General features: G+C 32.7%; 10 protein-coding genes, 1 non-coding gene and 2 pseudogenes across 15 annotated transcripts; 5 read left to right on the forward strand and 8 right to left on the reverse strand.

The window, feature by feature from the left end:
* Window positions 1–5,443: 5,443 nt before the first annotated feature.
* Window positions 5,444–5,997, reverse strand: LOC145325475 (histone H4). The gene has a single exon (XM_080168461.1). It carries the CDS (start codon window positions 5,979–5,981, stop codon window positions 5,670–5,672), a length of 312 nt encoding a protein of 103 aa, XP_080024587.1. The 5' UTR covers window positions 5,982–5,997; the 3' UTR covers window positions 5,444–5,669.
* Window positions 5,998–6,579: 582 nt separating this feature from the next.
* Window positions 6,580–7,067, forward strand: LOC145325476 (histone H2A-like; annotated as a pseudogene).
* A 2,972-nt stretch (window positions 7,068–10,039) lies between these two features.
* Window positions 10,040–12,129, reverse strand: LOC145326394 (heat shock 70 kDa protein-like). Its single transcript, XM_080169731.1, has one exon. The coding sequence runs from the start codon at window positions 12,067–12,069 to the stop codon at window positions 10,141–10,143; it is 1,929 nt and encodes a 642-aa protein (XP_080025857.1). The 5' UTR covers window positions 12,070–12,129; the 3' UTR covers window positions 10,040–10,140.
* Window positions 12,130–19,882: 7,753 nt separating this feature from the next.
* Window positions 19,883–19,955, forward strand: TRNAR-UCG (transfer RNA arginine (anticodon UCG)). Its single transcript has one exon. It is a non-coding gene; the product is annotated as a tRNA-Arg (tRNA).
* Window positions 19,956–29,645: 9,690 nt separating this feature from the next.
* LOC145326398 (heat shock protein 105 kDa-like) lies at window positions 29,646–32,092 on the reverse strand. Its single transcript, XM_080169734.1, has one exon. The coding sequence runs from the start codon at window positions 31,968–31,970 to the stop codon at window positions 29,769–29,771; it is 2,202 nt and encodes a 733-aa protein (XP_080025860.1). The 5' UTR covers window positions 31,971–32,092; the 3' UTR covers window positions 29,646–29,768.
* Window positions 32,093–32,583: 491 nt separating this feature from the next.
* On the forward strand, window positions 32,584–34,114 carry LOC145326399 (dnaJ protein homolog 1 pseudogene; annotated as a pseudogene). Its single transcript, XR_013881902.1, has one exon. The product of XR_013881902.1 is annotated as a dnaJ protein homolog 1 pseudogene (transcript).
* Window positions 34,115–38,078: 3,964 nt separating this feature from the next.
* Window positions 38,079–41,719, forward strand: LOC145326542 (uncharacterized). The gene is made up of 7 exons (XM_080169913.1): window positions 38,079–38,589; window positions 38,815–38,943; window positions 39,144–39,337; window positions 39,618–39,794; window positions 40,172–40,409; window positions 40,865–40,966; window positions 41,652–41,719. The coding sequence occupies exons 1-7, from the start codon at window positions 38,193–38,195 to the stop codon at window positions 41,717–41,719; spliced, it is 1,305 nt and encodes a 434-aa protein (XP_080026039.1). The 5' UTR covers window positions 38,079–38,192.
* LOC145326400 (uncharacterized) lies at window positions 41,203–45,248 on the forward strand. The gene is made up of 3 exons (XM_080169735.1): window positions 41,203–43,621; window positions 43,908–44,074; window positions 44,455–45,248. Exons 1-3 carry the CDS (start codon window positions 43,079–43,081, stop codon window positions 44,672–44,674), a joined length of 930 nt encoding a protein of 309 aa, XP_080025861.1. The 5' UTR covers window positions 41,203–43,078; the 3' UTR covers window positions 44,675–45,248.
* A 1,043-nt stretch (window positions 45,249–46,291) lies between these two features.
* Window positions 46,292–92,961, reverse strand: Gcn2 (eukaryotic translation initiation factor 2 alpha kinase Gcn2). Its single transcript, XM_080169737.1, has 54 exons — window positions 92,886–92,961; window positions 89,787–89,875; window positions 88,880–88,951; window positions 88,199–88,262; window positions 87,894–87,938; window positions 87,437–87,491; window positions 85,977–86,047; window positions 85,438–85,504; window positions 84,719–84,750; window positions 84,261–84,357; window positions 83,723–83,871; window positions 82,216–82,310; window positions 81,770–81,900; window positions 81,209–81,316; window positions 80,749–80,824; window positions 80,363–80,429; window positions 80,033–80,154; window positions 79,567–79,634; window positions 79,049–79,152; window positions 78,453–78,508; window positions 77,868–77,958; window positions 77,385–77,438; window positions 77,123–77,232; window positions 76,773–76,898; window positions 76,332–76,419; window positions 75,944–76,023; window positions 75,671–75,799; window positions 75,146–75,239; window positions 74,856–74,935; window positions 74,216–74,310; window positions 73,670–73,744; window positions 72,185–72,330; window positions 71,820–71,891; window positions 71,273–71,379; window positions 70,859–70,912; window positions 70,491–70,622; window positions 69,776–69,875; window positions 65,464–65,595; window positions 64,507–64,575; window positions 64,174–64,230; window positions 63,757–63,810; window positions 63,091–63,153; window positions 61,232–61,334; window positions 60,464–60,558; window positions 60,012–60,118; window positions 59,400–59,453; window positions 58,946–59,025; window positions 58,454–58,566; window positions 57,646–57,752; window positions 57,326–57,404; window positions 56,286–56,494; window positions 49,630–49,731; window positions 49,057–49,203; window positions 46,292–47,584 (listed from the first exon to the last, which is right to left on the reverse strand). The coding sequence occupies exons 2-54, from the start codon at window positions 89,873–89,875 to the stop codon at window positions 47,470–47,472; spliced, it is 4,887 nt and encodes a 1,628-aa protein (XP_080025863.1). The 5' UTR covers window positions 92,886–92,961; the 3' UTR covers window positions 46,292–47,469.
* Window positions 92,962–93,410: 449 nt separating this feature from the next.
* On the reverse strand, window positions 93,411–101,573 carry LOC145326404 (inactive peptidyl-prolyl cis-trans isomerase FKBP6-like). The gene is made up of 17 exons (XM_080169743.1): window positions 101,493–101,573; window positions 100,975–101,066; window positions 100,335–100,428; window positions 99,922–99,987; window positions 99,515–99,594; window positions 99,057–99,123; window positions 98,683–98,722; window positions 98,382–98,461; window positions 97,998–98,089; window positions 97,810–97,884; window positions 97,515–97,623; window positions 95,796–95,869; window positions 95,214–95,306; window positions 94,657–94,718; window positions 94,395–94,500; window positions 94,084–94,153; window positions 93,411–93,546 (listed from the first exon to the last, which is right to left on the reverse strand). Exons 1-17 carry the CDS (start codon window positions 101,530–101,532, stop codon window positions 93,503–93,505), a joined length of 1,284 nt encoding a protein of 427 aa, XP_080025869.1. The 5' UTR covers window positions 101,533–101,573; the 3' UTR covers window positions 93,411–93,502.
* A 1,010-nt stretch (window positions 101,574–102,583) lies between these two features.
* LOC145326543 (ubiquitin thioesterase otubain-like) lies at window positions 102,584–104,699 on the reverse strand. The gene is made up of 6 exons (XM_080169914.1): window positions 104,681–104,699; window positions 104,308–104,359; window positions 103,802–103,859; window positions 103,614–103,692; window positions 102,907–102,968; window positions 102,584–102,676 (listed from the first exon to the last, which is right to left on the reverse strand). The coding sequence occupies exons 1-6, from the start codon at window positions 104,697–104,699 to the stop codon at window positions 102,584–102,586; spliced, it is 363 nt and encodes a 120-aa protein (XP_080026040.1).
* An 11,984-nt stretch (window positions 104,700–116,683) lies between these two features.
* LOC145326402 (uncharacterized) lies at window positions 116,684–133,740 on the reverse strand. 3 transcript variants are annotated; one of them, XM_080169740.1, is made up of 18 exons: window positions 133,586–133,740; window positions 133,133–133,187; window positions 132,458–132,527; window positions 131,956–132,066; window positions 131,473–131,556; window positions 131,062–131,160; window positions 130,568–130,669; window positions 130,163–130,245; window positions 129,533–129,581; window positions 128,722–128,869; window positions 128,103–128,386; window positions 124,331–124,441; window positions 123,573–123,701; window positions 123,213–123,283; window positions 122,845–122,950; window positions 121,788–122,130; window positions 120,960–121,628; window positions 116,684–116,735 (listed from the first exon to the last, which is right to left on the reverse strand). In XM_080169740.1, the coding sequence occupies exons 1-16, from the start codon at window positions 133,621–133,623 to the stop codon at window positions 122,060–122,062; spliced, it is 1,611 nt and encodes a 536-aa protein (XP_080025866.1). In that variant the 5' UTR covers window positions 133,624–133,740; the 3' UTR covers window positions 116,684–116,735; window positions 120,960–121,628; window positions 121,788–122,059. The 3 variants fall into 3 exon arrangements, with proteins under 3 accessions (XP_080025866.1, XP_080025865.1, XP_080025864.1); XM_080169739.1 differs by having other exon boundaries at window positions 120,960–121,480; window positions 121,600–122,130; XM_080169738.1 differs by having other exon boundaries at window positions 120,960–122,130.
* A 701-nt stretch (window positions 133,741–134,441) lies between these two features.
* LOC145326403 (uncharacterized) lies at window positions 134,442–143,395 on the reverse strand. 2 transcript variants are annotated; one of them, XM_080169741.1, is made up of 18 exons: window positions 143,290–143,395; window positions 142,910–142,962; window positions 142,697–142,749; window positions 141,916–141,962; window positions 141,523–141,594; window positions 141,263–141,355; window positions 140,636–140,704; window positions 140,340–140,438; window positions 140,005–140,043; window positions 139,356–139,448; window positions 138,874–138,939; window positions 138,262–138,351; window positions 137,702–137,760; window positions 137,185–137,268; window positions 136,777–136,899; window positions 135,699–135,807; window positions 134,881–134,967; window positions 134,442–134,585 (listed from the first exon to the last, which is right to left on the reverse strand). In XM_080169741.1, the coding sequence occupies exons 1-18, from the start codon at window positions 143,335–143,337 to the stop codon at window positions 134,508–134,510; spliced, it is 1,362 nt and encodes a 453-aa protein (XP_080025867.1). In that variant the 5' UTR covers window positions 143,338–143,395; the 3' UTR covers window positions 134,442–134,507. The 2 variants fall into 2 exon arrangements, with proteins under 2 accessions (XP_080025867.1, XP_080025868.1); XM_080169742.1 differs by lacking the exon at window positions 140,636–140,704.
* Between the last annotated feature and the right edge of the window lie 784 nt (window positions 143,396–144,179).

Here is a 144,179-nt window from a genome sequence, read left to right on the forward strand (position 1 = left end):
TTAGAAGCCCAGTTCTAAATCTAGGAATTCTATAATCAAAATTGTTTCTTAATTGATAATTGTTATTGAATTCTGCATTAGTTTCCCAAGTGTTTGAAAAGGATCTAGGTAAATTATTCATTTTATAATTATGCATAAATTGCAATTGAAAATATTTAACAAGCAAATCAAATGGTAAAATATTTAGCATTTTAAACATTGGCGCAGTATGAGCATTATACTTAGAGTTCATGATACATCTAATGGCCATTTTTTGCTTTGTTATAATCGGTGTTAAGTTGGCAGAGGCAGCAGTAGAATAAATGAGAATTCCATACACAAGATGGCTATGAAATAGTGAATGATATAGAGAAATCATAGATGTTTTATCAAGTATGTTTTTTGATCTTCTAAGAATAAACAATGCTTTGGAGAGCTTAAGACTCAATTGATCAATGTGATATTTAAAATTTAAAGTTGGATCAAAGTATATACCAAGAAATTTAATGGCAGGAATTTCACTAGAATTATTAACATAATCAAGTTTTTTTACGAGAGCATCATTGTAATTTGTACAATCAGGATCATTTTCATCTATAACAAGGTTGATATCATCCCAAGGAATATTTTGTCCTTGGGTGTGGAAAATAGTAAATTTAGTTTTTACAGGATGTAAAGACATTCCATTAGCCCGAAACCATTGAGAAATTTTTCGAAGTTCAGTGTTTACAAAATTGACAAGGTCATTAAGATTTTTTCCTGAAGCAAGAATAGTTGTGTCATCATAGAATAATAACATTGATAGTAAAGTTGATCTTGGAAGATCATTAAAGAAGATCAAGAATAATATAGGGCCTAAAATACTTCCTTGTGGTACACCACTATCAACTATGAGTAAGGAAGATTTGTCTTGGCCTATTTGAACAAATTGTTGACGTTCAGTCAAGTAGTTTTGGAACCATGTTAAAATGTTTCCATTAATACCTATTTTGCTTAGCTTATTTATTAACAATCTTATTGGAACCATGTCAAATGCTTTGGTTAAGTCACAAAATATTCCAATGGTAAACTCCTTATTATTAATAGCTTCAGTAATTTTATTAAGTAAATGAATCATGGGATGGATTGTTGAGTGATTTTTTTGAAATCCAAACTGGTTTTTGTCTATTATGTTATTAGACAATAAAAAACTACTGAGATGGTTACATACAATTTTTTCTAGTAATTTACCAAAAAGAGAAATCAAAGAGATTGGTCTATAATTATTTGTTTCATCTAGAGAGCCACTTTTAAAAACAGGGTGTACCTTAGAAATTTTTAGTTTTTTGGGTACTATTCCTGTCGCTAGAGATCTATTAAAAATATGAGAAAGGGGAGATGAAATTAATTCAATAATGTTTTTCATGAAATGAGAAGAAAGATCCATATAATCACAACTTTTTTTTATCTTTTAAATCCTTAAATGCTTCAATGACTTGGTTAGGGGTAATTTGGGGTATTTGAAAGTTTAAATTTAGTGGCTCAATGTAATCATCTGGAGGCTTATCTGTGGGAGTTATAGTTTCTTTAATTTTATTTGCTATGGAAGAAAAATGCTTATTAAACTCTTCTACTATGAGTTTATTATCTTTTACAGTGTGATTATTGATATTTAGATTAGAAGGTAGACTAGAAGCTTTAGCTTTAATACCTGCAGCTTCTCTAATAGTCAGCCAAACATTTTTTAAATCACCTTGGTGTTTTTGGATTTCTTGCTGATAATATAATTTTTTCATATTTTTCAAGAGTTTGTTATATAAATTTTTATAAGTTTTGTAAATATTATGATCTTCAATGGTTCGGCTTTTAGAATAAATTTTGGACAATTCATCTTTTCTTAATCTTGATGTTAAAAGACCAAGAGACATCCAAGGTTCAATTTTATGTACATTACGATTAAACCTTTTTTCTTTCTCTTCAAAAACAATGTTAAAAAGATCAAAAAATTTGTTATGAAACAAATCATAACTTAAGTTGGCATCATTTTCTTGAATAACATCAGCAAAGCTTAATTGAGAAAGTAGTGATTTAAAGGAATTTATGTTATCTGCAGAGTAATCTCTATATTTAAAAGTTTTTGGAATTGGGCGTTTTTTCTTAGAAGATAAAATATGAAAGATAGGAAAATGATCACTTAAATACATAGTTAATATTCCTGTTTTATATTCATTACTAATATAATTTGTCCAACAATGGTCTATAAGAGTAGCTCTATTTTGTGATATTCTAGTTGGATGGTTTATAAGTTGAATAAATCCACATGCAAATAATTTATCTATGAACACTAAGGTTTTAGGATGGTCCATAAATCGAATTAAATCACAATTAAAGTCACCAACCAGGTAGACTTTTTGATTAAGTGTTGATAATTGATCTAAAATATTACTTAAAATGTCTAAAAAAGAATTAAATTGCTCTGAAGGAGTTAATCCATTATTTGTAGAGGGTGAACGATAAATATTACCTAGTATAAAACTATTTTTTTCGGAAACATCTACTTTAATAAATAAAGATTCAAAAATTTTCTCTTGGAATATTGAAAGTTCCTCGAGAACTTGAAATTGAAGATTGGTAGAGACATAGAAAGCTACGCCCCCACCCTTATGTATCGTTCTTGTTTTATACTGTAAATTATATCCTTGTAAGCTAAACAAGTTTGGATCAACTATAGAAAATGTTTCTTGAAGTGCCATTATGTCAAATTTACATTTACTAGTTACTAATAAATTATGAAAATCTGAGAATTCATTAAATTTAGAAGCCAAGCTTTGAATATTTAAACTAAAGAGAGAAAGGTTGGTTTGATTTTGATTGCTTTCAATAAATTCTTCAAGACTATAGTAATTAGAAAGAATATCAATATCCCTGTAGGGTGAATCATTAAAATTACTATTTACTCCTACATGAATACTTGAATTAAAAATTTCTTTAAAGTTGAAGTTAAATGAATGTGAAAGGTTTTCAGTACTTAAAAAATCCACATTATCCTGGTTCATAGTTGTAAAAAGGGGAGAGAAGCTGCGCACGGGAGGGGAAACCTGAAAATAAACATATTTTAGTACAAGAATTAATCAGGGACAAGGGACGGCAATTGCCCTGATATATATACAACAAGTAGAAAAAGTAAGACATTACAAAAAAAAACTAAATGCATAAAAAGCGAAGTATTGTTTAAGTGCATATTTATTTTAACTTTTAAAATAAAATTCTATTCTTAAATTTGGATAGATTTACATAGACAGAAAAAGTTTTTATCAATATCATTATACCAATATACGTGGTGTAGTTAGTTTTTTAGTTACATTCAAATTTAAATTATACTTTTGATTATCAAAATCAACATCAGAGTCCTCGTTTAAAAGATCTCGCTGCCTTCTGGCCTCCAGGACAGCTGGTGATGGGCCATCAAGCAGGACAGCTCTGGTACTGCTGTTGGTTCGCCTCTGCTGCTGCGGCTGCTGGTGTTGCTGCTGTTGCGGCTTCTCCCGGGCACCCTGTGCTGTTGAAGTGGGTGCGGCAGGTGCAGCGGCGGTTGCCGCTACATATGATGTTGGTTTCTGAACATCTGATGGGAATGCCTTGCGTCTGGATATTCTCAGAGTGTTGACAGCTGAATCAAGTATTTTATCTACAGAATCTAAAATACAAGAAACGGTATGTACATACTTCTGCTTCTGCAGGTCTTGGACCAAGGTAAATTTTATCTTGCCATCTAGGGTCCAAACTATATCAACCCTAGCATCATCACTGATCAGTTTCATGAGTTTGTAGTTGCGTGTAGTTAAGTCGGCGGTGGCAGTGAACTTTTCTACACCTGCTTCCATCTCCAATTCAGTAGGGCTAGGCATGTGGTCCTTTTTTAGCCGCAGGAACAAATTACGCTGCCATCTCTTAGTGAAACGTATGATTATAGGTTTTGGCAAAAACAATGAAGGATTTCTTTTAGATTTAAATGATTTACCAACAAAATGTCCGTTTTCGAGCAAATCAAACCACTCTGGCACTGCAGGAAGGATCTTTTTGTCAGCACATTCCAAGACAGGTTTGATAACACGTTTGTAAACTGTTATCATGCAGGCCACATCAAGGCCGAGCTCGTTGATGTCCCCCTGTTCGACATTGATGCCGAAAAAACGGAGAGACCAGTTGCGGCAATACTGCTCACGTTCATTGTCACAAATAATCCGCTGACGGTCAGAGTGGTAAAAATCACTTTTTAACTTATCATAGTTACTTTGAAGGGTTTTCAATTTCATTAAAAGTTCTTGGTTGTTAGCCATAGTTATTATATAAACAAAATATAAAAAGAATAGAAATATATGTGATGTGTTTCTTGCACAACAATACTCCCGCCAAATAATTATACAGTCATGTATGGTGTGTGTGTGTGACTGTGTACAGCGGGCGGTCAAAATGTTCAAACACTAGTATAAGGAGGGGAGAATTTGGTTACTTGTTACCCCTTCGGCGTCTCGAAAAAATATTTTGTAATTAGTGTGATTCCCTAAGAACTCAAACACCCTAGCATCACACAAGGCTTCGTGGCAAGGTTGAATTAAAAAGCTTTCGTTAAATGATAGTCGTAATAACTTGGAAACCAATTAATCAGGGGTAAATATACCCTCCTTCTACCTTCATAAAGTCAATTATTTAAAAGTTAAAAAAACATCAAATAATGTAAAAAGTAAAAAAAAATAATCGATAAAATTTTCTTGGAGGAAGAATGATTTCAAATCCCTGTTTTTTTGTGGCTGTGTGTGTGTGTGTTGAAAATGCGTACACAAGGGTTGTTTATATCATCATGAATTAATCAAAGATCTCTGTACAGAAAACAAACTTTAAGACGTATTAATTACCCTGTCAATACTCCTGACGCCCTTCTACGCAAATTATTTTTATGCTTTTTAAAAAATTAAATAAACTAGTATATAATCTAAAATAATAAACATTTAAATTATCTTTTAAGGTGCGTGCCAATGTAATAGTCAATCAAACTTAAGCAAAATAGTCAAAAAAAAGTCTTGTAAAGGGCTAAAATAAACGATTTTGTCGGCAATCTCATTTATTATATGTTCAATTGAAACAGAAAACTGCAAAATCTACTTAAGGATTTTTTTGAATTTTTAGATTTGGCATAGATATTCTAAAAGTATGTAATGGCACCTTTGATATAAGCTCATATCATATCGAACCTATATTCGCCCTTTAAATTCTTGACATCCGAGGAACCGGTTAGGCAGAACTTATCAGGGAGTATACCTGCTATTCCCTTGGAGATTTTTTCTTTTTCCAAAAATAGAAATATATTGTAATACCCCCCCCCCCCCCTAATATGGGGGGGAAGACAACAGTTTTAAAAATAAAATGGACAATTGTGCTTCGTGATAGTAGTTGACAAAAACTTTTGAAAAAATAAAAGATGGAGTAAATTTTGCATAACCGAATGTTTATTATCGTTTCAGTGAAAATAGTTTAATCCAGAAAGTAATAAAATTATTTACAAATGTACATTTAATAAAACTTATAAAAATTTTTCATTTGCTCTCGACTATCAACCAGCCCGCAGTTCATCACAGAATAAATCTAATTAGATATATTTGGGGGTTCTAAAAAGAACCCTTGGGATAAACCCGTCCGTTGATCAATTCAGCTTAACCTCCAAATCCGTAAAGGGTACGTCCTTGTCTCTTGAGGGCGTACACAACATCCATAGCAGTGACAGTCTTCCTCTTGGCGTGTTCAGTGTAGGTGACAGCATCTCTGATAACATTCTCAAGGAAAACCTTGAGAACTCCACGGGTCTCCTCATAGATAAGGCCAGAGATACGCTTGACTCCACCACGACGAGCTAAACGCCTGATGGCTGGTTTGGTGATACCCTGGATGTTATCACGCAACACTTTGCGGTGACGCTTAGCGCCTCCCTTGCCGAGTCCCTTTCCTCCTTTGCCGCGTCCAGTCATGTTGAGAATTCTATGAAGAATGAGTACTAGCTATGGATTTTCAACAATATTTATACTCTGTGTACAACACCTTGTAGATGTAGATAGCGTAGGACTCCTTCCTTCTCAACTTCTTTTTCTTCTTGTCACCCTTGGCGATGGCCTTCTGAGCCTTGCCAGACTTCTTAGCAGCTTTGCCAGAAACTTTAGGGGGCATGGTGCGAAATATGTAGCGCGGTGGGTTTTAGAAATATACACTGTGCACAATTCTAAAATTCCCCTTTATTTATATACTATGTTGAGTTCAAACACGAGAGAAAGTGTGTTATCCGTGACGGGTCATTATTTGCAGAGTCTAGAAAAAAATCTTTTGTCACATATCCTTCAAATAATTTTTTTTCTAAAAAACTTTAAATTCATATTACATACTTTAAAAAAATAAGAAATATTATATTTTTGTTGTTTAAAGGTTAATTATTTTTCCAAACTCTACGAAATGTACACAAATTTTTGGGCTCTGAATCCATTTGTCGGCACTGTATAAGGTATAAATATGTGAAACACCTTTATTACATGCTTAGTTGTTACAAAACCTACCTAGTAGAAACTATTATTCAGCATGTCCGGAAGAGGCAAAGGAGAAAAGTTAAGGGAAAGGCCAAGTCTAGATCAAGCAGAGCTGGACTTCAGTTCCCTGTTGGTCGCATTCACCGTCTTCTGCGTAAAGGCAATTATGCCGAGCGTGTTGGCGCTGGTGCCCCAGTCTACATGGCCGCCGTCATGGAATACTTAGCTGCTGAGGTCCTTGAGTTGGCTGGTAATGCCGCCAGAGACAACAAGAAGACCAGAATTATCCCCAGACATCTCCAGCTGGCCATCAGAAACGACGAGGAGTTGAACAAGCTGCTGAGAGGTGTGACCATCGCCCAGGGAGGTGTCCTCCCCAACATCCAGGCTGTTCTACTACCCAAGAAGTCTGAGAAGACCAAGGCTTAAGAAAATTACCGACTTTGCTACACAACTTGTACTCAAACGCTCTCTCTACAGAGAGCAACAACATTTGTCATATGAGAATATATTCTAAATAATAAATATAAATTATTGTTATATTGTGAATTATTATTAATTTGACATAATGTAATCCTTGAAATGTAACGCTTAAAATTCAATTTTTTCAAAGTTTTACAGGTAGATCCAATCATAAGAGATTTTACAAATAAAAAAAGTATTTAAAACCAAAATAAAGTCCGTACTTCAATTCAAAAATACATATAAAAATTTAATTCCTCACCCCCCCCTCCTCCGTTTACAGTAGCGAAGCTACCCTATAATTCTCGTCAGTCCGCAACTTTATGAGAGAACCGTGATTATTTCGGCTCCTATTAAGATAGAAAGCTAAAATATTTAGTCAAGATTCCTATGAATTAATTTAAACAATGTTTTGTCCATTTGTCTTAATTAGGGTGCTAGATCGATTTCTAGATTTATACGTTTTTGTAATTTTCTCAACACTTTTTTAAGATAATGGGCTGAAATTTTCAGGGATTGCTTAAATTTACATTTTACATATTTTCCTTAAGTTTTATTACGATTTTTATATTAATAGGGGTGCTAGATCGATTCCTAGATTTTTAGGTTTTCTATTCTTTTCTCAATTCCTATTCAGGATTTGCGGCTGAAATTATCAGGGATTGAATATGCTCATATTCTACATATTTCCATCAAGTTTCATAAAGATTTGTTTATAAATTGTGGTGCTAGATTGATTTCTAGATTTTTCATTTTTCGTGCTTGAAAGGTTGCGTGATTTTGAAGTTTTTGTCATTTCCCTATTTCATCAAATATATAGGATGACACTGGTATATTGTAAATATATTCATAATATACATTCATAATTTCTGAGCTTCGCTACTCATGGATGCTGTCATCCTTGTTTAATGTGTATATAGCCCAATATGGAGAATTAGTTTACACTTTTATCAGACTGTTTATAACAAAATATTGGGATCTACTGCAGTTCACGGAAAAATATTGCTGGTAACGAATATTGCCAAAATTTTATGAATTTCAAAGGCTGCTAGCTGCCAAACGGCTTAACGTAAAGATCATGCCCGCACACTGTTTTAAGCGGCATAAGAAGGCCTACAAATAATCTGGAATAGCCATAAATCAACAATGCATAATCATCTCGCAGTGCAGAGAAATGCGCGAAAAAGGCCTATTTTACGCATTTTTTCTTCAGTGAAGCTTTCCCTGTGCATCATAGGATCTTGGCTATTCCAGATTATTTGTAAGCCTTCTTATACTGCTTAAAATGGTGTGCGGGTATAATCTGTACGTTCAGCCGTTTGGCAGTTAGCAGCCTTTAAAATTCATAGATTTTTGGCAATATTCGTTACCAGCAATGTTTTACCGTGAACTGCAGTAGATCCAAATATTGCACCTTTGTTATTTACAAATTTGTAATTAAAGGTGGGCGAGAGATGGGCCATCTAAAGTTACTTGGATACTAATAAAAAAAACTGTTTCTAGCTTTGTTATTGTATTTGGTTTTCAATAAAAAATATTGCTTATTTTATCAATTTCTAAGTAACTATACATTGGTTTAAAGCAAGGATTATGTTAAATTATGTTAAATCTTGAAACTAATAGAATTCTAAACTTGAAAAAATTACCTGTTAAATTTGATATAAATTTTTGTACTTTTGTTAAAGATAGAGAACACCATACTAAATTTTTTACCAACAAATATTAATATTAACATCATACGTGACTACTTTAGTTTAATACTTCTATACCTGAACCAACCCACCTTGTCCTGCTTGGGCCACCACCAAGCCACCACTCCTGACAACAACATCAACATTTTACTATTAATATTAATTACTCTAATCCGGAACCTGCTTTACAGGCAAGCTTTCTTTGTAACAGTGGATAGCTTACATGCCTTCTTGGAATCTGGATCACATGGATCATACCTTTTATGAACCCGACCATAATCATGTCAAAAAGTTTAGTTTTAGCTATAGAAGGGAAAAAAGACAATTAACTGCACATTTATATAGTCCGGAAATTTTTTCCCCAATCTTGGACGTAATTAAAATCGGCGGAAAAAGTCGTTTTCTAAGGAAATGAGAGACAGTTTTGCCCAATCTTTAAGATTATATGAATGAGATGATGTTAAGTTTGATAATCTGATTAAAAAGTTTCTCGTTTACAGTCCCTTTAATAATTATGGTTATTGTCAGGGGTGTCCAATCTTTTTTATTTTTTTTTTTGGGGGGGGGGGGGTAATTACACCCTGAAATCTGTTTGCAGGGATAATTTAATAATGTAAAAATATCCTACCTAATCATGAAATACTATTAAATATCTATTAGTAAAATTTTTTGGGGGGTAAATAAATACCCCTCCTAAATGGTTGGCGATGCCTACGGCACCCCCAAGGTGAGAGTAAATTTTAAATGGGGAGGGGGGGGGGGGGCAAAATGAAACATATTTTGAGGGTGCCTACATTTGGGTGGGAGGTATTCTCCCCTTTACCCCCCACCCCTGGATGTTGCCATCCTTGTTTTCATCTCGAATAAATAAAAATTAACAATGTTCTTTTTCTGTGAGTAGCTAATGATGACATAAATTTCCAGAGTATCCCTGCAATACCAAGGAAGACAAAATCATAAAAGCAAAGCAATAAAACGGTACACTAAACGAACATAAACACAATTGTAGAGTATCAGAAGTGAATAAGCAGGATATTCATGCACAAGTCGGAGCAAAATTGTTAGTAAATTGTTGTAAATCTTCTTAAATACTTTTAAAGTACATATTATAAGTCCAAAAATCAGATGAATAGGATAATCTTAACATACAAAAATTTCTTGGCAAAAAAGTAAGAAATCAACGATTATAGAGTTGCTACGCTTTCTAAATCATACCTTATTGTTATAGAAATCGTTATGCAGTTTGAAATCAAAAGGACAATTCTAACTTATTTAAGTTAACTAAAAGAGCTAACTGTCACAGATGGACCGACCCTAGATATAAAAAAGCTTCACTTTAAAAAATAATTAAGACTTTTTATTTAGAATAAATATATTTATTTATTTTGATAAAAATAAGCAAGAATACAGTAAAAAAAAGGTTTATAAGTACAATAAAAATCACTTTCAATTATATAGATTTAATCAACTTCTTCAATAGTTGGTTCTGCTTGTCCTTGCCTGGCCTGTTGACCACATCCCGGACCTCCTGCCTGCTCCTGCTGGCCTCCAGAACTATAGAGCTTCTCTGTCAACTTCTTAAGATCTGACTCCAGCTCCTTCTGTTTGGATTCATATTCCTCCTTCTCTCCAAGTTGATTTCTGTCCAACCAGCTGAGAGCATCATCAAGCTTTGCCTTGGCAGTCATTAGATCATCTTCACCAAGCTTTGATTTTACTTGTTCTTGGTCTAATGTAGATTTTAAATTGAAGATATATGATTCAAGACCATTCTTAGCAGATATTCTTTCTTTTTGAGCTTCATCCTCATTTTTAAACTTCTCAGCATCATTGACCATCCTGTCAATCTCTTCCTTAGATAGTCTGCCCTTGTCATTTGTGATTGTGATCTTCTCCTGCTTGCCAGTTCCTTTCTCTACAGCCGATACATTGAGAATACCATTAGCATCAACATCAAAAGTGACCTCTATCTGAGGGGTTCCTCTTGGTGCTGGTGGAATGCCTGTCAGATCAAACTTGCCAAGGAGATGATTATCCTTTGTCATAGCTCTCTCACCTTCATACACTTGGATAGTAACCGCTGGCTGGTTGTCACTGTAGGTGGTAAAGGTTTGAGTTTGTTTGGTTGGAATTGTTGTATTTCTCTTAATCAGACTTGTCATAACACCTCCAGCTGTCTCAATACCCATGGACAGTGGAGCAACATCAAGCAGCAATAAATCCCCAACCTTTTCATTGTCATCACCATTAAGAATAGCAGCTTGGACAGCTGCACCATAAGCAACGGCTTCATCTGGATTGATTGATTTGTTCAGCTCCTTACCATTGAAGAAATCTTGCAGCAGTTTCTGTACTTTGGGGATTCTCGTGCTGCCTCCAACCAAAACAATTTCATCAATAGCAGATTTGTCAAGTTTAGAATCTCTTAGAGCCTTTTCCACAGGATTAAGAGTTCCTCTAAAAAGATCAGAGCACAGCTCCTCAAATCTTGCTCTTGTAATGGAAGTGTAGAAATCAATTCCTTCAAACAGAGAATCAATCTCAATGTTAGCTTGTGCAGCTGAGCTCAAGGTTCTCTTTGCTCTCTCACATGCTGTTCTCAATCTTCTCAATGCTCTCTTGTTGCCAGCAATATCCTTCTTATGCTTCCTCTTAAACTCTTGCACAAAATGATCCACCATTCTGTTGTCAAAGTCCTCACCACCCAAATGAGTATCACCAGCTGTAGCCTTGACTTCAAAGATACCATCATCAATGGACAGGATTGAAACATCAAAAGTTCCACCACCAAGATCAAAGATAAGAATATTCTTCTCTCCACCTGATTTCTTATCAAGACCATAAGCTATGGCAGCAGCAGTAGGCTCATTAATAATTCTTGTAATATTTAAACCAGCAATTACTCCAGCATCTTTTGTAGCTTGTCTTTGGGAATCATTGAAATAAGCTGGAACAGTAACCACAGCATCCTTTACTTTGTAGCCTAGATAAGCTTCTGCTGTTTCTTTCATTTTGGTTAAGACCATAGCACTAATCTCTTCTGGAGTAAACTGCTTCTCTTCATTCTTGAACTCCACTTGAAGCTTGGGCTTGCTTCCGCTGTTGATAACCTTGAAGGGCCAATGCTTCATGTCAGCTTGAACAGTAGAATCATCAAACTTTCTGCCAATCAATCGTTTAGCATCAAAAATTGTGTTGTTTGGATTCATTGCAACCTGATTTTTGGCAGCATCACCAATAAGACGCTCAGTATCAGTAAAAGCAACATAGCTTGGTGTAGTTCTGTTGCCCTGGTCGTTGGCAATAATTTCAACTTTGCCATGTTGAAAGACTCCTACACAAGAGTAGGTAGTTCCAAGATCAATACCAATAGCAGCTTGCTTAGCCATTCTGTTATTATAAGTATTAATATTCTCTTAATTTAATGTTAATTGTTCTTTTACTTTTAATAAACTGAAGTTGGAGAAATTGCAACTTGTATTTATATGCATTATGAAGTTTCTCCAACTTTCTAGAATATGATCCCTGTTTGCAGGAGAATACTCGCTTCTCATTGGTCAGAATTTCGGTGCTTGTCTCTGATTGGACGGAACATTCTCGAACTACCTTGAAAACACTGTAAACATTTAGAAAATTCTACATGACTAAAATCATATATAATGTATAAGTTGCCCATTGTCAAGTTTTGATTTTAAATTTCTAGAAATTTTTACAGTAATGTAGGATTGATAATCATTATTAAATAAACAACATTATTTTAAATAGAAAAAAAATAATTATAACGTAAAAAATAGTTTTATCCACACACCAAAAAGGTGCTATTTTTTAAGTTTAATAGTTATTTCTCGCATCGTATTATAAACAGCTTTCCGCGGACATAGAATGTGCAATTATAAGATTAAAATCAGTTTTTTTAGCCCCGAGGTGCCGAAGGCACTGGCTATAAAAAAACTGGTTTTAATCATATGATTGTACATTTTTATATTCGTAGAAAGCTGGTTATAATACGATGCTAGAAATAGTTTTTTTCGAATGGATAAGAACCGGTTCCTATCCAACGGATTCGAATAAATACGAGAAAAGATTATAATAAACGTCTATAAATTAATCATTAATTAAACCTAAATTCCCCAAATCCGTAATTTTAAAACCATTTTGGGAGCAGGTACCATAACCATCCCAAGAGAATTCATTCCTAGAAAAATACTCCCCCTCCCTATTTTTCTTTTTAAAATTAAATTTGAAGTGGTGGATGTACAACTTTTTCTATATAAGGATGGCCAAAATAGAGTTTCCAATAGGCCACACACCCTTCTTACAATGATTATAATTGTTAATTATCGCATTGTATTAAACTGTTTTTAACCTATTTTTAAAACGTATATAAAAAATATACTATGACACCAGTAAAATCAGACTGCAGAGCCTAAATTTGAATTAAGTCCCCAATAAACTTTTTTGGGGGGATTTAAATATTAATTTTTACTGTTGCCGTAGTCATTTTGATCAAAGCAAAAGGTCTTTTTTTTATTTGGGTAAAATTCGTAGCTTTTAGAGTGTTTTGCTTCATAAATATTGTATTCTGGTATAGAGTAAAATTAGGTCTTATGATTTTACTATAAAAATTCACTAAAAAGTTAAATCTTTACAATATACCAATGAATTAACATTAACATGGTTGTGTTCGTTCACCTATTTTAAACACATAAAAATTGGCTGTAAAGGGTTAAATTTGATGTCAACATGACAAGATGTCAACAAATGTTTATGCAATACAACAAAATTATTTTTGACACATATACAAATATGATATAAAATAAGAATATTCAAACTTATTTTTTTTAAATATTTTTAAAAATTATGTATCTTTTACGTGTATAGTTTTCATTCTTTTCATTTTAATTAAATAAAAATTATTTAACTACATTGTAAATAAGTCACTTTGTGAAAACACTCTTTCGGAAATCATAAAAAAATTGAAATGAAACAAGAAATCTTATTGGTTTAACTTTAGCAAATGTGTTTTATTGTATTATGTTAAATTTTTTACTGAAATTGATTGTTTTAGAAAAAAAATTATTTCCATCGAACAGAGTAGAGTTTTTTTATTATTGTATTGATATAAACTGAATCATATAAAATTGTTCTGTAAGAAACAATTTAACCTCAAACTAAAAGTTGCTTTTGCTTCCATCAAAATGATCACAGCAACATATAAAATTAATTTTTAAATCCCCCCAAAAAAGTTTATTGGGGACTTAATTCAAATTTGGGCTCTGCAGTCTGTTTCTACTGGTGTCATAGTATATTTTTGATATATGATTAAAAATAGGTTAAAAACAGTTTAAACACAGTTAATTTCCGCGGAAATTGAAATGAAAAATTATAAGATTCAAACCAATTTTAAACCCTGCCTGTCCTAACAAAACTGGTATTATTTTATGATTTTACTATTAGGGAAAAAATTGTTTTTTTAATACGATGTTCAATATGTCTGAGAACCGTTTCTATTCCAGCAGATATTAATTCGATTGATTTCGAAGCCATACTGAAAGAATTTATAGTTTTATCGCGAAACCTTGCATAATATTTTTTCTCGTATTCATTCGAATCCGGTGGATAGGAACCGGTTCTCATCCATACGAAAAAACTATGTCTAGCATCGTATTATATCCAGTTTTCTACGAATATAGAAATGTACAATCATAAGATTAAAACTAGTTTTATTCTTATAATTGTACATTCTTTATCCGCGGAAAGCCGTTTATAATACGATACGAGAAATAACTATTATCGTATTCATTCGAATCCGGTGGATAGGAACCGGTTCTCATCCATACGAAAAAACTATGTCTAGCATCAAATTATATCCAGCTTTCTACGAATATAAAAATGTACAATCATAAGATTAAAACCAGTTTTTTTAGCCGGTGCCTTCGGCACCTCGGGGCTAAAAAACTATTTTTAATCTCATAATTGTACTTTCTATATCCGCGGAAAGCCGTTTATAATACGATGCGAGAAATAACTAATCTGTAATACAAACTTGTTGTAAGAAGTCCGCATGGATGAGGGTTTTTATTTCGCTAACCACTGGACCAATAACGCCATAATTTTCAGAGAAAATCCCTTTAGACATACAATGTTCGTTAGCCTACTTCCCTGTAAAAGATTGATGCTAACAGCAAAACTTTTTTTTTTTGGGGGGGGGGGGGCGTTGCCAATCCAATTTCAATTATTAGCAAATCTGTCTCTTAATGATTTACCAAAGGCTAGATTAATTTGTAATGGTAAACACAATTTTATTAAAGGGCGAACATAGGTTCGATATGATATGAGCTTATATCAAAGGTGCCATTACATACTTTTAGAATATCTATGCCAAATTTAAAAATTCAAAAAAATCCTTAAGTAGATTTTGCAATTTTCTGTTTCAATTGAACATATAATAAATGAGATTGCCGACAAAATCGTTTATTTTAGCCCTTTACAAGACTTTTTTTGACTATTTTGCTTAAGTTTGATTGACTATTACATTGACACGCACCTTAAAAGATAATTTAAATGTTTATTATTTTAGATTATATACTAGTTTATTTAATTTTTTAAAAAGCATAAAAATAATTTGCGTAGAAAGGCGTCAGGAGTATTGACAGGGTAAATAATACGTCTTAAAGTTTATTTTCTGTACAGAGATCTTTGATTAATTCATGATGATATAAACAACCCTTCTGTACGCATTTTCAACACACACACACACGGCCACAAAAAAACAGGGATTTGAAATCATTCTTCCTCCAAGAAATTTTTATCGATTAATTTTTTTTACTTTTTACATTATTTGATGTTTTTTTTTAACTTTTAAATAATTTACTTTATGAAGGTAGAAGGAGGGTATATTTACCCCTGATTAATTGGTTTCCACGTTATTACGACTATCATTTGACAAAAGCTTTTTAATTCAACCTTGCCACGAAGCCTTGTGTGATGCTAGGGTGTTTGAGTTCTTAGGGAACCACACTAATTCCAAATTTTTTTTTCGAGATTGACGGGTTTTAAGCTATAAATAGACTTATACAATTGAATATGTCAATATTTTTAAGTTATTTATAATCTATGGAATTGCACCTTTGATATAAGCTCATATCATATCGAACCTATATTCGCCCTTTAAAGCATGAAATTATCTTTTTAAGGAGAGAGTAAATAATAAAGTTAATAGTTTGTGAGATCTTAAGGACAGACAAACATCCTATAATATGAAGTAGTAAATTTTTTGGATGAGGAGGGGAAAGGGGTGTTTGTCCCCCCGCAATCATCCTTTAAAGTGTACGCATCTAGAAATATATGGAGCTCATAAAAATATATAAATGTAAATTTTTATATCATCTTTAAACCTTCTAGAAAATCTTGGCATCTTTCAAAAAAATCCATGGTTTGTTGAATTCATTATATGATAATTGGTCATGTTTTAGACTATTTTCTACAGGGTCCACTAGATAATACAGCCGTACTCCCTAATTTTTCTGAATTTCGTCAGATTTGATCTTTTTTTCAGTGAACATTTAGAAATTTTAGATTAGATTTAGAAAGATTTCTAGACGCTTCTAGAATATATTTTAAGATTTTATAAACTTCTAGAAGAATTCTATGTACCAATATTTTTTTATAGTTTTTCTGGCAACATTAAGAAATTCTGTAAAGAAATTTAAAAGATTTCTAGAACCTTCTAATATATAATTGAGGATTTTATATTTTCTAGAAGAATCCTATGTACTATAGTTTCTATATAGTTTATTTCTGGAAACATTTAGAAATTTTAGAAAATATTTAAAATATTTCTAGAACATTATAGAATATAAATGAAGCTTTTATAAACTTCTAGAAGAATCCTATGTACCAAAGTTTCCATATAGTTTTTTTTTGGAAACATTTAGAAATTTTATAAAAAAAAACTTAAAATGTTTTTAGAATCTTCTAGTATATAAATGAAGATTTTATTAACTTCTAGAAGAATAATATGTATAAAAGTTTCTAAATAGTTTTTTTTCTGGAAACATTTAAAAATTTTATAAAATATTTAGAATATTTCTAGAACCTTCTACAATAAAAAAAATAAAGATTTCATAAACTTCTAGAAGAATCCTATGCACCAAAGTTTCTATATAGTTAAGCTTTCTGGAAACATTTAGAAATTTTAGAAAAGATTTAGAAAGTAGAATATATTTGAAGATTATAAGAACTTCTAGAAGAATCCTATGTACCATTATTTTTATATAGTTTTTCTGGAAACATTTAGAAATTCGGATCAAGTCAAGCTGAGTATGCCAATAGCCTGTTTTGGCACACGCTACTTGACTTGGGGGAATATTTACATACTCTACTTGACTAGGAGGAACATTGGCACACTCTGCTTTACTTGGCTTAATATTGGCATACTCTGCTTTACTTGTCAAGAAATTCTATAAAAACATTTAAAAGCTTTCTAGAACCTTCTAGAGTATAATTGAGGATTTTATAAATTTCTAGAAGAATCCTATGTACTATATATTTGTTTCTATATATTTTTTTTCTGGAAACATTTAGAAATTTTAGAAAACATTTGAAATATTTCTAGAACATTCTAGAATATAAATAAAGATTTTAAAAACTTAATCCTATGTACCTAAGTTTCTATATAGTTTATTTTTCTCATTTAGAAATTTTAGAAATTATCTAAAATATTTCTAGAACCTTCCAGAATATAATTGAAGATTTTATAAACTTCTAGAAGCATCCTATTTACGAAAGTTTCTATCTAAGTGTGTTCTTGTAGAAATATCTAGAATCATACAAAGATTTTAAGGGATATGACAATGTATTACTATTGATATACATCCCTAATGATAATAAACAAAATAACCCCTAATGTACTGTAAAATTATTGGATGAATAGTTTAAAACAAACCAATCACAATTCAAGTAAGCCAATGAAAAAGGTAATGTTGTTATAAAACTGAGAGCATTACTATGTGCAATATATATTAGGGATCTAGAGGGATAACAAAATGGATGTTAAATTGATGTACATCACCAATGATTAAGAACAAAATTACCGATTATGTACATTACAATTAGTGGTTGAAATGTTTGGACACACAATGAACAATGAACAATGAACCAACCGATCGAAATTGTATAAGAAAACATGATTATAAGACTTTGGGGAATACATAGTGTAATAAACAGTCCAATGTCCCCTCCCTACCTGCAATTATCCCCTCGCTGGTTTTCAGAGAAATTCGTAAACTTTGGGCATTGTACAAAGAAGTAAAGTTGTAATTGTATCAATAAAATGTATGTATTCTAAAAGTTCATAGAATAACATTCTTGCAATTCCTTATATAGATTGTACAGATTTGCACAGAAAATCTTCTACACAATTATGACCATTGGCTTTCCTAGCTTTCTTAGTACATAAAGCTCCTAGAAATCATCCTTATATAAAAAGTAATAGGATGTTTGTCTGTACCGAAGGATCTCGATAACTGTTGAAGCGATATTGTTACCGTTCATAATATAGAAGCTTTTCATAGTGAAGGTATATTACTATTTTTGCAGAGGGTTCTACCACCCTCCCAAGAAAAATCGCTCCTAGATAAAAATAATTCTTCGATTTTTTTCTGTTTCTTTTTAAGGCTGAAATTAGACATAGGGGAGTCGCCCCCCCCCCCCCCCCCCTTAATAAAGCTTTATATAAAAAGCCGTTAGTATTATATAAAGTAGAGAGGTTTATTGTTTGTCCGTTAAGATCTCACTAACCACTGAACCGATTGAGTTTTCCATATATGGAGAGCTTCACTAAATACTGGGATGTTTTAATATTATTCTACCTTTAAATATTCTGCGGGGTTATTTACTAAGTATATTTGCGATTACTTTTATTTAATGAAATCTTCCAATTTTTAACATGTACAAAACGGCCTGTATAATTGCTTCAAGATCCAAGTCAGATCTATATAGGAAATAAATGTCTATAAACGAGCTCAAGTTTTCCAAGGAATATATGATTAAAACTCATAGTGCTCAAATAATCCATAATAAACTCTCATTGCCCAGAACGATATATTAAGACCCATTATTTTACTTTATTAAAAATAAATTCATTTTTTTCATTTCATGTTGCTATTTACCTTATATTGATGTATTTAATTTCTAATCATAAAAAAGAAAATTTAAATTTATAATATGATAAATTTAAGAAAACTATGCTTTAAAAGAATTCGATTGTGGCGACATTTTGTGTGTTCAAATATTAAACTAAAATTGTAATCATCATCATTAACCCTTTGGTGATGGTAATGTAAAGAAAAAAAATATAATTTAAAAAAATCTTTTAAAAATCATTTAAAAATCATTTAAATTATTAAATATTTACTTTCTTTTAGAAAGTAATGCCGGGTGAGGAAAATAGATTTATTGAGAAATAGATATGCATATAGAAAACTAGCCAATAGGGAGATAATTATATCGAGCCAACTCTAGTACTCATATATTATCTATGGACGCGTCTATACTTGTATGAACAATAATAACATGTATTTACTACGTGATTATTATTTGAAAATATTCAAGTTATTCTTTTTAATTCAAATACATATACGTTAAGTTATTCACGTTTACTTTCTTTTTAAACGTTTTTCTATAATTATAGTATGCCTGTCCGTCCGTCCGTATGTAACGGTTAGCTCTTCCAGTTATTTTATACATGTTAGAGTTGTCCTACTTATTTCAAACTTTTCATGATTATTTTTCTAAAAATTATATATGATTTAGGAAGAGTAGCAACTCTATAATCGTTACCGAAAAGTCTGTACGTCCATTTCAAACATGATGATTTTTAGCTTTTTGACAGAAACTTATCATATCAAACAATGAATCTATTCATCTGATATTTTCAATAATGACTCCTAAAACAACAAGGTACAATACTATAAACGATTAAAATCTATTTCTTGAATAACTAAGCACAATGAAAGGAACATAGTATCTCTAAAATTACATAATGTAAGTGCATACGAACAACATATTAACCGTGCGAAAGTTCCTTTATTATTTTAGTAATTCTATAAGGTTTAGTGATTTAAATTTGTATCATTTCAACAGTTTTTTTAAATTTTGAAATTAGTATAAAATAAATATAGTTAAGATTATTATTAATACGGGCGTGTGGCCTAATGGATAAGGCACCAGACTTCGGATCTGGGGATTGCAGGTTCGAGTCCTGTCACGCTCGGATTTTATTTTGAATTGCAAATAAAGAAAAATAACCTCTTGAATTAACTTGAATGCTAATTTTATGGTATACCTAGAAACCTGTATATTAAGAATTGATTGTATTTTCTCGTATTCATTCGAATCCGGTGGATAGGAACCGGTTCTCATCCATACGAAAAAAAAAACTATATTTAGCATCGTATTATATCCAGCTACGAATTTAAAAATGTACAATCATTAGATGAGGCTCGGACTAAAAAAACTGGTTTTAATCTCATAATTATACATTCTATATCCGCGGAAAGCTGTTTATAATACGATGCGAGAAATAACTATTCCAGTATGGCGTCAAAACTGATTAATATTCGCTGGATTAATACCGGTTTAAGCAATACTGGAAAATCATGTATCGTATCGTACCCAGTTTTCTACGAATATAAAAATTACTAATCATAAGATTAAATCCAGTTTTATTAATCCTGGCCTTAAGCATCTCAGGGCTAACAAAACTGGTTTTAATCTTTTAATTTACATTTTTATATCCACGGAAAGCAGTTAATAATACGATGCGATAAATAACTATTCTTAACTTTTTATTTGTGTCTTAGCTGCGCAAATTTGTTTTATGTGCTTTTTTATCATAATTGTTATCTTTTCCGCGCGCCATAAATAAAAAGGGAATAGACTAAGTATACCTAGATGGTCCATCTGGCCCAATAATTCGTCAAATTAAAACAACTCTAGCATATATTATTTTGTTATATACAATCCGGCCATTCAAGACATACAAGCTTTAAAAGATATCACTGTTGTACAAATTTGGTTTACCTTTACAGGGAAACTTCTTATAGTTATATGTATAGGAAGATTTTCACTCTTTTTTAAATTTAGGTTTTGGTTTTTCCTTGACAATTACCAAACTTACACAAACACACATGTATCCTCCACACGCACATACACACACACACTCACACACACACACACACACACATACACACACATACCTTACTACTTTTAGAGTATGATTAGAATATTTATACCCATTGTTAAAGATAAAGACAAACATGCATATTCTCCATGATAAACTAGTGGCTTGTCAGTTTAATCTAAAACCTTTTCCCTCAAGCCTAAAACCAGCCTAACGTATAAATTAAGCATATAAACCTTTTCCAAGATCTTTTGCTTCAGACATATTACTTCATTTGTAAATCATAATGCTACGCCACTTTTGGTCATAATTATCCTTTTGAAATAACATTAAATTTACTGCTGTGCTACATAAATTTCCTTGTTAAAACATATACTATTCAAACAGGTAAACATACAATTATAAACAATGAGAAAGTATTAAACCTTTCCTATACGACATATGTCATTAATTATTAACCTGTATAATAACTCATTATTATAACAATTTTGCTATTTAATATTTGGTGTTGTATTAAGTAGTTATTATGATTACACAGTAATTTTATATATATGTAGAATGTTTATGATTTTTATTTGAATATGTATGATATCTTTTCCTAAAGTTGAAATATATCATTCAAAACACATAAAACTCAATTGATTACACATTTTTCCCATAATTTCCGAAGTTGTACGACAGATAACCCAACTATTGCAAAAGCTTTTTTCAGCTACTCCGGTCAAAGGGAACGGCGAAGTTTTGGGAAAGCGATTTCTAAATTACACATTCAAAATTTTAATTTTTCGAATTTTGATTTTGTTTTGGAAGTTTGAAGATTTTTTTACCTAGTAGTAAATATTGAGATAGGATGAGGGTGACTATTTTTACTATTTTTTAATTACCCCTGTTAATTTATTGATTTTTAAAATTATGATTCCTACTAATCTCGAATTTGCGTGTTATCGATTTAATTTTATCCAAAATATGATCTAAAGCTTGGATCAACTTTTCTGTTATCTAATCAATATATCTTAGATATTGAAATTTTATAACTATTAAACATGCACTTTCAAATAAAAAGTAATGTCCGTCTGTTTTTGTTAGTATAAGTTTATCTGGTTAATAGAGCTTGGTTTCATATTGTCATCCTTGTTATGACGTAGCCAAAGAAAGAGGAAAAATTTAAATAATAAATGCTTATGTTATGTTGTGCAGCGTGTGTAACTTATTATAGAGTAGATTTGCTACTAAAATTGCATCTATAGTTCATATCAATAACAAACTTTTTTTTCAGCAAAATCCCTGAAAAAACCTGCCTCACAATTGACCCCCTTCGGCTTATCATAAAATAATAGGCTTTTTTTGTCTGTAGTGAAGGATCTCGATCACTGCTAAACCGATAAAGTTCTCCTTTTACAGAGAAACTTCTTATTGTTCCAGGGAAGGTTTATAACTATTTTGATGGAGGATATCTCCACCCTCACAAGACCGCCCTTAGAAAAAATTACCTCCTCACAAAAAACAAAACGTTTTTGTTCCTTTTTAAAACTAAAACTAAAAGTGAATGGTCGCCCTTCCCCACCCCATCCCTTCAAGTGTCATGTTTTAAGAATAATAAAACATGTAAATGGGTTGAAATTATTGGTTCTGTCAAATCTCAAGTGTCTAACCATATGATTTTAGAAACTGGGGTGTGGTGGATGTGGGGAACACTTTGAGGTGAAGTCCCATATTTTTCTGCTCTCTTTATCAAAACAATTTTGAACAAAAAATGGAAATATGATATAATTAGTTTTTTTGTCAAAAATTTTATTCATTATGTAATATTTTTAATTTTTAACATCTCCCAAGACGTTGAAAATATTTAGTTTTTATTGATTTACAATCTTCTAAAGATCTAAAAAAAACAAGGATGAGCACGTATAGCCACGTACCGTATTTATTGGGTTTTTAAACAGTATCAACAAACAGAGACAGGCGCAAAAGGTTAGTTAAAGAAAATTCATGCTGTAAGGTTTCGTTCTTTGCGAACCAAGATATATTATATCCTTGTTTTTTGTGCCTTTGCATGAAAAACTGCTTAAATTGATGGACATACTTCGCTTTTACTTTTTCAGCGAATTTTCATGTTAACATTAGCAGGGATATAAAGGGATAAGACAATGGCCGACAAATTGTCATGGCGTTACATTAAAATACGCCTTCTTTAGATTACAATTAGTGGTTGAAACGTTTGGAAACTCAACTAAATACCAACCAATAAAAGTCCCCAAAGTTGTTGAGCCAACAAATAAAAAAACGTTATTATAATACTTTTGGGAATATCGTAATAAACAGCCCAATTTCCCCTCCCTCCCTGCAAAATAAGCTCAAATGTCATCACCATTAGTAAAGTATTATTATGGCCATTTAATAAGGATGACAACATCCATAATATCAAAGAATAAATCAGATAGGAAAATATAACAATTATATAATAACAACGCATTCAATAATACAATTAAAACAAGTTACTAAATAGACTTACAGACTTTCTCGTAATTATTATAGAGTTGAAATCAATAGGATAATTTTAACATGACTAAATTAATTATAAGAGCCAACCGTTAAATACACAAAGACATCTCAAAATAAAGAAAAGTTTCCCGTTAAAAAATTAACATCCCAGACTTTATATGCGTGGGCAGGCAGTAATAATAAAAAAGAAATGTTTACACATAACTAAAACATTTTTGACAAATAAATAGCATAATTTTTTTAAAATTTTTTTGTTGTTGGTTTATATTTATAGGATACTTAAAATATTGCTAATTTTTGTTATAATGTCGACATGAAATTTAGGCAATAAGCCTAATTAACTATATGGTGTCAAAATATTAACATTTATAACTTATACCATAGTCAACATAAAGTTTTAATTTAATAAGGGACGCAAAAATATACTACCGTCGATAAATTTATGTTTTATGCTTTAAATTTAAGACTTTTCTACTCTTTATAACTTTTTGTGGTGTATTATAAGAACGCCAGAAAAAAGTGACACACACCTTTTTGTGACTCATATGCAAATATACCTTTATGTTTTTCCTTATTTTTTTAAGTGGCGAAGTTTTTCTATAATTATGTACGGTCCATTCGTCTGTCCGTAACGGGCAGCGCTTATTTAGGCATGTTATAATTGTCATATTAATTTCAAACTTTGCATGATGTTTCCTGTATTAGTTTTGAACGATTTAGAAAGCGTAGCAACTCTGTAATCGTTACCAGAAAGTACATAGTTATTTTAAAGCACAGTCACTTACATTGATATTTGCTTTTCTGGGTGTTATCGAGCTTGTTTTTGTAAAAGAAGTTGTATCAACTTTTTTGCTTTTTATTTAAGATAGCTAGCCGGTCCTTTCAGTAAGTAGTAGATGTAAAATTTTTCACAGAATTCAGATATGCAATCGGTTTTTTTGTAGACCTCTTATTTTTTAAGTAATTTAAGTTTTTTAAAAAAATAATTAAGTCGGTTTTAAGGTACTAAAACGCAACAAAATAAAAGAAGAAAATGGCCAGTATGAACAAAAATAGTAAGATCTTTAATTTGACACCTTACTTTTAAAATTCTGTTGAGTAATTATTGAAAAAATCTATTTTTTTAACCTCGGTTTAATAAAAACTTTAGACCTAAATATTTTCTCAAACAGACATAAAAAACATGGGTTCATATATACCTTTAGAATCAGAAAAATATTACGAATCTGTTCTAAGCAAAATTGAAAAAGTTTTATAAAACTATAATAAAAAAATAAGTTTATTTTAAGAATCATAATTTTCGGCTTTAAAGGGTTAGCTTTAACCAAACCTGAACATAACCTAAACAAAAGACAATGCAATGTAGCAGATATTTCTTAAACACAAGAAACAATAATGTATTTTTAACTGCATTGTTTTGAAGTTTATAACCAGACTGATGCATATTTGTTCATAATTTTTCATTCTTTACATGTTCTTTAATATCACTATATTTATTGTAGTATCTATTGTATATATTGTATGAACGTTCTCCTTTTTTTCTGGCAATTCTATAGGTTAATTTTATAGATTAAGCTTCCCGATTCGTCAATTTTTGCGATTTGTGATTGGCTAGTTTAGTAGTTACAATTCTTAAAATAACTTTTTTATTTTTTCTATTTTTTATTACAATTTTTTTAAACTTTTTCAATTTTGCTTACAATGGATTCATATTATTTTTCTCATTCTAATGGTATATATGAACCCATATTTTTTATGTCTGTATGAGAAAATATTTAGGTTTAATGTTTTGATTAAACCGAGGTTAAAAAAATAGATTTTTTCAACAATTACTCAACAGAATTTTAAAAGTAAGGTGTCAAATTAAAGATCTTACTATTTTTGTTTATACTGGCTATTTTCTTCTTTTATTTTGTTGCGTTTTAGTACCTTAAACCCGACTTAATTATTTTTTTTAAAAACTTAAATTACTTTAAAAATAAGAGGTCTACAAAAAAAACGATTGCATATCTGAATTCTATGAAAAATTTTACATCTACTACTTACTGAAAGGACCGGCTAGCTATCTTAAATAAAAAGCAAAAAAGTTGATACAACTTCTTTTATAAATTCATGAAAATATTGATTATGTAAAATATTTTGTTTAGAAATATGATGCAATCAATCTGTTTAAAAATTGTTACAACATGAAAAGGAAATAAGGTGAACTGAAATTAGTTTCCGAATGTGAACACATTTTCCTAGGTGTTTCCCAATCCTATCTCAATATTTGCTACTAGCTAAAAAACCTTTAAACTTCCAAAAAAAAAATCAAAATTTGAAAAATTAAGTCTTTGAATGTATAATGTATAAATCGTTAATACATTCAAATTTTGATTTTTTTTTTGAAGTTTGAAGATTTTTTAGCTAGTAGCAAATATTGAGATAGGATTGGGAAACACCTAGGAAAATGTGTTCACATTCGGAAACTAATTTCAGTTCATCGGAAATAACATTGGATGAACTGAAATTAGTTTCCGAATGTGAACACATTTTCCTAGGTGTTTCCCAATCCTATCTCAATATTTGCTACTAGCTAAAAAACCTGCAAACTTCAAAAAAATCTAAATTTGAATGTATTAACGATTTATACATTCAAAGTTTTAATTTTTCAAATTTTGATTTTTTTTGGAAGTTTGAAGGTTTTTTAGCTAGTAGCAAATATTGAGATAGGATTGGGAAACACCTAGGAAAATGTGTTCACATTCGGAAACTAATTTCAGTTCACCTAACATTGTCATATTAAAGGAAGCCTGCAAGAAAAACACCGTTCTAATTGCTGAAAGACTGCAACAAGTAGATTTAATGACCAAAATGTGATCCTATAACTTTTTTATTATTAAAGCTGGAGGCTTCAAATTTTTGGGTATTTGGTCTACTTGTAGCAGTCTTTCAGTAGCTAGAGCGCTGTATTTCGTGAAGCTTCCTTTAAATGTACTTTTTAAAAAGAAAATTGATGGATATGTTTTTATATTTACATAATAAAATAAGTAATATTTGTTCTAAACAAAGTGCATTTAACATTTAACGAGTTGAGATACTTTGCGGATTTTTTTTGTAGAATATGATAATTATTGGTTTGCAATGAATAATGAATATACATATTCAAAAGAAAAATTAACTTTCACTGGAAAGTTTTTAAGATACACATTAAAAATGTCCTATTTGCTTAAAATAGTCTTAAGGTTACCTTTTCAGAAAATAATTGCAAGCATAAATCGCAAGAAAATCAATTAGCAATAGTCGCTGTTTTGATAAAAATATTACTTCTTCTTTCACAAGAGCAAAATTTTCAAATCCTGATATTTTGAAAGTATATGGTAATTTAAAAAAATATTTCATCTTCTTGATTCTAAATGTAAAGAATAGATAGAAAACAAATACTAGGTATTCTCTAAAGACAGAGACATTCGCAGCCATACACTTATAGAGTAGCTTTGCTGAAATAATAGTCAGGGGTAAAGGGGGACGTTGGAATCCTTAACACGATCTCTTATAAGTTGGCTTAAGAACTTTTCGGAATTTTTATGAAATCTGTATTGGGTTGTACAAAACTTTTTAGTATCCAAACTTTTCCACCAGTAATTTCAACCTACATAAGGAGTGATCTTTTTTATCACGAAGTGTCTTATCCCCTAATAACCCTGTAGCATATTATTTTGCAAAGCTTAAGTGAAATATTATAAACACATATTTCTTTCATGTTAACGCTGTACAACAGTAAGAAAACAAGAAATATAATATTAATAGCTAATACAATCAGTTAAATGAAAAGAGAATACTGATTCTTCTAACAACAAAACACAATGTTATAAGCAAAGAATCTCTATAAACAAGTCTTGAAAATGTAATTATGTCCTTAAACAGTATCCTGTATTTAACAAGTGCAGTTTTGCATCAAATTTACTTACAATTTTGTTTAGGCTTACATTAATATTCTGCTTTTACAGTTCTTACACTCAACAAGTGTTAATATTCATTTGTCATACCGTTTCAGAGCTTCGCTTTTATAGATGTTGTCATCGATGTTAATAGTTATTTCTCGCATCGTATTATAAACGGCTTTCCGCGGATATAGAATGTACAATTATAAGATTAAAACTAGTTTTTTTAGCCCCGAGGTGCCGAAGGCACCGGCTAAAAAAACTGGTTTCAATCTTATGATTGTACATTTTTATATTCGTAGAAAGCTGGATATAATACGATGCTAGACATAGTTTTTTCGTATGGATGAGAACCGGTTCCTATCCACCGGATTCAAATGAATACGAGAAATTATATTCATTAACAATTTCACGGTTGGATTATAAATGAACTTACTAGTTATATAGTGACTACGATTTCTAAAAAAAAGAGGCACGACTTAATAGGAGTCATGGGCTAAAAATATCTCTTATGTATGAGAGAATGTTTTTTGTTTATATAAAAAATACTTGTAACAAAGTTTGCGTATCATTTTGTACAATTTTTTTCGTGTAGGTTACATTTCTTATAACAATTCTTATAACTTTTAGAATATAGGGTAGTTTATATGTGACAAACGGTAGTCCCGCAGGGGTTAGGCATAAAAAATCATGGGAAGTGTAATTCTATGTTATGAAAAGAAGTGACATTATAGATATAGGTAGTCTTTTTCCAGTATGACTTTAAAACCGATTAATATCCACTGGATTAGAACCGGTTCTCAGCCATACTGAAAAATCATATAATGCATATTATTACAATTTTCCACGAATATTCAAATAGAATTTATAAAATTATAATTATTTTTAAGCCAGTTATTTTAATACCCGTAGAGAGCTGTCTATAAAACAATGTGATAATAAACTATTTTTAAAAGCGAAGCTTTTCTATAATTAGGGTCGGTCCGTCACGGATAACTTTTTTTCGTTAATTAAGACATGTTAGAATTGTCCTATCGATTTCAAATTTTGCATGGTGATTCCTTTTGTATTTAGGTACGATTTAGAAAGCGTAGCAACTCCATAATCATTACCAAAATGTCCGTACGTCCATTTTACTTTTTCGAATAGCTTTTTTCGTTAATTTAGGCATGTTAGAATTGTCCTATCGATTTTAAATTTTGCATGGTGATTCCTGCAATAGTTAGGTACGAGTTAGAAAGCGTAGCAACACTATAATCATTACCAGAATGTCCGTACGTCCATTCTAAACATGTTGATTTTTTTTTACTTTTTTAACAAATTTGTATGTGACCTAATTATCTGATTGGTCTGATTTTTGGTATACTGATTCCTGGAAAAACAAAGTACAATATTATAAGCGAAGCAACTATATAATCAAGTCCTAAAAATGTAAGTATGTCCATAATTATTATCCAGTATCAAGCAGTTTTTTAACAGATTTACTTACAATTTTGCTTTGATTCTTATACATTCGCATTCTGATTATTCAGTTATGACATTATACAAGTGTTAATGTCCGTTTGTCCTACCGTTTCAGAGCTTCGCTTTTATGGATGTTGTCTTCTTGTTCTCTTATAAACACGACTACCTACATGCAGCTACACCAAAACTAGCGAATATTCGTACATCCGCAAAAGTAGCTAAAGAATTGTTTAGTGGAGAGCCTAGTCCCAAGAAATAATAGTGAAATACAAACATTCAAAGCTTTATTGAACTATCTTATTGCCATCTAAATTCTAGCGGCTGCGCACCTAGCAACGTTGTTTTCAAATGGGGTAAGGCATCATGGATAGATATAAAAATAGAATAAAACCATTCAAGACTTAATATTTAGATAGGATAGCTTAAATAAGTCTTTGAACTCCTGGCAAGATTCCATAAAAATGACTAACTTCTTCATACAATAGGATGGTAATACTTGAACACGCTACTTGTGGACATAATTGCTGTTGTTGGCTTAAATATTATAAAATTCTGTTTCAAGATTCTTACTATTTTTTAGTTGTATAGGTGCTGCATGCAAGGCTTTCCCATTTTCTTAATATCGCAACAAAGTTCAAATAGTACTGCATGGAAAGGTTAATCCTTTGATTTTTAGGATACATTCAAACATTATATACTACATATGTCTTACATCTTAAGATTTTAATGCCTTGCCTATATCATATATGGTTTATTTTTTTAAATCTAAATAATAAAGCTTGTCTGCTGAGCTACTTATGAAAATCTTTAATGTTTTAATACAAATAATTTCGACAAAGTAAAGTATAGAGTAACTTTAATAACAAAATAATGATATAAAAAACACAATAATAAGTCAAATTTTGAACAATTTTATTATAATAAAGACAGTCAATTAACATAAAATATAATATAATCAAATGTTTATAAATCAGCATGAATTTTCTTCATTTTAATCATATGTAAAATATTTAATATTTTACCATCCAAACATGGAATCTCCAAAGAAAGGATGTGAGCTGAAAAACGGATCTGGTCTGTGTGCAAATCTTGTGGGTGATGGCCGCTTAGGGGCTTGTTGGGCCTGAGGGGGTTGGTGGAATGGCACGTAGTCACCATCTCCTTCGTAGACAACGGGAATTTTTCGAACATTTCTTGGGGGAGATCTTTGCTGCTGCTGTTGGTGATAATTTTGGCGCATTTGCTCCTCATACTCTTCCTGCTCTTGTTGTCTCTGTTGCTGTCTCTCCAGAAACAATCTTTTTTCTTCCTCCCTGGCCTTCATCTGTTGGAATTTCTCGACCCAAACAGAAAATACTTTCATTTTCTTGTGCAGGGTTTGGGCCATGTCGAGGTAGGAGCTCTTTGGGGCCCCCTCACCCTCCTCGTACAGCCAGTTTTCTGTCTCCTCAAAGAATTGAATTATGTTTGTGTAGACTTCTTCTTCACCAAGTTGTTCATTGTGTTCTTCAACCTCGTGTCTGCATTTGAACAGAAGTTCTTCCAGATTATTCTTCTCTTCCTGTCTCTGAATTTCAACTTGATCTGCATGAATCATGGACATTTCTTCATCTCTAAGCTCAACAATGTTTCTTGGCTCTGGCATGGATTTAGCAAAGACCAGTACTGTTCTGCAGGGAACCAATTCAGTGGTTTCATCATTCTCACTTTCCTCCATGTCTTCACCGCGATCTGGTGAAACAGATTTTCTTTTCTTTGTCAGTTGTTCTTCAGCTGTCATAACAACTTCTTTCAACTCCAGAGCACCAATAGTGTCAAATCCGAATTTCAGATTAAATACTCCACGTTTGGCTTCTGTCCCATCAACTTTGTACAGGCTGATAAATTTGTCCTCAATAGGGGAAGAATCTGTGTATTGCAGCGCAACATTGAGTGGCAGATCAGCTGTAATTTCAATGCTAACAGGTTCATTGATGCTGTCACCTTTATCACTGACTAGCACCTTCTCATGTTGGCCACCGTGAACAAACATGGCCTCAATGCCATAGTGAACAGCTGGTGTGATATGATACTTCTTGGTGATGAACTTAGAGCTCAGACTGGCAGCATATAGGGCACATCCACGGGCAATAGCTTCATCAGCATTCAAAGTTGTACTTGTTTGTAAACCAGTAACTTCTTCAATGACTTGTTTAATAGCTGGAATTCTAGTGCTACCGCCAACAATTTCAACACTGAAAAGATCTTCAGATTTAACCGTGGTAGAAGCCATCAGATCCTCAATAGTTTCTTTAATTGTTGCAATTTTAGTAGCAATCATCTTTTCAAACTCAGCTCTGTCAATAGTGAAATTGACATCAGTATCATCCATAAGTGAATCTATTTGAACAGGAATCTTGTTTGTGTTTGCTGACATCTGTTTCTTTGTCTTCTCAAGTATGTTTCTAAGACGGTTTAGTATTTTCACATTATCTTTGATGCTAACTTTGTACTTGTCCTCTATGATACTAACAGCGTGGTTAACCAATTCATCGTCAAAAGCTCGGCCACCAATGTTATTATGAGCACTGGCCAAAATTCTGGCACTTTGACTGTCAAACTCCACCACAATAGCTTGGGTGCCTTCATGGCCAACATCTACAATAACAACATTACGCTTCTCATCACCAGAAATATCCTTGCTCTTGCCATAGCTGAGAGCCAAAGCAGATGCATCAGAAATTACTTCATTAATATTCAGACCAGCAATTGCTGCCGAGTCCTTAACAGCTTGTCTTTGGGCTTGAGTGAAGTAAACCGGGACTGATACTACTAAAGTATCAATAAGCTCCTCATTGTCATCATTGGCTTTAACAATATCCCTCACTTTGGTGAACAAAGTGGCCAAAACTTGTTCTGGTGACAATTCGTGGCCTCTAACTTCAAACAAAAGCTTGCCTTTGGTGTCAACACTAGCTGTAGCACCAAATCTATCACCAAGAGTTTCAACATCTTTAAAATTAAGCCCAACACAACTCTTAAAATTGCTGATTGTCTGTCGGGGGTTCAAATTCTTTTGGTTTTCAGCTGCAACACCCACAAATCGTTGTCGATCACCATAGGCTACAATAGAAGGTGTCGGACGCAATGAATAATCATTATCAATAACTTCAACAGCACCAAGCTTAGCTACAGCAATGTGTGTTGAATAACTTCCAATATCAACTCCTACAACACTCATTTTGTTAAATATGATATGTGTATTTTATATTATATGTATTTCTTGTTGTTTATCGCTTGATTTCTAATGTATAACTGAAGCCCTATTCTTTGAGTCACGGCTTATATTATCAGAGCGCGCAAGTGTAGAATAATCTATATTTTGCTAGAAAGCTCTAGAATAAATTGCCCTTATTACGCCACAGATGGCGTTAGTGTTTGTTTATGTTCTTCGAGGCGATTCTAGAGACATCTATCTGTCAAATGGAAGGGTTTAATATTCTTCACAAAAAATTAGAAAACCATTTTTATCTTTTAAGAAGCGAATCCCTTCCGCAGTTAGTGTTTTACTGTGAAAACGATCTTTTTTAAAAATGCTACAAGGGCTTGGTAGATATAGTCTGGAAACTAAATGTTTTTTGGACTGATTTCAAAACACTACCTGCTAAAATAAACTTTTCTCTAAAACATCAACCACCATCAAATGTCAGTTTCCCATTCTTATTTACATAAATTTCATAAAATAATTTTTTACTATCTAATTTGTACAAAATAGTTTTCTATTTTGAATAACTCATATTTACCCCTGAAAAAAGTATTGAATTGGTGACGTGATTCCCTTCACGTTTCTCCTTTACTCGCAAAGTTAAGCTTGCGCAATTCACCCCCTCAAAATTTCCCTTATCTCCCCTCTCTTCCTCTCCATTCCCTTTCTCGAATTTTCTGCTTCTAGAAATTTCTTAAAAACACAATTGAGTATTTATTAAGTTAAACATTTAAAAATCATTTAGTTTCATAAATAATACTATTTGAATAACACGTAAATGCGATCAATAATCACTGATAAGAAAAAATAAAAGTGATAATAATCTAAAATGGGAAAAGACTATTACAAAGTTTTGGGTGTTTCCAAAAGTGCCACGGATGATGAATTAAAAAAGGCGTACAGAAAACTTGCCCTTAAATTCCATCCTGACAAAAATAAGGCTCCTGAAGCTGAAGAAAAATTTAAGGCGATTGGTGAAGCCTACGATGTTTTGTCAGACCCTAAGAAACGTCAAATTTATGATCAATATGGCGAGGAGGGTCTAAAGGCAGGTGCTGGAAGCGGCCCACCGCCAGGAGCCGGCGGAATGGGCGGATTTTCTGCTGGCGGCATGGGTGGTATGCCTGGAGGCACTTCATACACATACCACGGCGATCCACGGGCGACGTTTGCTCAATTTTTTGGCACGTCTGACCCGTTTGAGTCATTTTTCGGCGGTATGGGAGGTGGCGGAGGTAATAGAGGCGGCAATTTTGGCGGCGGCGAGCCAATGGATATTGGTGACATTTTGGGTGGCTTAGGTGGAGGCGGCGGACATCCAGGCATGAACATGATGGGTGGCGGGCACAGCGGCATGCCGCGCGGACGCAAGCAGGCGCGAACCCAAGATCCTGCTATTGAGAAAGAAGTTGGCGTTACCTTGGAGGAAGTGCTGACTGGAGTTGAGAAGAAAATGAAGATCTCCAGGAAAGTTTATTCTGAAGATAATACTGTTCGTTCTGAAGAGAAGGTGCTGAAAATCCAGGTAAAGCCTGGCTGGAAGAGCGGCACTAAAATCACATTCGCTAAGGAGGGTGACCAGGTGCCGGGCAAAATCCCCGCCGACATTACCTTTATCATCAGAGACAAGCCCCACAAGGTTTTTACCCGTGACGGTCATAATCTGAAGTACACCTACAAAATACCCCTGCGGGAAGCCTTATGCGGCACGGTCCTGCAGATCCCAACCCTGGAGGGCCGCAAAGTTGGGCTTGACTGTTCTGGTGAGATTATCCGGCCGCAGACTGTGAAACGGCTGCAGGGCTACGGACTGCCAATTTCCAAAGAGCCAACTAAACGCGGTGATATCATAGTTAATTTTGAAATTTTGTTCCCCCAAAGTCTTACTAAAAGCTCCAAAGATATTTTGTATGATGTGCTAAAGTAATTTGAGTTTAAATTAATATTCATCGAGTTTAAGAAATCTAAAATAAATATAAAACTTCGAATTCCTACCTATGGAAGGAAAATAAATTGTGATATTAAAATAAAATAATGAAGTTTGTGTATGTTATTTATATTATTATCAATTGTCTATTTTGTCATATTGACTGTGTCATAATAAAGATCTATGCATTTTATACTTGTTTTTGTTTTTCATTTTATTTAAAATGTTTGACATGTTCTTGTGTATAAGTATGAGATTCAATAATAGCTTTTTTCGCGTTCATTTATGATAATTAAATCTGAAAGACATTGATTTTTTTTTCAATGTTACAAGGTAAAAGTCTACTTGTATTCGAGAATAATTTCATTAAATACCCAGGCCATACTAAGTAGCTGAATCTTGAAAATGTTGGTCTATGGCAGGTGTCCCCTCGCGCGTTTGATATTCGGGTAACAAAATAAATGTAACAATTATTTCAGTTCAATGCATCGATAAGGCAATGGAAGATAAATTTATACACATTCCCAATGGTAACCAAAGTAACCTTTTGTATATATTTGATTTTTAAAAGCGAAGCTTTTCAATAATTTGGGTCCGTCCGTTCGTCACAGAGTTAGCTCTTTTCGTTAATTTAAACAGGTTAGAATTGTCCTATCGATTCCAAACTTTGCGTAATGATTCCTATAGTAGTTAGGTACAATTAAGAAAGCGTAGCAACTCTATAAACAATACCAGAATGTCCGTACGTCCATTTTAAACATGTCGATTTTTAACTTTTTTAACAAATTTTTGTATGTTAAATTTATCCGATTCTTCTGATTTTTAGAAAACTGATTCCTATTACAACAAAGTACAATGTTATAAGCGAAGCATCTTTATAAACAAGTCCCAAAAATGTTTGTATGTCCTTAAACAGTATAATCTATTTATGCAGTTTTGCAACAAATTTTCTTAAAATATTGTTTGTATAGCATTAATATTCTGCTAATTCAGTTCTGACAATCTACAAGTGTTAATGTTCGTATGTCCTTCTATTTCAGAGCTTCGCTTTTATGGATGTTGTCATCCTTGTTTCATTCATAAGTTGGGAAACATAGTACGAGCAAACCTTGTGGTTAAAATTTGCAGTCAAATGTCCCCTGGGCCCTGACACAGAAATCATTTAATTATGTACTTGTAATTTTAGTAGTTTTATGTAACCTAACCCAAGTTCAGACAAAAAATATGCGCCTATATGTCTTGTTAACTACGTTGTTATCCAATTTAAAAGTATTAACCAGGGATTAAGGATAGGTAGGTAAGCTATAAATGTGTTCTTTCACGGACGTTTAACAATAAGGATTTCAATAATCATAAAATGCAATGATTGACCTATATTAGTAGGTACTCGACATTCTTAAGATCATATTAATAGGATGATTTTATTGCAATTGTGGAGGGATGGGATATTTTACTGTAAATAATACAGGTTCAAAAGTTTTTACACACGGTCTCTCATTCATTGACTCAACACTTTTAGGTTGCTTCAAACTTTCAGTCCCCAAACTTGTCAACCAATAATTTTATTGAAGATGTAATTTTGCTTGTCATACATTATTAGAGATGTACTTAAATAAATCGCTTATTGTCTTATCCCTTTAGATCCTCATGATGATAATTATAATTGGAAGCAACGTATAGACTTTCTAACTATTAGAAAGCAACTCTAATATTTAAAATGAATCACGTCATAACTTTTTTTTTACATTTGCTGATTCCTTTCTTGTTACAATTGTAATGCACAAAGAGAAGGAAAACTACAAAAACTAAGATAATAATATCTCAAAAAAATATAGCTTAAAACAGATCAGATAATTCTAAGAATTCTGGTTTGTCCGTTAAAATCTCGCTTATCACTGAACTGACTTGAGGGTTCTATTTCAGGGAAATTTCACATATGATATGCACCCCTTCCCCCCGACAAAAAAAAATGTGCACGACACTGATGGGACTCGGGAGTAATACACTTATACTATAGTGTCTGTTGTCCTAGGAATCCCAATTTTAAAAAGGCATAAAATTCAACTTGTTTCTAATTAACCTTTTAATATATATTACAAAAATTCATATGCAAAGATCATGGCCAGTGCATTACGTGACATACGGACAGACACTCCAATAATGTAGAGTAGCTACGCTTTTAACAAGCAACAACAATTCTGACATAACTTAAGTTTTTTTTGCAGACAAGAATACGATTGTTTGCAAGGGCGCAGCTAAAGAATCAAATCAAATAATAATTTTACATTAAGAAATCAAGTCTCAAGTATTTCAACACTTAGATTTTTTACTTATTGACCAAAAAATTATTTTATATACTCCCTTCCGTCTCCTCCAACTAGTAGATAAAACCCAACTTAATCTTAAAAAGCTTCACGGTAAAGGAGAACCATATCAGCCCAATGGTTGCGCAAGATATTTCATTTGAGTACACACAGAAATCCTGTTACTTTTATTTAAGGATTATTTTAATTTTTAACCGAGACTACATGATGTCATAAAAACGGAAGTTTCTTATCAGTCCAATGATGCTTTCAAATGCAACGTCTTTCGGAGAAAAACTACTCTCAAACTTGCTTTGTCTTCTTAGACAAACATATTTAAGATCAAGTGTAGTTTTAGTACACATAGACAGAATATTTGAACAATAATTGATATGAGATTGGAAATTAGCATTATATACCAGTTTTAATATTGGTGTAGGAAATAGATTACTTATTGGCCATTTTTTGTTGAATTAAGAGGAATATTGATATTATTTTATTGATCGATTGCTGAAATACATCACGGAGCATTCTTGAAAATTGCGCGTCACACGTTTTTATAGCCTGCCGGCACACGAGTTGAAATCTCCTAAAACTTACTTTAAAACAAAACGTTTTTTATATTCTCATTCGTTTTCATTCCACCGATAGAGATAGTACTCTCTCTTACATCGCTTTTTAATACGTTTTCAACAGTAAGTTTTAGTTTTTTAGTGTATTATATATGTTTTTTCAACGTATTATTTCATTTACTATTTTCAGTTGGGGATTTTATTTGCATTTGGGGATTATTCAGGAGAATTTCAATAGTAAATGGAGATTGGTTCCTAAATACTTATCGAATTCTTCGAATTTTCCCAATATTTAAACTCTTTTAGCTTATTTTCGACGGATTCTTTAGTGATTTATGGAATATCGATCGATAAAAAATATTAATTGTAGCATAAGGAAACGAAATAAGACGTTTTTAATGGAATAACATGAAGTTACAAAATGGCCATTTTTTGTTGAATTAAGAGGAATATTGATATTATTTTATTGATCGATTGCTGAAATACATCACGGAGCATTCTTGAAAATTGCGCGTCACACGTTTTTATAGCCTGCCGGCACACGAGTTGAAATCTCCTAAAACTTACTTTAAAACAAAACGTTTTTTATATTCTCATTCGTTTTCATTCCACCGATAGAGATAGTACTCTCTCTTACATCGCTTTTTAATACGTTTTCACCCACCCTCCCTAACCCTTTATTTTATTATTAGAAATTTTCTACTTTTTTGCTTTTCTAATTCCTGTATTTTTTACATTGATATTGTTCTTTCTAATTTGACATACTTAACTATTCATGTCTCTACATTTTTTTCAGATCAACGTTTTTTAAATCCTCTGTGATCATGACACCATTCGAGTACTATAAACTCAGGAATGTTAAGTCATTCCATGCTCACAATATCGTTGCCTATAAGCAGATTTTAGGTTTAAACCTGCATTATTTTGTCGTTTATCAAAGTAAAACTGATAAACATTTAGTAGTCAGAGAGCTGATTAATCGTGCATCTTGTTTTAAAGATCAATTAGAACAAATTAATCATACTTTAGATGACAGTTTTTTATCCGCCAAATCTGTTTATGATAATTTTGGCCAGTCTTTCAAAGATTTTGAAGCAGAATGTCGCAACACCTTGTCACTTCTTGATTGATTTAACTTACTAAATTTTTTCTTTTTCTTTCTTATCCAAAAAATTCTTATTTTTCTTCATTTAATGTTCAGACACTATTTTTTTTTTTGAATTAATTTCAATTTTTTCCTCTTTAGATTTTCTTCTTAAAAAAATACTGATTGTTAAATTACAGCATGTCTTATTTTGTTAATATTTTTGCATGAATTTTTTCGTGAATGTTTTTAATTTTACATTTGTTTGTTAAATTTTTCTTTTAAATTTGAATTTCCTCTTCAGACCTAAAAATGCCTGTTCCTACAGGACATTCGCACAACTCCTCAGATGAGGATAATTCCCCTCCCCCCGCATCTTCCACAGTGGTTCCTACCACAAATTTGTCTAGATCCTATTCGGCTCCAGTCAATACCTCAGCTCCCTCGTCGGTTGTAGCTCCAGGTCCGTCATCGGTCGCACAAACGATTATTCCCCAGGATCCTAAAGATCCATTGGGGTTAAATAACCTTCCCCCAGCCGGCTCATATTTGCCGGGGATAGGTTTTGTGCCACAAATTAATCAGCCGCCGAAAATGACAGCGCGACTTCAAGAGTCTGCAGCTCCAGCGCGACCACCAGTGTCAGCAGCTCCCCACATTGAATCTGAGAAAGTTAAGATGCCTGTCAGACATGCTTCAGTGTCTTCAGGTAAAATTCATACTTAGTACTCATGATTTTGATTCAATGATTTAGAAATTGAAGTTCATATGAATTTTGTCTTCTTGGCAGTTTTTTTTACCCTTACAAAAATTTTTTTTTTCCTTTCTCAACTTTAAACTTTTTCCCCCCCCTTTTTTATTCTTTCCTTTCTTACAGCTATAAACCTTTTTTTCCGCTTTATTTTCTTTTAAATCTTTTCTATTTTTTTTTTAGACGATTTTTCCCCTAAACGCAAGAAGTCAAAAAAGAAGAAACGCTACTCTAGTAGTTCCTCTTCTTCCAGTTCTTTCTCTTCATCTTCGAGTTCTACGGAATCAGATGAACCTAAAAGGAAAAGAAAAGGTACTTTTTTAAATACTTAGACAAAAAATCCTTTCTTTCTCCCATTTATGAACTTTTTTTTAAAAATTTCTACGATATTTATTACAGAAATTTATTTTGGTTAAATTATTTGAAATATAAATTTCTTGTTTCTATGAACACCGACTGAATATTTGACGTTATTCTTCGGATTATCATGTCTTCATACATTCTTTCTTTAGGAAAGAAGAAGAAAAAGAAGAAGAGCAAGAAGCACTCTTCCGATTCTGACAGTAGCAGCCAACTAGTAGGCGGCCGAAAAGCTAGACGTCGCCTCCGGCGAGCAGCTGAAATACTGTCAGACCCACCTGCTTGGATAGGTATGACGTCAGCAGACATACATGCCGAACGGGAACGCCTCTTCGAACACCTAAACGTAAGAAAAACATTTTAACAAAAATTCTTTGATCAAACATATATTTTTTAATATATGTAGGGGTTATTTAGTCTATTTAAACAAAAAAGGGCAGTTATTTTGGGTCAAGGGCATTTTCTTTTTCTATATTCCTTAAAAATTTTTTTTCTCTTTTCAACATTTTGAATATTTTTGTTATTTCAACTATTAATTTTTTTTGTTCATTTCTTTATCCATGTTTATCTTTTTTCAAATTTGAATTTCTTTTCTTGGAAATCTCACAATAGTTTTTTCTATTAAGTCTTTGGATGAAAAGAATGACGTCTCTCTCACATTTTTAAAATGCGTCTTAAGAGACACCTGCCGTTCGAAGAATTATGTCGAGGATGCTGCGAAGCGTCTTGTGGCGTTGAAGGCCCCCAAGAACTTGTTATATGACCTACAGCAGTCGTTGCAAGCCTGCTATCAAGCAATAAAGGCAAGAAATTCATAAATTTTTTTTCTTCTTTTTCGTTTTATAATAACTAAATCTATGCCATTTTTTAGTTTTCTTATTTTCCGTGCAAATTCGATCAATAGAAACCGTTTCTTGTCTATGAAATCTATTTTAGTTTTTTCAAATTTGTTTTTTAAAGAAGACGTGCAAATATTTGATTAACACCAGTTTTATTAGCTCCCGCACCACAGAAAAGATTTTTATAATATTATTCTGTGACATTTACATTATTTTTCATTTCATTTCAGTTTCATTATTTGTCATGTAAAGGAAAGATAATTCCTACGATACTTTTCTTTTCATAGAGCTAGACATTAACATATTTTATTCAAAATTATCAAGATTTTCATTTTATCTAGATAGCTGAAAGCTCCATCGGGTACATCGAACTGGCTTTTTCGAAAAACATCGGCCACGCCAACCGGGTGGCTCTAGCAGGTAACAGACGCTACCTTACCACCCAGCAGCAGCGTATCTCGGATTCCCTGCCTGACTTTCGAGGGGACTATAGCAGAGGAGCACGTGGCGGCTTCTCTAACGGCCGGTTTAACTCAAATGGAGGCTCAAACCCTAGGGGCAGAGGATCCCGAGGACGAGGTCGAGGATCTCTTCGCTGTCACGGATGTAACGGCGAAGGACATAAAGTCGACAACTGTCCTTCCGCCAACCCTAAATAATAATTCTACCCCGCTTTACGCTATTCAAGATTTAAACCTACCGATACCTACCTCAGATATTCCAAATTTTCATATCGCTTCTCTAAAAAATTTTTGTTTCACAGAAGATTATGAACATTATAAACGTTTATATGATGTCCAATCGGACTTTTTATCTAGTTATTCTCCAGCTTATTCTATTCATTCACTTACAGCAATTAATTTCTATAAAAATATTCTTAATGCACCATCTTTTGTTTTGCAAACCCTTACTTTTGGATATCAACCAGGTAGATTATTGAGAATAATTCTTTCCACATTTTATTTATTATATGATTTTTGTTCCACAAAATTTTTTCTTTTTACAATTATTCTCCATAATCTATCTTTTTTAAGTTTTTACATCTCCAGTGTTACCGTATTTCGAGAAGAACAACAATAGCGCTGTCCGCAATCCAGAATTTGTTCGTCAAGAAATTCAATCTTTGCTAGACAAAGGTATTATTGCTCAAATCGATCATCAGCCTTATTGTTGTTCACCTCTTACGGTAGCTAGTAGAACTTGTAGTTTAACTAACACAACTAAACTCAGGAAATTTTTCGACACATAAATATTATTCCAAATTCTTCCTTCAATTCTTTTTTTGATTCCCCTCTTTTTTCTCCCTTTTTTATATAATATTCTTTTCTTTTTCAATTCTTTTCACTACCTCTCACATATTTTTTGTTTGAATTCATTTTTTCAAAAAATTTTTTCATATTTACCCCCCCTTTTAAATTTTTTCGAAATATTTCCTGCTTTTAGATTGTGCATCGACTTATCCCGCCACATTAATCTACTTCTCCAGCCGGAGAACGTCTCTTTAAATGACATTAAGACAGTGCTGCCTCGCATTTCTCAGGATGTATTTTTTACGTCCTGGGATTTGCGGGGCATGTACCATCAAGTACATCTACATCCTGCCGTTACTGAACTTTTTGGTTTTTGTTATAAAAATGCTGATAATTCCTACTCTTTTTACAAATATTTAAGGCTTCCCTTCGGGGTTGCCTCAGCCGTATTTCTAGTTGATGCCTTGATACGCCCAGTTAAACATTTTTGTCACCGTCACAATATAGACGTGAGTGTCTATATTGATGACGGCCTGACTGTCGAATTAAATTATTTTAAATGTCTTCTTAGTACTCACTTTGTCCTATCAGTTTTACTATGTGCAGGTTGGCATTTTCAACTTTCTAAATGTCAACTAGAACCTGTTCGTCGTATACAATATTTAGGTTTTATTCTTGATAGTAGTAAAATGATAATTTCCCTGCCCATCGTTAAAATTCAGAAAGTTTTATTTCTTCTTGACAAAATTTTAGCTGCTTTTGATTCTAATGATCCTGTAGATGTTACTATGTTAGCCTCCTTTTTAGGCAAACTATGTCATGCATATTTTAGTCATGGAGATTTTATTCGTGTTGTGGCTAGAAACTCTAATCATGCTCTTGGTGTTTACACCTCACAGTATGGTTGGAAAGGAGCTTTGTTTGTCAATGCAGATATGTTTCAAGAGTTGTCCCTCTGTAAAGAACATTTTGTTTCTTTAAACGGACAACCCATTCGTACTGAATCCAAAACAATAGAAGTTTTTTCCCCCCATCAAACATCTTTTTTAATTGACAACATTGACCCTAATGATTTAAACAAACATTGTAATATTTTTGTGTCAGACGCCTCTGACCACTCAGCCTTTTCATTCAAAGCTGGAGACTGTAAGATTATTTCTGATTATTTATTTACTCCACAAGAGGCTGAATTATCTTCAGGCCATAGAGAACTTTTAAGTATTGTTAAAGCTTTTGAACATTATAGCAATTATTTCGCCACCCTTAAAGGACAGTTGGTTATTTGGATAACAGATAGCATGTGCCTTTACTCTTTTTTGCGTATTGGAAGCCGTAATTTAGTTATTCAAAAATTATTAATTCAATTAAAAATCCTAGAGTTCCAATACGCAATCCGTATTATACCTAAATGGATGCCCCGAGACAGCTCACTCATCACTTTAGCAGATTTAGGTTCTAAGCTTTTTAAATCCTCTAATGAATTTGGGATTAGTTCTAACGATTTTCAATTTCTTCAAAGTTATTTTTCTATCAAATTTTCACTTGACTGTTTCGCAACATCTAAAAATTGTAAAGTAGAGAAATTCATTTCCCCTTTCCCTCAACTAAATTGTTTCGATATTGATTTTTTCACAGTTTCCCTGACCAGTTCAGAATGCTACTACATCCACCCCCCAATTTCTCTCCTTTCTCGTGTTTTTAATAAATTAAAATTATATGAGGATATAACAGCAGTGGTAGTTTTGCCCTTATGGCCGACATACCCTTTCTGGAATTGTATTGTTAAAGGATCTTATTTTAATTCTTTTGTAAAAAATTTTCTGCTCTGGGATCCTTACTACATTGCTTCTACACCAAATAATTTTTTCAACGGTCATAAGACGTTTAAAACTCTCGCCTTATTGATTCATACCGGTAAAGACTATGCAATTCCTTTACCACAATTTTAATCAATATGTTTTTTAATGAATTGTACAAAATTTTTTCAGCATCCTTACAATGAGAACGTCTTTCAAACATTCAACTGTAAATTATCATAAGTTTAATGCTCAGTTACAAACTTTTAAAGACAATAGACCTCTAGAAAAGAGAGGCCCTCTTTATTTTCCGTCAGTTTTAGAGAAATACAACCTTACAGAAAAAAGGAAACGCCATATAAAATTGACAGCGTCTTCAAGAACTAAGTCCACGCAACTACTCCACAACCGTACTTTACGCCGTTTTGAAATTTTTTGCGAAAACAGAAATAAAACTCTGTTAAATTTTTCAAAAAAGGATTTAGCCGCCTACATAGAATACTTAGAGGACTCCGCAGCTAAAAAATCCGCCGTAGTCGGTTTGGCAGGCGCGATAGATTTTCTCGCCAGTGCTTTAGATATGAAATCCCCCTGGACTCCCCAAATTGAAAGAATGTATCAGGGTATCACGAGAAGAGCCTCTGCAGAACAGCCTTTGACCAAGAAAGCGCCTAAACTGCCCATAAAATACCTGACTTTGGCCATCGATAAGCACGTGACACCTTTTCTAAAGAATCCAGATCAGGTAATCTTGTTTCATATGAATCATAAATCCTTTTTTCGAATAAATTTTGATTAATACTTATTACTTAGCTATGTTTAAGTTTTTCGGACCAAACTACATTTAATATACGGAGTTTATTACATTTTCTTTCTTTTGTCTAGCATTCATATTGATCTCTAATAGAAATCTTATTTTTTAAAAAATTCAAATTTAGTTTTTCGGACCTACTATTTTAAGATATGGAGTTTTCTACACTTTTGTAATTTCCATTAATATTGTTTTCTAATAGAAACCTTGTTTTCTTAAGATTCCAATTGTGACCCTCCGAGCAATCGTGGCTCAGCACCTTCAGTACAGCTTGTGCGCGCGCATATCTGACCTGTTGAGATTGAGAGCTTGTGATCTAGCGGTTACCACACTAGGAGACACGCCAGCAATGAGCATAACCTTCAGATCTTCTAAGACTGACCCTAGGTACTTATTTTAACAAGAAAATCTTTCTTAAATTCTTCTTTTCTCCAAAATTTTTTCCAGAAGTTTTCAAATATCATACGACATTCTTTTCTACCTATTTTTACTTTCTATTAAATTGGAAATTACAGTATAATTGCAAAATAATTTCTAATTATCTTAAAACAAAGTTTTTCAAAGTTTTTTAATGTCTTAGTTTGAAATGTTTATAATTACAAACGATTTCTTAACTATTACCTATTTTCCTCTACCGTAAAATTGTTAAAGAAAATTCCAGAAAAATCTTTTTTCAAAATTCCAAATTTTTTATACATTCTTCAACTCTGTATTTCATTTAGAATATCATTGTTTTTTACACAAAAACATAAATATTATTTTTCTAGATTCGAGGGCTCCACCAGTTACGTGATCTTCAATGGATCAGAGTATTGTCTTTATTCACTGCTGGTCCTGTATTACAATAGGCTCCGGTTATATTCATCAGATACTTCCTGTTTGGATACGAGTTATTTGCTGCCCCGTACAGGGAATGGTACCACTTCGAAATCTTCTAGGCGAGTTTTTAAGCATAATACATTCATACATTTCTTATTCCTTTTTTAAGTTTTCACAAATTTTATTGGTAATTATATTTTTTAGAATCCTAGTCGCAGATGGACGTTACGCCATTTCAGCTTCCACCTTAATGAAGGATGTAAACTTAATTTATAGTAACTTAGGACTTAAGCATAAAATTACATCTAAATCTGCTAAAAGCTTAGGAGTGTCATCTGCCTTTCGATTAGGTATGAGCGATGATCATATCCGAGTCTTAGGCAGATGGCGCTCCATAGCTACAGCTCAACATTATCGAGCTATTGATGATACAACGCTCATTGAAATTTTTTCCAAGATTATGCTAAAATCCTCGAGTACAGCAGTCCCCAGGTCTTTAGCAGCCCTTACAGACCAAGCCTCCAATTCCATCGCTTCACGGACGACTCCCTCTTGGTCATCAGCCCATTCAGCGCCTCTGAACCGCGCTCTTATCTTCCAGATTTTGTTAGCTTCGGGCTATCTAGACCCCCAAGGATGCCCTCTCAACAACGAAGGTTACCCCCTCCCTCAAGACGTTCCGGAGGTTAGAGCCAACGGCGAGGACCTCCTAGCCATCGAGTCTTCTCAGACCTTCATAGTAACTCTGCCGAACTAAGTTATTATATACTTTGTATTATTTTTATTTATGCTTTTCATTTTAAAAATGCTTAAATAAAACAGAAATTTTTTAAATTGCATATTAGTTCTTTTCTCAGTATTTTTTCAGATTACTTACAATGTTTCTTTTTTAAGAGAAAAGAATTTTTTAATAACTACCTACCATAAAATTTTTTCGATTTCGAACTGGTTTTATTTATCCGATTATTCTCGCGAATTTCTTCGTTTTCATTTCGATTGGTTCCTAAATACTTATCGAATTCTTCGAATTTTCCCAATATTTAAACTCTTTTAGCTTATTTTCGACGGATTCTTTAGTGATTTATGGAATATCGATCGATAAAAAATATTAATTGTAGCATAAGGAAACGAAATAAGACGTTTTTAATGGAATAACATGAAGTTACAAAATTGTCTAAGTGAATATAAATTTCTGGATAATTTTGAGTGTAGGGATTTAACATGTTCTACTAGAGTGAGATCTTTAGTAGAACATGTTAAATCCCTACACTAGCGGATACACCCCTATCCTCTAGGGATACTGTATTCAAAAGGGCAGAGAATGGCCTTGATAAATATGTCAGCACTATCCCATTACTTACATCTGAAAAAAATATAGCCTTAACCACAACAGGACCTGTTTCAAGCCTCCCTAAAAGAAAACCCAATCGGTTCTTTAGTTATTGAATTATTAATATTCAAACAAAAAAAACCCTAGTACTTTATGTAATGGAAAAGTGGACAAGCGATAAACTTAACTGCTATTAAAGATAGACGACTTTATTTTTTAATGATTCATCTTAATAGGCACTTACGCTATATCTCGTTTTGTCCGTTATAGGTATGTTTGTTGATCACGAATAACGAACTGCAACAATTTTCAGGAGAGCTTAATAATTGATCCTGTTCATACTTTTTTTCTGTGGGTTTTCAACCCGCTTATGAATAAAAAGCTTAGGTCAGAGTAAGTACAATGTAAACGAACAAACAAGCATGTTAAAGAGAAGCTTCATTGAGATGGAAAAAAAATATTTGATGTATGCATTATTTAATTGACAAAAAAATATTGATAAGTTGATTTGATCACATTAAAAAAAAAAGAGTTACACAAGAATCAACAATGATTGATTGATATGTAAAAATATAATTGTTACATAAATAAATTTCTTCTTCAAAATTTTTTCAAGTCAAAAATATTAAAGTATTCGGATCATGGAAAGAAAACGATGTAGCGGGTTTCGTCGCATTTTTACAATAGCTTTTCTTCTATTATCAACCTCTGCAGGGCAACCATTAACAGTTACCTAAAATAACCTATCAAAAGCTATTGTAAAAAAATACGACGAAACCCGATACTTCGTTTTCTTTCCATGATCAAAGAAGTCTTTTGGAAACGGGTCGAGGTTTTTTTCAATAACTGTATGGCAGTTTAAAATGAACATTTTTAATAATATTTGTACAGGAAGCGCGCGGCAAGAGAAAACACCCGACAAATCAATTGCACGTCTACGTAACCTGCGTGCATTTTGCATTAGGTATTTGCAATCAATTAAATAATGTGATAAAAAACGAAGTATCGGGTTTCTTCGTATTTTCACAGTAGCTTTTTATTATTTGGTTATTTTATGTTAGGTAATTGTTAATGATTGCCCCGCAGGGTCAGGAAATTGGCCCGGCGCAGGGGCTAGAAATCTACTATGAAAAATACGACGTAACCCGCTACTTTTTTTTACCATGATCCTAATATTGTTTTTAATCTAAACCTAACATTCAAATTGAGACCATGTAGTTAGCTACAAGGCTATTAACAACCTTAAAAGACCTTCCTTTATATTTCTGACTTAATCAATAGGTATATTAATGTAAAACTCTATCAAAACAGGTATAAAACTGATAAAAAAGAGAATCATTTAGCATCACAATATTTTAGAGAATCAATAGAAAAATTAATTACCTATTAAATTTTTTAAAAAAGAAGCAAAAAAAATCTAGTATGTTCTTAGAAAAATTCAAATATTTTTAACATAACTTTTATGTGGCAATTTTATAAGGTAAGACATTTACTGTGTCGTTTCTATTGCAAAGCGTCACATTTTGATTATAAATGTGTAGTAAGAACAAAGACGTCCAAGGGGGGGGGGGTAAAGTAGGGATTACCCCCCCCCCCCAAAAAAAAAAAAGCTTGGACGCCCTGAGTTATAAAATTAATGAATAATTTTAAAGCTGTTATCATCCAGAGAGACGAGAACTATCGAGCTGGAAGTTTTCTTCTTAAATCTTGCATCAAATATCTCGTTGTAAATATCGTGCAGATAATTCCTGAAAAAAGATAAAACCATGAAATGAAATTTTTATATGATACAAAGAAGAACGAAGCCTGTGTGGCCGGATGAGGCTTAAGATCTCGGGATCAGCTGAACCTAAAGGCTCTTTATATATGTAGAATTTATTTCTTAGGAGGTGGGACATCCAATTCCTAAAAATTGCCCCCACCTCCCGAATTTTTCTTTTAAAATTATGAATAAGAGGGAACTGCCCATATCCCTTTTGGGGTTAGTTAAAAAATTTTCTAAAGTGTTTAAGGATTTGAGCATCGTAGAACATCTAATAATTTTTAGAATATTAATCAGGTAATATTATGGTATTGGCTAGAATATTTAAGAAATGTCTAGAATATTAAAAATAGTTTCTAGAATATTAAAGCATTCTCTGGAATAGTAAAGATTTGTCTAGAATATTAAAAAAAGTGTCTAGAATATTAAAGGATTGTCTAAAATATTTAAGAAATGTCTACAATATTTAAGAATTGTCTTGAATATTAAAGAATTGTCTAAAATATTGAAGAGTTGCCTAGAATATTTGGGAGTTTTCTAGAATATAAAAGTATTAAGGTGTTTTTGTCTGTTGCGAAGGATCTCGCTAACCACTGAACCGATACGGTTCTCCTTTACAGTGTAGCTTCTCATAGGTCCTGGGAAGGTTTAAGCTACTTTAGGGGAGGATACCTCCACCCCCACCCCCCCAAAAATATTTTTTTTTCTTTTTCTTATTTGAAACTAAAAAAATGGAAGGTCAAATCACCAAAAGTACACCTAGAGGCCTCTAGGGGCGTAGCCGCTAGTACTAAATACTTGACTAGAATATTAAAGAATTGTCTAGAATATTAAAGAATTTTCTAGAAGAACTAAATATTTTCTACAATATTAAAGAGATGTCTAGAATATTAAAGAATTGTCAAGAATATTGAAGAGTTGACTAGAATATTTAGGAGTTTTCTAGAATATTTAAGAATTGTCCAGAATATTAAAGAATATTGAAGACTTGACTAAAATATTTGAGAGTTTTCTAGAACATTTATGAATTTTCTAGAATCTAGAGTACCTAGTTATCAAAATCTTTTCTAGAATATCAAAGAACATCCTAGATTGTATTAGAAAGTTTTAGGGAGTTTAGGTGTTTCTGAGAAAGTGAGAAAAATCTAGAATTTTTAAAAATGCCTTTCTAAGTATTCCTAACTGGCAAAGTACTTGCACTCAGGGATCTAAAGGGATAAGACAATGGCCAATAAATTGATGTAAATCCCAAATGATGAGAGATAAAATTACCCCTTCTGTAGATTAAAATTAGGGGTTGAAAAATTCTAACACTCAACTAATTGAACCAGCCAATTAAAATTTACTTAAGTTCTCAAAGTTGTATAGCCAACGAATAAGAAAACGTCATTACAAAACTTTGTGGACTGTGAAACAATCAAACAATTGTCCCCTCTCTCTCTCTCTGACATGCAATACCTGTATCTTGGATAGATTTTATTGATTTCCGCCTGGCTGCACACAAACTTTTCCTCATCATCACATTCCAGGTTGCAGGCAAGGGTTCTGACCACTGCTGGTGGCAGACCTACGGCCAGCACAAGCACTTCGCAGTTGGCATCAAATCTAGACAGATAACCTATTATATAAAGTAGAAATATTTAGTTTGTTTAAAGTTAAAGATTGAGTTCTCTAAGCTTTATTATCCCAGATAGTTGGATCCTTTTTACTGCCGCCTTTTCACTCTTTCAAAAAAAAAGCATCTAGAACCTAGATGCTATGGGCGCATCAGCTAGTATTTGCATAAAGAATTCAAAAACTAGGTATTTTATTTGAAAAATAATTTTACTATTGTTTTAAAAATTGATGTGGGAGAGAAGGGCATATAAACCTGTTCAATAATAGGCCTATTTCTTATTCAGAATGATCTCTAGTAGACAAGTATAAAATACACACATAATTTATGCCCTTTGTCCTATTTATCCACGATAATTTATAAACTCCCAAACAACCTGTGGACAATTATTTATAAACCACGAACTAAAATATTACCTAGATAGAGCAGTGGCTAATTTTTCACTTTTTCTTATTTCCAGTTTCTTTTTAGAATGGCTGTACTTCTCCTTGTCCAAGTGGTTAAAATTGTACACGACCCTAAAAGTTAGGTTAGGTTAAAAGAAATATTTTTACTATAAATTGTTAAAAAGGTAGGGACAACTCTAATTATGTTTTTTTTTCAATTTAACCTATGATAAAATTACACTTATTAATGAAAAAGAATATTTGCTTTTTAAAGAATATAAAGTAGCCTGAAAAAAGCTCACAGTTTGCCGCATTTTCCCCCATCATTTTCCTGCCGTAAAATATCAGGTAGGGGATGGCACTTGAAGAAAAACTACTTGGCTTTCTTTGCATTGGCATTTGGAGGAGTCAAAATAAAACGCATTTTGCCGTTTTCCGACACAATAGGAACATGGGCAAAAAAGTAACTCACCATCCCCCCCACCCCATTTCAAAGAAAAAGGATACCTATCACTTATACCTATTCGAAAGGAATCGAGACAAAAGGAATATTTCTTTATTGCCAAGTTTTGTTCTCGAAAAATATTGGGGTAATAGTGTGTGTGTGTGGGGGGGTGGGGGGGGGGTGGTGATAATAATAAAGGTTATTCATTTTAGTTTATCCCTTTCTCTTATCTACAACCCCCCCACCCCTCCTCCCATAAAGGCAACAGAAGAAGAATATCACCCGTGACTGAAGTTATACTAGAGGGTCATATGTCTGTCGGTCAAAGGTGACAAAACTCACGTAGTAATGTTGTTATAATAGGCACGTTCGTTGATCACTAGAACAATCTAGAATATCTTACTCTCTATCAAAATTCTACTTTATCACCTATTATTATTGTTATACCTAGAGATATAGGGATGAGACAATGAATCTAAACTTTATTCTTTAGATTCATATAAATCATTTCTTACTATATCTCAATTGCAAATTAGCAGAAACTATATCTTGGCCTATGGAATAAGCCATTAAAATATTCTTTATTCTTGTTTTAGTATGTTTTTAAACAGCGTTGCGGAGCCGTTTGATTTTGGTGCGGCTCCAGCTCCGACTCCGGATTTGGCGCCTAAAATCAAGAAAAACTCAACATATTTTTTTGACTTTTGAAGGTTTTAAAAGTTCAATTTTTGATAAAAATGGACTTGAAAAACTTAAAAGAGGCGTTTGCACACGGCACATTAGAGTTACCAAATTATAATTAACTAGCGACTGCGTCCCTAGTATCTATAGACATGAAAGGGCAGAAAAATAGCTTAAAACCAAACAACGACTTTTTTTTTGTAAAATTGAAACAGCCTAAAACCATACTGGGACCTATAAGAAGCTTCACTTTAAAGGAGAACCATATCGGCTAAACGGTTAGCGAGATCCTTCGCTACAAACAAAAAAAGGGATTATGTTACTTGTAGCTGCAGCGCTGCACCTACAAGTAACTTGTTTAACTTTGCTAAACCTACAAGTAACATGTTAAAGGGAGATAAAAAAAAAGGCAGACAATGTTAGTTATATTTTTATTGAAAATAAATAAGCTTTTTAGTCATTTCTAAAGAACTTCAAAACCCCAAACAACTTCCTTCATCTTGAACCAAATTAAACCAGAACCTTCTTACAAAGTTATTTGGATGAATACATGTGGAGGGATCGCTATAATGATAATGCATTTTACAATTTGTGCAACCAGATTGCTATTCAATATCATGTGTAATTATTTAATAATATTTGTGCATATATTCAAAACCATTACTAATAAATGTTTAGCTAACGAATTGTTCTTAATTGTTTCTATTTATAATCATATTAGTATCTCTATAGGGAATGGAGGGGGGATATTACTGCACCTACAAGTAAAATGTATGAGTTTGCTAAACCTACAAGTAGCATGTATAAGTTTGCTAAACCTACAAGTAACATGTGATAAGCGCTGCACCTACAAGTAACATGATCCCAAAAAAGCTTACTACTTTATAAAATAGGGTAAAAAATCTAACCCGGAGCCGGAGCCGTTTTTTAACGAAAATTACGGCTCCTGCAAAATATGACGGTTCCCGGCTCCACAACGCTGTTTTTAACATAACATTATATAGCTAAATTTTCCTTTTTTTACAGGCAACCAAACAAAAAACACATTTTATGATTAGCAAAACACATGGTAATTTATGATAAAAACTTTACTTTAATTGTACTACTAGCGGCTTCGCCCCTAGCCTCTAGGGGTTTTCCCCAAGAGGTTTGATAATACAATTTTTTCATATTAAAATTTAAAAGTGAAATTTAAAAAAAAAATTTGGGGGAAGGATTTTTTTTTTGGGGGGGGGGGGGTAGTAGACCCCACTGTTTTAATTTTAGTTTTAATAAAAAAAATTTTTTTTTGAGGGGGTATTATTCATTTTTTGGGGGGTTGGGGGTGTCCCACCCCCCAAGAAAATAGTTATAAACCTTCCCGGGACCTATGAGAAGCTACCCTGTAAAGGAGAACCCGATCGGTTCAGCGGTTAGCGAGATCCTTCGCTACAAACAAACAGACAAACAAACACAAACACACATCGTTCTACTTTGTATTATAGATATGAATATCTTTTTTAGTAAAATGTACAATTGAATAAAAATATCAAGTACAAACCCTTATAATTGTACATACAATTCTATAAATAATATGTTCAAATATTATATACAGAACAAATAAAAAAAAACTGTATAAATTTATTAGGTACAAAACTGTACAAAATATCTAAATTGTACAAAATCCAGAGAGGGATGGGGACATTAGGCTGTTTATCACACTAGTCCCCAAAGTCTTTTAATAACGTTTTATCATTCGTCGACTAAGCAACCTTGGGAACTTTCATTGAATTTTGATTGGTTGGTTCATGTACATGTACATTAATTTGTCTTCCATTGCACATTGGGGCAAATCAACCAAAAAGGGGATTTAATTATTTAGTACCCTTAAAATTCATCTCACAAAAATTTCATTTTATACTTTTTTGTAGGTAATTTAACAACAAACAAATTTGCTTTTATGTTTTTTTTCTGTCATTTGAAAGAAACATGGAGATAAAGGTCATTTTATGAAGGTAGATAGAAAATTACCAGATTAACCCCTCCCGAAAATAGCTCCCCCTTACCCTATCCATCTATCTATCCATCAATATATCCATCTATCTATCCATATATCTATCCATCTACCTATCCATCTATCTATCCATCTACCTATCCATCTATCTATCCATCCATCCATCCATCTATCTATCCATCTATCTATCCATCTATCTATCCATCTATCTATCCATCTATCTATCCATCTATCTATCCATCTATCTATCCATCTATCTATCCATCTATCTATCCATCTATCTATCCATCTATCTATCCATCTATCTATCCATCTATCTATCCATCTATCTATCCATCTATCTATCCATCTATCTATCCATCTATCCATCTATCTATCCATCTATCTATCCATCTATTTATCCATCTATCTATCCATCTATCTATCCATCTATCTATCCATCTATCTATCCATCTATCTATCCATCTATCTATCCATCTATCTATCCATCTATCTATCCATCTATCCATCTATCTATCCATCTATCTATCCATCTATCTATCCATCTATCTTTCCATCTATCTATCCATCTATCTATCCATCTATCTATCCATCTATCTATTCATCTGTCTATCCATCTATATATCGATCCATCTATCTATCCATCAACTATTCATCTCTTTATCCATCAACTATCAATTTATCCATCCATCAATCTATCCCTCTATCTATCCATCTGTCTATCCATTTACTTATCCATCTATCTATCCATATATCTATTCATCTACCTATCCATCTATCTATCCATCTATCTATCCATCTATCTATCCATCCATCTATCTATCCATCTATCTATCCATCAACTATCTTGTATTTCGTGTTTAAATCGTCTAATTAGGGGTTTTGGTTATCAGAGCAATATGAGAATTTTTTAGTAGCGCAGCTACCCTATCAATAGCTTTTTGGGCACTTAAAAGTGTAACTATGTCAATTGTAGTCCGATTTTAGTGTTCAAAGTGTCAAATTTGGGGTCATGTAATTCATTTCAGTAGGAGGGGGGAGGGGATGGTGTAAAGGGGTAGGATGGGGATCCTTATTTTAGCAAGCTACAAGTTTCACTTTATTTTTATGTTTAATAAATCCATTATAAATGTGGGCATGATTAACATAAATTTTTATCAACTAATATCTATATTTATAATGATATTATGATTCTTGTTTACTGTTCATATGAATACTAGCGGCTTCGCTCCTAGCCTCTAGGGGATTTGCCCCAAAAGGTAATTAAACAAGGATGACAACATCCATGAAAGAAGCGAAGCTCTGAAATGGAAGGACAAACAAACATTAACACTTGTGAAGTGTCAGAACTGAATATTAATGCATGTCTATACAAAATTGTAATTAAAACTGATTAAATACATGTTACTGTTTAAGGACATACTGACGTTTTTAGGACTTGATTATAGAGATGCTTCGCTTATAACATTACACCTTATTGAAATAGGAATCAGAATTCAAAAAATCAGATAAATAGGATATTTGTAACATTCAAAACCATTATTTGTTGTCAAAAAAGTAAAAATCAGCTTGTTATAAATGGATGTACGGATGTTGCTGTGCTTTCTAAGTCGTACCTAACTGTTGTAGAAATCAGCATGAAAAGTTTGAGATCGATAGGACAGTTCTAGCCTGTTTAAGTTAAGTAAAAGAGCTATCTGTACCAGACAGTACGGACGGACCGACCCTAATTATAGAAATATGAAAAAATTGAGGAGGATTTTTATTTTTGAAAAAGAGCTTTAAACAACCAGGACCAGTAGATATATTACCTGAAGAGTAGAATTCAATCTGTTTAGTGGTTAGCGAGATCTTAAGAGATGGGCGGACAGACAAACAGACATCAAGATACTTTGTATTATATATTAACACCTAGGGATCTAAGGAACAAAACAATAACCGATTAATATGTACATCCCCAATATTGATACATATTTAATAAATTATATTACAAAATTATTTGTCTGTAGATGACAATTAGTGGTTGAAAAGTTTTGACACTTATCTTAATGAACCAACCAATAAAAAATCAATTAAATTTCCTAAAGTTCTTATGCTAACGAATATAAAAACGTTATTATAAAACTTTGAAGGTTGGGGACTAGTGTAATTAACAGTCCCCTCCCTTTCTAAATAAAACTGCTGACATTAAACATGAATACCATGTAACTACATAATTTAAAAACAAAGCATTACCAAAATAGACAGACAGATAGACTACTTGCTAATTCCAATTTAGAATGATTATAAGAACCTCACGTTATTTGCATATTTACTTTACCTTTCCGCAGTGAGGTAGGGGACATTGGGCTGTTTATAACACTAGTCCCAAAAGTTTTACAGTTGTGTGTTCAAACGTTTTAACTACTAACTTTAATCTACACAAGGGGTAATTTTGTGTATTATCATTGGGGATGTACAACAATTTATTGACCTTTGTCTTATCCCTTTAGATCCCTGATATATGTAATAATCTATAGAAACGATTATTTAGTTACATTAAAACATCAAACATAAAGAAGTTTAGATTTACGTTTAGCCCCCCCCCCCCCTCTCCTTCCCATCATTTAGTGGAATAGAACTTGAAAATACTTATTATTTACTTTAATTCTAAGTCAGAATAAATATTTCCCAATATGTCTATGTTTTTGTGTCTTTTATTTATTTGAATTATATCTTAAGTTTTGACTTTAAAAGTGCATTTAAACGATTTTTCTTACAAACTTTTCGTGCACTTACGTTCAGAAAACGGACTAAAAACCCCTACGGGGGCGCAGGGGGGTAAGTGAAACCAGTACTGGCGATTAAAATATGTCTTTGGGTAATCAAATATCGTTTTTTTAGCCGGCGACACCCGGCGAAAACATGTTTCCTCTTACTATGATCTTAAAAGTTGATTAAAAAACAAACAAAAAAAAACTAAAATCTTGACTTCAACTAGAATTATTTAGGACTAATTTCTTCAATTTGTGTTTTTTTCTTTTATAGTGTCAAAATATATGTAATGCATGACTCATCAAAAGTTATTTTGTCTAATTACGTTAATTCTAAGAGATTTTATAATACTTTTAAAATTGTTGGTGAAACACAAAAAGTATGCCTTTTTCTGTAAGAAAATTTTTGCATTTCTTGACTTCCATGCATTAGAATGCTTACTTGAAAAGCGTATTTTTACGATTCCTTTGAAATCTGATGTACATTGGGTATGATAATACTCATAGAATGTTTAAAACTTGATTTGGGGGTGGTGAATTGATGCCCCTTCTTGCCCCTATGTGCATTGTCTTATCTCTTTAGATCCCTGACAAAATCCATGAAAAATGTACATCAAAGTAGATTCTTAGTGGTGCACTTACAATAAAACCATCCACTTCATTATTAATTATAATGGAACTTGTTGATTAGGCCAAAACAAAGAAAATAAACACTCACGCAAGTTAAACGACTAGAATTCAAATTTTGGTCATAATTTTTTCCCTATTTCTACAAATAAATTTCTTTAGTTTTGAAAAAACATCTTTTTCATACCTTGGCGCGCCTGACCGTTCCTCTTTGTTGTAAACCAGACCGGTCAACCCTTCACCTTGAGCCGCACCACCTCCACCCAACCCCAGTCCACCCCCACTCAATCCTCCCACCCCCTGTCCCCCGCTGGCAGAGCCAAGCTTCAGCTCTCTAATGAGGAGGTGAACAGCTTCCCCCACGCTCATTTTCTTCTCCCCCATAAATCTCCCCTCCTAAAACAAGTATGATCATGATCAATTTAGATTCTAATAAATTGTAAGTTATATAAATCCGTCTTCATTGATAATTTTTTGATATTTTTATTAACTGACTTTAATAAACAAATTATTTTTAATTTTTATCAATAAGTTAAAATCTGATATTATTATTATTAGTGCACAAAGTTGGTCATTATGAAAAGAATTTTCCAGAAAAGGGTATTTAAAAAATTCCAGGAAATACCTTCTAATGTATAATTTAAAATATTTTTTGTACAGAAACATAAGGACACAATAAAATTATTTTTGTTGTTGTTAAGTATTGAATTTTTAAAGATAAATCATTGATAAATAAAAATTTCAAAAAGTACTGCAGTAAAAACAGATTAATAATGGGAAGCTGTATTATGAATTACATCAATACTAGTTAACTAGTTCTATTTAATGTTGGAAAAAAATCATTTTACCCTTACTTTTATATCAGTCGTTGATATGGAAATACACTTTTTTTAGAGAAGCTATTAATTGAAAACTTTTCTAGGATTAAGACACGACTTCCCTTTCTGATCAATGCATTTATTTTAAAAATGTCCAGAGATTTAAAGGTATAGGACAATGGTCGCTAAATTGATGTACATACTCATTGATGATTTACAAAATTACAACTTTTGTAGATAACAATTAGTCGTGGAAACATTTAAACACTCAATTTAATAAACCAATTAATTAAAATTCAATATAGTCCCCAAAGTTATTAAAACAAAGAATAAGAAAACGACAAGAAAACTTTTGGAACCAGTGAAATAAACAGCCCAATGACCCTTCCCTCCCTGAATAAAATCTCACCTTGTCCCCAAAAGAAAGTCTGACATTATCTTGAGTAACAAGAATGATAACTTCCGCTTCCAACTCTTTACCCATCTCTCTATATAAATGGGGATATATAATATCAAATATCTTATGAAAAATAAGTAAATTCTCTTTCATACTTCTAAGCAATTTTCTTAAAAAAAAAAATAAAATCCAACAAATAGTTTCATAGTCACAATAAGACAAAATTGTCTTATAACAGAGTGGTAGGTATATTTTGAAAAGTTTGAAGTTCCAATAGACCCGCTGTTTTGGGGACCATATAAAATGTAAATTATGACAAAATATCCTCATTCCTGAGTTCATCCATCCTGTTGGTGTGCAGGGACTGAGTAGCAATTCCAGCTGTCCACAACTCTGTGCAGATATGTGCCCTATCACTTTCTTCCCCCGCTACAATCACCTAAAATCATATTTTGTACAAATAAATTCGCAAAGTGGCTATTGCAACCTTCAAATAGACATAAACATATATTTAGTTCATAAAACTTCTGCTAGATGGCCCTAATTGTAAATAACTATGTTGATTGATTGATTAGCCATAGTTTCTTAGGGTTTGGGCCTAAGTAGTCATGGAGTAGGCTGAGACACTTTTGTCTAGCCACTAGGGCTATCAAGCTCCACGTTCAAGCACATTACGACTTGACCCGCTGTCACATGAGAGCTACTCATTATTACCTTACCCTCGCCGACTATGACAGGTGTCCCAAATTAAGTCACCGTAATGAATGACGCTCTCTGCAGAGGAGCTTGGGATAAGGGTAGTACTGATATTATGTACGTACGTGACTATTGAGTATCCAAACTTACTCAATAATCCCCTTCTAACACAACCAGGGGAAGTTGCGTGATTATTATTGCGAATGAGAAATTCGAGTCAACACACGAAGAATTGAACTCGAACTCTCATCACCGTAGCTCAGTGTGTTACCACTAAGCCACGGTGCCCCTCTAAATAACTATGTGCATGTGCCTTGTCACTTTCTTCCCTATGGGACTATGAATTCCAAGAAATTTCATCTAGTTGGATTATTAAATTTTCTAAAACCTGACGAGGATCAATAAAACTAATCTGAGAATAATAAACCAAAGCATTTATTGTACCTGTACAACAGCTGTGCTGAAGCTTGGCTGTTTGACCAGCGCGCTAACCAGTCTATCCACAGATATTGACACACCAGTGGCACACAAACTATCGTCAATATCTCCTCCAGTGCCTAGGGATAGATTTCAGTGATTGATTAGTTAAGTTGCTTTTTCTCAAGATATGCTTAATATATGATTGAGAAGGATATTTCTCTCTAGAAGTTGTCTTGAAATCATATTAATTAGGATAAATCATATTTAAAAACCTGTATAATGTAAATTGATATTTAAATAAATGTATTGCATTAGTAAATGAATTCTGTTATACATATTCTATTCAGATTAAATGTTCTCAATGCTTAGGAATACAATGATCCTCATTCATCCATTAATTAAAAAAAGCAATGGTGCAAGTTTTCTAACTTTTTTAACTAAACTAAGTAAACGCCTTAACATCTCGACTACTAAAAAGAAAAGAATCAGCCTATACAAATTATTATCTTTATATACCTGGTTTTTCTGTAAGTTCTTTGTTTGCGACCTCTCCTATCTCCAAAAATTCTTGAAAGCTATTTACCAACTCATTATACCTGTTATAAAAATTAGTAAATTATTATCTTCATCAAATTATTCTATTTAGGTATGTAATGTTTTTAAATGGTTTAAAACCGGTAAAAGTTAAAACCCATGGATAGATATTTAAAATCACTAGTAGCGCAACTGCTTTGTAACTTTGTATGACCTCATGTTCGTCTAACGCTTAATGAAAGACACTCTAACACAATTGAGCTGGCCATTGAAATTCTATTTATACACATAAAAAATCTTTATTAAATAAAATGTTCCTGTTTAATTTAAATTTTATGTCTAATATTGAAGAATTGATCAAACATTCAAAGTTTGAAAACACTCAATATTTATCCAAGACCTAAGGGTATTATTTTTAATTCTAATATAAGTTTACCTTCCCCCGGCTCCTATAATATCCATGTTCCTACTCGTTTTATTTGTCAACATTCTAAAAATAAAATTAGTTTACATATAAGATGTGACTCATAATTTGGTAGAAAATAATCCTTTTATATAAAGTAGAAAGGTCTTTTTTTGTCTGAAGCTTAAGATTTTTCGATAGCTTTCGAACCGTTTGAGTTCTACATTTTAGGGTAGGTTAAAGAGGGTTCTGGGATGGATTTAGGCTATTTATTATTTGATTTAAATCTTGGGATAATTCATGCTATTTTTATTTCCATTGCTTATTCTTATTCAAAGCACGGGGGTACACCGACAAACCTCCTAAAGTACTAAAAGTACGTCCCAAAGGACAGACGTGGTAAGGGACAAAGGTCCTAAAGGGACATCTTTTTATAAAACGTCCCAGGATTTTACAAATATTTTTTTAAAAAACCTTCCAAAATCTGAGGACAAAATCCACCAGCAAACAATTAAACACAATCAAATCCAATATGGCGATAAAACGAAGCCACTAGTAGAATATAAAGTAATTCTTGATATAGATTATATACTATTACTTTATAATTTAGAGTATAACGAAGGAAGTATTGATATGATATCTTACCTTATAATTTGGAAGGTTATACCAGAATATAAAGTAGGAGGGTATAAACTCTTGACACAAAACTGCAGCTCCATATTAAAACCAAGTTTCAGGGCAAGACTCTCAACCTAGTAAAACATATTAATCTTTTGTCTATTTGCAGCTAAATCACTATAAAACAAGCAAATCACAAGTTTCATATCTCGACATGTAATATGATGCTTTCAGTTAAACACAATACTTCTTGTTTACTTAAGGACGCGGCCCAAATTTTTATTTTTTAAAATTGTATAAAATCGCTGGATTACAGTTTAGTAAATAAAACCTAATAATGCAAGAAATAAAATATTATAATGGATATTTTTAAAAAGTTTCCATTAAAAATAACAAATATGTATCACACAGTAAGCTTAAGAAAAAATTATCTATATATAGAAAACACTGATGAAAATTTATCACAACACAATTTCTACCTGTTTAAGCTGATTAAGAGCTGATTTGACAAGCTCAGCTGATTCAGCTCGTCTCCGTGTAACTGTTCGCAGCAGGCTGCTCAGTTGATTTAATCCTAAAACAATGATTCAAATTAACATGTTCAGTTTCAGGCTCATTAAGTCTAACATACGGTCATATACATCATTTAGTATCTTCTCCTAAGTAAATAAAATTCCCAATAAACTAAAAAAATTTCATTCTATATTTACTTAAGTATTTTGGAATCATGTGATAAGTCTATCTAATTACTAACACATTTAAATAAGGTTGAAATTGAAGAATCGGAAAAATACCTACCAATAATAAAATGCAAGGAGTCGTTCTATTTCTCTCTACTACCATTTACATGAAGCTAGTCTTGTGGCAATATTCAAGAAAAAAATACAATCAAATGGCTTGTTAAAGTCAAGGTAACAATAAGAGTAAAACATTAAATAGCCTGTATTTATATCTTGGTACTGAAAACAAGTATTATACATAATATGATTGTATCATACCCCTGTACGTACACGAGAACGCTATCCTTACAATAAAGTAACAGGATGTCTCTCTTTCTGTTTGTACCGAAGGATTTCGCTAACTGCTAACCCGATATGTTTCTTCTTTACAGAGTAGCTTCTCATAGGTCATGGGAAGGTTTATATCTATTTATGGAGAGGGCTACACCACCCTCCATGAGAAATCGCCCTAAGAAAAATTCCCCCCCCCCAAAAAAAAAATTAGTTTTTATAAACTTTAACAAAAACCTGTATCAGCCTCCAGTAAAGAAAGCAGGTACTGAAACCCAGCGTCAGTCATACCCAGATTCTTTAATCTCCCCTCCAATTGACTCTTATGATTTGAATAAGCCTAGAAATAAATCAGATTAAAAATGTGCAACAACAAATTAGGTAGGTAAATCAATTAACCTCATTAATTATGATAAACATAATTAGCTATTATGCAATATGCAAATTAAAATTGTAGATGGAAAAGTTTTGACACTATAAAGACTCAAAGAGACCAGTAGGTTGCAGGTAAATTCCGTAAAGGTGTGAGTTTTAAGGCTTAAAACAGTTGTAGAATGATTATATTCTCTAAATATGTGTATTAGTTATTGAATAGAACCATAGACAACAACTTTTTAAAAAAGTAAACGATACCTGAAATTTTCACCGAACGCTTTGCTAATGTCAAAACTGACGAAAAAATTAACATATAATACATAGAATTACCATGGACAATCAAATAATGTTTTAAAAAAATAATATCTTTGAAATAATTGGCATTATTTGTAATTTTTGAAACTTTTTCCAATAATTGTTTATAATTGTCTATTTTGTTAATATTGTCAGTTTAACATTAGTGAAGCATTCAATGAATTTTTCGAGTATTTTAACAATTTTTTTAACTTAAATTTTTTTTTGGTCCATAGTTCTTTTCAATAAGAAATATACATATTTAGTGAATATTATCGTTCTACTCCTGCTTTAGGCCTTAAAACTTACACCTTTACGGAATTTACCCGCAACCTACTGGTTTACAATTAATTAGATTTTGTACAGTCTGTATAGGTTTTAAACTTTTTACCCTATTTTAGTTACTCTCCCCCTATTTACTTCCCTTTTTCTCAAGATGATCCCAACAAAACATCATCGATACATTTGCGCATGTGGTCAAATTATTGCTATAATAGAATATACTAGCGGATTCGACACTAGCATCATAGGGGCTTCATCCCAAGACACATATGAAAGTCCAATCCCCTCCCCTTATTGTTGTTTTGTGTGTCATTATCAGCGTAGTATATAAAACAATGTCATCGTTTTTACTTTAAGCAAAAAAGTGGGGATTTTTTTAAATCTTGGGGGGTTGCGGTGACCCTACTAAAAAAGTGTTTAACTAAACAGTACATATATGCTCGCTACTTAACAACTATATAATAATATCATAATATTTCTTTTTAAAAAACGGATATTCCAAATTATAGAGTAGCTTCGCTACTAAAAAAGTGTTTAACGAAACAGTACATATATGCTCGCTACTTTACAACTATATAATAATATCATAATATTGTATTATGTATATAGTATTTATGACAAATAATTAAAAAAGTATGGATGTGTAAATGCCAGTGTCAGATGTATTTTTGCCAGTGTTGGATGTATTTATGGCATGAGAATCGATTTTACTGTCATTTATACAGTAAAAATTCAGTTTGTCATAAATACATCCATTGTACTGGCATAAACACATCCACTGTAAATTTGCTGGATGTGTAAATGGCAGTCCCCCGTCTCTTTATATTAGGCTGATTTAATTAAAACCAATAAACGAATGGCAGAACGAGTTTATACACTATTGGGGTCAGTATAATTTTACAGTCCAATAGTTAATAGTCCTGTATTAGAGGAAATTTAACTACCTACATAAAATACTGGGGGGCTCTAACCCTGCGGGGCATTCATCTATATTTACCTAACCTAACCTAAAATAACCTATCACAATTCAAAAGTTACTATGAAAATACGACGAAACCCCCCTTAATAGGCGATATCACGAAACCGACAATACCCATTCTTTCGATAACAGGTAACAATAGAAACATGAACATTTTGCTACTTGCCTTCATGTATTCTACAACTTGGTTGTGACTTTTTTCATCTATTCCAAGATGAAGCAAAAGACCCTAAAATACAAAATGACAAAACAATGGATATAAGAGTACGTGAATTTAATGACAGGAAATTTTGTTTTCAATTTAAATTGCTTCAATAGCATTGGTCCTCATTTATTAGTTAGTTCGTTCCTCGGTAGGGGATAGGGTAAAGGAAGTGGATGGGGAGTATCGTTATATTAGCCAGCTGGAAGTAGCATATTATCAGTATCTCTCACTCTATCCAAATATTACATATCAATTGATAAAATAAGGTAATACAAAAACCTGACAGTTATCAAATTGAAATAAAGTCATAACTGAATTGTTAATCATCAAAATAGTTTAATACACATACTTATATAATAAAAAAGAAATTACTTGAACAATTTCAAAATTTCTTTTGGCTAACATATTCTTATTTTAAATTTTAAGTTCCTATATTGTTAACTTTTCGCATCAAAGAATAAAAGTTTTAGGCTGAATTTAGGCATAAATAAAGTAATAATTCCTTTACATAATTCTTTTAAATACTAAGATGCTCCATATTAGCGATACATAACATACTTACTGACAGAGTGAGGGACTCAAAGTTTTAGAATAACAAAATGTGTATTAAAAATTGAAATTGCCTACCTTAATTAGATCCCCATGGCACAATTTGAAAATAAATTTAGTATCCTCCCAATCTCCTATACCAATATAAAAAATCTTTATTAAAAATAAATAGTGACAGAATTTCATAAATGGAAAAATATTTTCTGCAGCAATTATTTGGTAATAAAATTGTTCAACTTGTGATAATTCTAGGTTAGGTTACGAAAAGTAATATGCTGGTTCTGTGTTTTTACATCTCTCATGGGCAAATGGGGAGAATGATAAGAGATATTGAAGGCGGAGGACGTTGTGGTGCTTTACTTAAAAGCTACGGAATTTAACACAGTATTTTTAGATTAAAATTTCTGTTCATGATTTGAAAAGAAAAAACACCACATATCATATGTTGTTTTAAAGTCAATTTAGCAAATATTAGTCTTAAAACGAAAGATTTTTTCCTAGTTCATTGATGAGTTGTTGGCAAATCACAAGAAGTTCTGCATCGGCCATACTCTAAAAAACAAAACAAAAATCAATATCATTGTTGCGTTGCGAATTTTATTATGATATGATCTTGATATAAAATAACTTACTCAATATCGGATATAAAACTCGGAGCTTTCTAATTATTATAGGGAACATTTCAGATAGTTTACTTGAATAACATAATAAATTGAACCTTACAAACTAAAAAATATGAGATTATAAGCATTAAAGTTACCCTGCAAGTTATTCGTGCATGTCTGTTGGTGAAATTAACGGAACATTTATAAAAAATAATTGCTTTACCTGCCCAGCAGACCCTGTAACAATATCGAATCCACATTCTGTATATTCTTTAGGATGTAATCCAAATACCTAAATTTTAAAAGACATGTTCTATTCAGGATAAGTATTCGTTTGTAAATTATTTTTTAAGTTGTTTTAAGTCTTCCGAACAATAAAACTTCATTTTAAATAATTATTTACTTCGCCCCTAACATATAGGGTTAGAAACATAGACGTCCAAGCTATTTTTTTTTTGGGGGGGGGGGGTAGAAAATTTTAAGGGGGGGGGGTAATTCGTATTTGGGGGGGGGGGGGGGGTAAAATGGCGCGCGAAGCGCGCCGAAATTTTTTTTTACCCCCCCCCCAAATTTTTACCCCGGGGGTAAAATTTGCTTGGGGGGGGGTAATTACCCCCCCTGAAGTCTGTTGAGGGGGGTAAATTTAGTTTACCCCCCCCAAAATTTATCCCCGGGGTAAAATTTTTGGGGGGGGTAATTTAAATTTTTTTAAATATTCAGTATTAAAAATGCGCGTGAAGCGCGCAAAAAACATTTTTATTAGGGATTTTTTATTTTGGGAGGGGTATTTACGCCCCCAAAATTGTTTGGGGGGGTAAATACCCCCTCCTAAATGGTTAGGGGTGCCTACGGCACCCCCAGGGTAGGGGTAAATTTTAAATGGGGGGGGGGGGTGAAATGAAAAATATTTTGGGGGTGCCTACGGCACCCCCAAAATCGTTTGGGGGGGGTAATCGCCCCATTACCCCCCCCCCCCCCCCTTGGACGTCTAAGGTTAGAAAATTGCTTAAAACCAACCAAAGATATTTATTTATAAAGCTTATATGAAAACGTAAATCCAATACGGACAAGAAATTTCCGAAATCTGAAACTTCAGACAAAAAACTAACTACTTTATATTACAGGATAATTTAACTTACCTAAATAGTTAAAAATTAAAAAATTCTAAATCAATACGTACCTTCTTTTCTTTGACAACTTTGCCAAATGAATATCTTTTGAAATTATTGAGCTTGAGTCTTGCCAGATATCTTGCAAATGGGATTCTAAGATCATGGGGCAGAGAAACTACGTCTCCGTTTCTACTCATCATCTAAAATAGAAGGTAGATCGTAGAAACATTCATTGATATAAAAATTTATTGAAGATAAAAACAAAATTTACAAGATACAGTATACGTTACGAAAAATGACCGGTTTTTAAAATGGTCTAGCCCCCCCTGTAATGAAGTTGTAACCCATTTTTTTTGTATGTGTGATCTTTATATACATGTATAATGGTGTTTGTTGCGCGCCGGTAAAGGGGGGGGGCGGGGGGGGGGGGGGGTTAATGCAACCATCTCGTAATCAGTGAGCAAATGGCACTTAGAATTCGAATTTCGAGCTGAAATTTTGCATGGGTAATCCTTGGTAGGTCTATTTTCCTTAAATCGAACAAAAAGTTGGAAAAGTAACGACTGGCGGCTGCAGCTCAGCCGTTTAGCCGTTTTTAGCCTATTTTTAGGGCAAATTAATCATTACTTACGTAGGAATCAACTTTTTAAAACATAGTTTTGGTTTAATTCATATTAAATGATAGCAATAACCATTTTTAAAACTTCTAGTACCAGCTGCTAAACGGCTAGAACCGGCTGAAAACGGCTGGGAGCGGCCAAGAGTATGAAGAGTAGATAGGGCTTGTGACATGTCTAGGGGTAGATTTTTATGGGTGCTGAGCTTAAAAATGCTACTAAAAATAGTGACGGCCAATCCATATGGCAGCTGGGTAACAGCTGCAGCTCAGCTGCGAGCGGCCAAGAGTAGAATTAGTAGATAGGGCTTGTGACGTGTCTAGGGGTAGGTTTTTATGGGTGCTGAGCTCAAAAATGCTACAAAAAATAGTGGCGGCCCATCCATGTGGCAGCTGGGTAACGGCGGCAGCTCAGCTGGGAGAGGCCAAGAGTAGAATGAGTACATAGGGCATGTGACATGTCCAGGGTTAGGTTTTTATGGGTGCTGAGCTCAAAAATACTACCAAAAATAGTGATGGCCAATCCATGTGGCAGTTGAGTAATAGCTGCTGCTCAGCTGCGAGCGGCCAAGAGTAGAATGAGTAGATAGGGCTTGTGACATGTCTAGGGGTAGGTTTTTCTGGGTGTTGAGCTCAAAAATGCTACTAAAAATAGTGGCGGCCAATACATATGGCAGCTGGGTAACAGCTGCTGCTCAGCTGCGAGCGGTCAAGAGTAGAATGAGTAGATGGGGCTTATGACGTGTCTAGGGGTAGGTTTTTACGGGTGCTGAGCTCAAAAATGCTACCAAAAATAGTGGCGGTCCATCCATATTGCAGCTGGGTAACGGCCGCAGCTCAGCTGTGAGAGGCCAAGAGTAGAATGAGTAGATACTGATAGGGCTTATGACGTGTCTAGGGGTAGGTTTTAATGGTTGGTGAGCTCAAAAATGGTACCAAAAATAGTGGCGGCCAATCTATATGGCATCTGAGCAACAGCTGCAGCTCAGATGGGAGCGGCCAAGAGTAAAATAAGTACATAGGGCTTGTGACGCATCTTGGGGTAAGTTTTTATGGGTACTGAGCTCAAAAATGCTTCCAAAAATAGTGGTAACCTATCCATATGGCAGCTGGGTAACGGCTGCAGCTCAGCTGGGGGAGGCTAAGAGTAGAATGAGTAGATAGGGCTTGTGGGCTGTAGCTGTTACCCAGCTGCCATATGGATGAGCCGCCACTATTATTGGTAGTATTTTTGAGCTCAGCACTCATAAATACCTACCCCTGGACACGTCACAAGCCCTATGTACTCATTCTACTTTCGGCTGCTCCCAGCTGAGCTGCCGCCGTTACCCAGCTGCCACATGGATGGGTCACCACTATTTTTGGTAGCATTTTGAGCTCAGCACTCATAAAAACCTACCCTAAGACACACCACAAGCCCTATCTACTCATTCTACTCTTGGCCGCTCCTAGCTGAGCTGTAGCTGTTACTCAGCTGCCATATATGGATTAGTCGCCACTATTTTTAGTAGCATATTTGAGCTCAACACCCATAAAAACCTACCCCAAGACATGTCACTAGCTCTAACTACTCATTATACTCTTGGTGGCGCGCAGCTGAGCTGCAGCTGTTACCCAGCTGCAATGTGGATGGGTTGCCACTATTTTTGGTACCATTTTTGAGCTCAGCACCCATGAAAACCTACCCCTAGACACATCACAAGCCTTATCTACTCATTCTACTCTTGGCCACTCGCAGCTGAGCTGCAGCTGTTACTTAGCTGCCATATGGATGGGTCGCCACTATTTTTGGTAGCATTTTTGAGCTCAGCACCCATGAAAACCTACCCCTAGACATGTCACATGCCCTATGTACTCATTCTACTCTTGGCCTCTACCAGCTGAGCTTCGGCCGTTACCCAGCTGCCATATAGATGGGCTTCCACTATTTTTGGTACCATTTTTGAGCTCAGCACCCATAAAAACCTACCTCTAGACACGTCACAAGCCCTATCTAATCATATTACTCTTAGCCGCTCGCAGCTGAGCAGCAGCTATTACTTAACTGCCATAGGGATTGGCCGAAACTATTTTTAGAAGCATTTTTGAGTTCAGCACCCATAAAAACCTAATCCTGAACACGTCACATGCCTCATGTACTCATTCTACTCTTGGCCTATCTCGTCTGAGCTGCGGCCGTTACCCAGCTGAGCTGCGTCCATTACCCAGCTGCCATGTGGATGGGCCTCCACTATTTTTGTTAGCATTTTTGAGCTCAGCACCTATAAAAACCTACCCCTAGACACGTCACAAGCCCTATCTACTCATTCTACTCTTGGCCGCTCGCAGCTGAGCTGAAGCTGTTACCCAGCTGCCATATGGATTGGCCGTCACTATTTTTAGTAGCATTTTTGAGCTCAGCACCCATAGAAACCTACCCCTAGACATGTCACAAGCCCTATCTACCCTTTATACTCTTGGCGGCTCCCAGCCGTTTTCAGCCAGTTCTAGCCGTTTAGCAGCTGGTACTAAAAATTTTTAAAAATGGTTATTGTTATCATTTAACATGAATTAAACCAGAAATATGTTTTAAAAAGTTGATTGCTACGTAATTAATGATGAATTTGCCCTAAAAATAGGCAAAACACGGCTAAACGGCTGAGCTGCCGGCCGCCAGCCGTTACTTTTCCAACTGTTTGTTCGATTTAGGGAAAATAGACCTATCAAGGATTACTCATGCAAAATTTCAGATCGAAATTCGAATTCTAAGTTCCATTTATACATTGATTACGAGATGGTTGCATTAAACCCCCCCTTATATCCTTGAACATTTTCCGACATTCAGCAGGCTATGAAAGAATGAAAAAATTCCAACCCTTTTATATTTTAAGTGAATTTTGGTTAAGCCGAAAAATCATAGATTTTGAGGTCTTGATACATACTTTTTAGGCTCAAATGACTTGTATGAGAGCTAGGAAGTCGGCTAAGGTGTCTATGGAAGCAGAATTTTATGCTGAAGATAAAACTCGACACAACCCCTATTAATTCAATTTTACTATGTGATTTTTCGGCTTAAGTAAAATTTACTTTAAAAAATAAGGGTCGGAATTTTTTCATTTTGAATTTATTCTTTTAAAGCCTGCTGAATGTCGGAAAATGTTCTTTGATCTAATTGACCGCAACAAACACCATTATACATGTATATAAAGATCACACACACAAAAAAAAAGGATTACAACTTCATTACAGGGGGGGCTAGACCATTTTAAAGACCGGTCATTTTTCGTAACGTATACTGTAGAAGATAGATAGCTAGATTTTAGACATAATTCTAGAAAGCAAGATATGAGATAGAAAGCATGATATTGTAATGAGAGCTAGATTGTAAGATTGCGATACTGATCAAAGAAAGAAATTGATAATAAGATAGCTAGAAGACAGAGAGATAGAAAGCTAGGCGCCAAGATTAAAAATTAAAAGAAAGATAGGTTCAAAGATTAAAGTAAGAATTAACCTTTAATAGTTATTTGCCGCATCGTATTGTAAACATCTTTCCTTGGATACAAAAATGTACAATTATAAGATTAAAACCAGTTTTTTTAACCCTGAGATGCGATAGTCCCCCGCTAAAAAAAACTGGTTTTAATCTTATGATTGTACATTTTTATATTCTTAGAAAACTAGATATAATGCAATGTTATACATAATTTTTCAGTATAGCTAAGAACCGGTTCTAATCCACCGGATATAAGTCGGTTTCAAAGCGATACTGGGAAACTATTTACCTGAACAGAAGTCTCAAAACCCTTCCAAGGATTCCTCTGATTAACTGGGAGTAGCAAGTGGGCATCCAATGGTATTGCTCCATGTAGACCAAATAATTTACTAAAAACTTTGTTTTTATTTTATGTTTTGTAAAATGACAGTATCTAGCACGTTTTTAAAATCAATTTTCTGCGCCAAAAAGGCATTAAGAATAACGCTTATCATCATCTATAATACAAAGTAGCTTGATGTCTGTCCGTCTGTCCGTCTGTCTGTCCCTTAAGATCTCGGTAACCACTGAACCGATTGGATTCTACTCTTCAGGGTATATTTCTATTGGTCCTGTGGTGGTTTTAAGCTATTTTCTTGGGGGGTGGGACATCCCCAACCCCCCCAAAAACAAGAAAATCCCCCCCCCCATTTTTTTTTTTTTTTTGCTGAAGATTTCTTTTAGGTTTTGTAGAAGATTTCCTAGGTTCTTTAGGTTTTGCAGAAGATTTCCTAGGTTCTTTAGGTTTTGCAGAAGATTTCCTAGGTTCTTTAGGTTTTGCAGAAGATTTCCTAGGTTCTTTAGGTTTTGTAGAAGATTTCCTAGGTTCTTTAGGTTTTGTAGAAGATTTCCTTGGTCCTTTAACGAATTTCGCCTTAATTTTTTTAATCACCTCTTGGGGCAAAGCCCCTAGAGGCTAGGGGCGAAGCCGCTAGTAACTTCATATTGCGCTAAATTTTACTTACCTGGTCACAGTGAAGAAATGCGCGTATGCCGCGCCGAGTTTTCTAACAGAGCCAGACTTGATGATGTCAGTATCAAAGTAGATGTCCTTGGCTTGAGACATGCTCTGCCCCATACAAGAGGATATCAACTGTCTAGATAACAAGAAAGAGCATTAATAATGTAGAAAAAGCCAGAATTATGGACTTATTACACGTTCTGTTATTTGTTAGTTCAAAATTCTCGGGGGAAAGGTTAAATAAGAAAACAGAATACAAAGTGACATTCTTAAAAAGTTTCAACCTACCAAAGGAGTTTTTTTCTTAATTGAGGGATTAATCTTTCATCCATTAGGGTGTATAAAATATACTTGATCAAAATAAAAATAAACCTGTAAGCCTTGCTTTTCTTATTTTTCATGGCATTTCTAACTGTTTCTTCTATTCTGTAATTGAGTAAAGTTACTATAATTCTTTCAAATAGGTATATGAATGCAATTTTAGATTAAAGTAAAAATATAAAGTTTCAGAAATAAAATAGTTCAGTTCCAACAGTCGATTTTTTTTATATATTTTAACTTTAAGTGCCATTGTATCGAGAGAGGGAGATGTATAATATCAAACTACAAATTATACTGGTCCAGAAAGATTTAAAAACAAATTATTTAATTCTCTGGCTTCAAACTTAATTAAATCTTGTTTGAATTTTCCATTCTAGTAGAATACCTATAACTTTTTCATACGTGCAATTGATAATTTAAACAAAGCTGATAAGAAATTATTTTGATCAGCTCCCAATTCTTTACCTGGATTCTTCGACTAGCGGAGGGGGCAGGTAGTCTGACATGAGTAGTTCATGGCTGGTGGGTCGGTTCATAGGGTCGTGGTCCAGTAACCAATTTATTATATAGGTCTGTTAACAATATCATTTTATGTATTCCTTATTTACTAGTAAAAATACTGTAGAACTCCGGTATGTCCGTATATTCAACAGTTCAAGATCATAAACAATAAACATTATCATATAGTATCTACCTAGTGGTATTTGGTTCATTTTCAAACTTTCTGGTAACGATTATAGAGTTGATACGCTTTCTAAATTGTGCCTAACTGTTATAGGAGTCATCATGCAATATTTGAAATCGATAAGACAATTGTAGCATGTCTAAATTAACGAATAGAGCTATCCGTTACCGTAGGGCGCACGGACGGACAAAGCCTAATTATAGAAAAGCTTCGCTTTTAAAAAGAACAAACACTTATCAAACTATAACAATATAAAGGATACCTGTACGTCTAATTAAAGGGGTAGAGGTTAACATATGGTTCACTTGTACAATAAGGGATATTTTCCTGTTGTCTCATAAGGTGAGTGTCCCAATCAGAGGGAAGATTTATATCACGTTCTCTTAGAGATGTTAGCACCTTATCATAAATTAAAATTGTTTTAATATTACAAGTTACAAGATTGGAGATATGTCTATTCAACACTGTCAGATGAAAGAAAAAATAAAATTAAAAACTGTCCGTCTATCTTATAAAAAGCTAACATCATATCACATATCCCTTGTAAATTGTGCTGGTATATAGAACATAGTTACTTATTCATTGCCTTAAACTTTGGGTGGTACAATCAACCAGTATCTAAACTTTTCCAACATTTATATTATTCTACAAAAATGACAACTTCCTTGACTATGCAATGGAGGTAAACCTACCTTTATTCTTTCCATACCCGTCTGCAAAGGAGTGTAGCACATTTCAAAGAAAATAACTCCCAAACTATACAGATCAACTTTTTGATTATATGTTGTATTTTTCATGGTAACTTCTGGAGCGGTATACAGGGCAGTACCCACCAGTCCTGAACATATTACATAGTTGTTGGCCTATTTAGGCATGCATATTTCTTTTAGGGAATAATTTTTCACAATTTTCTTAATCAAAAGTTCTAAATATAAATATCGTCCCTAGTCTTACATTTACTATTTTTTAAGGAAAGGGTCATTTATTTGGTAGAGGTTGGGAATTCACTCCAGAAGCAAAAAGCCTTAATCCATGGTATTGTCAGTAGGTTTATTTCCTGTAAAGACGATCCAAATATATTCGATGGTTCAAGTTCTTAATCCTTAGCTGGACTGAAAGACATCATTTTATCTAGTTTTTAGACGACAGCAAATACACAATTCACTTTATTTAAATAACTAGCGGCTTCGCCCCTAGCCTCTAGGGGCTTTGCCCAAAGAGGTAATTTTAAAAAAATTGGAGATGCAACCACTTATTTGGAACATATTTTGGTGCTGCAAACCATAATTTATGGGTTTCCCATAATGCTTTTTTCCAATCTTTTAATCAATCTTTTTTTTTTTTTTGGGGGGGGGGGGGGTGTCCCACCAGAAAATAGCTTAAAACCATCACAGGTCCAATAGGTATATACCCTGAAGAGAAGAATCCGATCGGTTCAGTGGTTACCGAGATCTTAAGGGACGGACGGACGGACGGACAGACAGACAGACAGACGGACAGACATCAAGCTACTTTGTAGAATAGATACTTTTATGTTACAAAATTATAATTAACTTATACTCAGCAGCTGCTATTCAGCCAATTAATTCTCATTGAAATTGCCCAAAATTAAATATTTTGTTGGCTTAAAACTTGTTTTTTTGACGTAACCGAAGGGAAGAAAAAGGGAATGGGGTTGTAGGAAAATTTTCACTTAGAGTTGTTTGTCAGAATCACATATCCATTTACCTGCTTATCTTAAATCTCTTATATTTTCTATCTTATGTTTTATCAAACTGCCTTAAGTCTATTTTTCCCATTTATCTACACTCAATTATCTTGTTTAACGGTTTGTGTAATGTTTTGATATGACAAAGCGGATCCATCTATCAACTTATTTCATTTCTCAAAACATCAAATTGATTTTGTATTTGTAAGTCTTGATATCTGTGACACTGTCTGCCTTAAATCCATCCATCAGTAAAGTGGGTCATTTTTGTGAGCAAATTTCGTAAAGTTGGGTGTTGGGTTGTAGTCAAATGCTCTATTAAGTCAAACTGTTCTTAATTACGGACCATTTAATTTATTTATTTACATTTGGGCATAATTAAGAAGACTTTGACTTACTAAGAGCATTTAAATAAAACCCATCACCAATTTTTAAGAAAAACGAGAAAAAATAACCCCCTTTGTCAAACCTGTCATATCTTCTTGGACATCAATGCTCTGGTCATTTTCATCCTTCTTAAATGGTGTTGACTCTTGTTCAGCTTTTCCTGAGACCAATTCACAATTTTTTTTAAATTTTTTAAAATTTTTCAAGTATTACTTTAAGTGGTTTTCAATATCCTTTAAAATAGCGGGAGTTATTGAGCAGCTAAAATTTAAAGGGGTAGTTTCGCTAAATGCATTTGAACTTAATTTAGTGAACCGCATATTTTTTCCTGGTTAACCTGCATTTATATGGCATATAATTGAAAGAATTACAATTTTCTACCGCGTACCTAGTTTTTAAAATATCAAGACTTGAAAATCGTCTTTTTAAATTGCATACCTAGGTATATCAATAAAAGACAATTTTCAAGTCTTGATATTTTCAAAGCTACGTGGTAGAAAATTGAAATTCTTTCAAATATATGCCATATAAATATAGTTTAACCCATTAATTAGAAAAAAAATATGCGGTTCACTAAATTAAGTTAAAATGCATTTCGTGAAACTAACCGTTTTAAAATATGAATTAGTTCCTGTTGTTAGAAGTTCAGTTGTAGCAAGTCCAAAGTCCCCAATTTTGACATGGTTTTGACTGTCTATAAAAATATTCACTGGCTTGAGATCCCTAAATAAATACATGTATAATGTATATCACAATAAATTTTCAGTTTTCTTCAGTAATTGTTCCACTTGTACTTTCTAGGTAGGCTCTTATTTATTACACAGCAATAAGATGAATTACCTGTGTATCATACCCTGTGTCAGTGTGTATGTATATGAACTATACTATCTATAATAATATAATATTACCTGTGTATCATACCCTGTGTATGTATATGAACTATACTATCTATACTAATATAATATTACCTGTGTATCATACCCTGTGTATGTATATGAACTACACTATCTATAATAATATAATATTACCTGTGTATCATACCCTGTGTATGTATATGAACTATACTATCTATAATAATATAATATTACCTGTGTATCATACCCTGTGTATGTATATGAACTATACTATCTATAATAATATAATATTACCTGTGTATCATACCCTGTGTATGTATATGAACTATACTATCTATAATAATATAATATTACCTGTGTATCATACCCTGTGTATGTATATGAACTATACTATCTATAATAATATAATATTACCTGTGTATCATACCCTGTGTATGTATATGAACTAATCCATCTATAATTTCTCTAAACATATGCCACACCTTCTTGGTATCCTAAACAAAGGATTATAATTTTGGAATGCCTTTTGCATCTACTCTATAACTCACTCGATACGACCATCTGCTTGTCTTTTCTCTTTCTCATCTAGACGAAACAGATCAAAATACACAAATACAAAATTTTTTTCCAGAGTTTTTGGAATTACAGTATTATTAAAAAACTGCTGAAAATCTAAATCTGTAGGTATATATTTTAAGTTTTACCTTATATAAACCATTATCAATATAATTTCTTAAAGTTTTCTTCTCACAAAATTCCATTTGAATATACAGCGTGTTGATTTCCACCACTTTTTTCCTAAAAATGAAAAAAAAATATTTTTAGTTTACTTTTAAATTAAATAAAAATGAAAACATTATGTGAAATTTCGGGCATAGTCCCTTTCGTGGCAACGGCCCTTAAGGTGCGATTCGTCGAATTTTTAAAATAGCTTTTTATAGGTTATTTTAGGTTAGGTTATATTGAGTTAGTCCTGCTGAATGAGTTAGTTACATGATTTAATTTTACATTTTAATGAGCAATTGTTTACAGGGATGAAGGGGACATAGGGCTGTTTATTACACTAGCCCTAAAAGTTTTATATCATTGTTTTCTTATTTGTTAGCTTAAAAACTTTGGGGACTTTTACTGAATTTTGATTGTTTGGTTCATTAAATTGAGCGTCCAAACGTTGAAAAGAAAAATCAGAGGTGAAGCTTCGCTACTAAAAATATTACTCATCAACTAACCTGACATTATTGTCGCCAGATTCACTTTCCAGTTCAATTTTGGAGTTGTCATTTTTCACATCTACTCTGGTACTCTCAGAACCAAATACAATTCTCTCACTGTCAGATTCAGATGGATATGACACGTTTCTATAATATACAAGTATTAGTAAATACAAAATCCTAGGGACTTTGAAAGATATTCATTACTCGGACACCCTACTGATACTATAGTTGTGTGGAGACTGATGCCATGTTTTGAGACCACAGTTTTGGAGGTCTTTATGATCATACCTGGAGCTTTCAGTTTCACTGTCTGACTCACTATCACTGCTTTCAGAGTCTGTATCAGGAGGCATAAAGCTCACACTCCACTAATCAATTAGGATGATCAATTATTTTTCATTTTAATTTTAACAGGGCTGAAAATTTAACAAGCTCAGCTAGCAGTTCAGCAGCTAAATTTTGCATCAATAAAAGAGTATCTACAATTATATATTCTATAGTTTAGAATCAATGGTCAGTTTCATACTTAGATTAGAAACATAAAAACAGACAGTTTAAGGGAAATGAAGCGTAAAATAGCAAAATATTATATTTTACAATTGTACTTTTTATTTAGGTAGTATTTAATTTCAATATTTGTTTTAGATTATTAAATATTTATTGAAATGAAACATCCCTGAGAATCATCTTGTCTTCTGGAGACTCCTGGAGACCTGAAACTTGGAGGCTGGAAGCCCAATAGACTCATAGAGTTGCTCTGCTGCCTACAATAATTGAAAAAATCTTTTTAATATATTTTTTTCTTTGTCTCTTTAATAGATGCTGGATTCTCTTATGTTTACTTATTTTCTGCTAATCTGAAAGATCACTTTTGATTAATAATTTTTTAAATAAATCTAAAATGATGGGAGAATTTTTCGTTTGACGGTTTATTTTAGGTTAGGTTAGTTGCCACGCAGGGTTAGGGCACCGCAGGCTTAATAACCGCAGTGCAAGGGCCTCCCACCGAGATTAGGTTTAGGAATACCCCTCCTTCTTTTTAATTTATTTCAAAATAAGAATGGTCATGAATGCTTTTCGACCACTTAAGACATTACTAGAAGTTTTAAATATCTACCTTGATATGCTACTGGAAGTGTCTTCTGTTGTTGTAGTAGTGGACTCTTCCAGACCAGGGTCGCCAGATACTCGAGTCAGCTCTTGCCACGAGTTATAATATCTCACCACATTTTCGTGATTTAATCTAAATAATTTATAAAATAAACTTTGCTCTAATGTTTTTTTTTTATGTCAGACCAACATTTCTAACCATAAACTTAAATCTTACAAATCTAGTCATTTTTAGAGGCGCAGCAATTATATAATTAGGGGAAAAAATGTTCCTTACTAATTTAAACAAATTGTCTCATCAATCATTTACCAATAAATGTTATTGCTGCGCATCTTACAAACATATTCTTAGAATACCTTGAGAGCAGTTTGACCTCGCGCATGATTTTCCTGTTGAGCTGTCGGTCAGCCGGGTTCAGTCGGATTCTTTTAATGGCATACACTTGATCATCAAGCTTATTTTTAACCTGAGAAGGATAAAAGCGTATTTTTCTTTTCAAATTATATAGTCGAGATAATCGTAATGACCTGGTTGGGGCGAAATTGTTCTAGTTTCTTGAACAAACAAGAATAAGCAAGATACATACGATGTAACAAAACTTTGTAAAAATTTTTTTACCTGGATCACGTCACCAAAACCCCCACGTCCTATCCAGCTAATCACCTTGAAATCCTAAAAAAAAACAAGAGGTAAAATATATGGAAGGTTAACTAATAGTTCTCCCAATGATAAAGTGTGCATTCTGCCTTTAGTAGATATTAAATAGTTTTTTCGAAAGTTGTTTATTTAGAGGGCGACATAAACTTAATTTTCAACACTTTTCGCCGCACCAGATGTATATTATAAAGGAATAATAGGTAAACAGTTCGCAATTTTCCCTCCAACTAAAAGTGAAACCAGGAACAAACTCTAAGAAAACCTTATGTCTAAAGATTATTTTAGTTTAGGTTATGTAATGGTTATGAATTTATGAAACCACCAGTTAAGAGTCAGGATTGAACCGTTCCCTATATTGATATTATTTCATATTGATCTCTGTATAGACTTATTAATGACATTTGAAATATCTTACTTTACATTTGAATATTTGAAATTTCTTACTTGATAAAGCCTTGATTCTTTATCGCTCTCTATTCTAATGGGCTCAATTGGTGCCTCTATTTCTGCTATCTCTGGCTCGGGGGATTCGCTCCTTAATAGATTAATTAATTACATCATATGATGTCCAGATTTGAGTAGCAAAGCTATCTTTTTATAGAATGAGATTTCCAATATTGCTCCGAATACGATTAATATGAGCTGGATTAGATCCGGTTCTCAGCCATACTAAAAAATCATGTATAGCAACGAATTACTGACAATTTTCCATGAATATCAAAATAAAAATCATAAAATTAATACCAGTTTTGTTAGACCGGACCTTCGGCCGCTTGGGGCTAACAAAACTGGTAATAATTTTATGCTTTTTCATTTCAATATCCACGGAAAGCTGTCTTTGATACGATGTGATAAATAACTACTACGCTGCTAAGAGATGAGCTTCTGTAATCTCACGTGTAGATTTAACTAATGATTTCAAACAATTTCAAACTTTGCTTGTGAGTGAAACCAAAATGATAGATTTTTTTTCAAAAAGGTGTATATTTTTCTCTCACAAAGCCTTATACTAGTTTAAAAAAAGATTACCTATGTCCTTGATTATTTTCAGATCCATTATTGTAAGATTCCCTTGTTAGATTTTCCTAAAACATATTAACAATAAATTTTTCTCATTGAATCTTAATAATATAATATGAATAACAGCAAGGACGTTCAAGCTTTTTTATCTGGGGAGGGGGGAGCAGGTAAAAAATTAAATTAAAATTTTTTTAGGGGCGGGGGGGTTAACCTACCTTTAACCCTTTCCCTTAGGTTCCTGCTTAACAATTTTTCTAGCGCCATGTTTATTGTTTATCGGTTGATTAGCAAATTATTTTTAAAAAATTAAAAGTGATGTTCATGTCATGACTTTTACCTTAATTACTCATATGGCTTAAAGAGGGGGGTAGGTTTCTGGTGAAATCCGTAAAGGTTATGTGTTATAAGTTAAAAACAGTAATAGAATAATAAAAATTTATGTTAACTTTAAAAAAAAATTTTTTTTGTCTATAGTTTTTTTCAATAAGAAATGCACATATTTAGTGAATATTATCGTTCTATTAGGTACTATTTTTAAGCCTTAAAACACACACCATTACGGATTCTACCAGAAACCTACCCCTTACTCTTACTAGAAATTGTACCTTGAAGAACTGATGATCAATAAGTTGATCTGTACTCCATCTTTCCTTCTCATCTACCAACAAACTTTTGCACAACAGGTCTTTTAAACTGAACGGAATGTTATCTAAAACAAAGAAGTTCAATTCAATATTATAAGAATTTATTATCATTTTTAGTAACGAAGCTATTCTATAATTAACTTTCTCTGTCCGTCCATTTGTTTGCAACGCTTTGGGGAAAGTGAGATTTTTTCAACTGCTATTAAAAAGGTTTCGCGATTTTCTATTGTTTGATAATAACATATTCTCTTTCTTTCTTTTCATTTCTATGACTGAATAACAGCTCTATACCTCCCTTTATCCGATTTTTTGAGAGGATTTTTACTAAGGGTGATTTCTCTTGTGAGAGCGAATAGTTTTAAACCTTCCCTGGACCTATGAGAAGCTTTACTGTGAAAAAGAACCATATCAGTTCAGCGGTTAGCAAGACTCAAGCTACAAACAGACATCATGTTATTTTTAAATAAGGATTGATTTACCAGGTAATGCTGGAATTTGATCTCTAACAACAGCACCATTGATCACAGATATAACTATCAATCCTAATCTGAATATAAAAAAACATTTTAGAGAAATTAACTACATTAATAGCAAAGAAAAATGTCTAACATAGCACTGATAACTACATACAATGGCTAGGATTGAATTGTTTGAATTTGAACATTTTATGATTTAATCTAGATAACAAAGTTAGTCTTCAAGAAATGGGTAGGCAAGGAAAGATTGTAAAAATATAAACTTTTTATATAATTTTGTCTTTCTGTCAGTTACGAACCAAACTGGTTTCGTTTTTTGTAGATTCTTTGTGTTGCCTTGCAAAAACAATCATCTTTTTTGTTGACTTAATAATACCTAACCTTAATAGTTATTCATCAGATCGTATCATAGACATTTTGGTTTCGTATTTTAAAGACTTTCATATGAAATACTCATTGAAAAAATTACCTAAAAATGTCACATTTTTTGCCTCCCCTGCCGACAGATGGCGGATACTGATCATGCTGGTCAACTTTGTTGGCCTGACCGACAAGATCCCGAAGCTTAACATCAACTGAGTAGTCACCAATCTTTAGTCAGGGATATGTTTATTGTTTGTGTGAATTGGCATTCTGTAAAAGCCTTTTTAGCTGTTGTTGTTGTTGTTTTAGCTAAGGGATAAATAAAAGCCTAAGTTATAAAATTTAGAGGCGGGCGAGTAATGGCTTAAAATTCAGGTAAAAGGCGTTAGGTCTTAGCTGATGATTCCTACTTCAATTAAACATAAAAAAAACATTCCTTTGTGTTTCCATCAGGTAGAATAAATATTGAGGTATGTCGCAAGTTTCTATGAACTATGTCCATCCTTGTTATTTTTACAATTTCTAACAAAATTAGGTAAATGAGAATTTTCTTGCAAAGAACCAAAATTCCAATATCCTATAGATAAACATTTAGATTTTAACATGTTAATTAATAAACATTTTTTATTAATCAATGCTCAATAACTTATAAAAAGTTTGAGTTAAATGTAAGTTTTAAAAAGATGCATCAGAAAAGTTTCAAAAGCTGGCAAGTTTGATAAATACTGTAAACATTGAAAATCTAACGTTAAACAGATATTTTAAAAATACTTTTATACCAAACTATTCAAGTTTGTATAGTATGTTGCATTGTAAAAAGACCTGTGTAAATAATCTAATCCATCTAAAACATTTGCTAAGATGCTCTGTAGACAAACAAGTTCTATACTGTGGTTTCCTAAAAATATTTTACATAGATTTACATATCATGAATTAACATCATATTAAGTACAATTTAACTACATAGTTCTGTGGATAACTACTGAAACAGAACATATTAGATTTTGAGATTATTCAATCAGTTTTTATATATTTCCAGTGTATGGCTTCCAAACCGACTAATACCCGCGGGATTAGAACCGGTACTCAGGCATACTGATTCACTGAAAAATCATTTAATATAGCATCGAATTACAGAATAATAAATAAAAATCATAGAATGAATACTAGTTTCGTTAGCCTGAGCCTTCTGTCCCTCTGGGCTTACAAAACTGGTTTTAATCATATAATTTTCATTGTAATATCAGGTTTGTATGCAGCGGGAATGTGTTATGACACTCACCATTAATATAGAGATCAAGAGAAATGCCGCGGCAAAAATCTTCAATAAGATGGAGGTACAATTTCTTCTCTTTGGCGTCTTCTACTTTACAAAACCCGAGGTATCCAACTAAAAAGATATATTGAAAGGTTTATCTGATGTTTTTAGTATTCGCATTGCTAAGAGCAAAACGTTTTGTTCTCGGCTGAAGTTTGAGGGCTAATATTTGTCGTGACTTTAAACTAATGGCAAAAGCATCTAACTCAATTTTTACTATTGACCGACATTATAAGTTTGAATTTAATTTTAATGATTCTTTTAATGAGCATCTTCTCTATAACTAACTTTATCCGTTAATGACGCTAAGGAGATTAATTTCTATAAGTGAATTGTAATTTTTCAATGCTATAAAAGCTGGAAGTTTAAAAAGAAAATAATTAATCTGATGACCAATGAGTCTCGTCCATACGCCAATTTATTATGACAGGACATCCAAAACGTACAAATACTTAAGTAGGTATAAAGTATTACAGAAGATTTAACCCAAACAAAAATTAATAAAACTAGAATTAATATACTCACCAATATTTGTATGGCGTATTTTGGTGAGAGTTTGTACTTCAGTTTCAATGGCTGCCAACTGTTTTACAAAATCAGCTTCGGAATCAGGGAAGGAAACCTTTTTACCCTTAGATTCGGCAGCTATGGCCCATCTGACAGTCAAATATTTTTAAAGCAATTAATAAATAATTGTGGAACATTCTAGTTTGTTAATACATATAAGCATAGATTCTGACAAACAACAAAAAGTTAAAAACAAACACCAAAAAATCAAGTAAAAAATACAAGACTAGTAACTATTTCTTATTTCCCTTTCTTTAAAATTAAACTTTTTGTAGAAGAGAAAATATTTTGTTTGTGTGTGTGTGGAATGGAACTTAGGTTTGCGAAATCTTGCATGACTTGCATATATACACGAATTCAGCTTCTTTGGCACATACAATTGTTTGGCTATAAAAATGTTATTCCTGTGAATGGCGACCATTTGACCAGTTTGCAGAACTACTCCTGAGTAACAACGTCCATCCAGATCATTTATACCCAGCAGCCGAGCTCTTAGAACCTAAATAGAATCTGTAACCATGGCTTGCAAGGATAGGACAATGAAAGATAAGTTTAACACTTTTCCAAATTTAACACCTAGTATATTAAAAAAATGGCAGTATTTTGCCTGACAAAGAGGGAGGTCATTTTCTAGTAAATCCCGTAAAGGTGTGTGTTATAAGGCCTAAAAATAGTAGTAGAACGATAAGGTGCTCTATATATTTGTATTCCCTATTGAATAGAACAATAGGGAAATTTTTTTTTTTTTTTTTGATAACTGTACCTGGAATATCTTTAAAAAATATGAAATTTCTATCAAACGCTTTGTTTGGCTCAAACTGAAAAAAATTTAAAAAAAATATAATTATAATAATAATGTTTTCTATAGGTACAAGGTAAAGGTTAAGAACAATCTATACCATTAAACAAAGAAAGAAGCCATTCTTTACAGGTTGTACGAGCAGTGAACATTAAAATGAAACTTTAACAAATCATTAATACAATGACTTAGTGAAACAAACCAACACAACAAGTTACATACAGACTATTTTGAAAACATTCAGATATACAATCTATATAAGAAGGTAGTTGTTCGCTGTAGTGAAATTGAAATGAAACAATGCACATTGAAACCTTGTTCTTCAAAGCAAACAAACATGAAATTCCACAAACAAAACTAATTTTTGTCACCTTGAATAAATCAACCTGTAAAAAATGGCTTCTTCCTTTGTTTAATGGTATAGATTGTTCTTAACCTTTACCTTGCACCTATAGAAAACATTATTAATATAATTATATATTTTTTTAATTTTTGTCAGTTTGAGCCAAACAAAGCGTTTGATAGAAATTTCGTATTTTTAAAGATATTCCAGGTACGGTTATCAAAAAAAAAAAAAAATTTCCCTATTGTTCTATTCAATAGGAAATACAAATATATAGAGCACCTTATCGTTCTACTACTATTTTTTAGGCCTTATAACACACACCTTTACGGGATTTACTAGAAAATGACTTCCCTCTTTTATCTTCCATTACCACAGTGCCAGAACATAAGATTGCAACAACTAATCAAATGTTTTGTTAATGTTAAAGTGCTAACATTTAGACTTATTTCGTCATGATTCTTAAATTTATGCATGAATAGTTATTTATTGCATGGTATTATAAACAGCTTTCCGCGGATATTGAAATGAAAAACTATAAGATTAAAACCAGTTTTGTAAGCGTCAAAAGGCCGAAGGCAAGGGCTAAGAAGACTAGTTTTATTTTAAGCTTTTATTCTAATATTCGTAGGAAGTTGTTTACAAAACGATACGATGCATGACTTTTCAGTATGGCTCGGAACCGGTTCTAATCCAGTGGATATTAAACTGTTTCGCTTCGCAGCAATACTGGAAAACATTTTTATGAAGCAAGCACTTATTTACGTACCTCATATGACTTTCCCTTACAAGAAAAGTTGATAGATTCTGCCTCTTCAAAATGATCCTCACATTCTGAATATCTTTTGCTTCTCCGTCTCTCCCTGATATCAGCTTTGAGCTTTGAGTCTTCGGCGGGCGGTTGTTTTATAGTATTGTCTAAACAAAAATGAGCACATTAGAAAGTTAAATTGTAATTGCTTAAGACTGGAAAAATAAAGTTTTATATAGTGTAAGAAAATGCAGGATGTACCAAAAAATCTAGCCACTAATAATTCATTTAAACCGTTTGACTGTGCGTTTTTAAAATTTCAGCTGTGATAAAAATCTTTCAATTTGCTTTATATTGGTAAAATTGAGTATTTCAGGTCTTTTAGGTTTGCGCTAACTACTAATCTACGTACAATCATTTAAAATGAATTATCATTACGATAACAACTAAAAGACAAGTTCGAAGTAAGTGTTAGCTACAATAAGATGATTTCCCTATCAAGAGAGATAAAATTTTCAAAAATAAATGAGTTGTTTTAAAGGTTAAGTTTATTTACCATTATTTTCTTCAAGTTTAAGATTCTGAATTTGTTTTACTCTTGTTTCTTCTTCTTCGATTTCTCTTTGTCTTTCTTCTATCTCTTCTGCTATGGCCTAAATTTTAAAAAGTTTAGTTAATGTCTCCTCTAATTTGATTATTCTTTGACTGAAAATATTAAAAATCAGATAGGAAATCTTTTTCCGGTATGGCTTCGAAACCGATTGATATCCGCTGGATTAGAACCGGTTTCTTAACCATGCTGTAAAAATCTGTGTATGAAAAATCATAATATTAATACCAGTTTTGTTATTCCGGGCCCTCGGCCCCTCGGAGCTTACAAAACCAGAATTGATCTTATACTTTAGCGTTTTACTATCCGCGGAAAGCTGTTTAAAATACGATGCGATAAATAACTAGGTATTCTGTATTATTTTTGCATTAATATACATATCAAAATATTTGAATTTTGTATACCTGTCGATCTAGAAGGGCAAGTCTATCAAATCCTAAACAGTAAACAAACGTTAAAGAAAACAAATTTAAAACAAATCACTTTTAAAAATGGCTTTAAAACGACTAAAGTAAGGCGGGGCGATCTCTGAATCGAGGCAAAGTCGGTAATTTTTAACACACTTTCATTAAATGACATTTTTCTTAAAAAGATTGTATAGTTTTTTTTTGTACAAATTGACCTTTTCTGAAGTGGGGCGAACTCGGTTTTGGCCTTTTTCTACTAACTTTTTGAAATTTGAATTTTATATAAAAAAGTTAAATTTTCGAGAAAAAAAGTCAAATTTCGCGTACTTTTAAAATTTACCTATCTTCATAAAAATGCATGCTCTTTATTACATTTAGCAACTTTTACCTTTTGGGCATGCTGTAATAAAATCAATACGTCATCGATTTTTTTAAGCTTGAAAATGCTATACCGACTTCGTCTCGAGGTGGGACGAAGTATGTGACAAACTTCCCAAAGTCCTAGGATAACGTCCTTTTAGGACCTGTTAGACTTTTCCGAGATCTTTCTAATGGTCTTGGTCCCATTTAAAAATAATAATTTTTACCACCATTTTTTTCAAAAACCCGAAAAAAACACCCGAGTTCTCCCCGCCTTACCCTAGCAAATGAACAAAAAATATATTCTTAGCTTTTTTGAGATTAAAAACCATTTTATTTATTTGAAAAACAGTAACCTTCCGATTTTCTTTTTTCCTCGCTTTGTTTCCTATGTTCCATTTCTTCGTGGAAAGAGGAGAAAACCTTAATCAAATATGTTTTATGGGATACGTAAATTGAATATAAATTGAGGTGCGTCTTCAATGATAACAAACAAAATTACCCCAATTATAAAATTTATCTGTTAGAAAATTTGGACAATGTTACTTTAAGTTTCAACTTTATCTAACATCTTACAGTTCAATGTCCCCTCCTTCCCTGAATATTTTTAAAGGTGCATCTACACTGTCAATAGTTATTGGTTGTATCTCCGTCCGGCACCACATTATTAATATTAAAATTATTACAGTTTAATTAATGTTATTTGTTGTTGTTAAACTTCTTATTTCATACAAATTGTCATGGAATAAAAAAAATTTTAAAAAAATTGCTAAAAACCACTTTTTTTTTGTTTTATTTACCCCCTCCTTTATCCTTAGAAAATATATAACTTGTTTTGTAGGATCATAGACAATCACTAGTCACTCAACTCTAACCAAATATGTGTGACTCCTACCTGTATTTTGCCGCCATGTTTTGACAAGAAATTTTGTGCTTCAATACACAGCTCATACACTCGTTCTTCACCTTTAATACACAATTTCCCTTTTTATTCGTATATTAAAGTAACATGATTTTAGTGTGTCTCTGTGTACCGATGGATCTCGCTAACCACTGAACCGTTTCTCCTTTACAGTGCAGCTTCACATAGGTCCTGGGAATCGTAGACGCTAGTCCGTATATTAAAGCAACAGGAATTCAGTCTGTCTGTCGTGAAGGATCTAGCTAACCTCTAAACTCATTTGATTCTTATTACAGTGAAGTATCTTATAAGTCTATAAAAGGTTTTTAACTTTTTAAAAAAGAGGGAAGTCATTTTCTAGTAAATCCCGTAAAGGTGTGTGTTGTAAGGCCTAAAAATAGTAGTAGAACGATAAGGTGCTCTATATATTTGTATTCCCTATTGAATAGAACAATAGGGAAATTTTTTTTTTTTTTTGATAACCGTACCTGGAATATCTTAAAAAAATAAGAAATTTCTATCAAACACTTTGTTTGGCTCAAACTGACAAAAATTTAAAAAAAATATAATTATAATAATAATGTTTTCTATAGGTACAAGGTAAAGGTTAAGAACAATCTATACCATTAAACAAAGGAAGAAGCCATTCTTTACAGGTTGATTTATTCAAGGTGACAAAAATTAGTTCTATGTTTGTGGAATTTCATGTTTGTTTGCTTTGAAGTAGAAGGTTTCAATGTGCATTGTTTCATTTCAATTTCACTACAGCGAACAACTACATTATAGAACATTTTTTTCTGTAAATTAAACTTTCATTATCAAAAAACTAACTTGTTTTTCAACTATATTTTGGTCAATCTTTATTAAAAAAAATTTCTGGCTTTAAAATAGGATTTGTATGTAACTTGTTGTGTTGGTTTGTTTCACTAAGTCATTGTATTAATGATTTGTTAAAGTTTCATTTTAATGTTCCCTGCTCGTACAACCTGTAAAGAATGGCTTCTTCCTTTGTTTAATGGTATAGATTGTTCTTAACCTTTACCTTGTACCTATAGAAAACATTATTATTATAATTATATTTTTTTTTAATTTTTGTCAGTTTAAGCCAAACAAAGCGTTTGATAGAAATTTCTTATTTTTTAAAGATATTTCAGGTACGGTTATCAAAAAAAAAAAAAAAAAAATTTCCCTATTGTTCTATTCAATAGGGAATACAAACATATAGAGCACCTTATCGTTCTACTACTATTTTTAGGCCTTATAACACACACCTTTACGGGATTTACTAGAAAATGACTTCCCTTTTTCTCCCTCTTTTCAAAAACTGAAATTGAATGAAAATTGGCAAAGTCGCAAAATTGGCGCAACTGCTTGTCAGTGTTTAGATACTTCTGTACATGAAAAAAGAAGCCGGGAAAATTATACACAAAAATAAAATACCAATAAAAAAATACCTTTTAGACTCTCAGACAGAGTTTGTAAATTTTTTAATAGCACATCTTGCTGCTCCTACAAGCAAAATCGTTAAAAAGGACAATTTTCCCCCTACTGCCAAAAAATTTCATCCCCCCACTCCCCAAACCCCTAGTTAAAATTATATTTCCCATCATCCGAAGGGATTTTTTTTTTGGTGTCTGATTCTTCAAATATTTCCCCATATCTTTGGTGTTTTGGGTCCGATTTACAAATTTTTGTTTTGGTAGATATGCCTATACCTGTAAAATTCCAATAACAAGTTTTCATTGAATGTTGCAAATAAAAATAGAATTGAAAAGAGAAATATTTTATCTGTTTGGATGGGGTCAAAACATGTTACCCTAAAAATTCAAAGTAGTAAACAATAAACGAACATGTTACAATGCCTCCAGAAGGACTTTGTTTAAAAAGTATGAAAAAAAAACAAAGATTAACCTGAGATAAGCCAGTAACTGCTGAAAATTTTAAATCTGGGCAGTCCTTAAATAATAAAAAAATGCACTTTTTGTATTTTGACACGTCGCAGTTGGAATTTAACATTTTGGATTGCAATTAAATAACTGCTCCCAAACTCAAAAGGCATTGTGCCTATAGCTCTGAATGGAGCTAAGCTGAAACAGCTAAACCCAACCCTAACCTATCTAATGGCTATTTTATGAAATTGGGTCTACACCAGGTTCGCCATTTCGGTTGTGTTTAAAAAAATGTCACTTTTCAAAATAACAATAACAAACATTTACCTTTGGATATTGCGATGACATAGAAATGACTAAATCAATTGAGCATTCGCTTGTTTTAACACCCCTTAGATAAAAATTTACATTAATCCTAATACTAAAGTAACAGGATGTTTGTGTGTCTGTGTGTTTGTTTGTATCGAAGGATCTCGCTAACCGCTGAACCGATCGGGTTCTCTTTGACAGGGTAGCTTCTCATAGGTCCCAGAAAGGTTTATAACTGTTTTGGGGGAGGGTACCACCACCCTCCCAAGAGAAATAAAAAATAGAATTTTTAAAAAAATATTTGATAGACTTGAACCAAACATAAAAAGATATCGTAGAATTTGAAAGCAAGAAAGAGGTAATGTAGTGATTTGAACAAAAAAAAAACATTTAAAGTGCCACTAGAGGCCACTAGGGGCGTAGCCGCTAGTCTAATATATTGAAGCTAACATATTAGGTGTATGTGTGCTTTTCACGGAGTTAAAAAATTACATAAACATCGCATTAAAGAGTAGGTAGCGAAGCTGCTTTGAATGTATGTGTGGATTAAAGAACATCCAAGTGGGAGAGAGAGAGGAAAAGAGTAAATGCAAGAATATAGGAAGGAAGAGAGAACGACACGAATAACTCTACTCCTGAAAACAAATCATTGAATGAGAAAATGATGAAGCAAAATACAAAAGTGATATAAAATCATACCTGGAAGCATTTAGGGGTCCTAGGTGAATTTTAATTTCTGGAGGCCGATCTGTTTTCCAGACATCCTGATCTCTATAAAAAATCATGTATTGGTTTTAATATTATCTAAAGGGGACTATCCCCGAACAAGAGCAAGTGATTCTATGCCCCTTCCAGCAGTAATTCTCAATGTTTTTTAGTGAATATACTAGGGTTAAGATTAATATCAATATTTCAATTTAAAAAAATTAGTTTTACCATGGTTTAATATAAAAAAAAGCTTTAAAAAGTTAGGATTTTTTTTGACTATATATCATCTAATGTTTTGTTGAGTTTAAACTGCTGTGACACAAAGTAAACTGTTTTAATGAAAAGTGTTATTTAGATAAAGGGATGGTACCTTGTTAGCAGTTTTATTAGTGTGCTTTCGCAATTTACAGCATTTGATTATGTTTTGGCGTGTTATTTAATTTGAACCGTAATACTCAACAAAACATTTGATGAATTTTCATAAAAAAATTTCATAACCCTAGTATATTCACCTAAATAAAATTTAGAATCAATGCTGGAAGGTGCTTAAAATCACTTGCTCTCGTTCATGGATAGTCCCCTTTAGTATTTTTAAATCCATATACAATATATGTACATTACTTCAAGAATTTTCAGATTTTTACAACTTATCCAGAATGAAAATAATTTTGAAATTCATAAACAAAACAAAACATTTATTTAAATTCAGGGGGTGTTTTATTAAAAGTTGTGTGAATTACTAAGGATTTTTAATAGTCAGTCATGAAAATGATTTCATTTATAAAATGCTCTATTTACGGTGTGGTGTAAACATTTTTAAAAATTGGATCTAGGGTGTTGAGAATTACGTAAACGTCCCCTTTTACACGTCAATTTGACAAGCGCAGAATGAACCAACCTGAGATCATGAATGTCTTCTGCAAAGATGGCCTTCAGAGCCTCCAATTCATTGGCTCTCCGCTCACACAACTCATCTTCTTCCTCCATCTATAGATGCATATGATATAGAAATATAGATAGATAGCAAGAAAGTTGGATAAAGAATTAAGAGTTACTGATCAAAAAGTAAGTAAACAGTCAAGTAGAAAAAATAAACATAAAAATAAGCAAAGCAGACATTCAGACAGATGGACATAATAAGTGTTGGAGTAAATACTTAGTGTTTTCAGAGTTATTTTTAGTTAATGGGTATCGTAGCTCAGTGGTAACGCACTGAGTTACGGTGGTGAGAGTTCAAGTTCAAGTCCCCATGTGGCATCTCGAATTTCTCAGTCGCAATTCATTCACGCAACTTCCCCTTAATTGTGTAAGAAGGGTTGATATTGGGTAGTTTGGATACTCAATAGTTAAGTACAAAATATCAGTACAACCCTTGCCCAAGCTCCTCTGTGGAGAGCGTCATTCATTACGCACGCTTGGTTTTTTATTAAATGAATAAGTTAGGGTACAATGTTTGGCACTTTCGATATAAGTAAATGATAATAAAAAACCCATAGAATGCGATAATAACTTCAGAAAAATCGAAGAAAATAGTTTTAATACTTAATTAACGTTTTTAAGTTTTTCTTCAAAAAGTTTAGATAAGATGCCTTTAAAAGTCGTCTATGATTTTGTCAGGGATAAAAATGTAACTTTAAAATAAGAATTACAACATATTTTTTCAATTAGTACAAAGTAAAATTTTGAACATTTTATTGATCAGTATATTTTTTAAAATGTGAAGTAGAAACCTGAATATTTTATCATGAAAATTGTGTTATGATTTGATTGTCTGCTAGATTACAAGAAAAAAGATACTGACAGTACTTGTTGGTTCTTTAAAAATAATTAGGTAGATTACTTTCAGAACCCCTCTTTTTGCAACGTTATTTCAATAGAACAGAGCCGTAGTCTTAGTGTACTCAATATCTAGACAGCCAACCATTGTTTTAGAATTGTTCAATTTTTTTAACTTCTGATAAAAACAGAATTAATGGTATTTTTGTAAATATTATACCTCCAAGAAATGGCTATACTTCCCAATCATATGTTGTGTGATATTTAAGAGGAATTATTTTGATATAATGTCATTAAAATATTCGTTAAAAAAAGTGCTATTCTAGCTTATACTTTACATTTTAATGTGTATGATAATTCAAATAAAAGATAATGAAGATTTATATTATATTTAATTGTTATAATTATAAAGAAAAACCTGGAAACAGTAAAAAACTGACTTTATTTTATTGACGTAGGGAAAATTTTGTCAAATATTTGAATAAAAAAACACTATAAAACAAAATAAATTATTTTTAATATAGTCACAAAAAGGCTTAATGAGTTTAGGAAATATTTCATTCACTAATCATGTCATTTAAACTCTATTACACAGAATACATTGTAAAAAGATGTTCTCGTTTTAATTTTAAGTAATTTGAAATGCATTTTAATACCTTTTAATGATTTATTTTTTGAAACATCTTTTTATAAAATGTTATTGATTTTTGAAGTTATATGTTAAAATGTTTTTAAATTTTGTTAACATTTTGTTTTAAATGTAGAAAATTGGTAATTCTAAACATTCAAAAAATGATTTTATTAAATTTTCATCACTTAAATTGCATGTTTGATGAAATTTTCAACTGATAATTAAAGAAAAATCGTTTAAGTTTTATTATATTTTACTTTGAAATGTTAAAAAAATATAATTATTGTCAAAAATGTGGAAGTTATACTTTCCTCAAAAAAAGACCTAAAACATGCAAATTAACACTTGTAATGAGATTTTTTTTCTTTCAGGTTTAATTTTAAGTAATTATTGATATTTTTTGTAAAAAGGATTTTATATAAAAAGTTTTAAAACTCGAGTTATGTAGTGGTTCTAAAAAAGGTTGCGAATTTATGCAATTTTCTTGCAAAAAAAATTTTCTAGGATTTTAAAAATAGCAAAGGGTGTTATTAGACGTACTTACAGATACAATTGCAAAGTCATTTTGGCCAAACACTAAAATAAAGTTTTGACATCTGAGGGTCCAACCGTGTACGGTGACTTAATTTGGGACAACTGCCATACTCGGCGAGGGTGAGGTAATAAAGAGTAGGTCCCTTGAGACAGCGGATCAAGTACTTGTACTTGAGCGTGGACTTTGAGCTGTCTCTGGTGTTAGAATACAAAAGTGTCTCGTCCTACTCCATGACTAATTAGGTCCAAGCACTAAGAAACTATGGCTACACACACACACAGAGTTATTTTTCATTAACAGCAAAAGAGAAAAATACTTTTTTTCCCTAAAAGGGGACTATCCACGAACAAGAGCAAGTGATTCTAAGCGCCTTCCAGTATTGATCCATAGCATTTTTTAGTGAATATACTAGGTTTATGTTTAATATTTGGTTTATCGACTAAAAAGTTGGGTTTCGCCATAGTATTATATGGAAAAAACTTTAAAATGTTAAGCATTTTTTTAGTGTAATATCATTAAATGTTTTGATGAGTTCAAACTGTTGTTTAAAAGCTTTGACACAAAAGTATATTATTTTGATTAAAAATGTATATTTAGAAAAAGGGTTGGTAACTTGTAATATTTTAAACAGTTTAATTAATGTACTTTTACAATTTACAGCATTTTTTGCTCTTATTTTATTTTGTCCTTTGAACTCAACAAAGCATTTGAATTATTTACATTTCAAAATTTTTTTCATATAAAACTATGGTGAAGCATAACTTTTTAGTCGATAAACCAAAAATTAAACATAAACCTAGTACATTCACTAAAAAAATACTATGGATCAATGCTGGAAGGTGCTTAGAATAACTTGCTCTTGTTCGTGGATAGTCCTCTTTAATATCCTCAAAGTATTACAGACAGACCGATAGTCCAAGTTAGTTATGAAGAAATAATTACCCTCAGAAGATGTAAAGTTTTTAAATACAGCCAATACAAAACTACAAAGGACCAACATCGATGTGTAACAAGCTCAAGTCTGCGCAAGAAAAATTAGCTTAACACATTTTTACCTTCAATTAAATTTCAAATTTTGGCTTGGTTCACTAAACAGTATGTTGTATACCTAGTATAATATCATTCTATCTGAAAAAAAAACAAAAAAATAAACAAAAAATAATTTACAAAACAAAAACAAAAATAATTGTAACTGACAGTGCAGTCACCAACAAATTTACAATAAGCATAAAAATTGAGCTTTTTTAATGCTTTGGAATGAAAGTGATAAAGTAAATGGTAGGTAGATAATTTGACTAAATTATCTTCTGTAATCAAAATTAATTATTTCACAAATTCCACTGGTGTGTTGTTAGGTAAATACAAATAAAAAATAACTGATTTTTAAAGCTCGATTTAAGTGAAAATAAGTCTTAATTACAGTAAGGTATACATATATATTATATACAAATACAAATGTAATGAGATGTAATGTAAAGATATTTTTAATCAAAATATGAACTAATTTTCAATGAGATCGCAACAAATTGATTAATCAAATTATTTTGATAATCAAAAAAATTAATACAGTTTTTTTACAGGGTAAAATCATTAGGTTGGTCATAAGGTACATTAAATTAAAATATTATGGTACCAAAAAAGAACTGAATATTTTATTGGGTAAATGAATGATCTATGCTGTCTTCTTAGAGATGTAGATTCGTTGCCCAATTTCTCCTGAAATTAACTTAATGATTAAACAAAAAATAACAGAGCCATAAAAAAAGATCTGTTTTTCACAGATTTAATAAAGGGGTTCTGCTTCCTAAAATATCAATGCTTCATATTTTGAGTGCCAGTAAATGTAATAGATAGAAAAAAAAACCTATATCATTATTATGCCTTGTTGAAAAAAAAGGCATCAAATGTTCACTTCTTCCACCAATTCAAAAAAAATGTTAATGCTTTCTCGCCATTTTTTATTTGAAGTTTCAAAATTTTAAAACTGTAGGGATTAAATTAAAAATTCTCTCCAAATTTTTAAAACTGTTTTGCTAATTAAAAAATAGATGGATACAAATATCAAGTTTATTTGCTCTTAGTAGTCAGGGATCTGAAAGAAAGACAAAGGACGAAAATTAACATTATCCCATATGTAAAACAAAATTATTTGTTGAAAAGTTTCACCACTACTAGTACTTGAACACAACAATCAAAATTCAATTAAAGTACCAAAGTGTTTAAGCTATCAAATGAAATAATGATAAAACCTACTTGAATTGTTGCTGAATCTAATATTCAAATTCAGTTCTTTAGCACAGTCCTCCAAAAGGTTCAATTTTCCCTTTATATACATAAACACATTAGACTTCATCCTTTTAATTCCACAACCTTTTTCTGGTTGTACCAATTGTGCATATCAATTTCTTTCAAAGTAATTGTTGTTGTTTGAACATTATAATTCTACATTTTCGCTGCAAAAATATTTTATTCTAGATTAGGTATAGGCGGCTTGGTGCTGTGCTACCATAAGGAAAATGTGTGCTACTTATGGAAAAAAATTGTCCATGGTTTTGTATCTTCACCTGAAATTGGTTAAATGGCAGTACCATTTCCTTGCAATCCGGATCATTCTTGAAGTCTTCCAAAGACTTGAATATTTCAGTATCTTTAAACTTGTCATCTTTCTCCCTAATTAAAATATTGTATTATAATTTAAGATGCCGTAGTATCCCAATATATTTTCAGAAACTACTTTTCAGCAATATTACAGGCTAGGTATACCTCCAGCCGTTTGACCTCCAATATTGTTTTTGTTTTAAAATGTAGTTACTGAAATTTTTTTACTTTTCAATAATGTTGACATTTTTGAACATTTTCTTGCAGAGTGCAACATCAGCCATGTTGTTTTCCTGTAAATCAATCAATTTAACTATGTTTCTATTTTAAGGATTCAGTTATAATCATTTGTTTGTTTGTCTCAAACTATCACAAGAATTAAGATAAGAATAACTTGTAAAAAATACTTTTTACTTGGTCTAACCTAAGTTAATTATATTTCTTTAATTCTTTTCCATGACATCTTAACTGGAACATGTTGTGAAGCAATAAATTGTATTCTATCTTTAATATTAAGTAGTAACAGAATTTATCTGAAGCTTAATATCTCAAAAATTGATTGGTTGTACTTCAGAGGGAAGGAAGCATTATGTTGTTTTTGGTTGTTTTATGCTATTTTTCTGACATCCATCGCCCTCCCCTAGTAAATGGTTGTGGCGAGGAAACTAGTAAGTAACATAGTAAGTTGTAGTTAATATAAGATCTGTGACAAACCTATCAAGATTAGAAACGGATTAAGAATGCCTTCTCATTTTTCACTTTCGCGATGCTCGAACATAGTTACATTCCTGTAGTTGTTTATCCAGCTTGATAATTTCTTGGAGGATGAATGATTCAGAGGGCATTAGAGCATGTGCTGTACTGAAAGCTTCTTTAGCCTAAACACAAAGGGGTGTCTAGTCTATTTTCCAAATTTTCCCTCCCAAAACAATTTTTATTATTAATATTATCATTATATAAGATAGAGCCCCCCCCCCCATTTTTCATTTTAGTCAAAAAAAAAAAATGAATTGAAAGTTTTTTTATTTTGGTGTGGGGTAATTTTTTTTCTAGGGGCGATTTCTTTTGGGAGGATGGTGGTACCCTCCTCCAAAATAGTTTTAACCTTCCCGGGACCTATGAGAAGCTACCCTACTAAGGAGAACCCGATCGGTTCAGCGGTTAGCAAGATCCTTCGTTTCAAACAAACAAACAGACATACATCGTTATACTTTGGTGAAAGATATTGAGAGGGGTAAACAACAAATCTATTCATATTTTCCTGGTTAAAGGATTCACAAACAGTTAAACTGTGTTAGGAGCATTCAATTGAATTACGTACGAACGGACCCACACAAATTCGCCTTTAAATTCAATAAAAAACAAACCTCATTTAGCATCTTTAGTTCTAAGTATGCTTTTCCCATCCTGTAGTATGCCTTCACACTTTTGTTATTTAAATCTTAATAATTAAAAAATATCATTTGATTAAAGATTAGAAAGAAAGGAAGGGGCATTGTTGATATCTCGTAGATTAAGGTAAAATTTCCAAGACTCAAAGCTAACTACCAAAAATAATTTTCTGTAGAATTTTAATTTAGCATTCACTTGAAGGTATACATACAAAAGATTTAAATATACCTGGGGTACCTAACTCGGGTGTTTTTTCGGTTTTTTGAAAAAAAAATGGGGGTAAAACTTATTATTTTAAAATAGGACCAAGACCATTAGAAAGATCTCGGAAAAGTCTAACAGGTCCTAAAAGAACGTTATCCTAGGACTTTGGGAAGTTTTTCAAAATTGATCTAAAAAACGGCACAGACATCGGTATAGCATTTTCAAGCTTCAAAAAAACGTTGACGTATTGATTTTATTACAGCATGCCCAAAAGGTAAAAGTTGCTAAATGTAACAAAGAGCATGCATAAAAATTTTTATGAAGATAGGTCAATTTTTTCTACAGAAAAAAATAATATTTCCGAAGTACGCGAAATTTGACTTATTTCTCGAAAATTTGACTTTTTTCTCGAAAATTTCATTTTTTTTATATAAAATTGAAAAAAGTTAGTATAAAAAGGCCAAAACCGATTTCGCCCCGCTTCAGAAAAGGTCAATTTGTGAAAAAACTATACAAGCTTTTTTAAGTTTTAAACGGAAATGGATAGCCCATTAGATGCTTATTAAGTCCCCTGAACCCGTCTAAGCTCTAGCTCTAACCAGTTTTTGTCTAACTTATCGGAAAATTTTTTTTTCGTCCGACTTTCAGACCCAATAAGTACCCTAAAAATTCATCTCACAAAATTTCATTTTATACTTTATGTAGGCAATTTAATAAGTAACAAATTTAATTTTAATGTTTTTTTCTGTCAGTCGATTAGAACATGGAGAAAAATGTCATTTAATGGTAGTGTGACAAAAATTACCGAAATATTTATAGTTACCGTATAAAAGGCACAATTTAGAATATTTATATATTTTGAGCCTACTAGGAAATAGGACTAAAACCCTCAGTGGCTTTATAACCAGCATTGTTAATAGAAGGGTTGGCAATCCGAATCCGGGATCCGTCCACACTTTGACCAATTTTGGAATCCAGAATCCGGTTTTTTTACAGCGGATTCGGATTCTTAATTGTTAGGCTAAAATTAGCGTCTTGAGTTTCTTTCTTTCAACCCCCCATCTTTGAAGGCAAAGATCACCATCCCCCCCCCCCCATCTCTCCCCACCTACACCACCAAGTGGAGATATCAGAAAATATGAATTAACGCAGCTTTAGTTTCTTCCCAGTACCCGGTATAATTTAAACCCTTAATTTATTTTTTAAAAGGCCTCTTAAAATATTGCTAGAATCCGGAATCCGTCAAAAAAAATAAGAATCCGGAATCCGCTATTTTTTGAACGGATTCTTGTAAGAATCCGAATCCGGTCCAAAAAATAGACGGATTGCCATGCCTAGATAATATCATTATATTGTGGTTAATCAAGTTCCAGTTCCTATCCAGCAGCAACTAAAAAAACCAAACTAAATTCTTTGTCAAACTTTGCTGTGTTGATTTTAGTAAAAACCAGTCTAAACTCCCAATATCACTTTGAATGTTAAAAACAAACCAATGGCCAATTGACAAAAATCAATAGCTTTCTGAGGATTATCCATCTGGAGTAAACAGTAGGCCTTGTTCAAATACAGCTTCTCTTCGATACACTCCATTTCTGCAGTCTAAACAAAAAAATTCTTCAAAGCAGTTTAAATATTTGTTAAGGCAGAAACTTTTAAATAGGAATTCTTCTAATTTTATATACAAGTCTTGTGATAGTTTTATGCTATTTTAAGCCCACTCCAGCCTCCTTCTAATACAAAGAACCTAAATGTAAGAGTCGTAACAGCTATTTATAAATAACTTACCCTTTCATCTTTTCTCTCCTTGATTAGTTTAATTGCAAAGTTGTAGTTGTTCAAAGCCAACTCAAATTCTTCTTCCTAAAATAAAGACTATCAGCGACAGAAAAATCAGAAAAAGCTGATATAAACTCAAAGTTACTAACGACTAGGAGCGAAGCCTTTTTAATGATATCTAAAAAGGATTATCTGACCTTAAAATTTTCATTGCCAGTTTGATGTTCAGCATTTACTGCGGTCAAAATCTCGGATAATGGCAGGCAGCTTCTTGCAGTATATTCCATCTCTTAAATTGATAATCTACTTTACGAAGTGCATTTAAACTTGAATTTAGTGAACTGCATTTTTTTGTTCAATAGTTTAAACTACATTTTAGGACATATTTATATTTGAAAGAAGTTCAAATATCTACCTGGTAGTTTTGAAAATATCAAGACTTGATTTTTTTATATATGTAACTTATGCTTGAAATCGAACTTGTTAATTTCACTTCATGCAACTATCCTTTTATTATGTTATTCTAGATCTTTCTGTCTAATGGTCTGTTTGTTAATCTGTATGTCCCGTCTTCTTCCTACCTAGTAGTCTTTCAGCTTCTCCTTCCGGGACAAATCTGAACAACTTCACTACTGCCAATATCTCTCGGTTTGCAGGAATTCTAAGATTAGGTACACATGAATAAAATTAAGTTCTTTTCTACATAAAAATGACGTATTATTAAATTTTTTTTTTTGAATATTTAGGTAGCAAATTAACAGCATTTTTTACATAAAGAAATAGCACAATGAAAATACACTCAAAACCCTGATATCATTAACGTACAGATGAACGGATGCACCCACATTACAGGAAAGCTACAAAACTTGGATATTGTTTTACCTGGGTGGAAAACCATGTTTACCGAAAGCATACTCTGGAGCTAAACAATTTTTAAAAATTAGGTAAACAAGATTATAACATCGATCTAGTAGTTTTAAATATTTATTTGGAGATATCCTAAGCAATAAAAATCATATATTTAATTGTCCTTACACGAAATCACTTTATGTCTGTAACTCTAATTGCTGACAGAAATAAAAAGGCAAAATATATAGAAATACATAGGAAAGAAGAAAAATAAGGTGAGGGGGGGGGGGCGTGGAGGGTTTTCAATAGAAATAAACATCGTAGGTATTGAATATTGATACACCAACAGAAGTGACTTACAGAATAGCTTTTTCAATAAAAATATTTTATTACAATTTACCACTTACATATTAGAAATACAGAGGTATCTCCCAACTTCATAGTTCTGAGTCCAATCTCAATTCCAGGTAACAGCTAGGCAACCAACAGATATAATAAATATAGAGCAGGATAAGACAGAAGATAACAATGTTGACAAAATCCATAAGCAGCGAAGCACAAAATCTATCATGAAATAGACAAACGGACAAAGTGAGTTGTAGAGCAAATTATCTGTTATCATAACCAAAAAAAGAGAGAGAATATGCAACCTATTAAAATCTGTTGTGCAAAATTAAAAGCTGCAAAAATCTGCTTAAAAGCAGTCCGACCGCTACGTATGTTAGATACTTAATTATGCTCTATATTGATGGGAATGATGACAAGAAGTTTCAGCTTTCTATCATTTATAAAAAGTAAATTATATGTAACTTCACCTACACACAAGACCCCCAAAAAAAGAAGTTTGTTTTAATACCATACTTACAGAATCATTAGCGTTAGAGTCCAGCTTGAATTTTTCTGGAACTCCTCTTACAAAGGTGCTGTCAAACGGCTCATCTTGGCCTAGAAAAAGTAACAAAAATAAAGAAAGTTATTTCTTATTTTGTTTCTGAGGATTAAGTAAAAGATCATTATAGCTTAAAAATAGTTTAGGACCTTTCTCCCTATCTTTGTCCAAATTACATTACATTTGATGAAATAGGAAGAATTATACGGCTTAATGCTATTTTTCCGTTTTGTAATTTAAAAAGGTAAAGGCAGTGCAAATCATGAATCGTTTACCTTAATATCACAGGGTTCGTTTCTACCTCATATCGAAGTATAAAAAGAGACAAATTTCTTACATATGTTTTTAAGTGGTTTTTAAAGGTTACTCTATTTTTAACCCACCTTCAATACTGAGCTCATAATGGATGGTAACAGAACACTTCCTGGGCAGCACAACATCTTTATTTTCTAAATTAAACAAGCAAAATGAGGTCCATAGGTAGTGAAGCAAATGAATTGTAAATACAAAAGTTCTGGGCAATCTATATAATAAAGTTTTTGATTTACGTCAATGAATATGAAAGGTATTAAAATTAACTCACAAAGTCTCAGCAATTAACGTAATAAGAAACAGGATGTACTCAGTCAAATGCCTGTCTTAGGTCAAACAATTCCTTATCTAGATTTGAAAATTAAACTCCCTGGTTGGTCACAGAAATCCACAATAAATAACAGTTTGTATCTAATAACAGCCTAGTAAATCCCATTTCATTCTTAGGACAAACAATTAATAAAGTAGCTTTGCTAATAAGAACCTGGATTAGTATTGAGATTGAGCTTGTACACATCATCTGTTATTGCAACCATCTTCTTTTTCATCTCTTCAAATGGTGCAGTTCCATCAAATTCCTATATTTTTTATTTTAATCCTTGAATAAAAGTACTGAATTGGAAAGGTTTATAACTATTTCAGGGAAGGATTCTACCACCTTCCCAAGAGAAATCGCCAGTAGAAAAACTTACCTACCTACCCAATTCCCCAAAAAAATATTACCAACCCTAATTTTTTTAAAGCACTGTTTAAATATAATATGAATTTGTTTCATAAATAGGTATTTTCTTTATGTGCAATATTCTTCTTTCTCTTTTAGAAGTGAATCAAGCAATATTAGCTTGGAAGTTTTTCTTTTTAAACTAAATAAAAATGAGGCAGGTCGAATTCACCCCCCCCCCCCCCCCCCCTCTAGAGGCCACTAGGGGAGAAACCACTATTTAGTTTTAAACAATACGCAAATGCACTGTTAAAGGCTCAGCAATAATAGTTGGTATAGTCAGGCTTTCTTTGCTTAACCTAACCTAACTAAAAAGAAATTATAAAAAAAAAGTTCTTTCAAAAACTTTATTTGGTTTCTATAATGTTACCCAAAAGCTAATTTTAAAATTGGCAACAATAACCTGTGCAGTAAAAACATTGTTAGCATCAAAAGCATCTCCATCTTTTCCCAAATATACTTCCTGCTCTTCTTTGTCAGCCAATTTAGACAAATCTGAATGAAAAAAGAAAGGTGACTATGCATGAATGAGAGCAAGTGATTTTAAGCACCTTCCAGCAATGAACTCGAGTATTTTTTAGTAAATATACAAGGTTTCTGTTTAATGTTACACTATTAAAAAAGTTTCACTATGGTTTTATATCAAAAACTTTGAAATGTAATTTATAAACCGATTTTTGAAGAAACAGCATCAAAAGTTTTGTTGAAAAAAAGACCAGCAAAACGTCAACAAAATCTTCGCTGAATAAAAAAATCGTAAAATAAGTCCTCTACGCGCATCAATGTGAACTGTGCATTTTTGAGTAGACTATTCCGGATTATTTGTAGGCCTTCTTAAGTCGGTTAAAACTTTGGACGATAGCAGCTTTTGAAATTCATATATTTTCGGAGATAATCGTTACCAGGAACATTTCTTTTTACCTGAATCAATTGAGCTGAAACAATCATCATTATCAGACATTTTTTAAAATTTTTCCTACACTCTGAAACTATAACAAAGGTAAGAAAAAAACCTCACAATTTTTAAAATCAGCAAATTCGTAAATGAAAAAAAGCATTTAATTTTTATTTTTTATAGTTACAATACATTTTACATTACAAGGTGCATAATTAAAGTTTTACAAATATTTTTTTCTGTTAAAAATACATAATAACAATATCAAAAATTTAATTTTACCAATTAAATATTTCTTTTATGTGAGTTTGATAAAAAATTATCATAAGTAAGGACAAGATATTCTGCACTTTAAATTTAATTTCAGTTTGTGGGCTTGGAAGTCGGGGCTTGGGTTACAAACAAGGGAAAATAGGTGTGTAGTAAAAGGAAGTTGATTGAAACAAATGGTTTAACCGGTTAGAATTTTTAAATAACTTAACCTAATCCTACATTTTCTTCTTTGATCTATCTTTTTCATGCTTTAAAATAGGTAATTAGTTTTTTGTAAGTACTTACTTAATAAGTTAATAATATCATCAATTCTGTGCGAAATAATACAACAAGGAAGTGCTTTAAGTTATAGAAAAAGGGGTTTCACTTGAATTCTACCTCCACAGGATTTTACCCAATAACTTTGCCTAATAGCAAAATCCAATGTAGAAGGGTTGACAGGGGCTTAATCTGTAATATGTAGGTTTAATCGAACAAAAACTATGATAACATATAACTTAAAATTTTACTGGCAGTTTTGTTAAATGGGTTTAGTCCAGTGTGGATACAATTCTATGTACGGAGTTTGTGATTAACATCAGTGTAAAGATCTTATAAATTCAAGTATGAAGGACACATAAAAACATTATTTGTAGTCTTTAAAAAATAACATATGATGTATGTAATATTTTGACTAATCAATGCATTTAATACAAAATATAAGGTAACAACTTTACTTGTACCTTTCTAAATTAAGCTTTTATCCAATTTTTGGCTTTACGTGATGTTTTTAAATAAAATATCCTTCAAACCTAGATTACGATACTCCAATAATAATCACACCTCCTATTTTTAATTTACAATATCATAGTTTAGGATAAAGGATGTCATAGTGGCCAGGTCTGTAGATCAAGTGTAACATTGGCTCTTGCCCCTCTGGGAAATCATGTTCTTGTACCTTAATAGATAGATAGATAACCACAATCTGTACACGTACAGGATGCGTACACAAAGTCTCAATTTGGTTTACCCAAACCAGATCATACTTTACAAAATGTATGTTTAAAAGGTCAACATAATACAGACAACCAATCATTTGACCAAAAAACCTTGACAATACATGTAAATATTATGCATTCTCTTCTTATAGTTATTTCAATTACTTTATTAAAAAAAGAGTAGAGTTACCTTATCACCTCCTCTGTCAAGATAAATGACCCTGACCCCCACTCCAGTTGCTGCAGTCAGTCCTAATTGATATGACACAATCATCAGAAATTTACAAAACTATTTAAAAGATATTCATTTATATTATCGCCAATGCTAGGAAATTAAATTTTCTTTTTTTGTCCAATAGATTTGAACTTAATTTAGCGGACTGCATATTTTTTCCTGGTTAATTGGTTAAACTACATTTATATGGCATATATTTAAAAGAATTTAAATTTTCTACCACGTAGTTTTTAAATTGCATATATCACAAAAAGACGATTTCCAAGTATTGATATTTTAAAAACTACGTGGTAGGAAATTGAAATTCTTCCAAATATATGCCATATAAATGTAGTTTAACCAATTAACCAGGAAAAAACATGAGGTTCACTAAATTAAGTTCAAATGCATTTCGTGAAACTACCCCTTTTTGAACTTTATTGCATTTAGATGTAGTACCTATTGGACTAGAATTATGAACAAAGTTTCAGAATTCTAGCTCAATATTTAACACTTTTTTGCTCACGGTTTACGAATAGATGTCATTACACTATATTTTTTTCCAATCGGTTCAGTGATTAGTTTACCGAGATCTTAAGGGACAGACAAACGGACGGACGGACACACAGACATCAAGCTACTTTGTATAATACAAATCATAAATTTAAAAATCATAATCTTACCAATAATATGAATATGATCAGATTCCTTGAACATTGGCTCCACCTCTGTAGCACAGAAGTCTTTCAGTGGAATGTTATCCTATAAAAAACATAAAAAATAACTTAATTATTGGCCTTGTTTTAACAAAATGAAATAAAATATCACAAATATATTATTTTGATCATAAAAAATTCTACAATAATTTTACCTCAATGAAATTTTGATAGAAATCAGCTTGTTGTTGTAACTGTTTGGATACCAACAGCCTATATATAAAGATTGCTTTGTAATAAGTCAAATATTATCAACTTTTGATGTTGAACTGCTGTATAACTGCATAAAATATGACACCAACATTTTTAATGGAGTTGGCAATCAAAATCCAGAATCCGCCAAATTTTTGGCTTATTTTGGAATCCGAAATCCGTTTTTTAATAGCGGATTCGGATTCTTAATTGTTAGGCTAAAATTAGCGTCTTGGGTTTTTTCTTTCCATCCCCCCCTCTTTGAAGGCAAAGATCACCCCCCCTCCATCTCTCCCCTCTACACCACTAAGAAAAGCTACTGTAAAAAGTGAAGAATCCGTTTTATTTTTGTACGGATTCTTGTAAGAATCCGAATGTGGTCCAAAATTAGACGGATTGCCAACCCTAAATTCTTTAAGACGAATCCTAGTGTGTTTTAAAGCTTTTTAACGTCGTTATAAAATTATACCTGAGAAATACCACAAGATAATTGGACATTCCTTCGTCATTAAACAGGTCCTCTAGAAGAAAAAAATTGCAAACTGTTTGTAATTTTTCTCAAACTAAAATTGGACAATAAATCTTTTAAATGAAACTAGGAATATTTGTTCCTTAACTAATGATTGGGTTACATTTCTATATTAAATTGGGACGTCGAAGTTTTTTTTTTATCTAGAATGGGAGTCAATCTCAATATTGGGGGATAATTTCAGTTTGAAGGTACTTGTTAGACTATACCCTTTAATTCTTGACCCATCGTAATAAAGAAATTCTGAGTTAATTTTCAATTTATTGCCCTAAATAATATCGTAACCACTTCACCATTATAATGAAAATCTTACCAAGTTCACTCACAGACATTTTATCACTACCGCTTAAGCGATCTTTTATTGCATAATTCATCAACTTAGTAAATTAGTGTTCCCTTGACTTTACCAAAGTGTTTGATGACTATGTGATGACGTAACCAGTTTTTAGTCGATCCGTATTATTGTTTATGTTAAATTGTTAATGTTTTATCTTGCAGCTTGTCACAATATCAAAATTGACGATTATGCAAAACGTTGGGTTAGTATGAAATAATCATCTGATCACTTTAAAACTTATTGATTTTTTATGATGCAATTTTCATTTTGTCTTCATGGTTGGTCAATGTTTAGTTAATAATCTTATGTTATTGTTTAGGCTCCTAAAGTTATTTGATGTTCGTAAATTATTGGGATGTTGTAATTTTTGTTTGTATTTGAGTTATTTAATGAATTATTCCTAAGTTATCCATAAAGTTGTCATAGAAATCCTCAACAGTAAATGCAGGCATGCCTTTTGATACATTACATCGAAATAAAAACATGAAGTACAATAATTCCCCAAGTTTTTACCAAAAACAAAAAAAAGATTATTTCGAAATCAATATATATTTTTCACTCGTTTTCCTGCACTTTCAGCACTTTAAAAAAACTGGTCCCGTCTGATATTAATTAAAATACTTGTTATTTTGCAATGTATTCCTAATTGTATCATTTCATCTTTGCTAGGTTTAATTGTGTATTTAAACTCTTCTAGTTTCTTCTCATCAGTTAACAAGTACTAAAATCAACAGCTTTATGATTAAACTAGAACAAAAGTCATTGACAAAAAAACATTCAGAATTCTTTTTTATTGACAGCCTAGAAATTAGACTTTAGACAAAAATTTTAAAATTCCATTTTGAGTTTAAATAGGTACAATGTAAGTAAAGGGGGGGGGGGAATTTGGTGACTCGTCACACGACATACCAGCAATTTTATTTTGGGTGCTACTCCCTTAGTTTTAGAGATAATTGGATGAAATCTTTTGGGCTGGGTCACTAATTACCCAAACTATTGGTATCTTTAAAAAAAACCCGGCGGTCTCGCCGCCGGTTTTTTTTTACCAAACTATTGGTATCTTTAAAAAAAAACCGGCGGCGAGACCGCCGCTCCCGCCGCCCGCCGCCGTTTTCCGCCGCCACCAAAAAAAAAAATTTATTGCATTTCTCGCCGAATTAGGCAATTTGGAATCATTTGAGACCATGTTATTTTTTTCAAAAAATTTTCCCCTTACCCTGCAATTTTTTTCAAATTCTCGTTTATGAAGGTATATCTTAAATACAGTATGCTACTCCCTTAGTTTTAGAGATAATTGGATGGTTGCTTGTAAGGGGAAAAATTTTTGAAAAAAATAACATGGTCTCAAATGATTCCAAATTTCCTAATTCGGCGAGAAATGCAATAAAATTTTTTTTTTGGTGGCGGCGGAAAACGGCGGCGGAAAACGGCGGCGGGCGACGGGAGCGGCGGTCTCGCCGCCGTTTTTTTTTTAAAGATACCAATAGTTTGGGTAATTAGTGACCCAGCCCAAAAGATTTCATCCAATTATCTCTAAAACTAAGGGAGTAGCATACTGTATTTAAGATATACCTTCATAAACGAGAATTTGAAAAAAAAAATTTTTGAAAAAGTCCCCGCAGGGTTGCTTGTAAGGGGAAAAATTTTTGAAAAAAATAACATGGTCTCAAATGATTCCAAATTTCCTAATTCGGCGAGAAATGCAATAAATTTTTTTTTTTGGTGGCGGCGGAAAACGGCGGCGGGCGGCGGGAGCGGCGGTCTCGCCGCCGTTTTTTTTACAGATACCAATAGTTGGGGTAATTAATGACCCAGCCCAAAAGATTTCATCCAATTATCTCTAAAACTAAGGGAGTAGCACCCAAAATAAAAGAGGGAAGTCATTTTCTAGTAAATCCCGTAAAGGTGTGTGTTATAAGGCCTAAAAATAGTAGTAGAACGATAAGGTGCTCTATATATTTGTATTCCCTATTGAATAGAACAATAGGGAAATTTTTTTTTTTTTTTGATAACCATACCTGGAATATCTTAAAAAAATAAGAAATTTCTATCAAACGCTTTGTTTGGCTCAAACTGACAAAAATTCAAAAAAAATATAATTATAATAATAATGTTTTCTATAGGTACAGGGTAAAGGTTAAGAACAATCTATACCATTAAACAAAGGAAGAAGCCATTCTTTAAAGGTTGATTTATTCAAGGTGACAAAAATTAGTTTTATGTTTGTGGAATTTCATGTTTGTTTGCTTTGAAGTAGAAGGTTTCAATGTGCATTGTTTCATTTCAATTTCACTACAGCGAACAACTACATTTTAGAACATTTTTTTCTGTAAATTAAACTTTCATTATCAAAAAACTAACTTGTTTTTCAACTATATTTTGGTCAATCTTTATTATAAAAAAAAATATTCTGGCTTTAAAATAGGATTTGAAACTAAAAATGACATACTCAGACTGGCAAGAGTGTACGTTTTGTACGTTACGCATCGAATCTGAGTATGTTCTGGACGTTATATTGAGATGTGTACGTAACGTATTTTATATTTTGTATTTTTGTACGTTTTACGTTTTTTTTAAGAATAAGAATCAAATATTAGTAGAAAAGTAATTTGTATGTTTTGTACGAAATTTTTTGCAAAAACAATAGGTGTATTATATCAAATAAATTCAATAATATCTTCAATTATCATAGAACAAAAATATGTAGGTAAATTATGCATGTATGTTATTAGAACTTACAGATTAAATTTATGGATTTGAAATATATGTCCTATAGATTTAGTTTAAACTATTGAACAGAAAGAGATATGCAGTTGACTAAATTCAATTTTAAATGCATTTCATGCAACTACCCCTTTAATAGATTTTACGATAATTTTTTTCAAATTCTTTATATACTTGGGTAAATTTTTGGAGATATCATATGGTGCTCAGTTTAGGATTAAGAAGTCTTATTTTTGGTATCTTCAGTTTTTAAAGAATAAGAATCAAATATAAGTATAAAAGTATTTGTATATTTATTTGTATTTGTACAAAAAATATTACAAAAATAGTATATTATCTATAATACAAAGTAGAATGATGTTTGTCCGTCTACTTGTCCGTCTGTATATCAGAAGCTTAATACCTATCTCATTAAACACTGAACCTATTGGGCTCTACTCTTCATGGAATATACCTAATAGTCCTGTGATGGTGTTTTGCTATTTTCTTTGGGGGAGGGACACTTAAAGCTTTTTACTTTCTACTAGGATTAGAGGCTTCGCCCCTAGCCTCTAGAGGCTTCGTCCCCTCTTTTATAGAATCGTTTGTTGGAAATTTGTCAAAAAAAAAATATAAAAAAAGATTGTGATTATTTTTTTCATTTAGGCTTCGCCCCAGGGTGGGGTGGGGGTTCCCCCACCCCGCTGATTTGTATTAGTTTACAAAAATAAATTGAGGGGTGGTTGATTTTATTTGGGGAGGTGGGTTTCCCACACTCTAAGAAAATAGCCTAAAACTACCACAGGACCAGTAGATATATTCCCTGAAGATTAGAACCCAATCTGTTCAGCGGTTACCAAGATCGTAAGCTTTAGACAGACAAGCATTGATTTACTTTTATTTAGTATTTACTTGTATTAAAGACTAGTATTTTCTGAGATCTTTAGCAATAAACAAAATAACCCTATATCCTTATTATATGTATATCCTATAAATCCTTTTTTCTGTAGCGAAGAATCTCGCTAACTGCTGAACCGACATGATCTTTGTGAGATTGTAGGCTATTTTCTCTGTCCTTCCATATCCCTTCAAGAACCTGTATTCAAAATGGTAGAAAAATAGCCTAAAACCATCTCGGTAACTGTGTGAAGTAGGTATGAAAATCTTAAGCATCAGACAAAAAACTTACTACTTTATTTAATAGAATATACTTAGTACGTAATAACAGGATGTATGTCTCGTGTCAGTTTATTTTTACCAAAGGTTCTCGCTAACCGCTAAACCGACATGGTTCTCCTTTACAGGGTAGCTTCTCATAGGTCCTGGGAGAGGGTACAACCACCCTCCCAAGAGAAATTACTCTTAGAAAAAAATTACCACTATTCCCCTATTTTTTCTTTCTTTTTAAAATTGAAATCAGAAATGGGGGTGGTCTACTCCCCCCTCCCTCAATGAAAAATTTATTAGCGAAGCTACTCTATAATCACTTTGTCAGTCCGTTATGCTATCGGAGAAACGTGATTTTCTCGGCTCCTGTTTGACGGCTGAAATTTTCAGGGAATAAATAATTTCACATTCTACATATTTTCAAAAAGTTTCTTTAAGGTTTGTCTATTTGTTGCAGTGCTAGATCGATTCCTAGATGTATAGGTTTTTGTGATTTTCTCTACTCATATTCTAGATAGAGGGTTTTAATTTTCAGGGATTGTATTAGTTTTCATTCTTAATACTTCCACTAAATTTCATTGAGATTTGCTTATTTGTTGGGGGGCTGAATTTATTCCTAGATTTTCACGTTATTATATATTTTTAAAAGGTTTTGTGATTTATATAAATAAGTTAAATGCTTATTTTTTACGACACTACTCTATAGTTTGTATAGTTCCCAGATTTCCATCCATAACTTTTGAGCTTCGCTACTTAAGGATGTTGTCATCCTTGTTTTTTACTTTTTAAATAAAAAAATGGGTTTTTGAATTCAACTACCCCCCCCCCCTAATCAAGTTCCTCTAGAGGCCTCTAAGGGCGTAGTCGCTGGTTCTTATAATAGGATATACTTTGTACATAATAACAGGATGTCTGTTTGTTTGAACCAAAGAATCTCGCTAACCACGGAACCGATATGGTTCTCCTTAACAGGATAGCTTCTCATAGGTTTTTGGAAGTTTTATAACTATTTTGGGGAAGAGTATCACCATCCACCCTCCCAAGAGAAATTGACATTAGAAAAAAAACTACCTCCTCCCCCCAAAAATGAATTTTAATTGCTCACTGATTTTAAGTTAATTTTTTTCCAGATGTCTATAAATAACTTTTGAGCTTCGCTACTTATGTATGTTGTCATCCATGTTTTTTTATTGAATTCAACTTTCCCCTCCTCAAGTGCCCCTAGAGGCCTTTAGGAGCGTAGACGCTAGTTCTTTTAAATAGAGTAATAGGATATCTTGTGTCTGTCAGTTCGCTATGGTTCTCCTTTACAGGTAGCTGCTAGTAGACTTAAATGTATTGATAATAGGTAACTAGGAAATTATTTAACTTATTTTTATTAGGAATGTACGTTTTTTTTACGTTTTTTATGTACGTAACGTATTTTTTTGTGTACGTTATGTACGTTTTTTATTTTCAAAATTGGCTGGCCAGTCTGCATACTACACAACAAGCAAAGAAAGAATATACGACTTAAAGATACCTTGATGAAAAGAAAAGACAATTTATACATTTAGATAGTCCATATGACCCCATAGATTGTATATCTGAATGTTTTCAAAATTGTCTGCATGTAACTTGTTGTGTTGGTTTGTTTCACTAAGTCATTGTATTAATGATTTGTTAAAGTTTTATTTTAATGTTCACTACTCGTACAACCTGTAAAGAATGGCTTTTTCCTTTGTTTAATGGTATAGATTGTTCTTAACCTTTACCTTGTACCTATAGAAAACATCATTATTATAATTATATTTTTTTTAAATTTTTGTCAGTTTGAGCCAAACAAAGCGTTTGATAGAAATTTTTTACTTTTCTAAGATATTCCAGTACGGTTATCAAGAAAAAAAAGAAAAAAAAATTTCCCTATTGTTCTATTCAATAGGGAATACAAATATATAGAGCACCTTATCGTTCTACTACTATTTTTAGGCCTTATAACACACACCTTTACGGGATTTACTAGAAAATGACTTCCCTCTTGCTGGTATGTCGTGTGACGAGTCACCACATTCCCCCCCCCTTTATTTTTAATGCACATAAATTTTCAGCAGCAACTGTGCGGACAAACGGTCGGACACAATGATTTATAAAGCAGTCTCCAGAAAAAAAACCAACAAGTAAAATAAATAGAAAATAAATTTTGGGGGCCATTAAAAAAGTCATCATCTCAACTAAATTAAACCCTAAAAAACCTTAATCCTGAAATTTTTTTGGCATTTGCTTCATACTAGGTATAAATTAGTTTCAAAGAATTCCTACCTCAAATAATCTGAAACCCCAGCTACGAAAGAAACAGTTTCCATCTGGACGAGTTCGTCTAAAATAAAGTTTTGTTTCGAATTAAAAACTCCCTCCACTATGTTCTTTATGTTCGTTGTACAGAAAAAAACTTAGAGAAACTAAGTTATTTGCTTAATCATTCTGAATATTTTATTACCTATGTCTTGACAACTTAGTGTTCATAAGAATAGGCATAGGTTGGTATAAGATTTAGTCAAAGAATGATTTAAAGGAATGTTTATCAAATTAATCCCAGATCCTGATATCCTATAGAATTAGATATATCTTATTATTGTGAATTTGACAGCCTTATTGAATTTAAGGGGTGTGAAAATGACAATAAAACTGTGTTTACTGTTTAAGTTGTAGTTTTGACAATAGATAAAAACTATTGCCAAAAATACAACAAAAAAACAAAATTGACAAAAACACTTTGACTATATTTTTGTTAGCGGTAGAAGTGACATCAACCACTTTTTAAGGGGGTATATAATCAATGTGTAACAAAGTATAACAGAAAAACTAACCTGACATTAGAATAAGACTTGGTGATCTGTTTCAACTTGTCTGAATAAACGGGGTCATTGCTGAATGAATTCTGTAGGTTACTAAAATCTTCCAGTGACGTCACTAGCTTGCTGTTCTCAGCTAAGACAAAAAAACATTCTTAAAGGAATTCATATAAAGACGATGAAGATTTTGTCCAATAAAAGTAAAGCGATTGAAAGTCACCATATAAATATGTATCAAAAGTAGTTTAAGAAGTTTCTGTTACAGAAAGATGGAAATTGGTAACTTAAAAATAAGATTAGGAATGAAGTAAATTGTTTAGGTACAATTTGCACATTTTTTTATTTTCCACAATAAGTAGGTACTAATAAAGAGAGAGGAAGGTTTCTGGTATATTCCGTAAAGGTGTGTGATTGAAGGCTTAAAAATAGTAGTAGAATGAAAATAATCTCTAAACAGGGGTGTATATTCTGCACAAGATTTATTTTTTTTCCCTTCTACAAATTTTTTTATTTTTTTTCCCCCCCTAGTTTTTTCTCACCAAGTAGGGGCGAAAATGGAAAAATATTTAAAGAACTCTATAATTTATTTGTTTTATCCCTCCTACCACACATTTTTTTTAGTTTTTTTTACCAAGGAGGGGGGAGAAATAGAAAAAATGTTTTCAGTTTTCTTAATTTTTACATTTTTTTTCCCTCAAACCACTTATTTTTTATTTCCCCCCCTGTCTCTAAATATGTGTATTCTTCATTGAATAGAACAATAGAGTAAAAAGGGGGGGGGGGCGAAAGTGACACTTTTTGAAACCAAAACTAAAAGTCAACAAAGGAACTCAACTAAAAAAAGAGTTACAGGTCTGAGATTTTGCATGGCAGTTGCTTTATAGGGGTAAAATATGGAACTGTGAAGAAACGGCGGCGCAATCGCCGAAAACCGCCGTTTCCCGCCAAAATTTTTTTGCCTTTTCTCGGCGGTTTTCGGCGGTTGCGACGCCGTTTCTTCACAGTTCCATATTGTACCCCTATAAAGCAACTGCCATGCAAAATGTCAGACCTGTAACTCTTTTTTTAGTTGAGTTCCTTTGACTTTTAGTTTTGGTTTCAAAAAGTGTCACTTTCGCCCTCCCCCTTTTTTTTTAGGTTAACTATACCTGAAAATTGTTAAAAAAAACACGAAATTTTCATCAAACGCTTTGATTAAGTCAAGGTGACAAAAAATAACAAAATTTACAATTATAAAAAAAATTCTATAGGTTCAAGGTAAAGGTTAAGAACAATCAATACCATTAAACAAAGAAACAAGCCATTCTTTATAGGTTGTACGAACATTGAACAATAATACAATGACTTAGTGAAACAAACCAACACAACAAGTTACATACAGACAATTTACAAAACATTCAGATATACAATCTATATAAGGTAAGAGATTCAAAGTGGAGGCTTTATGTGAATAGCTTTTTTAGTGTTTAATTTTTTAGTTTCTTTTTTATTTTTTAATTTTAATTTATTCCAAGATTTATTTGTATTCTAAGATACTCTTTACCTTACATTGAGGACGAGATGCATCTTCATATAAAGATATGGTTTTCAACCATGGTTTTCTTAACTGATATTGAATATACACTGCTGATTTATTTGTAATCATTCCTATTGATTAATGTACGTTTGCTATTTAAACTTTAAAAAACCATAATTGAATAAATAATAGATATTCTTTAAGGTTTAATCCCCTTGCTTATTTAGTTAAAATCTTGCTTTAAAACATTTGGTCTGGATATTCTTTTAATTTCAATATGAAATCTGCAAATTGTTATTTAGTTCAGTTATGTTAAAAAAGTTTTCTTAAATCAGGTTGATATTTTTAAAAATAAGCTCAAAGCTCATATTTTTAGTGTTTTGGTGGGTATTTTGCCGTAATAGCTCCTATAAGGAAAGTCCCCAAATGATTTCTGCGAATAGTTACTTAGTTTGGTTATGTTAAGAAAGTACTTTAAAAAATCAGGTTGATATCTTTAAAAATAAGCCCAAAACTCATATTTTTAGTGTATTTGGAGGTCCTTTGCTCCACAAGCCCCTAGAAAGGAGGTCCCAAAATGAAATGTGTAATGTTTATCTAGTTCAGTTATTTTTAAAAAGTTGTCTTAAAAAGAATCAGGTTGATACTTTTAAAAATAAGCTCAGAACTCATATTTTTAGTTTTTGGGGGTCTTTTGCCCCACAAGCCCCTAGATGGAAAGTCCCAAAATGAAATCTGTAACGGTTACTTAGTTTGATTATGTTCAAAGTTTTTAATCTCTAAAAATAAGCTCAGAACTCATATTTTTATTGTTTTGGGGGTCTTTTGCCCCACTAGCCTCTAGAAGGAAAGTCCCAAAATGCAATCTGTATGTAGAGGTTACTGAGTTTGGTTATGTTAAAAAAGTTTTCTTTAAAAAATCAGGTTGATATCTTTAAAATAAGCTAAGAACTAATATTTTATTGTTTTTGGGGGGTCTTTTGCTCCACTAGCCCCTAGAAGGAAAGTCCCAAAATGAAATGTAGTTGTTGGCTTGTAAGATTCTAATCTGAACTTTTTTAGATGAACCACAGTTGTCTGGACAGAACATGTGGAAATTTCAAAGCTATCAAATTGACGAGGACCAACCAGCATTAAGTAATTGAAGAATATATGTGGATGTTGATAGAGATTGATGTAAACCGATGGATATGAGATGTTCATTAAGTCAAAGCAACCAAAATATAAGTCATGGAATGTTGAAGGAATCTACAGAACTTGCAAGATATCTATATTCTTCAATAATCCATCATGCCACCCTTTGTGTTTTGAATCATTATATCTTTCTCTTTATTCAAGTCTTTAACTTCCAATTTATTGATTTTTATTCCTATTATTAAATTCGTCAAATGCTTTGCTAAATTCAAACCTACATAAACAGCAAAAAATAGATAAATATAAAAAAAAAGTACAAAATACAATTTTTTTATCAAATGTTTTTCCCATGTCAAACTAGCATTAATAATAATGATAAATAAACTGTTCCCACCTTGCCAGAGGAACTGATGAGATATTAAAATGTTTTCTTATGTCTAAAAAGAATTAATTGTACAAATAATCTGTTCCCACCTTGCCAGAGGAACTAATGAGATAAATAAATTCAAATGTAATTCCATGTCTGAAAGGCAATTAGCAGAGTTTTAAAAAAAGTTTTATCTTTCAGACTATTTTAACCAGTAATAATGTTAATAATTCATACATAAATAAGGTGGCTTTAACAGGTATATAAGCTTTTATATGGACGTCTATGAGGTACATTTAGTTAAAGGAGTTAAAATAAATGGCAACTTTTTATTGGGCTTAGTTATATGAGAATTCTGCATAAAGTGATAAAAAGAAACCTGCATAATAATCTACAAAATTATAGTCTTTTAAGAAGTAAATATTTCAACATACATTAATCTTACTTTCTTCAGCTCTTAACTGAGTAACTTCAACATCTAACAGCAACCTTTTTAGGTTGATGAGATCAGCCAAACCTTAAAGTCCATTGCCAGCTGAGAGTTCATCTAGTTGCTGAATAAATAGTGGAAAACTAACTACTACAGATCTGTGGAGCCTGTCTGATCCAAATAGTGTGAGAGCTACTGTGGAGCTTAAGCCTACACTATAGCTGCCAAAGGTATAATTTCCTTACAATTTATTTGAACCAATAAGATTCCATCAATGATTCCTCAATGTTCTAAATGTAATTGGAAATGTGAATGAGTCCTGTGGCCACCACAATTATAAATAAGACCTTCCATAGCCGCCTCATAATAGTGTTGACTATGTCCTGTGGCCAGAGATAGGACAATTGATAATAATTAAGCAAAATCAAGAGCCTTAACCAACAGATATCAAAACTAATAAATTAAGAAGATCAAAGTGGAAGATTCACCAACCACAACAACGCCAATGTGGGATATTGAACAGTACTAGTCATAATCCGGGTGTTCCTGAAAACAGAAACAGCATACCTGCAATGTAAGTTTTTATTCATCCTTGAAACTAAGCCCATTTGCCGAACTTCTTACAGTGAAAATAGGACTTTTAATAAGCTTATATACATTTTATATTTTATTAACCTTCTTTTATCTTTATTTTATTTCTACAATAATAGTTACTGTTAAAGCCTTCGTCTATTGTATATAAATATACTGTTGTAATAAATATTGGTCTCTTAAAAATTTTACCTAAACTTTTAACTTAACTTCATTTGAATCAAATTTTTAATTCACAATACCAAAAATAATTCTCCTTTTTTATTTTAGGTAATTTTTTACCGTAAAAGAACCAATGAGAGAATTTGAATTATGAGTAATGAATACATATGCTTTAAGACTGAAAATGAAATGAAGACGCTGTCAGACTAGGAACAGACAGCACCTGAGGGTTGGATTGGCTGAAGCATAAGGTACTTGCCATCCGCCACATGGCTGGTCTTTTGCCTAACAAGCCTCTAGAAGGAAAGTCCCAAAAATGAAATCTGTAAAGGTTACTGAGTTCGGTTATGTTAAAAAAGTTTTCTTTAAAAAAATTCAGGTTGATATCTTTTAAAGTAAGCTCAGAACTCATATCTTTAGTTCAGTTATGTTGAAAAAGTTTTAATAAAACAAAACAGGTTGATATATTCAAATATAAGCACAGAACTAATATTTTTAGTTTTGGAGGTCTTTTGCCCAACTAGCCTCTAAAATGAAAGTCCCAAAATGAAATCTGTTATGGTTACTGAGTTTGGTTAAGTTAAAAAAGTTTTCTTACAATAAATCAGGTTGATATCTTTAAACAAAGGCTCAGAACTCATATTTTTAGTGTTTTGGGGGGTCTTTTGCTCCAAGGTTTATATCTTTGAAAATAAGCTCAGAACTAATATTATTGTTTTTTGGTCTTTTGCTCCACTAGCCCCTAGACGGAAAGTCTCCAAATGAAATGTAGTTGTTGGCTGTATTGAAATTGAAATAAACAATGCACATTGAAACCTTCTACTTCAAAGCAAACAAACATGAAATTCCACAAACATAAACTAATTTTTGTCACCTTGACCTAATCAAAGCATTTGATGAAATGTTCAGGTATGGTTAACTTTAAAAAAAAAATTTCTCTATTTTTCTGTTCAATAAGAAATACACATATTTATAGGATACTATCGTTCTACTACTATTTTAAGCCTTAGAACACACACTTTTATGGAATGTCTGTGGCAATATTTTATCTCCATTTTAAATATCTATTGAATAGTACCTATTTCAGCTGCGATAGATTCTTGTTGCTTCATTGTAAGTTCATCTTGGTTCTTAATAAGATATTCTTTTTTAGTCTATTTTTTCAATTAAAATATAAGTTTTAATTTTATATTGGTATTCTTCTCTCTTTATGTGCTTGATTTTTAAGATTTCTGAAAAAAAAACGTCCAGGGCCAAAATACGAAAATATTTTAAAATATACCTACCTATTATACATATAGAAAGCTATTTTTAAGGTAAGGGCATAATTAAGAAGTCCTGGAAGCTAGTGATAGGCTTTGAAATATATCAACTAGAACAGTCAATACCATTTCGATATACCAAATCAATCTACTTCATTTTACAAGGCAAGGAGGGGTTACTTATGATGGATGCTATGTTGGTCATGTCTACGCCGTGCATCCACCTCTACTACAGCAGCAATACCATCAGCAGCAGCAGCAGAGCCAAGAACCAACGCACACAATCTCCCACCCTTCAAGAGAGATCATCAACATCAAAACCGGTTTTTCACTAAATCCGACAATGAGGCACATTCCTCAGCTAAACAGAGTTTTTAATTTGGTTGACAAAGAATAAGACAACACCAGCCTGTCTTATTCGGCTCCTACTAATCAGAGCTGGCATTGAACAAAACCCAGGTCCTACTTGGTTCTGCTCACTATGTAACAAACAACTTTCACCAGTTTCTGTCGAATGTTCCATCTGCTTAAAATGGCTCCATGTCAAATGCTCCGGCCTTAAATCATCAAATGAACGGAGAAAATACAAGACCTGGACTGGACCATGCTGCACAGGATTCATCCATACCAAATCCTCACCCCCTCCCCCTAAACTTTCACCCCCAAAATTTTCACCCCCTAAAAAATCTCAAAAACCCCCAAATAGGCGGAATCCCCCCCGCCCCCCTTCTTCCCCCCCAACCCCCGCCCCAACATACTCCCCAACAGAGGAATATAAATGGCATCCAGAATAAACTCGATGAACTTCTTCACCATATGGAGAATAGCAAGATCCTCATCGCTGCAATACAAGAAACGAAGCTTACACGTCTTTCAAAAGAGAGGAAAACACCCAACTACACATTTGTTAGACAAGATCGTGGTAGAGACAAAGGAGGAGGGCAAGCTTTCTTAATTCACAAAGAAGTTAGTTTTAACCTTGAGAAAACACCTGCGAGACTTGCCCAAGACCCATACTTGGAATCTATGACCATCTCCATACCAAGCAAGGACTCACCACTCTACATTAGAAATGTGTACATTCCTCCACAAAGCAGCTGCGCAAGCGGCTACGCCCCCCCTCTCAACGACCTTTTCACAGGCCTTGGTGACTCCTACTATATTCTTGGAGATATGAATGCCCACAACATTCTTTGGCATTCTGACGCCACCAATGACACTAAAGGGGAAGAACTGGCTGATGCTGTATCCAATCAAGACGCTGCCATCATAAATCTTGATATGCCCAGCAGAGTCACCAGTACAGCATCAACTGCTCCTGATGTAAGCATAGCTTCTTCTAATCTTATTCCTGTTACAAATTGGAAAGTCGAGAACAAGATGAGCTCCGACCACCAGCCCATCACTATAAGTCTGACAGCTGAACTTACTAAATCTAACTCCAAACATCAAACCTTCATAAATTTCTCCAAAGCTGACTGGCCTAAATTCACCTCCTTCACTGAAAGCATTTTCTCTAAAGCAAGACCAGTCAGAGATGTCCACAAAGCTGAAAAATTTTTCCGCAAAACCCTCCAAAAAGCTTCCAAAAAATACATTCCTGCAGGCAGAATCCCTCAGACATTTAATGCCCTACCTACAGAAGCTGCTAGACTTATAAACCAGCGTGATGAAATCAAGAAAGCTAATCCAGCTGACAACAGATTGTCTGATTTAAACAAACAAATCAACAAGACAATAAACGAACACCGTAAAAAGAAATGGATTGAACACCTTTCCACTTGTCAGCCCGGTTCCAAGAAACTCTGGACGACCATCAAGAGTCTTGGCAACCAGCCTCAACAACCCAGCAACCAAGGTATTAGCTTCAACGATAAAACCTATTCCCACGCTAAGAAGATTGCTGACCAATTTAACAGGCAATATACACCAGAATCCAAGAAGAAACCTAACCAAGCTCTGCGACGAATTTTAAGATCCCTGAAAAAGAAATCTAAACATCAACAGATTATCTTCACTCCAGAGCAGACGTTAGCAGCAATCAAGAAGGCCAAGAATTCTAAAGCTCTTGGCCCAGATGATCTTTCACCTGTCACCTTAAAACATCTTGGACCGAATGCCATCAATTTTCTTACCGAGATTTTTAACAAATGCATGAAAGATTCAATCATCCCAAGCATCTGGAAAACGGCCAAGATCATTCCTCTACTGAAACCTGGCAAACAATCCAACCTCGGACCGAGCTACAGACCAGTATCGCTACTGTCTCCAGCCATCAAGATCCTTGAAGCTCTGCTCCTCCCATATGTCACGGAGGCCGTCCAACTTGCCGACCACCAACATGGTTTCAGGAAAGGAAGATCCACATGTACTGCTCTATATTCCATCATAGACCACGTACATAAAGGATTAAACAGGAAGAAACCATCACATAGAACCGTGTCAGTTGCCATAGACCTGTCCAGGGCATTTGACACAGTTGACCACCAGCTCCTTCTTGATGATATAAACCAGCTCCATCTCAACGACTACATCAAGAGGTTCCTATGTGCATATCTCAGAGGCAGGCAGACCTATGTTGTGTTTAGAAACTCTAGATGCAAATATAGGAAGGTAAAACAGGGTGTCCCGCAAGGTGGCGTCCTGTCTCCAGTCCTGTTTAATCTCTACATGGCCTCCATGCCGCAACCTCCAGGGGACATAAAACTTGTCTCCTACGCAGATGACAGCAACATACTCAATTCTGGCCCGGTAATTGAACCAATTGTCAAAGAGCTCAACTCTTATCTTAATGTCCTGGACACCTGGTTCAAGAGCCGCAACTTGTTTATCTCTCCATCCAAGTCCTCAGCCACAGTTTTTACAACCTTCTCCAATGAAGTAAGTATGGAACTAGGAGTTGAAATTGCTGGAGAGAAAGTTCCAACAGTGAAGAAACCAAAAATCCTTGGGATCACTTTCGATGGCCTCCTCTCCTTCAGAGAACACACCAAGAACCTTAAATCCAACATACAGTCACGAAACAACATCCTCAAAGCCCTGACTGGTACATCTTGGGGGAAGGAGAAGGAAGTCATTGTCAACACCTACAAGGCAACAGGACAATCCCTGCTCAACTACTGTTGCCCTATCTGGACACCTGCCCTTAGTAAAACCTCCTGGGAAGACCTCCAGACAGCCCAGAATACTGCTCTCAGAGTAGCCACAGGCTGTCACATGATGTCAGACACTGACCACCTTCACTCAGAAACTAAGGTAATGCAGGTGCGCCAACATTGTGAAATGTTGAGCAAACAGTTTCTACTTGCAACGCAGAAATCGGGACACCCGAACAAGGTGGACCTAAATTCTCCCCCACCACCTAGGCAGATGAAACAAACCTTAAAGTCAAAATTTGGCAAGGAAGTCAAGAATATTTCTAGACCTAACCTGCCAGAGGCTGACTACAAGTCCAGGCTGAAAGTCATTCACACTAAATCCGTGAAGGACCTAATCAGCAGCACCACCAACAAGGTCTTAAATGCCCGCCCACCAGAGATCAGTAAAACTGAACGCGACCTCCCCAGAGCCACCAGATCAACTCTGGCACAACTGAGATCTGGATACAGTACTTATCTTAATAGTTACAAGGCCCGCATAGATAAGACTGGTTCCACAATGGATAAATGCCCTAACTGTGACAGTTCCCACACAACATCACATTTATTCAACTGTCGACAAAACCCAACCAGCCTCACAGCCAAGGATTTGTGGAAAAACCCGGTGAAAACTGCCAGATTTCTGAATCTGGCAACAGATGTTGATGATCACGGATAGAAGGGTCAGGGCTAAAAGAAGAAGAAGTTACTTATGATTAAATAATCCTAAAACATTTTGTGTCCTGCAGCTTAAGGTGTAATTTTACATATAAGTTTCGAGAAAGATTTTTTCCTAATCCCAGCTATTAAATTGTTACCTGTCTTAGTCTCACTGGTCTGGCTGTTACCTCCCTCTTCAGAACTATTATTATTATTATTATTACCTGTTTATCCATAGTCTCACTGGTCTGGCTGTTACCTCCCTCTTCAGAACTATTATTATTATTATTATTACCTGTTTATCCATAGTCTCACTGGTCTGGCTGTTACCTCCCTCTTCAGAACCGCCTCCATTACCCCCACCCCCACAATCAATCTCATCTCCAGCCATTTTTACTATTATTCTAAACATTTCATACATAGCTTTTTTGAAGAACAAATAACATATATATTATTATATTAGTAAATACATATACCTTTTAGGTGATTTTTAAGAGAAAAGAAAAGGTTTTAATATACTAGAAATGAGGATAAGATTTTCAAAAAATTAGCAAGAAATAACAGTATATAAAAAGAATTTATAATAACTAATTTCTATTGATTGTTTTCTTTTTGGGTAGCTTTAATTTTTTAAATGATGAAGGCACATAGATTTAAATACATAATATTTTCAATACATTTTTTTTACATTATTATAATTAATTTGATATAATATTTTTCAAAGCGCATTTAAAATTTTGATTTCCACTAAGCGTATTATTTCACATTAAGGTACAATGGATTAGATGCATAACAGTAGACGCAGGTTTTTTATTTCTAATAATCAATCAACTTAGAAAAAAAAAATTTTGCCCCTAACATTCTAGCCAAAGAAATAAAAAAGCGAATGCTATAACCCTATATCATAATCTAAACAGAACTTCTAAATTGATTACTAGAATTTATAATATTTAAGCCAATTCAACTGATGGTTATATTCAAAGGTTCTTAAAACTAAAAAACAAACAGGGCAAATAAATCTACGAAAAGTTAAGTTTTTCTTTATACAATCATTTTAAAAATATAAGCAAAATCTCGTTTTAAACTTTGTCTATTAGGAATGTTTAATAACTGTTTTAAAAACCTTTTTTCCATACACAGAAAATATGACGTAAAGGGATAGTTCCACGAAGTGCATTTAAAGAGTTAAGGTACTTGGAGTAGTGAACTTTTATGTCTTAGTAGAATATATTAGGCATTGGATAGATATGATTATATGTAAAAGAATTTTTAACTTTGACCTGACCGAATATGCCTAATATATTCTACCAAGACATATAATATAAAAGTTCGCTACTCCAAGTACCTTAACTCTTTAAATGCACTTCGTGGAATTATCCCTTTTAAATTTATTTTTTATGTATTTTTAACAGTAGAATGGAGTGGCTTGAGAACTCTGACATTTCTTGATAGCCCAAGTCTCATACCTAAATTAAATTAGTTGTTACTTTTTCTCAAGTTTAATACGACAAGTTGTTAAAGTTCACATACAGTGGAAATGTGCCTTTTTTGTTAACCAATAAAAGCAAATAGTAAACCTAATGAAAAAGAATAAGACAGCAGTACCGAGATTAAATTGAATTTGATAGATGCTCTTGCTCATATTGAAAGAGAAACTGAAAGATTCAGATATTTGTTTCAATTAAGCTTCCTATTTATTTGAAGAATTTGTAGATTCTTATGGTTCTTGTTTTTATTTTTAAAGCTCATTACCAATCTAACAAATGATTTTTATCATAAGGAAAAAGAAATTCTAAGAACAAAATTATACTGGATCCTTGTCTGTTTCTGTTCTGTTCTATAAGTAGGCCCCTAGAGGCACTTGAGGAGTGAGGGGTTGTATTCGATAGCCCAATTCTTTAATTTAGATTTAAAAACAAAATTTTTTGAGGGGGAGGGGCGAGCAACCTCGATTTTTATTGTAGTGTTAAAAAAATATTTTGGTTGGTGTTAATTTTTTTTTAGTGGCGGTTTCTCTTGGTAGGGTGGTGTAATTTTCCTCCAAAATAGCTATAAACCTTCCCAGGCCCTATGATAAGCTACCCTGTAAAGGAGAACCATATCGAGATCCTTCGTCATAAACAGACAGTCAGACAGACAAACAAACAGACATCCTGTTACTTTATTATAAGAATATTTACCGGCAGCAGGAGAAATGCCAATGGCAGGGCTTGACAGCTTACTTCCAGTCAACGAGGTGCTGCCACCTCCAATCTTAGCTGGTGGCGTCCAGGTAGGAATTTTTACCTATAACAATTTTTTTTATAAAATCTAGTTGATTGATTGATTAGTTTCTTAGGGATGGACCTAAGTCGTAGTGGAGTAGGTTGAGAAACTACAGGAAAGTTTTTTTTTGTAAAGATCTCACACACCACGAAACCAAGTAGTTGGTCCACATATGTCCCGGGATGGTCTTATAATAATTTATTTCTAGAGGACAAGTCTTTGGATATTATCAGGCTATTTTTCTGCCCAGTTTACCAGATTTAATAGAATAGCTAGAACTAACCTTAGTAAATGAAGCCGCAGCACCAAGTGTAGGTTTTGATTTATTCAAGCCTGGCGTTACTGGACTTCCACCTTTAAATAAATAAATTTTTGTAAAGATTAACAATACTAAATCTTATCAATAAAGGGGGGAAGTAGATTGTGCTAAAATTACGTTAAGGTTTTGAATTTTAAGTTAAAAACAGTAGTAGAACGATAAAAATTAACACAACCTACCTCTACCTTACTCAAATTTTCAGTACTTACTATTAAATCTAAAACTACTCAACTACAAAATATTATGTTATGTTGAGAAAACCATAAACCTAACAAACAACATTTACATTTCTAAAATTTAAATCTTTTAAAAAGAAACTATTACCTAAACTTGGAGATTTGGTTGTAGTACTTGATAATGGTGACAATGCTGACAGTTTAGGTGATGACTTTGTTAATCCTCCTAATTTAGGTGTTATCAAGGCTGAAGCTGCAGGCGTATTTCTACTCGAACCTGCAAATAAATAATTTTTTATGGGTTGAAATTAGCACTTTTTAAAATCTCTGCACTGTGATTGTTCTTTTTTTCTTAGATTGTTTTAATTTTTAAAATGATATATAATAATCTATTTTACAAAGAAAACTGTCAAAATCTAAAAAAATTCAACTGGACTACTTATATATAAATAAATATACTTATTTTATTTTAATTTCATCTGTGATACTAATTTTGGTAGGTATTATAAGGAGAAGAAGTCATGTAGTTCAATTACCACACAAATTTCAAGTAGGGCTCAAGTTCCATGAAAGAAAGGCCTTGAAGATTAGTTTAAGACAAGGAGGGTAAATTCGGGATTATATTTGAAAGTATGGAATCTAAATTAAATTATATGAACTTATTACAATCAGGGGCTGTGATTCAGCCAATTTATTCCATTTGAAATAGCCGAAAATTAAATATATTGTTGGAGTATAGAATTGGCGTAAAATTTGTATTTTGATGTAACTGAAGAGAAGTGGGTAAGAAGGGGGGGGGGAGGCGGGGTATAAGGGAAGAGGGATGTGGGGAAATTTTCACTTAGAATTGTTTTTAAGAATCACTTTCCCTTGTCCCTGGTTACAACTAAAAAAAACAATCTCTACCTGTTCCTACTTTGGGTGTAGTTATCTCTGATGTTCCCTTGCTCTTTACTACAGTCTCTTTTCTAGTAGTTTTAGGAGATTCCGTATCTGATATGGTCTCAGCTTTTTCATCTGAAATCAAAATTACCTTGTTGTCTTATTTTATACTTAATCGTTAAAATTGCAAGGCAAATTGTATATCATCTATCAAATAGCAGTCAAGCATTAAAAAGTATAAAAGTATCTGTCACCAATGGGTACATTGCCGCAAATTAAATAATTGCAGCAAACTTAAATCTTACAAAGATTATGACCAGACATCGTACACATGCTCCAGCTGTATACCTAACCTTCCTCCCCGCCCAATGCCTACAACATCACCTTCCTCCTCAACATCAACTAATACAACATCAACTTCTTCTACAACTACAACATCTTCTACGACTTCCTCCCTACCTACTCGACCTATCCTTCAAATTCACAACAGCGTTGCATATGAGTTACTTATCCTCCAATGGAACTGTAACGGAATCAAGAACAAACTTACTGAACTTACTCAATACCTCTTCAAACATCAACTGAAAATAGCCGTCATACAAGAATCGAAGCTCAACTGTAACTCTTCACCACCTGACATACCTAACTTCACCACTGTCAGAAAAGACAGACTTTCTGACAAAGGGGGTGGATTAATCATCTACATACATAAAACATTGCAGTTCCAAATGCTTCCAGATTTTCCATTTGACGGCCACACAGAATCACTAGGTATTCTGGTGGGAGACACTAATATCATTAATATATACATACCTCCCACCACAAGCTGTACTACAGGTTTCAAACCTAAAATCCAAGATTTTCTACCAGCAGGAGACTCTCTGGTCCTAGGCGATTTCAACGCCCATGACCCACTCTGGCACTCTAGTATCCAGGATACCAGAGGATCTGAGATTGCTGACACCATAGGAAACTCCTCCTATGGAGTGCTAAATGAAAATATGCCTACCAGACTACCATCTAATGGCACAGCAACATCGCCAGACATATCTCTGGCCTCAATATCCCTCATGAACAGCACAGAATGGAGTACCTCCACTAGTCTTGGATCTGACCACCTTCCCATCATAATTAAAATCAGTACAAAGATTAATCCAATCAAAAGTGATTTCAGAAATTTCATAAATTTTGAAAAAGCTGATTGGAATAAATTTACATCTATTACTGAAGAAGCGTTTGAAAACATACCTGACATTGATCCCAACACAGATACAATACACACAGCTGAAAGAAAGTTCAGAAAAATCATCAATAAAGCAGCCAAGAAAACCATCCCTGGCGGAAGAATAAAGGACATCATACCTGAAATTCCATCCTCAACAGCTGCTAAGATGAAACAAAGAGATGAGATAAGAACTAATGATCCACATTCACCTGAAATAGCCAGTCTCAATAGAGAAATCTATACAGAGATAAGTGAACATAGAAAAACAAAATGGCGAGATAAAATCAACGACATTAGTAAATCCTGCTCAACAAAACTATTTAAATTAATCAAAAATTTAAATGGTAAAGGAACAAGTTCACCAAATGAAGCCATCAAATTCAAAGGCAGATATCTCATATCATCTAAAGATATTGCCAATGGCTTCGTCAAACAATACACATCAGTTGTTCGACACATGAGCTCTAAAAACTCAAGAACTGTTTCCAAAAAGATCAAGAAAAACGAGCTTGATAATCCAATCTCTTTTACCTATCAAGACACAGATAAAGCCATCAAAGCATCTAAAGCTTCTAAAGCCGCTGGTCCAGATAATATATCCAACTTACATCTAAAACATTTAGGTCCAAATGGTATTTCATACCTAACCAAAATGTTCAATCTTTCAATATCTACCAGCACAATACCTGACATCTGGAAAAAATCCATCATCATCCCACTTTTAAAACCTGGTAAACCTGCTAATGTTTCAGATTCCTACAGACCTGTTTCCCTTCTTTGTCCTGCAATAAAAATCCTTGAACGTCTACTCCTACCTACCCTCACAGACAACCTTGAAGTTCCAGATTTCCAGCATGGCTTTAGAAAAAACCATTCTACAGTTTCTGCTTTAGATGAATTCAACGACCAAGTTGCTACAGGCTTTAATCAAAAAGCTTCAACAAGACCAGACAGGACAGTTTTACTCCAGATAGATCTCAGCAAAGCATTTGACATGGTTAACCACGACAAATTGCTCAAAGATTTAGACCAAACACATCTTCCTTCATGTCTAAAACGTTGGTTCTGTTGCTATCTCAAAGGACGACAGTCCAGAGTTAACTTTCGAAACCAACTGTCTAAACACAAGAACAACAGATCTGGAGTACCACAAGGGGCAGTAACATCCCCTATACTGTTCAATTTTTACCTCAGACATCTTCCAAAACCCCCCAAGAACATCCAAATAGTTCAATATGCTGACGATATCAGTATATATGCTACAGGCAAGCCAATAACTGGTCTGGCAGATGCCATCAGCCAGTACATCCCGGGGGTTCTGGCATTTCTGGAAGAACGAGAACTACAAGTATCTCCAACTAAATCTACAGTAACATTGTTCACCCCAGACACCAAGGAGTTTAAAGAACACCCAGAAATAAAGATGAAAGATACCATTGTTCCCCATGAACCTACACCAAAGTTACTAGGTGTCACGTTTGACACAATGTATACTTTTTCACACCATGTGAAAAACATTACCAACTCTGCCAAGACCAAAATAAATCTTATGAAATCTCTGGCTGGTTCTACCTGGGGGCAAGATGTTGAAACTCTTGCTATAACCTACAAATCCATCTGCCGTAGTGTATTAGAGTATGCTGCTCCAATATGGAGCCCCATTATATCAGATACAAGTTGGCTTAAGCTCCAGACCACCCAAAACCAGGCTCTCAGAGTTATAACTGGCAACCTGGCAATGGCCTCTGAGCAACACTTGCACAGAGAAGCCAAAATCATCCCCATCAAGGACCACTGCAGGATGATCACATGCCAATTTCTCCTCTCTAACCACGTCACAGATCACCCAGGTTTCAGACTTACAACCAAAACCCTTCCTCCCCGCAATCTGAAACCCACACTCCAACATTACAGGAAAGATATTGACCATCTTCTCCCTGTAAATAAGGATAATTTAAAGGCCAAAACGAAAATTATCCATACTAGAGAAGTGCAGAAGGCCCTGGCACACTACCCCCCCAGTAAAGTCCTCAATGCCAACCCCCCTGAGGTGAACAAGGAGGAAGTCAACTTGCCCAGAATAACCAGATCCAGACTGTCCCAGTTACGTTCTGGTTACTGCAGAATGCTTAATTCCTATATGAGCAGAATTAAGCCTAACATAGACGACAATTGCCCATTATGCAACACAGCCCCACACAATACAAAACATCTGTTCAACTGCCCAAATAACCCCACAGACCTCAACATTTTATCTCTTTGGACCCAACCTAAACAGGCGGCAGAATTTTTATCACTTGACGAGGGCATTACCTGAACAGAAAATTCGAGACTGACAAGATGTAGCTCTGGAGGCTAATCAATCAATCAATAAAATATAGATGTCTTCTGCACTGGAAAAAGTGTACCTACGTAAATGTGAAAAAAAAATTCTTTTTAAGTTTAGCTTTATGTACCTTCCTCCAGAGTTCGTCTTAAAAAATACAATTAAAAAAAAATTATTTAAAGCCCAAAGCTAAATGATCTTAACCCTAAGTAATCATAAAGTAGCTGCAGTTTACATAAGTTTACCTGTAACTATTTTATCAGTTTTCTTCTTAATTGTAGTTTTTTTGTTCCCGGAATAAAAATCTTCATTTTCGGATTCAGAACCATTATCAGGTTCAGTTTCAACTTTTGCCTTTTTCGCTGGCGCATTTTTCGGTGTCTTTTTCTCCGCAGATTTTTTAGCGGCTGGACTTTTCTTTGTCTTTTTGGCGGGAGGTGTTTTTTTCTTTGACTTTTTTGCTGCTGGTTTGTATTCGTCTTCTGAAAAGTCATCTTCTTCCTCGCTTAATTCTTGTATATCATCGGCACTAGAAAAATATTATTATGCAAAGCTAAATATAGATGAGTTAAATATTATAAAGCTCACAAAGAACAAAGGAGAAAAAAACTGAAATCTAGAATATAATACACAAAACAATTTATAATTTTAGATAGACAAAAAAGATTTAAACTAAATCAATATATGCATCTAAAGCTCATATGGACGAACAAACAGACATACGATACACAACACAGTAATTTATAAAGTAGCTTCCTTCCTAATGAACTAAAACCTTTTAGTACAGAGAAGATCATTAAAATTCAGGTTTGAACCATTGATTTTAATTTTTTAAAACCTAATAGTGATTGAAGATAAACTCACCCAAAATCTTTATCCTCCCCATCCTCTGAATCAGATTCAATAGTCAGCTTTTTCTGTTTTCTCTGTCTCTTAAGTGGGGGTGAGTCATCAGCCCTAGTCTTTCTTGGAGGAGATATCTCATCGTCTGCTTCAACTATACTTTCCATGCCTGTTATATTTGATTGTAATGATAAAAAATAATACCTATTAAACTGTCCTATAAGCCAATCTTTTTTTAATAGTGTCTGATATTATGTTTCTTTACAATTTGCTAACCTAATTTTATTAATGTTAGAATTTATAAAAATTATATTTGTCTTCTAGAGCATATAAAAACATCAACATTTCTTCCCTTAATAGCCCAAAGAATCAGATAAGACCAAATTTTCTGTCAGCTAAATTTTTCGATCAATTGACCTATCCTTATATGCGGTTTATTCCAGTGTTTCGGTTCCGCATTGATTTTATGCGGATCCAGATCCTCCAAATTTGGTCAGTGCGGATCCGGATCCTTGACAATAAAAATAAAATCACCAAATTTTTCAAAAAATATTTATTCTTTAATTCGAAGTCAAAAATACTTTTAATTTTCAAGTCTGAACCTAAACCTTAAAGATTGGCTCTCATCAAGAGAATGTCTGATATTTTATATAAATTTAGGTAGATTTTTCCATTTTTTCCGCATTTTTGAGTCCAAGAATCCGGATCCGAAACTCTGATTTATTCACTTAATATTTGCAATACTTTTTCTTCATTAGTCATAACACAAGACTGGAGATAAAAAGGAAAGGATTAAAATAATTTTAAGAATATGAAATAATAAGTAAATTACCTTTATTCCTAGATTCTTTGTCTACCCTTCCTTCATCAGTTTTATGAACCTGTATTTAAAAAATAAACGTCAAAAAAATATTCTTATGGATACTTCAGAATAAATACCTAAATTAAGTAAAATATTAAATGTTTGTCAAGATTTTTCTGCTTACATACAGAAAAAAAACAAATACTAAAGAACGATGCAAAATATTATTGAATGGTAAATTCAGCGTTTCGGAGCCGGAGCCGGGAGCAGCAACATTTTTGGTGGAGCCGGAGCCGTATTTAATTTTCGTTAAAAACGGCTCCGGCTCCAGATTAGCTAAACTGATTTTTTAAAGTAATATTATAATTTGGCAACGGTCTATTTCCATATAATAAACTGAAAAACTATTGTTACTTAACAAACACACAACCTTCTACTTTTATATAGCTTTAATCAAATAAAAGCAAAATATTTTATATTATTTATTTTATCAAATTCAATAATGAACAAAAATTGATATATTAATTTTAAGGTAGGAGCCGGAGCCGTATTTCCAGATACGGCTCCGCGGAGCCGCATCAAAATTAAACGGCTCCGACACGCTGGGTAAATTCAATAGGTAACATTCCGAGAGATTCAAAAAAGAAAAAAAATTCTTGCCTGTGCTTCCACAACAATTTGTTTACTTGACATAGTTTCATCATCTGTGGATGTATTCAGGGTCTTCTTATTCTTGCTTACATCTATAATAATACGAAGAAAGAATATGGCTGGTTGGATTATATTGTGTTTAAAACGGACATAAAAGGATTTTTGCTGTTTTTATGTTTATGTGCCTTAATTAGTTGTTTAGTGATGAGAATGATCTCGTAAACAGGTGACAAAAGTTCATGAACTATAAATAATAAAAGGGACGTTTTTAATATAAAGTAATATAATCTGATAAATCTGAATTTTATGACCTCTAGTAGCATATACTCTAATGACGTTGTACAACTTCTCTGGTAGGAGGGAGGGAGTCAGTGATAAGAATGAAATAATGTTTAACTCATAACCAACCTTTACCTGGGTTAACTATCCAAACATCTTTCTTAATATTTCTAGCTTCACATTTCTTTACTGGTGTTTTTGTTCCTTGTTCCATAGCGGATACACCTTCATCATTAACTAGACAATCTGAACATTTAAACAGGGATCTCTAGAGGGATAAGACAATGGCCGATAAATTAATGTACATTGCTTTTATAATACGCAAAATTACCTAATCTGTAGATTACAATTAGTGGTGGAAACGTTTAGACATCCAACCTAATAAACTAACCAATGAAAATTCAATTTTTAGCCCCAAAAAAAAATTAAGCCAACGAATAAGAAAACCTTGAGTTCTCTGTGCTCAACTATAGGCACTAAGGGGAAACCAACAAACTCTTTGCTAGAGAAATAAAACACCTTAATCATAAAACACAGACAAATACTTTATTCAATTTGAATAGAAAGAAAAATTAAGATATTAATAAAGAATAAAACAATTGTTTGAAATAAATGTTTAATGTTCTTTCCTGGTAAATAATCTCCATTGCCAACAGCCTGCATTTCTTTCTCACTAAGAGCAGCTGATATTACGTTTGTAGTAACAATGTTCTCCTTATTCTGCTCGTCTAAAATATTATTTTAATTTCCTACGATTTCGAACATTTTTCTTCTTTTTTTAGAGGATTTTGAATAAATTATGGATTATAGTTAAAGGAAAAAAGGACTTTCAGCTTGAATTATAGAATAAAATAAAGCATTAGTATTTTAATTAGCAACAAATAATACCTATACAATTTTGCCGTATTAATGATGATATAATAATTTAAAATCCACAGAAAATATTACAAGTGTTTAACTTTTGTTGTATGTATAAAAAGCAGCAATCCTCCTAATTGAGAAGTCCATTACAGAAAAGCTGTTCTACAAGTATTGCTTACCGTCCGTAAGGGTGAGATCATTGATGTCTATTGTATCAGCAGATGAGGGATTGTGATATTTCTTTTCTGTAGTTACGATTTCAACTAAAATAAATATAATTAAGAAGCGTAAAAATAACTGATGATGGAAATATATCTAACATTTAAAATTTAAAAAAATCCAATGCTTAGTTTCAAACATAATTTTTAGGGAGGTTACGGTAATCTAAACCCAAGTCTATCAAGAAAATAACCTAAAAGAGTCGAACATAAAGACCTGCAGAGAAAGTGGACAATGGGCTGTTTATTACACTATTCCCCAAGGTCTTGTAATAAAGTTTTCTTATTCGTTTACTTAAAAACTTTGGGGACTTTAGTGAATTTTTAATGGTTGGTTTATTAAGTGTTCAAACGTTACAACCACTAATTTTACGTTACAGAAGGCGTAATTTTGAGTTTCATAGTTGGGGATCCCTGCCAGTCATGTCATGAAGAACTGTATACCTGATGACACAGTATCATCTGCTGACATCCTGATGGCCTCTTCCAGCTCTCTCTGGAACCTGAGCTCCTCTGCGCTAACTCGGGTTTTTCTTCCCTCGGCTTTGAGTGCATCTGAATGACAATTTTGCCCTTTTAAATTTAATGACAGATTTCATGAGTAGAATCTATTTTGAAAGATGCTTAAAGTTATGGAATTATCAATTTCTATTGTTTTTGTATTACTAATTAACCTTATGTAATATCATGGGTCCTAGGACAAACGCAGGAGTGACAAACGTCAGAGTGGACACAAAACCTTTTTTTTAAACCATCTTATTGGTTTTAAAATACCTAACCCCTGATAGTGGCACATTCGCAATCCAAATAAGAGCTTACACTTGACTAATGATTACTTAACCCTGATCCAATTAGGAGTGACATAATCTAATTTACCCTGCAAACCAGTAGCAACTTAAATGACTATTTTTTAGCAGCAATGTTTTACTAATATTAGGTTTCATACCTTGTGTTGCTTGAGTAGAGGTATACACAACAACGTCTTTGCTTTTCTTTTTCAGCTTAGATGGTTTAGGCTAAAAGTAATATCATCTATGCTTATAAAAGTCTTAATTCAATATCAAGAAAGATAAAATTAAAGAGAATCACTGCTCTGTCGAACTGAACGAAAACATTTATAAGAGTTTAATCTTAAAAAAAACATTATTATGAAAATGTTAGATAAACAATACAGCTCTAAATATAATCCGGTCAGATAGTTGTTTAGATAAACACAGAGAAATAAATAAAACTCACAGCAAGATACTGAATCATTAACTAGTAGTAGTAAGACAGACGCATTATATTTAGATTGATAAATTGAATTTTCGTCAGAATCATTAAGATAAACAGATAGACGGACAGATACAACAGACAGTTATGAAGATGTACAATACATAGACAGGTGTTGGATCAGAGAAAACACTGTCAGAATCATAATAATTAACGGATAGACAAACAGACGGACAGGCAGTTGGACAGATAGGTGTTGATTAGAGAAATCATGAAGATTATCAGATAAGATAAATTAAATAGACGGACAGATAAGACAGACAGACAGGTGTTGAATCAGAGAATACACCGTCAGAATCATGAAGATTAACAGACAGACAGATAGTTAGACAAATGGATGGACAGGTACCTGAGCAGGTGTTGGATCAGAGAAATCATCGTCAGAATCATCAAGATAAACAGACCTGTAAAAAGACAGCTGAAATTCCTTGAACAGCATAATTTACCACGAATTTTAATTGCAATTCATTGCAATGATTTTTGTTTGCGTTTTGCTCCTAAAGGTCAAACAAAATGGATTATATACCATCCAGAAAAAATGCCAATCTCTCCCTACCCATAATATAAGAGGTTTTCTACGAGAAAACAAAGATATTAAAGGTAAAGATATTTTTAAAGTAAAGAATACCTTTAAGAAATATTATTGAAATATTTTCTTCCCACGACGACCACCCACCATTTTTAGTTTTAAAAAGCAGTTAGCGAGATCCTTCAGTACAGGCAAACACAGATCCTGTTACTTTTATACACGGATTTATTACAATTATACTTTTATTAGGAAAAAATGTTTTTTAAATCTTACTTTCTGTTTCTTTTTCTGCTTTTTGCTGCATCAGCCATTTTTTCACATGCTCTTCTAAAATAAAAACAATTGCTTTAGGTATAAATTTTCATTTTATACATTTGTACATGACTTAAACAAATATTCTACCAAAAACCCTTTTTTAAAAAACATCAGATAACATAAGAATCTAAAAAAATCAAAACTTTTTTTTCTTTTTTAAGAAAATATATCATGATCCTAAAAAAATGTATGTAATAGTTATTTCTCGCATCGTATTATAAACGGCTTTCCGCGGATATAGAATGTACAATTATAAGATTAAAACCAGTTTTTTTGCCCCTAGGTGCCGTAGGCACGGGCTAAAAAAACTGGTTTTAATCTTATGATTGTACATTTTTATATTCGTAGAAAAATGGATATAATACGATGCCAGACATAGTTTTTTCGTATGGATGAGAACCGGTTCCTATCCACCGGATTCGAATAAATACGAGAAAATATTTTACATGACTTATCAAATGACATAGTAATGTTTATTTGAGTCGATATAGCTTTTTTTGGTTGGAATTTTGAATGAGGTTTATGAAGTGGAGATATTGATAATGTAAAAGAACAAAGCAGACAGATTAATAAAAACTAGGGAGTAAAACTTATGTATCGTCTACTGTCTCATCTATACTATGCCTAACATAGTATTTTGTTTTTAAAGGAACATTTTTCTAAGAAATCATTTTGAGAGTTTAATAAAAAGTTACGGTGAGCTGAGCATTATAAAATAATCCAAAATTTTTAATTATATTACAACCATAATAAAGATACGATATTATTGTCTGTAAGATAAATATTTTTCAAGTGTATAGCCAAAATAAATATATATCATTTAATGACAGGGCTAACTTTGTCCTAATTTTTGTTTCCATCTCCATCTTGCAATTTTAATTTATTCTTCATCCTCCAGGTCTGATAATGGATTTGAAGTGGAGAGATGTTGTGTCGGATCTTTTATCATGCTCAGCACCTGAATAAAGAATAAAAAAATTATCTACCTATGTGTGTTAATCCGAGTGGGGCTTAAGATCTCCCTAACCGCTGGACTTATACGGCTGTTTTTAGATAATATCCTTTCAAGTTATATCATGGTTTTAAGCTATTTGTAAAAAAAAATTGAAGGTAAGGATAAATCAACTTAATTTTATCATATATAGTGAGAGAAAAAATGGAGAGAGGAGAGTTGAAGATTTCAAAATTGTAAGATTTATCCTATTTCCCTATCAATTTTAGACATCATATATGGATAAAATGAACTATTTTACCTTACTTTCCTCCATTTCAGAAACATGCTTCTTTAGTTTCAAAACTTCATCCTCAAACTTTTGCATGAAAACTCCGGCACTTTCATCCTAAAGATTAAAAATATTAAATATTGGTCTCTTGTATAGGGAGGAGATACAATCAGAGGCATACAAAGAATATATCTGCCATGAGCATCACATCATGCTACAAATGGATTCAAATATGAAACCGGAATACCTGGACACATTATTCACTATATCATTCCTAATACTGGTTAAAGTGTTTTTTAATATCTTTTCTCGTATTCATTCGAATCCGGTGGATAGGAACCGGTTCTCATCCATACGAAAAAACTATGTCTAGCATCGTATTATATCCAGTTTTCTACAAATATAGAAATGTACAATCATAAGATTAAAACTAGTTTTTTTAGCCGGTGCCTTCGGCACCACAAGGCTAAAAAACTAGTTTTAATCTTATAATTGTACATTCTATATCCGCGGAAAGCCGTTTATAATACGATGAAAGAAATAACTATTATCTGTCTTGACAATTCAATTGAAACACCTTTTACCTAATCTTTTTAAAAACCAAGGCGGCTTTATTCTGAATTGGCAATAAAATTCCATCTATCTCGGGGTGATTTCTCTTGGGAGAGTGCTTGCACCCATTACCAAAATAGTTACAAACCTTCCAAGGACCTATGAGAATCTACATTGTTTGTAAGGGTCAGCAGTTAGCGAGATCCTTTAGTAAAGACTGACAGAAACACATACTGTTACTTTTATATGAGGATTATTAAAATACTCCTTTTATCTCATAAAGTATCATATTGTACCTGACAATTGAAACACTTTTTAAGCTTGTTAAAAAACCCCGTGGCTTTACTCTGAATAATTGAAATACTTCTGTCTATCTTATTAACCATATCCTCATCCTCCCAGCTCCTAAATAAACAAGAATAATAAATAAAATCTATGATAGCGTAACATCAATGAAAATTATGACACAAAACTAAATTGGGCTTATATAAATTTCCAAAAAAACTTCAGAAAATTTCTATTTTATAGTTTAACCACCATAATCCTTTTACAAATTATAAAAGACTAGTTGCTTCGCCCCTAGCCTCTTGGGGAGGCCGGGTGATGTCAGAAAAATAGCCAAAAACCACCCTAATACATTCACAGACTCCATGAAAAGTAAAACCTATTTGGACCAGCTATTTCTGACAAATTTAGCTTCATACAATTAAAAGCCTTACTACTTTGGAAAAAAGGATTGATATTAAGGTAAATATTAAGGGGGGGGGGGGTTAATGCAACCATCTCGTAATCAGTGAGCAAATGACACTTAGAATTCAAATTTTGATCTGAAAGTTTGCATGAGTAATCCTTGGTAGGTCTATTTTCCCTAAATTGACAAAAAGTTGGAAAAGTAACGGCTTACGGCTCAGCCGTTTAGCCATTTTTAAACTATTTTTAAGGCAAATCATCACAAAAACCTTTCTCCACATAATACTCTTTACTGCTCCAAAACGTTTTTTAAACAGTTCTAGCCGCTAGTTGCTGGTACTAGAAATCTAAAAGTGTTTTTTTTGTATCATTTCACATGATTTAAAGCAAAAAAATATTTCAAAAAGTTGATTCCTACATAATTTATGGCAGATTTGCCCTGAAAATACCCAAAAAACGGCTAAACGGCTGAGCCGCTAGCCGTTACTTTTTCAACTTTTTGTTCGATTTAGGGAAAATAGACATTTGATCACTGATTACGAGATGGTTGCATTAACCCCCCCCCCCCCTTTTTACTAAACAATTGCGCATTTGTATTCAGCAAAATAACTTTGGTAACAGTCTTAAAAACGAATGATTAGTTTGTTATAGTATTAGATCTTTTAAAAAACGAGCCAATCAAACCTGAAATCATTTGGGCCGACGTATTTGCTGATTCTCTTAACAGTTGTAACAATGTCTGGTTGTTTCTTCAGCATGAGAGGGGCAATACCTAGCTCTTGTAGCTCATCTAGTGCTTGAATACATCTAAGAATATACATTATACATACTTGAATCAAGGATAAAAAAAAACCTTTTTTTGTAGAGCAAACAATCTTAAATTGATAAAAGAAACAGTTTAACAAAAATGCATCGGAAAAGAAGTGTTTACAAAATGAGTTACTTTTAACTTCTATTGAACACTTATAAGTTAGATTTATTTATCATTTTTAAAACAAATGGGGATGGAGGAGGGTGTCAACAACCCAACCCCCTTGAAAGACACCTATTCTTACTATTAAGGACAGAATAAATAAATCAAAACGCACAAACCTGTCAGGTGAAGGTTTCTTAAGGTTTAGTGATGTTTTCACAGCAATGTCTAACTCAACAAGTCTCTGCTCTATTTTCAACCACCTTAAGCAAATTTTATTGATATTTTAATATTTTATCATTAATTTATCAACCATATTTAATCAGGGTGACAGTCCAAACACAAATAAATATCAAAAACTAAGAATTCAAAATCCGTGAAAACTTTAATTTTCGGAATTCAACTCTTATTTTGAGTATTATACCAATTTTTCTATCCAGTCCGAATCCGATTTTGAAACGTGTTAAGAAAAAAGGGAATGCCTATGAAATAGAACAACAAATAAAAGCGCAAAGGTGGAACTTTAAAAAATAAAGGCTGTGTGATCAAATGATTGGTTGAATGTAATGTTAGGAAATGTGCAGTGGCTGTGATTGCGCAAACTAATTCCATTTGAAATTGCTGAAAACTTGGACATTTCTGTTGCGTAAAACTTGTTTTGTTTTGTAACTAAAGGGAAGTGGGTAAAAAATTTACCTCAATTTTTCTTTGCTTCTTCTCAATTTTCTTTCATTGTCAATAATATCCCTTTCCTCCTGCAAATAAAAAAAACATCTTATAGAAATCATGACAGCCGCTTAGATGGACGACCAGTAGAGTCTGGCAGATACACCCTAGTAGATATAGAGAACCTGTGCTACTTAACTCTTCATAAAAGTTGTACTATGAAAGAAATGTAATAAATTGATAGGATAATCTGCGAAAATGAAACGTATTTCTATAAAATACCAAAAATCACCATTGTATGTACCTATAATATATCATTTAGATATTCATTAATTAAAATAAAATATAAATAACATAGAATTTCAAATATATCTGTTATTTTTCAATGTGTACCTGAATCTTTACCTGTCCTGATTTACAACATTGTAGATTTAAAGAAGCTGAGTGTCTCTCTGTGTCTATTAAGATCTTGTAAAGGAAACGGCTAGACCGATCAGTCAACAATTTAAAGAAAAAAAAACGGAAAAAAACTCTTCCTCCCTAGAGCGAGACATTAGAGGACAGGAGCGAAACAACTTGTTAATTCATGCCTGAGTAAGTTTAGCTCTTTCTTGGAGTTTTTTCTGAATTTCAGGGGGTACCACTTCACCACTCTCGATGCGCTTCTTAAACTTAAGGGCCTACAATCAAAAAATATTTTCAGTTCTGTACTTAAAAAACTAAAAGTGTTATTTCTTTTGTCAACAAAAATAGGTAAAAAGTAAACATATTAGTGGTTTAGCCTTGGTTAGTCACGCAGGGATAGTGCAAGACAGGAATGTGCCAAGCAGTTTCAGGGCCCGTAGCTTGACAACAAGATTTTAGAGAAAAGAAAAAGTGAAGGTGAAGATTAATTTCTTTAAACACACATTAAAAGTCGGTACTCAAAAGATCAAAGGTCATAACATAGATTTTTCAGAGGGAAAGTAAATCTATGAAAAATGTCACGTTTCCTCTATGCATAACTTCTGACATGTGGTGTAGCCCTGACACGGCTGGGGCATACATCATGATTTGAGGGAAAGTACCAAAATTTTACAAAGAAATCAGAAAGAAAAGATTACAACAATTTAATTTTTGAGAACTAAAAACTTACAATATTTTAACAGAATACCTAGGTACTATTATGAAGAAAAAACATTTCAACCACGAATGGTAATTACCTTTCTAGCTGAGGCATTTTCCCACTCAATCCTAGCTTCATCAGAAACAAAACTTTCTGGCCGGTCCTAAAATAAGTTGAAACCCTTATGTAAAGATCCTTTTGTAATAGTAAATTAGAAGCCTATCTGTCTGTAGCGTAGGGTATCTCGTTAACAGCTGGACCTTTACAGTGAAGCTTCTTATAGAACCAGTAATGGTATACAACTGTTTGAAAGAGAGTAACTCCACTCTCCCAAGATAAATTACCCCTGGAAAAAAACCTTCAAAATTTAATATTTACTTTTGCTTACTTATGAAACTAAAATGGAAAGTTAAATTGAACTTGCTCTCGTTTGTTCATGATTAGAATAAGTAGGACACCAGCCATACTGTAACCAAGGTTAAAAAAATAATAAGTAAACTCTAATTATCTATCAATGATATCTAACAACAGGACACTAACTTATCTACCTTAATGGTAATGAAACTAAATAGGTAATACCTTATCAAGATTAATTTCAATGATATCATCTGTATCTTTAACTCTGACCCATAATTTTCTTTCATCTCTCACAATATGTGTACTGATGATTTCCTGATAAGGGTTGAAATGAATTGTATGATGAAAAAATGAATAGACAGATGAAAGTAATTACAAAGAAAATTATGATAAATTAACAAGTGAAATATGATTATTTCTCGTATTCATTCGAATCCGGTGGATAGGAACCGGTTCTCATCCATACGAAAAAACTATGTCTAGCATCGTATTATATCCAGCTTTCTACGAATATAGAAATATACAATCATAAAATTAAAACCAGTTTTTTTAGCCGGTGCCTTCGGCACCTCGGGGCTAAAAAAACTAGTTTTAATCTAATAATTGTACTTTCTATATCCGCGGAAAGCCGTTTATAGTACGATGCGAGAAATAACTATTCTTTTTTACTTCTTCTACATTCTGACAAAAAATATTATCTAGGTAGTTTTTTTCCTGATTTTCTTTAAAGGATAGATAAACTAAAGGACTACATAGGTACAAACACTAAGAAACAAAAGCTACACAAACAAACAAACATAAACTAGCTGTAGGAAATTGACCAAAGTAAAGCAGTAAAACTTTATAAATGTAATAAATTAAGGAAAATTACCTTGGAAGGACTGCTTTCTGTCGATTTCTTTGATTCGGTCTGAAAGAATATATATTTATTGGGAAAACAATTAAAATTCAATCAAATAAAAAATACTTAGGTATATTGTTAGATTTAAGCAGGGTATTTGTCAATAATAAAGAAAATCTAATTTTTTAAAAAGGTATTCTGAGTTGGAAGTATCTCATGGACTGATCTTACCGAAAAAGCAACTGCGCTACTTACTAAGTAATCACGTAATATTTCTCTAATATGTTAAAGCGAACCATAAGATTTCAGGATTTATAGTTGAATATCGAACCATGTGGGATTACTTCTAAATAAACCTAACTCACCTCGGAATGGTCGCTATCATAAGACTTAATGCTGCTGTATTCTTCATAGTCTGATATCTTTGTCTTGCTCAAGTGTACAGAAGGAGACATTGCCAATTTCTATCAATTGAAAGCTCATATTTTATAACTACTTACTTCATTATATAAAAGTAACAAGAAGGGAAGCTTCTCAAAGGTCCCGGGATGGTTTTAGACAATTTTTTTAGGTTTAGGGTTTTATAGATTTTTCTGTACATCATAATATACAGTCCCAAGATACTAGGGGCCCAGCCACTAGTATTTTAAAAAGAGCTTTCCTTGTATGGTAAAAATGCTTCATCATAATCTTCTGCTTTACGTTTCATTGATTTTGACGGACTAGGAACCTAAAATATATTCAAGTAGGATTTAAACAGGATCAGCAAAGACGTTGTGTGGTCTACAATCTAACAAAGGGTCATAGGATATTAAAATAAGGGATGGCAATCCGTCAAATTTTTGGACCGGATTCGGATTCTCTTACAAGAATCCGTCAAAAAAAAAATGGCGGATTCCCGCGGATTCCGGATTCTTATTTTTAGCGGATTCCGGATTCGGATTCCGAATTCTAGCTAAATTTTAAAAGGCTTTTTTTAAATTTAAAATTTAAGTGCTACATATGTCCTAAAAATTAATGTTCTTGGTGTTCTCTATAATTCATTTTAGAGAATCGAATTAGATTTTAAAAGATTACATATATAATGATGATAATCTTTGCCTTCAAACAGGGGGAGTTAAAAGTAAAAACTCAAGACGCTAATTTTAGCCTACCAATTAAGAATCCGAATCCGCTATTAAAAAACGGATTCCAGATTCGGATTCCAAAATTGACCAAAAATTGGGCGGATCCCGGATTCGGATTGCCAACCCTAATTAAAATATAGACCAGAATTTCAAATCAATACCTTGCCAACTGAAACAGAATCCCCTTCTTCGTCAATTTCAATGGTCAGGTTCATTCCACCAGCCTGTCCAATTACTCCTTCAGATCCTACTTCCTGAAAATTAACAAAAAATCAATAAAATACAGAATGTAATTCTTTAATAACTTGAAACAAAAAAGACTACAAATAGATTTATCTTGAATATTTCTTAACTAAATATATGAAGTATGATAAACTAGGTATATCATTATTATGAAAAAGAAAATCAAATTGTAACTTACCTGTACAATGGCAATATCTGGGTTGTTTCTGATTTGATCCATACCCTCTAAATAGCCTTTCTTCTTTTTATTCTAAAATTGATTTATGTACAATACCTATACAGAAATATAGTTGTAACTCTTATATGGTCGAGTTGCTGTGTTTAAGGATGTGTTTCAATAAGTGGCTCAACCGTCAAGTAGATTAAACCTAAATATAAACTTAAGGGCATTGTGAAATAAATAAACAGGAAGGAAAACAGTGAAATACTTGAAGTTTATTATGAAATTTTCAGAAAACTAAAGTTCCTGTTTATTTGTAGATCGATTTTACCATTATCATCAATAATGAGGTATTAGTAAACCTCCGAATTTCCTGATAGCACAGGTTAATTTATAATGAGGTTTCCTCACCTTGTTTTCCCAATTTTCAGCCCGTTCTTCAGTAAAGTACCAAATATCTGAATGAATTTTTTAAAAATATATCGCTTAATAAAGGGGGTGGGTGGATTTATTGCAACCATCTCGTAATCAACACGCAAATGGCACTTAGAATCCAGAATTCGTTATAAAACTTAGCATGAGTAATCCTTGGTATGTCTATTTTCCCAAAATTGAAAAAGAGTTGGAAAAGTAACGGCTGGCAGCTTAGCCGTTTTTTTGTGTGGCTATTTTCAGGTCAAATCCATCATTTATTTATATGAATCAACTTGTTCATACATATTTTTGCCTAGACCCGGCTGTAAGTGGCTGGGAGAAGCCAAGAGTATGATATGAAGATAGGGCTTGTGACATTTTAATGAGAGAAAAAAAATAAAAACGGCCAGACGGCTGAGCCGCCAGCCGTTAATTTTCAAACTTTTTGTTCAATTATGAGAAAATAAACCTACCAAGGAAAAAAAGTTGAATCCTACGTAATTATTGGTAGATTTACACTAAAAATAGCCAAAAAACGGCAAAACAGCTGAGCCGTCAGCCGTTAATTTCAAATTTTTATTCGATTTTGAGAAGATAGACCCACTAAGGAGTACTCATCCCAATTTTCATAACGAAATTCGGATTCTAAGAGCCATTTGAACATTGATTACGAGATTGTTACATTGCCCCCCTCCCCCCATTTGAATAAGTTCACAAAACTAATATTTGATGGAAAAAATACATATTCTTCAAAAAAGAATTGTAAAGTAAAACATACCTTCATTCCTTAATGTTGCGGTTTCAAATGTACCATAGAAAAACACTTTGTACCTAAAATGGTATTATTATAAAATGACATTTAATATATAAATGTCTTTATATATGAGCATACAATATGCGACACAGGATTTTACAGTATGGATCAAAAATGGTTAAATCATCGGATTCGGATCGGGCCATACTAAAATTAAAGTAATAGGTAGGTACTAACTTTGAAGAAGAGACCGAAGTAATTCTAGCTGGCCAGGGAGGATAACCTTTCACCTACAATTAATAATCAAATAGTAGTATCACAAAAACAATTATTACAAAAGCGTTAAATACATTTAGAATCATAATTCTTTCGGTTTATTTAATTATTATGATAATGAAATCTATGGTGTTTTTAAAATTGTGAACGATTTGAACAGATCGATGAATATTGGCATTGTTTTATATAAAAAAAGTTTATTTATTACGTATTCTCCATACGTGAAAGTTGGCGATTCTGAGAAATGCGCATAACGTACGTTATATACCAAAGTGTTGAAATTTTCTGTATAATTTAAACGATTGGGTAAACTAATCAAATTGAAAATAAAAAATATTTACCTTGGCAAAAACTAAATCACCAGGTCGAAATTTATCTGCTTTTGGCATTTTTAAATCTTGAAATTGTAAAAAAAAAAATGAAATAAACAATATTTCGAAAACTTTTGTTTCTTAATTAGAATTTCACATAAAAAAGTTATAATAACATAAAAATAAATTTTAAAAAATGATAATTCATTAACAAAATTAAAAGTTATCAAGAAAAGCCATAACATATCAAGAAAATTATAAAATTAAAAACAACAACTAGTCAGCGCGGAAAAACATCGTAACGTGCAAATGCCGCTGAACAAAACTGAATCTGAGTTGTCGTCGTTGCGCATTTTGGAATAAGGACTTTTGCGCATTTTAAAAATAATTTTATTTTAATTAAAGCTTTAGTTAGAGGTTTGTCTAGTTAGAATAAGTTAAGATCCATGCATAATTAAACTATTTTCTTATCTCTTTCAAAATTGGAATGTAATGCGTTGATAAGTGAAATTTGCTACGTTTTTCTAAAATGTCACCATTCATATATGTTTTAGCCGGCACTTAAACTATTTGAAATAACTTTGAATTCGCCACTAGCCTTTGGGTCTTCCCTAAATAATTTTTACTATATGCCATAACGCCTAGTTAGAATGACCTCTAAGCTCACTGTTCGTAATGGCCTTAAACCTGACCTGTTCATTCAGACCAACACTAAAATTATCAAAAACGCTCGGTTCAGCCATTATCAAAATCAAACTTTAGTATATATATTCAATATACCTCCAATAATTTATCTATTCCTTTATCCCTTATGTTGATGAATATCAGGTGGTAGTGTCACGTATTTAAAACATAATTTTAACAATGTAATCCTAATCCTGGCGGGAGGTATTTTTTGCTGGACACACATCCAGCCACTA

The sequence above is a fragment of the Acartia tonsa genome, chromosome 8 (genome assembly GCF_053477335.1).
Source record: "Acartia tonsa isolate MP-2025a chromosome 8, ASM5347733v1, whole genome shotgun sequence".
Classification (NCBI taxonomy): Eukaryota; Metazoa; Arthropoda; class Copepoda; order Calanoida; family Acartiidae; genus Acartia; species Acartia tonsa.

Bases quoted from the DNA above. Each gene is read 5' to 3' on its own strand.
- LOC145325475 (XM_080168461.1), bottom strand. From the start codon at position 5,981: ATGACTGGACGCGGCAAAGGAGGAAAGGGACTCGGCAAGGGAGGCGCT.
- LOC145326394 (XM_080169731.1), bottom strand. From the start codon at position 12,069: ATGGCTAAGCAAGCTGCTATTGGTATTGATCTTGGAACTACCTACTCT.
- LOC145326398 (XM_080169734.1), bottom strand. From the start codon at position 31,970: ATGAGTGTTGTAGGAGTTGATATTGGAAGTTATTCAACACACATTGCT.
- LOC145326542 (XM_080169913.1), top strand. From the start codon at position 38,193: ATGCCTGTTCCTACAGGACATTCGCACAACTCCTCAGATGAGGATAAT. The intron at 38,944-39,143 runs GTACTTTTTTAA...TTCTTTCTTTAG, and splicing joins ACCTAAAAGGAAAAGAAAAG to GAAAGAAGAAGAAAAAGAAG. The intron at 40,410-40,864 runs GTCGAGGATCTC...ATCTTTTTTAAG, and splicing joins CAGAGGATCCCGAGGACGAG to TTTTTACATCTCCAGTGTTA.
- LOC145326400 (XM_080169735.1), top strand. From the start codon at position 43,079: ATGAGAACGTCTTTCAAACATTCAACTGTAAATTATCATAAGTTTAAT. The intron at 43,622-43,907 runs GTAATCTTGTTT...TGTTTTCTTAAG, and splicing joins TTCTAAAGAATCCAGATCAG to ATTCCAATTGTGACCCTCCG. The intron at 44,075-44,454 runs GTACTTATTTTA...TTATTTTTCTAG, and splicing joins TCTTCTAAGACTGACCCTAG to ATTCGAGGGCTCCACCAGTT.
- Gcn2 (XM_080169737.1), bottom strand. From the start codon at position 89,875: ATGGAGGAAGAAGATGAGTTGTGTGAGCGGAGAGCCAATGAATTGGAG. The intron at 77,233-77,384 runs GTAAAAAAATTT...TATCCTTCTCAG, and splicing joins GTTTTGGTGACGTGATCCAG to GTTAAAAATAAGCTTGATGA. The intron at 71,892-72,184 runs GTAGGTTTACCT...ATTTATGATAAG, and splicing joins CGGGTATGGAAAGAATAAAG to GTGCTAACATCTCTAAGAGA.
- LOC145326404 (XM_080169743.1), bottom strand. From the start codon at position 101,532: ATGTCTGATAATGATGATTGTTTCAGCTCAATTGATTCAG. The intron at 99,988-100,334 runs GTTCTTATTAGC...TGTTTAATTTAG, and splicing joins CAATCTCAATACTAATCCAG to AAAATAAAGATGTTGTGCTG. The intron at 97,624-97,809 runs GTAAGTTATTTA...TTTTTTGTTTAG, and splicing joins AGGAGAGAAAAGATGAAAGG to ACTGCAGAAATGGAGTGTAT.
- LOC145326543 (XM_080169914.1), bottom strand. The intron at 103,860-104,307 runs GTATAATTTTAT...CTTTATATATAG, and splicing joins TATCTTGTGGTATTTCTCAG to GCTGTTGGTATCCAAACAGT. The intron at 103,693-103,801 runs GTAAAATTATTG...TGTTTTTTATAG, and splicing joins TCTATCAAAATTTCATTGAG to GATAACATTCCACTGAAAGA.
- LOC145326402 (XM_080169740.1), bottom strand. From the start codon at position 133,623: ATGGCTGATGCAGCAAAAAGCAGAAAAAGAAACAGAAA. The intron at 131,557-131,955 runs GTATACAGTTCT...TATTTATTTTAG, and splicing joins AGATGATACTGTGTCATCAG to TTGAAATCGTAACTACAGAA. The intron at 131,161-131,472 runs GTAAGCAATACT...ATAATATTTTAG, and splicing joins TGATCTCACCCTTACGGACG to ACGAGCAGAATAAGGAGAAC.
- LOC145326403 (XM_080169741.1), bottom strand. From the start codon at position 143,337: ATGCCAAAAGCAGATAAATTTCGACCTGGTGATTTAGTTTTTGCCAAG. The intron at 140,705-141,262 runs GTATTGATTTGA...AATATATTTTAG, and splicing joins ATTCTGTTTCAGTTGGCAAG to GTTCCTAGTCCGTCAAAATC. The intron at 137,269-137,701 runs GTAAATTTTTTA...AATTTGCTTAAG, and splicing joins AGAAGCAAAGAAAAATTGAG to GTGGTTGAAAATAGAGCAGA.